At 42.7% G+C, this 137,411-nt stretch overlaps 17 protein-coding genes and 1 non-coding gene across 35 annotated transcripts in view; 9 read left to right on the plus strand and 9 right to left on the minus strand.

Moving 5' to 3' along the window:
• LOC103991010 (uncharacterized) overlaps nucleotides 1-555 on the plus strand; it is a 5,864-nt gene extending 5,309 nt beyond the window's left edge. The window contains exon 10 of the mRNA XM_009410361.3: nucleotides 1-555. This exon is cut by the window's left edge and continues 34 nt beyond it. Within this exon, the coding sequence (XP_009408636.2) occupies nucleotides 1-160 (160 nt within the window). The 3' untranslated portion in view covers nucleotides 161-555.
• A 1,520-nt stretch (nucleotides 556-2,075) lies between these two features.
• Nucleotides 2,076-2,157, minus strand: TRNAS-GCU (transfer RNA serine (anticodon GCU)). Its single transcript has one exon. It is a non-coding gene; the product is annotated as a tRNA-Ser (tRNA).
• A 1,013-nt stretch (nucleotides 2,158-3,170) lies between these two features.
• LOC135584950 (serine/threonine-protein kinase GRIK1-like) lies at nucleotides 3,171-10,353 on the minus strand. Of its 2 annotated transcripts, XM_065183017.1 has the most exons (12): nucleotides 10,211-10,353; nucleotides 9,842-10,125; nucleotides 9,347-9,421; nucleotides 9,191-9,235; nucleotides 8,447-8,521; nucleotides 7,506-7,593; nucleotides 7,269-7,393; nucleotides 6,490-6,585; nucleotides 4,243-4,309; nucleotides 4,024-4,139; nucleotides 3,870-3,948; nucleotides 3,171-3,654 (listed from the first exon to the last, which is right to left on the minus strand). In XM_065183017.1, the coding sequence occupies exons 2-12, from the start codon at nucleotides 10,049-10,051 to the stop codon at nucleotides 3,500-3,502; spliced, it is 1,131 nt and encodes a 376-aa protein (XP_065039089.1). In that variant the 5' UTR covers nucleotides 10,052-10,125; nucleotides 10,211-10,353; the 3' UTR covers nucleotides 3,171-3,499. The 2 variants fall into 2 exon arrangements, with proteins under 2 accessions (XP_065039089.1, XP_065039086.1); XM_065183014.1 differs by having other exon boundaries at nucleotides 9,842-10,310.
• A 508-nt stretch (nucleotides 10,354-10,861) lies between these two features.
• LOC135673770 (peroxidase 59-like) lies at nucleotides 10,862-12,565 on the minus strand. The gene is made up of 4 exons (XM_065183052.1): nucleotides 12,036-12,565; nucleotides 11,747-11,929; nucleotides 11,472-11,634; nucleotides 10,862-11,400 (listed from the first exon to the last, which is right to left on the minus strand). The coding sequence occupies exons 1-4, from the start codon at nucleotides 12,264-12,266 to the stop codon at nucleotides 10,979-10,981; spliced, it is 999 nt and encodes a 332-aa protein (XP_065039124.1). The 5' UTR covers nucleotides 12,267-12,565; the 3' UTR covers nucleotides 10,862-10,978.
• Nucleotides 12,566-12,837: 272 nt separating this feature from the next.
• On the plus strand, nucleotides 12,838-15,230 carry LOC135673757 (pentatricopeptide repeat-containing protein At4g37170-like). Its single transcript, XM_065183025.1, has one exon. The coding sequence runs from the start codon at nucleotides 12,976-12,978 to the stop codon at nucleotides 14,971-14,973; it is 1,998 nt and encodes a 665-aa protein (XP_065039097.1). The 5' UTR covers nucleotides 12,838-12,975; the 3' UTR covers nucleotides 14,974-15,230.
• A 251-nt stretch (nucleotides 15,231-15,481) lies between these two features.
• Nucleotides 15,482-18,758, minus strand: LOC135673763 (multiple organellar RNA editing factor 1, mitochondrial-like). Of its 2 annotated transcripts, XM_065183044.1 has the most exons (6): nucleotides 18,336-18,758; nucleotides 17,207-17,304; nucleotides 17,049-17,114; nucleotides 16,683-16,829; nucleotides 16,084-16,649; nucleotides 15,482-15,700 (listed from the first exon to the last, which is right to left on the minus strand). In XM_065183044.1, exons 1-6 carry the CDS (start codon nucleotides 18,722-18,724, stop codon nucleotides 15,689-15,691), a joined length of 1,278 nt encoding a protein of 425 aa, XP_065039116.1. In that variant the 5' UTR covers nucleotides 18,725-18,758; the 3' UTR covers nucleotides 15,482-15,688. The 2 variants fall into 2 exon arrangements, with proteins under 2 accessions (XP_065039116.1, XP_065039110.1); XM_065183038.1 differs by having other exon boundaries at nucleotides 16,084-16,829.
• Nucleotides 18,759-19,590: 832 nt separating this feature from the next.
• Nucleotides 19,591-21,214, plus strand: LOC135673775 (non-functional NADPH-dependent codeinone reductase 2-like). The gene is made up of 4 exons (XM_065183059.1): nucleotides 19,591-19,928; nucleotides 20,101-20,341; nucleotides 20,566-20,745; nucleotides 20,870-21,214. Exons 1-4 carry the CDS (start codon nucleotides 19,612-19,614, stop codon nucleotides 21,092-21,094), a joined length of 963 nt encoding a protein of 320 aa, XP_065039131.1. The 5' UTR covers nucleotides 19,591-19,611; the 3' UTR covers nucleotides 21,095-21,214.
• An 18,580-nt stretch (nucleotides 21,215-39,794) lies between these two features.
• On the plus strand, nucleotides 39,795-42,189 carry LOC103990963 (non-functional NADPH-dependent codeinone reductase 2). 2 transcript variants are annotated; one of them, XM_009410283.3, is made up of 4 exons: nucleotides 39,795-40,178; nucleotides 40,897-41,137; nucleotides 41,435-41,614; nucleotides 41,823-42,189. In XM_009410283.3, the coding sequence occupies exons 1-4, from the start codon at nucleotides 39,868-39,870 to the stop codon at nucleotides 42,045-42,047; spliced, it is 957 nt and encodes a 318-aa protein (XP_009408558.2). In that variant the 5' UTR covers nucleotides 39,795-39,867; the 3' UTR covers nucleotides 42,048-42,189. The 2 variants fall into 2 exon arrangements, with proteins under 2 accessions (XP_009408558.2, XP_009408565.2); XM_009410290.3 differs by having other exon boundaries at nucleotides 40,948-41,137.
• Nucleotides 42,190-49,859: 7,670 nt separating this feature from the next.
• Nucleotides 49,860-53,042, plus strand: LOC135680682 (probable transcription factor KAN2). The gene is made up of 6 exons (XM_065194789.1): nucleotides 49,860-50,584; nucleotides 50,742-50,818; nucleotides 51,487-51,532; nucleotides 51,621-51,738; nucleotides 52,334-52,409; nucleotides 52,729-53,042. Exons 1-6 carry the CDS (start codon nucleotides 50,080-50,082, stop codon nucleotides 52,816-52,818), a joined length of 912 nt encoding a protein of 303 aa, XP_065050861.1. The 5' UTR covers nucleotides 49,860-50,079; the 3' UTR covers nucleotides 52,819-53,042.
• A 1,248-nt stretch (nucleotides 53,043-54,290) lies between these two features.
• LOC135673786 (UV-B-induced protein At3g17800, chloroplastic-like) lies at nucleotides 54,291-56,310 on the minus strand. Its single transcript, XM_065183095.1, has 4 exons — nucleotides 56,178-56,310; nucleotides 55,910-56,096; nucleotides 55,533-55,813; nucleotides 54,291-55,413 (listed from the first exon to the last, which is right to left on the minus strand). Exons 2-4 carry the CDS (start codon nucleotides 56,060-56,062, stop codon nucleotides 54,606-54,608), a joined length of 1,242 nt encoding a protein of 413 aa, XP_065039167.1. The 5' UTR covers nucleotides 56,063-56,096; nucleotides 56,178-56,310; the 3' UTR covers nucleotides 54,291-54,605.
• A 1,718-nt stretch (nucleotides 56,311-58,028) lies between these two features.
• LOC103990934 (extra-large guanine nucleotide-binding protein 3) lies at nucleotides 58,029-66,495 on the plus strand. Its single transcript, XM_009410243.3, has 8 exons — nucleotides 58,029-59,166; nucleotides 59,583-59,720; nucleotides 61,587-61,691; nucleotides 61,800-61,985; nucleotides 63,910-64,093; nucleotides 64,349-64,593; nucleotides 65,189-65,346; nucleotides 65,788-66,495. The coding sequence occupies exons 1-8, from the start codon at nucleotides 58,258-58,260 to the stop codon at nucleotides 66,359-66,361; spliced, it is 2,499 nt and encodes an 832-aa protein (XP_009408518.2). The 5' UTR covers nucleotides 58,029-58,257; the 3' UTR covers nucleotides 66,362-66,495.
• Nucleotides 66,496-67,921: 1,426 nt separating this feature from the next.
• LOC103990921 (receptor protein kinase TMK1) lies at nucleotides 67,922-72,012 on the plus strand. Of its 3 annotated transcripts, none has more exons than XR_010513451.1 (3): nucleotides 67,922-70,351; nucleotides 71,122-71,709; nucleotides 71,795-72,012. XR_010513451.1 is itself a non-coding variant. In XM_009410221.3 (2 exons), the coding sequence occupies exons 1-2, from the start codon at nucleotides 67,939-67,941 to the stop codon at nucleotides 71,649-71,651; spliced, it is 2,943 nt and encodes a 980-aa protein (XP_009408496.2). In that variant the 5' UTR covers nucleotides 67,922-67,938; the 3' UTR covers nucleotides 71,652-72,012. The 3 variants fall into 3 exon arrangements, 1 of the variants encoding a protein (XP_009408496.2); XR_010513448.1 differs by having other exon boundaries at nucleotides 67,923-70,351; nucleotides 71,798-72,012; XM_009410221.3 differs by having other exon boundaries at nucleotides 71,122-72,012.
• Nucleotides 72,013-77,053: 5,041 nt separating this feature from the next.
• LOC135584960 (protein RGF1 INDUCIBLE TRANSCRIPTION FACTOR 1-like) lies at nucleotides 77,054-78,468 on the minus strand. 2 transcript variants are annotated; one of them, XM_065183139.1, is made up of 4 exons: nucleotides 78,099-78,468; nucleotides 77,681-77,995; nucleotides 77,417-77,563; nucleotides 77,054-77,348 (listed from the first exon to the last, which is right to left on the minus strand). In XM_065183139.1, the coding sequence occupies exons 1-4, from the start codon at nucleotides 78,099-78,101 to the stop codon at nucleotides 77,139-77,141; spliced, it is 675 nt and encodes a 224-aa protein (XP_065039211.1). In that variant the 5' UTR covers nucleotides 78,102-78,468; the 3' UTR covers nucleotides 77,054-77,138. The 2 variants fall into 2 exon arrangements, with proteins under 2 accessions (XP_065039211.1, XP_065039206.1); XM_065183134.1 differs by having other exon boundaries at nucleotides 77,681-78,025; nucleotides 78,099-78,180.
• A 1,281-nt stretch (nucleotides 78,469-79,749) lies between these two features.
• Nucleotides 79,750-84,579, minus strand: LOC103994989 (cyclin-SDS-like). The gene is made up of 7 exons (XM_009415476.3): nucleotides 83,269-84,579; nucleotides 83,022-83,189; nucleotides 81,533-81,699; nucleotides 80,873-81,001; nucleotides 80,595-80,775; nucleotides 80,252-80,296; nucleotides 79,750-80,128 (listed from the first exon to the last, which is right to left on the minus strand). The coding sequence occupies exons 1-7, from the start codon at nucleotides 84,235-84,237 to the stop codon at nucleotides 80,096-80,098; spliced, it is 1,692 nt and encodes a 563-aa protein (XP_009413751.3). The 5' UTR covers nucleotides 84,238-84,579; the 3' UTR covers nucleotides 79,750-80,095.
• A 382-nt stretch (nucleotides 84,580-84,961) lies between these two features.
• Nucleotides 84,962-90,608, minus strand: LOC135673814 (translocase of chloroplast 34, chloroplastic-like). Of its 6 annotated transcripts, none has more exons than XR_010513455.1 (5): nucleotides 90,471-90,608; nucleotides 90,171-90,233; nucleotides 89,926-89,997; nucleotides 88,940-89,204; nucleotides 84,962-85,326 (listed from the first exon to the last, which is right to left on the minus strand). XR_010513455.1 is itself a non-coding variant. In XM_065183149.1 (5 exons), exons 2-5 carry the CDS (start codon nucleotides 90,220-90,222, stop codon nucleotides 89,081-89,083), a joined length of 456 nt encoding a protein of 151 aa, XP_065039221.1. In that variant the 5' UTR covers nucleotides 90,223-90,233; nucleotides 90,471-90,608; the 3' UTR covers nucleotides 87,961-89,080. The 6 variants fall into 6 exon arrangements, 3 of the variants coding, with proteins under 3 accessions (XP_065039221.1, XP_065039232.1, XP_065039226.1); XR_010513456.1 differs by having other exon boundaries at nucleotides 89,926-90,033; XM_065183149.1 differs by lacking the exon at nucleotides 84,962-85,326 and adding an exon at nucleotides 89,696-89,820 and having other exon boundaries at nucleotides 87,961-89,204; nucleotides 89,926-90,033; nucleotides 90,124-90,233.
• A 452-nt stretch (nucleotides 90,609-91,060) lies between these two features.
• On the plus strand, nucleotides 91,061-102,881 carry LOC135673829 (NADH dehydrogenase [ubiquinone] iron-sulfur protein 1, mitochondrial-like). Its single transcript, XM_065183183.1, has 5 exons — nucleotides 91,061-91,620; nucleotides 91,717-91,963; nucleotides 95,136-95,430; nucleotides 97,821-98,195; nucleotides 101,752-102,881. Exons 1-5 carry the CDS (start codon nucleotides 91,215-91,217, stop codon nucleotides 102,649-102,651), a joined length of 2,223 nt encoding a protein of 740 aa, XP_065039255.1. The 5' UTR covers nucleotides 91,061-91,214; the 3' UTR covers nucleotides 102,652-102,881.
• A 509-nt stretch (nucleotides 102,882-103,390) lies between these two features.
• On the minus strand, nucleotides 103,391-110,840 carry LOC103990892 (two-component response regulator ORR21). 6 transcript variants are annotated; one of them, XR_010513464.1, is made up of 8 exons: nucleotides 110,257-110,840; nucleotides 108,496-108,648; nucleotides 108,005-108,403; nucleotides 107,749-107,825; nucleotides 105,067-106,533; nucleotides 104,381-104,524; nucleotides 104,126-104,258; nucleotides 103,391-103,927 (listed from the first exon to the last, which is right to left on the minus strand). XR_010513464.1 is itself a non-coding variant. In XM_009410186.3 (6 exons), the coding sequence occupies exons 1-5, from the start codon at nucleotides 110,405-110,407 to the stop codon at nucleotides 105,112-105,114; spliced, it is 2,202 nt and encodes a 733-aa protein (XP_009408461.2). In that variant the 5' UTR covers nucleotides 110,408-110,840; the 3' UTR covers nucleotides 103,391-103,927; nucleotides 105,096-105,111. The 6 variants fall into 6 exon arrangements, 2 of the variants coding, with proteins under 2 accessions (XP_009408461.2, XP_009408473.2); XR_672175.3 differs by lacking the exons at nucleotides 104,126-104,258; nucleotides 104,381-104,524 and having other exon boundaries at nucleotides 103,391-103,564; nucleotides 103,654-103,927; nucleotides 105,096-106,533; XR_010513463.1 differs by lacking the exon at nucleotides 104,126-104,258 and having other exon boundaries at nucleotides 105,096-106,533.
• A 7,657-nt stretch (nucleotides 110,841-118,497) lies between these two features.
• LOC135673850 (nuclear pore complex protein NUP155-like) overlaps nucleotides 118,498-137,411 on the plus strand; it is a 19,997-nt gene continuing 1,083 nt past the window's right edge. Inside the window, exons 1-12 of one of the 2 annotated variants that reach the window (XM_065183222.1) lie at nucleotides 118,498-118,862; nucleotides 120,527-120,696; nucleotides 121,541-121,667; nucleotides 128,270-128,532; nucleotides 128,643-130,254; nucleotides 130,332-130,544; nucleotides 130,762-131,009; nucleotides 131,213-131,630; nucleotides 134,054-134,259; nucleotides 134,382-134,739; nucleotides 135,883-136,101; nucleotides 136,277-136,602. In XM_065183222.1, coding sequence (XP_065039294.1) covers nucleotides 118,704-118,862; nucleotides 120,527-120,696; nucleotides 121,541-121,667; nucleotides 128,270-128,532; nucleotides 128,643-130,254; nucleotides 130,332-130,544; nucleotides 130,762-131,009; nucleotides 131,213-131,630; nucleotides 134,054-134,259; nucleotides 134,382-134,739; nucleotides 135,883-136,101; nucleotides 136,277-136,602 — 4,319 coding nt within the window. In that variant the 5' untranslated portion in view covers nucleotides 118,498-118,703. The remainder of the gene's footprint in view (nucleotides 118,863-120,526; nucleotides 120,697-121,540; nucleotides 121,668-128,269; nucleotides 128,533-128,642; nucleotides 130,255-130,331; nucleotides 130,545-130,761; nucleotides 131,010-131,212; nucleotides 131,631-134,053; nucleotides 134,260-134,381; nucleotides 134,740-135,882; nucleotides 136,102-136,276; nucleotides 136,603-137,411) is intronic. The other variant, XM_065183230.1, reaches the window with a different exon arrangement.

Here is a 137,411-nt window from a genome sequence, read left to right on the forward strand (position 1 = left end):
AGAATTGGCTGCTAACCGTGTGACCAAAGCTTTGAGACGTCTTGTAATGATATCCAGTGCGAGGCAGGCAATGTCTGGATTAGCTGCTACTGGCGGAGTGGCTGCTGCTCGTTATCTCGCAAGAAAAATATCCAAGGCTTGGAAGTCCAGAATGTCTTGACGTTAGATTTCCATCTGAAGGTCTTTTTGTTGTGCATTTGGTTGATTAATGCACAATAAAGTTCCCGATAACGAAAGATGATAAAGGTAGCAAACACTGAGAAGCAACGAGATGTTGTTTCAGTAGACTGCAACAAGATATCCAAGGCGTGGAAATCCAGGACACCTTGAGCTTCTCTCTTTTTGAAGGACTATTTCCTTTTGTTGCTTCGGGTAGAGTAGATCTTTGTGATCCATTGGTCATCTGCAACTGGCGAAGGAATGTGATGAGGAGATAAGGTATCTGTATTTATAGAATCGACTGTGTTGTAATCTTTTCTATTACATTTGGAAGGAACTTTTTTCTGAAGTCTTATAAGAAATAAAAGGGAGGGAAGGAAAGTAAATCTTGTATTATGTTTGGCTGAAACATTTTCTTTGGTCAACGAGAACTATGTAGCAAGTGTAAAGAATGAAACAAATGTAGCATAGGAGATTCGATTCCTGTTAGATTTTTTTAGTAGGTCTTTAAATTTAAAAAATTTATATTTGGATTCTTATAGTTATCAAGGTGAAATATCTAGTTTTATTTACATTAACGTCGTTGATTTTACTGATGGAAATATAAAAACGATAGGTAAAAAGATAATTTTAATTGGGCGACAGGTGGTTGTTGTGATCGAGGGACATCAATGGTAAAAGTTGAGGCAAAGGGAGAGGAGGAAGAAGACGACAGAGATGTCGACCCTATGTATCTACGTTGATGTCGCTGGGCAATTGCGTTGGCAACTTGGGCTTCACATTCAACGACCCGAGCGATCTGTAATACGATAATAGTGATTAGCCTTGTAGGCACTTCGGAGCACGCCTCTGGTCATCAAAGTATCACCCAACTATCCATTTCCACTATCGCATCCTACTCTCGTAGCTTGATAGTGAACCACAACACAACCGCGAGGACCACTCGTAGTGGTAGGGCTGCGATTGTTTCTTGGAGTGAGTCATTACTTCTATGCATCGTTGTCTGCTCCGCAACCCCATCCTTCGGCTCCAACTCAACAGGACGACCTCCACTCTCTCCTCAACCACCTCGGCCATCACTTTGTGATCATTTGTTGAGGATCTGCGAGATTCTTCTCTCGAGGCATTGTCGTCAACTCGAAGGTGGAGAGACAAGGGCTAGAGAACAAGAATGCCACAAAGGGGAAACAGTAGGATTGAGATCGTTGGAAGCACAAAGGGGGCGAACCCGTTGCGGACCTATGCCGAAGATATCGCATCCAGCTTCGAGGGAGTTCCAAGCGACATATGTGATCTAATGGATATGGCGAGTCATGAGGAAGTTGGCGCTATGGACGGATGCATCGCAAGCCCAACAAAGGAAGGCCACGTTCGACTCACAATAGATCGTCGCCCTTTCGCTGCCTTGCATTTATTTCAACGTTACTCGATAACTACGTCGGCATCGACGTAGATGCAAAGCAATATCGCTCTACGTCATCCTCTTCCTCCTATCCCTTTATTTCATCTTTCGTCGTCACTCTCTTTTCTCATTCATAATCACCACTCGTGGCTCCCAATAGCGTCGGTGTTCACCACACCGAAAATATAATTGAGATATTAAAATTATATTTTTGTCTATTATTTTTATGTTTTCGACGGTAAATTAAGACAAATGAAACTAAAACGTTTTATTTTCATAACTATAGAGATTTTAATATAATTTTTTTAAATCTATAGATCGGGATGTTAAAAATATCTAACTTAATGGTAATATATAATTAGCAAAAAATAAAAAAAAAGTTAGAGAACAGACCGAATGAAAAAAAAAAAAAAAAAAAAAGAGGTTAGGGAATTCACGAATCGAGAAGAACGCGGCAGAGGAGGGAAAACAGAAAGATAGATCGATATAAACATGGCGAAAAACCAAACGAAACCGTCGCCTGAGAGATTCGAACTCTCGCGGGGAAACCCCATGTACTTAGCAGGCACACGCCTTAACCACTCGGCCAAAGCGACGATGACGATTACCGGTGAAACGAATAATGTTAACTTATATATATTTTCGATGTTTTATTTCTCCCATTAAATCAAATCGTTCTTTAGATGTTTCTAGAAACACTAGATGACTGCTTCCCACCCGAAGGGCTCAGAGGTGGTTATCCATGCATTTTCTCAATGACAACGACAGCAATCAATTCGATGGCCCTATGGACATAAAAAAACATCCTATTTATGGGCAGAACAATGAAGGTTCTTTTCTTTTGACCCCCACTAGGACGACTCCCTGGAGATTATTTATTAGGGAAGATTGGTAAATGCCTTGCTGCTTTGTTGCCAACAGAATGATGTGGGTGATGTTGTCAGCTTACCATAACTATTTATTTGCTTTACAATTATCACAACCTTCTTCTTCCTGATGCAAGGAAATAAAAATCTGCATTTCCTAATAATAAATGTATGGAATTAGTGAAGTCTGCTGCAGAAGATCTCATCAAAATATGGAAGAAGAAGAAGAAGACACAGTGGATGGATTAAAAGTCACTATGGGCCACTCCCACACACATATTAGAGGGGAGAAATATCTAACACAAAATCATCAAAAACAAAAACAAAATAAAATTGCAACCGAAAAAGAATGCCATACCACAGGCTTTATGAAGAAAACAGCAGCATAACATCCCACCTTTAAAAAGTCCATATGAAACTTGACACCCAACAATTCAAACAACCAAGACCGCAACAACTTGTCCAACTGGCACATGCACATCACAAAATCAAAGGAGCAGTTCAGAGCACATCAGGTTTGATTGTAAAAGATTAATATAGTTAGGTCACATTACAATTTGTTGTTGTAGTTAAGAACACAAAATTAATTCCGATCCATAGCGTTAGCTCATCGTGGCCAACACGAAACATAGAAGAGAGAAGCGAGAATTACTAAAGAACCAACAAATGGATCAGTATTACCATAACCCAAAGTCAACAAATGAAAACAGACCTTGCGCTACATCCACAAAAAAAGATCGCCAGAAAGCAAAACCCTACACCTCAATTACACGGCATAAAATGACAGCCATCTCATACAACAATCAATTTATGTTCAGTAAATTACAGTGGCTCTCTGTAAGTATGAAATTGCTTTGATTACATTTCTATGCCTACTGGTAACATACAAGAGCAGATAACATGCCGAAGCATTATAATAATTAACGAGTGTTGGAAAAGGGAGATTTGGTATTAACCCAAATTGATCGGTTCAATTCATTTTGACACACCCCAGTTCCAAGAGAGTTTTGCTAGTGGCAGTCAATGCAATTTTGTAAAAGAAACAAGTTAATAACTTATGAAACTTTAGCGTTCAGGTACCATTTGTGTCAGATTTGGATCCCATCTGATTTTCCTTTCGAGTGCTGCCACTTTTGCATAAACATGATGTCCGAGGTATTGATCCACAGTCCCTGACTACCCAGGGATGATCGGCCACATCAACTAGTGTCATCCTCTGCACTGGATCTGAAAAAAAGTAATCAATATAATTGAACTATAATTTCATTCAAATAATTAGACTTAACGGCAACTTTCACTGTTTGCATGTATTGGATCGAATAGCAAATTCTTTGTGAATTAAAGATTTGCAAATCATCCAACAGAAACATATATGATTGGATCACAAATGATGACTAAGAGAGCTACTTATCATAACAACATGAGCAGAAGTTAACACTTGCCTTTACACAAAAGTCCCTTTAGTAAATCCTTCAGCTCAGGATCAACTTCCTTGGGCAGATCCAATGGACTATGAACTATCTGAAATGTAGTGTACAAAGTGTATTGAGAAATTTACAACGTTCACAAATATCAAGAGCAGTAGTTGTAGGTTACCTTGTCATATGTATCTTTTAAACTATCTCCAACAAATGGGCAACAGCCTAATGTCATACAGTATAATGTCACACCAACAGCCCATATGTCAGCAACTTTACCATGGTAACTTGATCCTGTCAGAATATATCACAAACTTGGGGTTTAACAATTGCCCAAACTAGAGTAGTGATGAACTTCAAACTTTAAATAGAAATTGTGATCGAGATGAATAATAACCTAAACAGCATTCAGGTGCAGTAAAAACAGGGGTTCCAGGAGACCTGCAAAGGACATCATTGCCATCCTACAAAATAATGAGTCAAATCAAGTCAAGCCAATTTATAAAATCATAACTGCTACAATGAAAGATGAAATCAGTTTGACAAAGACAACAAAACAAATGATGTAAAAATTTCACAGGAAAAATATAGTTATGACAAGAGGTTCCATTTATTTAATACATAACAACAAACACTACTACCAAGGTTAGTAGCATTCTTGCTTTTTTTTACTGGCAAAGCAAAGATCAATAAAATGGAAGTGGTGTGCAGGCAATCAGGCCACTGGTAGAGCATATGCGGTAAGCAGGTGCATGTATGAATGCAAGAGAGGTCCCTGTTCTGAAGTCTTTAGTAAGAACGAAAATTAAGAAAATATTACGAAACTAGTGATTAATGAGAGAACCAGTTTGGAAAAAAATGGAAAAGAGAAACATGGGCAACAGAGGATGGTCCAGAGATATATGGGAATGCAGCAAGGTGTGTAGGGAAAAAGACAGCAGCAAGATTATAAAAGTTTCAGGGAGAAGGTGAAGATGATCAAGAAAGCACATAGCTTTAAATTGAATTCCGTGGTTGCTTTTCATTAGTCAATAGTTGACACTTGCAGCTACTTGCCACCAAAGGAAGAGAGGGAGAAATGGAGAGAAGGTGAGAACATGGAAAGAAATGGAATATTTATCAACCATACGCATATGCAAACAACTAAACTATCTGAACCACTTTTTGGTTTCAGGAACCATGTTTTCTTGGACCACAGTACACTGGAGTGCAAGTATAGTAGCATGATAGTATCCAGTATAGTCTTTACTCATCCCCTGATAATTTAGGCAGAAGACATATGAATATACTCGAAAGGAGACAAACATCGTTGGATTTGGAGATATACAACAACATGCTGTAATGTTCTAACTATTTGGATTTGGAGATATGTTCAAAATATATTTTTAATTACTAGATTGTCAGTCAACTAATGTATTCTGTTTTTCAGACCATGTAAACTATCTGTTTATGATGCCTTTATCATTAGTTGTTCCAAATTCCAATACCTTTACTTCAACTTTTATGTCTACCGCGACACGATTGTGTCATTAATTTTTGCTTGTCATTTAGGTTGTTGCACTACTGTCAACCTCCCTGGATACTATAGTTTATAAGGTTCTGACTATAATTTTCAAGCTTGGCCAATCCTGATCTGGATCCACTGAGTTGGATCAGCATCGAAAATCCCACATATCCTGGTTTCTCGGATATATTGACAAATTGGCTAATTTTAGAAAAAAAATTCAGGCAATTCCTTCTGATTCAGGGTGATTCCAACCCAGATCCTATGATCCCATAGGCATTCCAGCTGAAAGAAGAAGAGGAAAAAAATAGAAGAGAAGAGAGAGAAAGAGAAAGAGAAGGGAGGAGAGGGAGAGGAAGAGAAATAGACTACACACTCCACTGTTGTTACTTGTCATTGCCATTTTAGCCATCAACAACATCAATGTTGTACTAGTAACTCATCAAGGAGCAAAGCTTATGTGCATGATAGGGCTCGAGCGCGAGCGATATTTATAATTCTCCAAAAATATTTACAAAGTTTAAATATAATGTAAAATTTATTATTTATTCTCTCTTTATAATATAATGTAAATATTTATAATGTAAATATAATGTAAAATTTAATATTTACAAAGTTTAAGTAATATAATGTAAAATTTATTATTTAAATTTTTATTTTGTAATTTTATGGTTTTTCTCTCTTTGTGAAATTTAATTTATTTTCTTGACCCATCAGTTCAATATGCCAATTCTGCAAATACTGATTTTATTGCAGATGGCATATCTTGATTCCAATTTTGTTTTTGCGAGCTAAGGAAGCATCACTAAATTTATTTACATGTAATGAATCAATACCTTGATTTCTTTCATTCTTTCAAAGTCAACACCAAAACTGTTATGCAAAAAAGGCACAACTGATCATGATAATATGTTGTTGTATTTCATATATTCTTATTGTCTGGATCTAGAAACAAGAGACATTTAAGTAAAATTTAATTCACATATAGAATACATTATCATCAAACTAATCCTTAAAAGTAACATGTGTTTCAAGGTTTCAATTATGGTGTAGCATTAGTGACCAGAAGAAACCACAACCATCGAGTTGCCACCAACATCATGCTGAATGAAATATAAAATTTCAGGGGATAAAATTTACCTCAAAAGCATGGCTGACACTGAAATCACCAATTTTTACTGCTCCCTCTCTTGTTACCAAAAGGTTATCAGGCTTGATATCTCCATGGACAATATCCTAAACAGAAGAAAGATGTGATACAATAAGCATCAAAGCATAACTTAAGAATGTTTTGGCGATATTGAAATCTGAAGTGCAAATTCTTAACCATTTAAATTTGTAAATTATGCCCTTATATGCAATGAAAACAAAATAGCATATTATGTCTCCTCTCCATAACAAAATAGCTAGCCAAGTGATCTATAAGTTTATATCCTTTTGCAGCCAAAGTCAGTTGTCTGACAACTCTTGTAAGACCATTTTTTCCAATTTCCTGTACACACCTAGTGCTGCCCCTGACTCCCTGACATGTCATACTGATTATGGTACATAATGATCTTCCTTTTGATGTTTACTCCTGAATTTTCAGATCATTCACAACCACTATGACACTAATAGTTAGCATATCACAGACTATCCAGATAAGACAAAGGTAGAAGCAGTCATCTATGTTCTAGGCCTTCAAAGGTGACATGGTTTTAAAATATCTGGCAAAATAGCCCATAACTTTCAAAGAAAAATCAAACAGTGACATATATTCAACTGAACATTCTATGGTCACAGAATGACCTGGAAAAGCTTGTGGTCCATACAACTAAAAAAGTTCTCTTCTTATTTTATAAAAGAAATAAGAATAAGTTAACTTGCACTTAAATAAAGAAAAGTTTCTCCTAAAAGAATGGGAAAACAGAATAACTTACATGAGCATGCAGATATACGAGCCCAGCAATTATGCCTCTCAAGTATCGTCTAGAGGTAATTTCTCCTATCCCTCCAAGTGTACCAGAAGAACCACATACCGAGCTGCCTTCCACATATTCTAGTACTATAACGAAAAACATCTTATATAATGAGGTCACAATTATGAATCATCCAGATGAAACCAATATATTAACAGAAGACAAGGAATGAAAGAATGTCAAATATTAACTAGTTACCCATGTATAAATTATCTGACTCTGGGTCATCGATCACTTCAATAAGATTAATTAGATTTGGATGTTCTATTATCTTCATAATTGATACCTGCAGAAAGATTAAGAAAAGCTGGATGAAATTCGACTTTAAAATGATGTCCAGTAGAAAGTGGTAATCAACTGGTAGAAAGTGGCAATTAGATTAATCAAGAAAGTAGTATATTTGAGCTGCATTTAACATGTAGAAGACTTGAACTTGTTAGTGCATAAATATATACTATCAGATGGAAGATATATAATACATATATTAGCAATCTACATGACTGACTTGACATTCAATGGTTCTAAGATGAATATACCAACATGCAATTATGTACCTGAGATTGTTCTTTTTGTTCAAACAGGAGTCTGAAAAGAAAATCTTGGAAGCATATCACTAGCAAAATTTTAGCCATAATCATGCATTATCAAAATGCCATAGAATCAAACATCAGAGAAGGAACAAAAAAGGTCCAGCAATGTAAATATTTCAAATAATTATAGCATTAACCACAAGACAATTGCCTGTGATTTCAGCAGACTATTAGGTATAGAACCAAACTAAAGATAATTGCTTTATGCAAAAAATTGAATTTCACTGCATGTTGATATCACTGTGAGCAAAAGCTAAAATTGCCTGGCCATGTATAGGTATAGTAAATGCACTATAGCATGGTCCAGCATCTGGCAATAAAAATAACTGGCATGGCAGTCCTTAGCTTTGTCATTAAATAAGATTTGTTATACTTAGCACAATTCTATATATTGCATAGATTCACTATGAATGATATGAAACATCTACACAGCAAGAAACATCTTTACAGCAAGAAGGCAGAAAGGAATACTGACAAAAATACAAAGAGTACAGTATAAATTGTTTTTAGCAACCAAGCATGATTAAGATAAAGGTGCAAAGCTTCTACCTCCCTAAAAACATCTGTCATAGCTGTTTCAGTGGAAGTAACTTGCAACCTAGAGAGACGAGACTTGTAAAATGCCTGCGCTGGACAAATATTCCAACATTAGAGTAATTGTTGCTTTTTTGCTTTTACGAAAATAGAATTTTAAATTAGTGTAAATATCAGCTTATTCATATAATTGGCACATCCAATGCTGACAAACCTAGTATCTAGATGTACTTTCTCTGTGAATGATTCCATCATAAAAGAGAAAATTCTAACAAAATTTAGCAATATTTACTAATAGCATATGCATTTTGTCTAATGCTGTCATACAATGGAAAGGAAATTAATATTCCTTTAACAATCTCAGAGGCACGATAATCTTGTTTTGGAAAACAAAAAACAAGGGGATATGTCGAAATTTGTACAGCTTACTGAAAACACATATAAAGCAATCAATAGATTGTTACATGGAAAAAGAAGCAGAACGCATACATGCAACTGAGAGAAGAAATGCTCAAAGCATGTATATAAAAATAAGAACTAGTTCCAATGCAAGAAAGTTTCCTATCCAATAAATTTGAACTCCTAAAGTAGCCTTTTATATTTGCCAATTTATCTACAACAAATACAAGTAATACCATAGCTGAGAAGAACATCAACATATTGTTACAATCAGTAATTTCATAATTAAGTCTCATTGAAAATTTTACGGACTACAGAAACCTAAAAAAAAAAAAAAGAGGGATTAACAAGAGACGACACCTTGATTGCATACTGCTTGCCATCGTTATTGCTCCGATATAATACCTACCTCATAATTAAAAATGAAAATACCATCTCAGTTTTAGAAAAAAAAAAAAACATATTAAAGATCACTTGGGAAACTATTATTTTCTGACAGCTGATTGAGGCCCGTACCACTTTCCCATAGCTTCCATGGCCTACGGTACATTCTTTGACATACTCATTGATCATCTTTTGTCCAGAAGCATCCTGCAAAAGTAACAGAAGAAACCAACCATGGAGGGCTTGTCATGCAAAAGCATATACTTCAATACTCGTACATGCAAAACTAAATAACCATCAGAAAATACAAACAACCAATGTCGACGAGAGTGTAAGCCCAAGCCGGTCAGAGGAGAAGTATGAAAACAGGAGTCGAGGTAATAATGAAAATTTAAACTTCATTGGGCTCAAACTATCACATGTATCTCAATCGATCATTTGAGCATATATAGAAAAAGAGTAGGCAGATAGATCATCTTGATGACGAATGCTACTTGATTCTGCCCAATTGTTATATAATTCTTCTGCCTATTTCTCAAAAAGGTGCAATTTGATGGCAATTCCAGAAGCAACGAGCAAAACAAAAGGATTCAAGAAACAAAAACACCGACAGGGCATAGGACATACCCGGTCCAGAGTCAAACGTTTCGTTTCCTTCACGGGTTTCTCCCTGCAGATGGGGCGATTCGTCGGCAGCATCAAAGGCGCCATCTTCCGGCCGCGACCCAGCATCCACACTTTCTCGAAATCCACATCATCGTCGGGCTTCTTGAGGAACCCGAGGCAGCCGCAGCAGCCAACGTCCAAATCCGAATCGGGAAGCACAAAGCCCGACATGGGATGAACCGTCCCTCGAGCATAAACCGACCAAAATTCGACGACTACGGGAGAAGAGGCTTCGATCGGAGTCCCTGGAAAACGAATAGGGACTGGGGAGGCCGTAGATCGGGGAGAGAGAGAGGGGGGAGGGGTGGCGTGCGGGAGACAAAAGCGCACCTCCGCTTCTCTTCGGCTGTCGCGTTAGGTTTTGTTCGTTCGAGTCTGTTGTCGGTTCGCCTGGTGACGGGACCGCCGATCGGAGACCGGAAAAGACGGAGGAACGATGCTTGGCCGACGACTTCGGGTACGACTGTAGGCATGACGAGGTACGACTGATCGACTAAACCCGAATCCGAACATGGCTTTTCGGGTTCAAGGAAAATGGAACCCGATTTAATCGGATCAAATAATCTTAGCTATCAAAAAAATCCGATCCATTATAATAAATAAATTAGGTGTTTAAATTCGCATCAGATACATATTTCTATTATCCAAATTTATTCCAAATTAAATAAAAAATATCTTCTTTAATTGTAATAAACTTCAATAACATAAGATTAAAAGTTTATATTAAATTGTTTTGCTTAATATAGCTTTATTTTTGGAGTTTTCATCTCCATTCACTGTTGATAACCGTGGCATAATGTTAAATCTAAATTTTATTACTTATTACTACAACAAAACATATTCTTATATGTGATTTTTGTGTACACTTACTGTTAAAACTGTGTCATAGGTGAAAAAATGTAACAATTATTTTACTCACTACAGATAATAATCACGATACTAATATCGGATCATGCATAACTTTGTCTTCGAGATTATAAATGAGATGAAAGGATGGTCTTCATAACTTCAATCATGCATAACTTTGTCTTCGAGATTATAAATCACAGCCCCATATATATATATAGTAAGAAGCTTGTCATCTTGCTCTACGAATGACTAGTTGACAACCCTGCAGTTCCGACGGATCTCTCCGGCAGAGGAGGTGAGGGGGCTTATGTTCCCCATCTTGATCATGGAGTTGACGAAGTCCCTGAAGAAGAGGCTGCTGCTGTTGCTGTACGCCTGCACGAGCGCCTTCGTCGCCGCCTGGCCCTCGTCGCTCGAGAAGAGACCTTGGTCGGATGACAGCAGGCCCTTCTCCTCCAACAGGTTCTTGAAGTAGTGGTTGTCGAAGGCGTAGTTGGAGTTGCGGTCGAGGGGGGCGGTCGCGTTCCCGTCGCCGCCGCTCTGTGGGCAGAGGGTTTGCAGCTCCGTCGCCATGCTCGGGTCCAGCGTTGGGTCCACGGAGGAGTCCTCGGAGAAGTCATACAAGCGGCCGCTGAAGGTCACGCATCGAGCTCGGCCGATCGTGTGGCCGCCTGCGCATGCAGTGCAATCAATCAATGGGTTGTGGAGAAGGAAGCGTGCAACTGCTGGGATCGGTGCACACCTGATAAAGAGACCACGTCGGTGGTGTTGAGACCAACAGCAACAAACTTGTCGATGATGGTGTCGATGGAGTCGAAGGGAGAAGGAAGGTCATTAGCTCCAGTCTGGTTCGCTACCAACCCATCCCTTCTTCCCAGAAGAACGTTCCAATAAGGACCTCCACTCTGAAACCAACACTCCATCATTCCATGTACATTCTCTCTCTTCTGCTAAAGCTATCTCTAATATATGTAGAGAGAGAGAGAGAGAGAGAGAGAAAGAAGAGAGATGATGTACCAAATACACCGAGTCTCTAGCTGCTATAGTAAGTATATCTGCACAAGACACAGTTGCATTGCATGCGTTCTCCACTGCAGTCTTTATGGTGTCGATGACATCAAAACCCCTCGCAGAGTTCCGATTGGGAAGGGCAAGCTTCTCGCTGTCACTCCCATCAAGAAGAACTGAACCATCACAACCCTGCACGAAAAGGTCCATCGAGGAGAAAGAAATTAACCAAGAGAGCGAAGCCTATCTGCTATCTCACTGATGCATACACATATAAGCAAGTGAAGGAAGAACTCACGTTCACAAAGCAATCATGGAAGTGGAGCCTCAGCAGTGAAGCTGCCATCCTGGTGTCGTTCCTGAGAGCACTAAAAAGCTGGCGGCGGACCACCCTGAACACGGCGGGGCAACTGTTTGCGTAGAAATCCGTGCTCAGCTGTGATCTGCAAACCCCCATGCTCAGCCACAGCACCACCAAAGCTGTGATCAAGGAAGGAACGACGTTGCTAACACTCTCACAACCCTTCATCTCTCTCTCTCTCTATTATATGTATCTGTCTCTTTCTCTCCACTGCTTGATGTGTTGAAGCCATGAGAAGGATCGTTTTATAGAGAGTTGCAGATGGAAAAGGAGTTGCCATGCTTATCTTGGCTTTTGCAGATGGAGGGAGCTTCAGTGCGCATTAGCCATCAGCACTACTGCTGCCGTCGTGGATCGGAGAGAGCAAGATAATGGCCGCAAGAAGTGAGGATGGAGAAGGACTGGGAAGGGACCTCGTGTCCTTTTGCAGGGGTCAGGTCAACGGAATCGAGCTGCATGCGTGCGTCGTCCCACCTTTGCATATATTGCTGCCGATGAAGAGAGCACTGATGAGAGTATTATAAGCAGGTAAAGCACGTGATTCGGTATGTGTCGAAGAAGCTAAAGCAGTTGACCTTGATAGGCCGCTACATTACCCCCTGATATGAAGGCGGCTTGATGAACCAACCCGTGCATCTCCAATTCCTATTTCTCGATTAAACCCGAGTCAAAACCGATCTGACAAATCCAGCTGAACCGACTCGGTGAACCAACTCGTCTTTCACAAATTTCATCTCCAATCTCGGATTCTTAAATTGACTCGACTCAAATGCAACCAACAAATCAATCTGACCCGACCCACTTGACTTGATGAACCAACTCACTCCCGAAGGTTCAAACAGCGTCCCCTCGTACCGACGACTCTGTTGATATCCACATGGTGAAGGTAACCTCTCGCCGGCGCTTTTCCTCTGCCTCAGCCGCCGCTGTCCCTTCTTCTTCCAAGTCCCCACCTCCCTCCTTCTCTCTCACCCCCCCGCAGGACACCATCTCCCATCTATGCGCCCAAGGCCGCTTCGGCGACGCAATCGCCCTCCTCTCCCGCCAGCGCCGCCTTCTCCCGGCCGCCCACCGCCCTCTCGACCTACCCTCCTCTGCCTGTCGCGTTGCAGCCGCCGCCGCAGCATCGGGCCGCCCCCTCGGTCTCCTCCTTTCCAACCGCCTGCTCGATCTGCTAGCCAAGTGTGGCGTCATGCCCGAAGCCCGCCGCTGGTTCGAGTCCATGCCCTACCGGGACCTCTGCTCCTGGAACACCCTCATCGGCGGCTATTCCTCCTGCGGAGACCTCGACGAGGTCCGGAGACTCTTCGATCGCATGCCCAGCAGGGACCACTTCTCGTGGAGCACCATTATCTCCGGCCACTCCCGGCATGGCCACCCCAGAGAGGCGCTCGGCCTCTACCGGAGAATGCAGAGCGAAGGGAGCGGGAAAGACTCGAACTTTGGTAACAAGTTCACGGCTTCCAGCGCCCTTGCTGCCGCAACAGCCATCCCGTGCCTCCGACATGGGAAGGAGATCCACTGCCACATAATTCGAATGGGGTTCGACTCGGATGCCGTCGTTTGGAGTGCGCTATCGGATATGTACGCCAAATGCGGAAGCATCGACAACGCACGCCATGTGTTCGACAGAACACTCGACAGGGATGTCGTTTCCTGGACCGCGATGATTGGGCGGTACTTCGACGGTGGGCGGAGAGAAGAAGGGTTTGAGCTGTTCTCGGATATGTTGAGGGCAGGCGTCCGGCCGAACGAGTTCACCTTCGCAGGGGTTTTGGATGCATTGTCGGAGCTGGCCATGGAAGGCCCAGGGAGGCAGCTGCACGGGCACATGATGAGGGCGGGCTACGATCCACTCTCGTTCTCAGCCAGTGCTTTGGTGCACATGTACTCAAAGTGCGGGAACATCGACAAGGCCAGGGCGGTCTTCGAGGGGATGCCGAAGACGGACTTGGTCTCATGGACTTCCATGGTGTCGGGATACGCTCAGAACGGGCATCCTGAGGAGGCAATCCGATACTTCGAGCTGATGCTGCAGTCGGGGACGAGACCAGATCACATAGCATTTGTGGGAGTCCTTTCTGCGTGCACACATGCCGGATTAGTCGACAAAGGACTAGAAATCTTTCACTCTATAAAAGATGAGCATGGGATGGAGCACACCGCAGACCACTACGCTTGCGTGGTCGACCTGCTCAGCCGGGCTGGCCGCTTTGAGGAAGCTGAGGAGATCATGGACAAGATGCCGATGAAGCCAGACAAGTTCCTGTGGGCTTCCCTGCTCGGTGGATGCAGGATTCACAAGAACGTGAGGCTAGGAAAACAGGCGGCAGAAGCACTGTTCGAGATAGAGCCGGACAACGCGGCAACCTACGTGACGCTGGCCAACATCTACGCCTCTGCCGGCCTGTGGGACGAGGTGGAGAAGGTGAGGAAGACGATGGACCGGCGGCGGGTTGTGAAGAAGCCTGGGTCGAGTTGGATCGAGGTGAAGAGACGAGTGCACGTGTTCCTGGTGGGAGACAAGTCGCACCCGAGGACGGAGGACATACATGCGCAGCTGGAGAAGCTGTACAAGAGGATGAAGGAAGAAGGATACGTACCGGACACCGAGTTCGTGCTGCATGATGTGGAAGACGAGCAGAAGGAAGAGAGCTTGGCGTACCACAGCGAGAGGTTGGCAGTTGCATTTGGGATCATTGCTACTCCGCAGGGCACTCCCGTCAAGGTCTTCAAGAACCTGCGGATTTGTGGAGACTGCCACACTGCGTTCAAGTTCTTCTCCAGGATTACACAGAGGGTGATCATTGTCAGGGACTCGAGCAGATTCCACCACTTCAAGGAGGGGAGCTGCTCCTGTGGGAACTACTGGTAATTTGAGTTGCATATTTATTCTAAGAAACTAAGAGCTATCTGCTACAGCTTCAGAAGTTGGTGTGGCCATGTATAGTAGAGTGAAACCCAGACCAGATGATGCATAGTAGATTATATACAATAATAACAAGGCAGGTATTTGGGAAAGGGCCAGGATATCTACAGGGCAATGGGAAGGAATAGTCAACACCCTAGTGATTATGTAATCCTCGTAGATTTTTTGCTGATGAATTTGGAGAGTTTTCTCCTTCCACATTATGTTGCAAAAGGACTCTCTCTCTCTCTCTCTCTCTCTCTCTCTATTTGCTGATGATATTGGATGGCTATACTCCTTATATTTATCCCAATTTGCAAAATATGTTTGCAGCTGTGGCACTGGACAATGCCGAATCCATCCACAAAATAGATGATCGGATCTAATATCTGATCCTTTTCGGATCACAGATTTAATCAAAACGTAAGAACTATAGAACTAAGATTCATCATCTGTGATGGCTTTTCAGTTAAAATAAAGCGAAGAAGAGTTTCAGTTAAAATTCATCAACTATAGAACTAGTGTTCGAGAAACCATGAAACATAAAGCGAAGAAGAGTCATAGGCAGTTTCAGTTAAAATTCTAATACATTCCACATAGGCTGAGATGGCTTCTGACCAAAAAGACATGGAAGTAGAGGTGGGCACCTTCACGCTGAGAAACCTTTTGACCCAAAGGCATGTCACCACTTCCCCTATTTCAGAGAATATATCAGAGAACAATCACAAAGAAAATTAATTGCGTATATAACCAGAAGCAGATTTAACTTTTAACTAAACTAAATCTTATCATACAAAGAAGTATGCACTCCACCTACATGCCAAACAAACAAAATGGTATTTCCAGAACCCATGACTTAGGTTATTCGCGGTAAAAAAACTAATTATACTGAACAATATCAGGAGAATATGGTCATTCAGCACAATCAACAACAAGAAAGGATAGCACTCCAATTTTTGCAAGTATTATGAAAATTATACAGCTATAACCTTCTAAGGTAATATATGAATCATGCTAGCCAATCAAACAAATCATCAAGAAAAGAATTGAAAAATCTGAATATGTAGGGAATATTACCTGCCAGGACCCTGTTTGACCTTTGGTAGGACCAGAATAGTTTTGTTCATAGGCAGAACCTGATCCTTGCCCTCCAAAATCAGATCTGACGTCTCTGCTACTCTCTCCACCATAACCAAAATTGCCATTTTGTCTGTGTTCCCCACCGTTACCAGGCATTGTCTCCTGCCTATGGTTTTGGCTATAACTAGGACCTGATCCAGGCCTGTTATCTGCCCCAGTAGAGCTTCCATACATATTTTGTTCTCCAGGTCCTCGTGTGATGTTCCTCTGCTCTTGAGGAGCAAAATTACCATGATATCCTTGGTTGAAATTCCTCTGATTTGAAGGCATTGGATCTCTACGTTCTCCTTGATAACCATCCCTTACCGCAGATTGTGCATAGTTTCCCTGTTCTCCTTGTCTGAAGTCTCTCCTTTCTCCTGAAGGAACAGAGTTTCTACCTCCAGGGGCATCATAACCCCTTCCATATTGCCCAGGCTGACTATTGGCCTGCTGTGGAGCATAGTTTGGTCCACCTCCTTGCATCGAACCCCATTGCTCATTTGGTGGATTTCCTTGTGGAGGTGGTCTGTTATAATTTGGATTTCCTTGTGGAGGTGGTCTGTTATAATTTGGATTTCCTTGTGGAGGTGGTCTGTTATAATTTGGCCGGTCATATCTGTTTTGATTCCGTTCTCTACCTTGCCTACCATATTGAATTGGAGGAGGCCTTGGAGTAATAACCCCGTTCTCATACTTGTCACCTGAATATAAGAAGGAAATGTACCAGAAAAGAAGCTATGTTTTAAAAGAAAAGAAATTATAACATACAAATAAACTCAGAACATCTGAATATGGTCACATTAAACTGTAAGCATTGCAAAAATGCTAAACATGTGCAACTTGACACATCCTTAGTTACTGTGATACTCTGATAGGTCGCAAAGATACAAGAAACGAAGTTTAGAAGGAAACGTACAGACCTCCATACTCCTTATTGACAGGATCAATATACGAGTCTGGCAATATGAAGACAACACCAGGCAAACCTAATTTCATTATAGCAAAAATTGTAAGTCCTAATTCTCATATAAGACCCTCCAAATGAGTCCACAGGAAGGAACCAACTACACAAGCTTACCGCGAAACTTTTCCGACATTTCCTCGGTCATTACAGCCTGAAAACCATGGTAAGTTGTGGTGCTAAGTGCATACATCCTTTTCTTGGCTTCTTCAACACTGCAAATAACAACCAATGTTTACTGCAAGATATCCATCTCACTCAAACACATGAAGCATCAAGAAGATGCTTCAAATATACAGTCACATAAAGAAGATCAAAACAAATATAATGAAAGGAACTAATTTTCCAAAGTGCAAAGGAAAAAAAAGGATCCAGAAGTCTTTGCCAAGAAGACATTTGTAGAATATACACCAACGTGTGACGATCCAAGATTCTAAAATAAACTAGAACAAACCTAGCATCCCGTGAAAGGAGCTGTCACCCTCCTCAAACCAGACTCACTTGTTATGCCAAATATACCCAAGTAAACTGAAAGACATCACTACAGTCTTTCTGGTCCCTGCAACTTGGATCTTGTATGATTTAAGGTGCTCCCAATTGGCTATCCACCTGCTGTAAAACTCTAATTTATAGCAACTATCTATCCTCTTTCCTTGTTCCTTCTCTCTGAATCTTAAATCATCTTACTGTCTATAAGCCAGCTCCAATATTACCTCTCTATCTTCTACCTCTCCTCTAACTTCGAACAAAGCACCTAATCACTTCAGGTCCGTCATCTCCGGGCACCGAATCATAATATTCTACCCAATAAACTAACGAAAAAAATTGACCAACGAATGAAGGTTAGTTTCATCTTTTTTGGATTATAGATAGCAAAATTGTTATTTATTCATCCTCAATTATGGGAAACAAGGTAGGAAAAGAATTGTAACCAGAGTGAAGATGTAGCTGCCGAAGACCACCTTGTCCGATCCCTTCTCGTATCTCCTAAGCGACTCTTGACCATGATGTTCACCCTCCAGTCCTATACAGTCTTGAATAGCATTTATGTTCCCAGGATAGCGTGCCACTTCTATAATCGGACCAGGAAAAGCCAAGTACAAGTACATGTTTCTAAGTATAGACAAACTTTGTAGAACTCTCATCAAAGACTAATCATTCTCAAGAACTTTGTTAACATCACTCGAAGAAACTTCTTTTCTAACCGTTTTCTAAAAGGAAACCAATCTCAGGTTTGATCTTTTACCTGCCGACAACCTTTGCTAGTGTTTGGATGTAGGTCTCGATCATCTCTTCACGGCTTGGTGCGGGGTCCTTGGGGAAGTCCATGGTGATGAGCCAGTGATTGTAATCGCATCCCTCGAAGAGGATCTCATCAGGCCCGAACTTGTCGTCGGCTCCGCCGCTAGAACGGCTGCTGCAAAGAGGAGCCGACGACCGGAAGGAGAGGGATGGGATCAAGGAGTAAGGTCGTCGGAGGCTAGGGTCCCCGAAGGGGACAGGGGAAACGGCGGCGAGGAAGGGAACGGAGGGAGGGGAGGGAGAGGCGTGGATCGCCGAGAAGAAGCGGCCATGTCTGAGGACGGCGGACGAGAGGGCGACGGCGCGGCGAATGCGGAGGGAGGCGAGCGCCATGGCGTGCGGGGCGAGGCAACGAAGGCCGACTAGGGTTTTACGGGTGGAGAAATGGGTTTAACGTGACTTAAGTTGCGTTCGGTCCGTCGACCAAGAGGCAACACGCGTCACGGCCTAAGCGAGTAAGGCCCAACTTAAGCCGACCCAGCCCGATCCAAATCCGCTTCCAGTGTGAACTTGCCATTTCATGGGTCATTATGTATGCCCATTTATCTATATTTGATCAAAATTGATGATTTATCAATGCATTAAAACATCTAATGCAGCAATCTAGACGAGTTAAAGGTGGTGTTAGATCAGATTTTATTGTATGAGGTAGAAGCTGATTGGAATTCAATCGAGGCCTTTTCTTTGAGTAAGTCTCGAGTCGAACTTTATCAATAATATCTAACTCAGTAATTCTGTATCGAGAATGTAAACTAATATTCAAAGTAAAAGAGTTATGTTCGTGCTATATTATTTTCGGGCTTAGCTCGGAGTGTGATAACATTTGACCATGTAGCATTAAATTGGATGACGATAAGTCACATGTTGACTCGAGATCCAAAATCTAATATTAGAATGTCAATCATCTAACACCCTAACACACGTGTCATCCATGTCATCACACTCCTAACACGTGAAATAGGTAAAAATTTATCATATTTGATAGATATGCGAAGTTATCATGAAATCTAATATAAAATTTTTATTTCGTGGATAATTATAGAAAATTCTCAGTTCAAATGGATGGCTAGCGAATTATAGTAAAAAAAAGTATTTTTATTTCTATAGAAAAATGTGAGACGTGGATACGGCTCAGCCAAACAAAAGCCACTCGCTTTTCCCGTTCCTATCGCGTCCTCATATTATAAACCAAGTGGAAGTTGGATAGGAACAGCGTAGGGATGCAGATGGAGGTAGAGCCGCAGGTAGTGTTAAATTCGGGGCGGAGGATGCCGGTGCTCGGCATGGGGACGGCCACCTACCCGGTGCCGCCCGACGAAACCATAACGACGGCGGTGATCGACGCCATCGGGCTCGGGTACCGCCACTTGGACACGGCCAGCGTCTACGGCTCGGAGCGGGCCGTCGGCCGGGCCATAGCGACCGCTCTGGAGAGAGGGCTGATCGGCAGCCGCGACGAGCTCTTCGTCACCACCAAGCTGTGGTGCACCGACATGCACGCCGACCGCGTCGTCCCTGCACTGCAAGAGTCTCTCAGGTATTTATTATATGCACATGATATATGTTTTATATGACATAGATAATATTACTACTAATCACAGCTCAGAGAGCGGAAGACTGCGACAGTTGCCATAAATTGAAACCAGGATTGACCTTTAGCAACAAAAGAAGATTGTGAGCTAATGCGATTGTCTTATGAATGATTGTAGGACTTTGGGTTTGGAGTACATCGATCTGTATCTTATCCACTACCCTGTTAGACTAAAAGGTGAGAAACGAATGGTTTTCACCAGCGAGGACATAATTCCCTTGGACATGCCAACCGTGTGGGAAGCAATGGAGAAATGTCAGAGTCTAGGTTTAGCTAAATCTATCGGGGTGAGCAACTTCACATGCAAGAAGCTAGCTGACCTACTCAACCATGCAAGAATTCCACCTGCTGTGAACCAGGTAAGTCGTAACTCCATCGAATCCATTCCTTTCTTTTTGTTTGCTTGTTAGAAATGAAACAGGAAAGTGAAAGTATTGTATGCTGCAATGCGATGCACAAGTATCCAGTATCATCAAATTGTTAAGATGACAGTCACAAAAATAACCATGGAGCTCAAATGGTTAGTGTAAGTAATGCATTCTTGATCATGGTGTCATAGTAACAGTTGTCGTTCTTGTGATAGGTGGAGGTGAATCCTCTTTGGCAGCAAAGAAAACTACGAGGCTTCTGCTCGGAGAAGGGAATTCATGTGAGTGCATACTCTCCGCTTGGTGCAGTTGGAGTCCTATGGGGCTCCAATGAAGTGATGGAATGTGAAGAGGTCAAAAGAATTGCTCAGTCTATGGGGAAAAGCATAGCCCAGGTCAACAAATTACATTACTTCCTTCACTGTGCAGAAAGAAAACTTTGGTCGACTAAATCTTGTCGTCAATTAATTATAGATCTTTAGAGTCTGATCTCAATCACAACGTTTGGTGTATGGACAGGTATGCTTAAGATGGGGTGTCGAACAAGGTGTGAGCGTTGTAGTGAAAAGCTTTAACGGGGAGAGGCTCAAGGAGAACATGCAGATATTTGACTGGTATCTGAAAGAGGAGGACAAGGAAAGGTTGAGCCTAGTACCACAGAAAAGGCTTGTTCTGGCTGAGCCATTTATATCACCCACTGGTCTCTACAAGTCTCTTGCTGAATTTTGGGATGGTGATGTGTAGATAACACAGCACAGAACCATGAAACATAGCGAATCATGCATGCCATTCCCAGAGATGTCATGTAAGTCTCTGTTTTAATACGGAATTCGAAGACTGGTTTGCCTTTACAATAGGCATATATGGTTTCTGTTGTTGCATGTCATGCCAAATTTCTTATGGTTCGAACGATATATGCACAGTTCCAGTTTCCTTGCTAGCTAGTGTTAGCAATTCTAAAGCAAGTAGCAGTTAAGTCATTGTCAAGTGGATGGTTAAACCTAAGTTAGCAAAGAATAAGAACTACAACGAAGAGATTAAGCATAAAGCAATAGCAGATAAATCCGGATGCAAGAAACGAAGAAGAAGAGAAGAAAAAGACCGACAGAGGTAAGAAATGAGAAGAGACCGGTGGATAGTTGATCGGTTGCTTCATCGATCAGCGAAGCATTCCGGAAGTAGAATAACTCCTCGTCGATCATCAAAGCAACCCTAACTTGTGATTGTGTTTCCCTATATCATATGATAGTTTTCCAAATAGGAAACATTGGGAGTATTTTGATAGGGCATATTTTGGTATCGCCCATATGGATGTGGTCAGCAATCACATCGGACATAGAGCCTCGGGACTGAGATAGGGCGTCACGTCGGGCATGACACTTCAGACTCGGGACGATGGTCGTCCCTTTCCGCACCATCCGGAGCCACATGGGAAACCGCCTGATAGGGCATGTTTTGGCCCTAGGTGAATCACCAACAAACATCAACCATGTCACGATCGCAATGCCACATGCCACCAAAACCATGGGGTGCACGCCACGTCATATTTCAACTGTATAACAGTGTGACCTGACCACCCCAAGAGCTCGGGGCGGTGTCATCTGTTTTGGCGACGACACTGTCTGATGCCACTCAAGCACCCCCAAAGACACTATCTCGTCAAAGGGGTTGTCCCACCCCCGCGAGGATCAGCGGCAAGGCCGAACTAAGGCACGACCGACTTTTGCATGCAGGTATAAATACCCAGGCCGATCCCAACCAAAGTAGAAAAAAAAAGAAAGAAAGAAAGAAAGGAAGGGGGGGAATCGGAACCGATCTAACTTGCTCATTAGAGGGGCCAAAGTCGGGACTCACCCGACGAAGCCCGTTTTGCAGGGAGGCGATCGCTACCAAGCTGCAAGCGTCATCATCCCAAAGTTGCCATCTAATATGCAAAAGAGGGCAGCCCAGCGGTTAGGACCCTGACCAGCGCCAGCTCGCATCTCCCATCTCAAGGAGGTGCCCATGCTGCAAGGAAGATCGCCAACTGTCTAGGGGATGAGGGAACACATCTCGCCATAAGCGGCGCTCGGGTCAGTTGGCTTTGGAGTGCTAACCTCCAGCCGCTTATGAGGACTCGCTCGATTCCACTGCCTCAACCCTCGCTAGAGGCGCTCGAGGGGTGCAGCCACCCCATCAATCCATATATTCCACCAAAAGTTCTCGACGTCAGCACGTGGGCCTAACTGTGCTGACTCATCAGCCACTATACTTTTGTTCACTAACATTTTGGCGATAGAAGGAGGGCCTATGTCGCAGGAATAGTTGGTAGGAACTCGCCCCAGGAGGGAACCCCCAACCGACCTCCCTTCCGTCGAGCCAGAAGGTCAAACCCTTTCCGCCCCTACAGACGGAAGGATACCGGCTTCAACGCCTGATTGTTACTGGCGTTTGTTCAACGACCCAGGACTATCGCTCCCGGGGCTCGCCCTGGGGCCCTCGGCCGTGATGCCCGAGGCGTTCCTCAGCCTAACCAAACAAGTGCAGACTATGGCGAGCATGATACACACGCTCGCCCCGATCGTTCCCCAAATCGTGCAACTAGTGACGCCCCCGACCAATCCGGCCCAACAACCCCCGAATAGGGAACAGCTCGGGATCAAGGAGGCCTCTAGGTGAGCGATAGACCCGAGGGATCCTCCCAAGCAGATCACACGTGCACCTTACCGAGCCACGCTACCTCATATGGAGCATGACACCATATCGTCCGACTCGGCGGTTGACTCGTTTAGAGCCCAGTTGTCCCAGGTCAATCAGCGCTCGGATGCATTCTAGCGCGAGCTTCGGAGGTTGCGTAGCGAGTCTAGCGAGGGCGCCTCGGGCGAGTCCCCTTTAACCCAGGAAGTGCAAGACAAACCAGTACTCCTCAACTTCAGGTTCTCGATATTTGAGACATATGATAGAGGCTCTGATCCCATGGAGCATATCTCAGTATTCCGGGCCCAAATGACCCTCTATGGCGCCTCCGATGCGCTGATGTGTCGAGCGTTTCCAACCACTCTGAGGGGGTCGGTGCGGATGTGGTTCAGCCGGCTATGCCAAGCTTCAGTCTCGTCCTTGGACCAGTTGGCCGAGGAATTTGAGCAAAACTTCCTCGCTAGCGCACGACCCAGGCCCTCCATGGCCACTTTGCTCGCACTATCTCAACGCGAGGACGAGTCGCTCTCTTAGTTCGTGGCATGGTTCGCCACTGAGATCCGGGGCTTTCTGGATGCTCACCCCTCTCTAATTTTGCAGGCATTTCTGATGGGTTTGAAACCTTCAAGGTTCTTTTGGTCGCTGATCGAGAAGCCGTCAACGACCATCTCATAAATGCTTCAATGCGCCAACCAGTACGTTGCCGCCGAGGCTCTAGTGGCAAGGAGGCACGTGGAAGGTAGGAACCCAATGACGCAGCTGTCTTGAGGAACGACCTTGGTGGTCTCGATACCTCCCCGCTAGGGGCTCAACCAACAAGAGCTGTCGCTCCCGAGGCCCCCACCTCTCCCCCTAAATGTGTCCCGCACCAAGATCTTTCTCCAGATCAAGGAGATGGGCCTCCTACAACAACCTCACCCTATGAAGGCCGCACCAAGGTTCTACCGGGACTATGACCATGACACGGAGGACTACCATGACCTCCGAAATCAAATACAAGCACTAATCCGGAGAGGCCACCTCGGATGCTACCTCAAATCCTAGGAGGTGACTCCACGCCCAGAGGACCCCTCGAGAGACAGATTGACGTCATCTCAAGTGGGCCAGCGGTCGGCGACAGTAGCCCGACAGTAAGAAAGGCCTATGCACGTAGCACAGTGGAGAAGCGTCCCCAGCCCAAGCACGAGCCTAAAATTACCTTTGGGGCAGGAGAGGTCGAGTGCTCCCACCATGATGACGCTGGGAGTTCCGCCGACGTCCTCTACTTCGATGCCTTCGGGAGGCTTCGCTTAACCCAAGAAAATCTCACCTCTGCGACGTCAGCTCTTATAGGGTTCACGGGGGATTCCATCTCCCCGCTCGGGACCACAGTGCTCCCCATCACCATCAGGGAGAAACCGAGGGAGAAAACAGTAATGGCCACCTTCATGGTAGTCGACCTGCCCTCGGCTTACAACGTCATCCTCGACCGCCCGACCCTCAATAGGATCTAGGCGGTGGTTTCCACCTACCACAGAACCATCAAGTTCCCAACTTCGGCGGGGGTTGGAGAGGCCCGGAGCGACCCGAGGGAATCGAGGCGATGCTACCTCACTGTGGTTGCTCTCCCAGCAAAGCCGCGCCTAACCCCGGTCCCTGACCCCCGTAAAGCACCTATACCACAAGTGACGCTGGAGCCCCCAGAGTTGCTTATCGAGGTACCCCTGAAGCGGAGCCAACCCGACCAGACCGTTAGAGTCGGGACTACGCTCCTTAAAGTGAACCAACTCCACCTTGTCGACTTCCTGAAGGAGAACGCCGACCTATTTGCATGGTCCCCCGAAGAGATGCCTGGGATCGACTTAAAGGTGGCACAGCATCGGCTCGACGTCAACCCTGAGGTGCGGCCAGTAAAGCAAAAACTAAGGTTCGCCCCCGACTGGCAGAGGGTGATCCGAGACAAGGTTGATCACCTCATAAAGTTCGGGTTTGTCACCGAGGTTAAGTACCCCCGGTGGTTGTCCAATGTAGTCCTCGTCAAGAAGCCTAATGGAAGTTGGAGAATGTGTATTGGTTATACTGATCTCAACTAGGCATGTCCCAAGGATTGCTATCCGCTCCCCAGGATAGACCAACTGGTTGACGCCACCGCTGGCCATGAACGCCTTACATTCCTGGATGCATTCTCCGGCTATAACCAAATCTGGATGGCGACTCAAGACTGAGAAGATACTGCCTTCGTCACCAGCCAAGGGGCGTATTGTTACTAGGTGATGCCCTTTGGCTTGAAGAACACTGGCACGACCTACCAAAGAATGGTCGATAAACTTTTCAAACACCAGCTCGGGAGGAACATGAAGGTATACATAGATGATATGATTGTAAAAAGCAAGGTTGCAGGAACGCATTTGGCCAACCTGGCGGAAACGTTCCAAACGCTTAGGTAGTTCAACATACGTTTGAACCCAGCCAAGTGCGTCTTCGGGGCCAGCTCGGGAAGTTACTCGACTTCATCATTCACCAACGGGGAATAGATGCCAACCCGGAGAAGGTTCATGCCATTACCGACATGCACTCCCCTCACTCGGCCAAAGAAGTACAGTGGCTTGCCGAAAGGTTGATAACGCTTAGCAGGTTCATGTCGCGTTCAGGCGACAAGTGCCTCCCCTTCTTCCGGGTTCTACGACGGGCCGATGACTTCACTTAGACCCCAAAGTGCGAGGAGGCCTTCGAAAAGTTGAAGGAGTGCCTCACCCGCTTGCCCCAGCTCACCTCGCTTGAGCCAGGTGAGACCCTCGGCCTCTACCTGGCGGCCTCAGCACAGGCCGTTAGTTCAGTGTAAGTTCAAGAGGTACCACCATCGGCACAACAACCAGTGCATTACGTCAGCCATGTCCTTGGAGGGCCTAAAATACGATACCCTCCAATCGAGAAGCTGGCCCTCGCCCTTATCATGATGGCCCGAAAGCTACGGCCTTACTTCCAAGCCCATACGATCAAAGTAATCACCGACCAGTCACTGCGACAGACTCTTTCCGACTTCGACGCGTCGGGTCGTATGCTGCGATGGTCGGTCGAGCTCAACGAATTTGATATTCAATACTCCCCCAGGACCGCCATTAAAGCTCAGGTACTGGCTAATTTTATCTCCGAGCTAACGCTTAAGGATCAGGCCGTAGGGTGGCAAAGCTGCCAGCGCACGTGGACGCTGCACATTGATGGATCTTACAATTTCGAGAGGGCCGGGATCAGGTTCATCCTCAAAGACCCGTCGGGAGAGACCTATGAAAGATCTCTCCAATTGAAGTTCCAAGCCACTAACAATGAAGTTGATTATGAGGCGCTACTCCATGGTTTGCGCCTTGCTCTAGAGCTGTATGTGGACTACCTTAAAGTCTTCAGTGACTCCCAACTGGTGACGGGATATGTCAATGGGAGCTATGAAGCCCAAGACCCTACAAAGGTATCATACATGATAGGGCATATTTTGGCCCTATGTGAATCACCGACAGACGCTGCAGACCAACACGACACCGTATGCCTCCAGAACCGCGGGGTGCATGCCATGTCAAGCTCCAACGGTGTGACTGTGCGGCCTGACCACCCCAAGAACCAAGGGTGGTGTCGTCTGCTATTAGGGCAGTGCCGTTTGACGATGCTCAAGCACCCCCGACGTCAGAGAGGTTGTTACGCCCCTAGAGTCAATGGCCATGCCGGACCAAGGCCCGACCAATTCCCGCACGCAAGTATAAATACCCCCAACCTGATCCAGAAGGGAAGGAAAGAGAAAAAGAAAAAGGGAGGAGATTCAGGACAAATCTGACTTGCTCGTCGGAGGGGCCAAAGTTGAGACTTACCCGATGAGGGCCGTTTTGCAGGGAGGCAATCGCCGCCAAGCCGCGAATACCTTCATCCCGAAGACGTCACCCGGTACGCAGAGGACGGTGGCCTAACGAGTTGGACCCGACTAGTGTTAGCCCGCATCTCCCATTGCAAGTCATAGGTGCCCAGCAAGCCAATCACGTGAGTGATGGCACGTGTGACTTGATACAGAATCTTTTTGCTTATTATATTTTGGCGTATATCACTTTATAACTATTGCATAAATGCATATATATATTGTGATGTCCTTGGATTTGTGCAATGGGAATCGGATCGTGATGAGTGTTGAATCTCGGATTTTGATGATAAAATCAATTGATGGGTTAATTGATCTAATCCATATTATTGAGTTAAGTGTGCAGGATTAACTACGATAACCAGAAAACATAAAGCAAGGATACCGGAGTCGAGCTCGATGGACGTTTAAGAGACCGAAGAATCATCGGAGATGCTGCCGGAACCAACCGAGAAGAAATCGGGAACGTGTCGGAAGTTCGCCGAAGAAATCGTCGGAGGCTCGCGGAGATCACCGAGAAGGCTCGGCTACTCGTTAAAGTCATCACAAAGATTGGGAGCTTGCAGGGAGTCCGTCGGAAGGAATTCGTCGGAAAGCTCGCCGGAACAAGACTCAACGTTCGCGGTTGAAAACTTGCTTAGGATGTTTTTGTGTTATGTAGTTCACTTGTAATTAGGATTAGGATTAAGAGATAATCCTATATCCTGGTTAGGGGCCAACTGGGCCCAAAGTCAGATTTGGTTTGGGCTAAAATTAAGCCAAACCAATGAATCGGAGAGCCAGGCGGTGGCACCGCCTGGCTGGGCGGTGGAACCGCCCAGCACCCGAGAGCTGGGTGGTGACACCTCCTTGGCTGGGCGGTTGCACTGTCCAGCACCCGAGCGCTGGGTGGTGACACCTCCTTGGCTGGGCGGTTGCACCGTCCTTGGCTGGGCGGTGGCACCGCTTGGCTGGGCGGTGGCACCTCCAGCATCGGAAACCCTAAGAGAATTCAAATTTTGGAGCCCAAAATTTGAATCCTCTTGAGGCTTATAAATACCCCTCAAATCTCAGCTGAGATTACAACTTTTGAGAAGCATTTTGATTGAGAGAAAAGTCTTAGAAAGTCTTAGCAAGTCTTGTTTTCAATTTGCTAGAGAGTTCTCCTCCTTCTTTCTTATTGAAAATTTGTAAGAGGTTGAACTGCTTGTAAAGGGTTGTAAAAGGGGTGTTTACCCTTCCATTTCAAGAGATTTGCTAGTAGAAGGTGGGAGCCTCATCGAAGAGGGGCATCGCAAGTGGAGTAGGTCATTTGACCGAACCACTCTAAAATCAGCGTAATCTCTGGTTTGCATTTTATTATTGTCATTTACATTACTGTAAATCTTCTTACTGCTTTAGTTCCTTATTACCCTTGCTGCACAACTTTAAGAATACGCTTTCAAGTTAAAATTTTCAAGTTCCGTTCTTATCGTACGAAAGATTTTTCTAAAATCGAAGTTTTAATCCGCTGCACTAATTCACACCCCCCTCTTAGTGCCGCTCCGATCCTAACAATGAGATCACGATAATGAGATCGATTCACCTTTAAACACATATCCTAAATAATCCCGGTCATAGGTTACTCGAGAGGGATATTGTGATAACCGGACAGACTAGTGTGCTGTATACCCATCCATATGATGGATGCAGCTGGTCTCATAGCTGCTCGTGTAGGGACACTAGGGATACAGTACAGGTGCTCATTGGAGAATGAGTTCACTGATTGATCCGCTTACGGAACGCTGGATGGTTAATGATGCCTTATTGTCAGACAACGATTCCGTAGTCCTAGTGGTGTATCTGGTCCTTAGACTTGAGACACCAAGGATGTCCTGTATGAGTGCTCCACTCTTTGATACCAGACTTATAGGTTTGGCTATCCCAGATCTAGTACAGCTGGTCATTGGGAGTGGTAGTCGACCTTACGAGGGCTATTGAGTGTCGATAGAGGATCATCCACTCTCGGCGTCATGAGAGGAATATCCCATGTGTTCTTGCTCAGCCTAGCTAGGGTCATTCAGGTTGAGAGAGAAAGAGTTCTCCAGGAGAATCCGATTAGAGCGAGACTCGAGTAGAAACCGTATGGGTCTGACAGCACCATGCTCGATATATGGTCTCTGGGATATTAGATGGATGAGGGACTATAGGTACACGGTAACTGAGGACAGACATGTCCAATGGATTGGATTCCCCTGTATCGTCTGGGGACTACAGCATAGTGGCCTAGTACGTCCGTAGTCGATGAGTCGAGTGAATTATTACAGAGATAATAATTCACTGAGTTAGAAGGAGTTCTGACAGGTATGACTCACGGCCAGCTCGATATTGGGCCTAGAGGGTCACACATATATGATAGGGATTGCAATGAGTAGAGGTTCGGATATGAGATATCCGACGGAGCCCTTATCTTATTGGATGCAGATCCGATACCCACTAGGGGAGGACCCATTAGGGTTTGACAGGGGACCTCTATAAATAGGAGGGATTCAGAGCCTCATAGGCTAGAGCCTTTGCTTGCCTTTCCTATTCTCCTCTTCCTCTCCACCTCAGAGCAGGCCTGGAGTCTTGAGGAGCGTCGTCGCAACCCTGCTGTGTGGATCACCGCTAGAGAGGAGGACGCTTGACCTCCTTCACCCTCTCCTAAGGATCTGCAAGGAAACAGGGATATACGATCTCCCTAGGTAACACAACCTACTCTATACGCAGTTTTAAGTTTCGCGGATTTTGCGCACCAATCTTCGCACGACGACGAACATCTTTTTGGGAATCGGGGATTTTGTTTTCTTGTTCTTCCGCTGTGCATGTGATGTCACCCCATGATTTCCCAACACCCATCTCCAGGAGGCTTCCATGTCACAAGGAAGATCCCCAACCAATCGAGGGGGTGAGAGGATACATCTTCCCACGAACAACGCTCATATTAGCCAACTCTAGAGTGCTGGTCCGCTGTGAGGCTCAGGCCGACCTTGCCACCTCAACCGGCGCCCGAGACATTTGAAGGGCTTAACCACTTCATCAACTCAATAATTCTACCAGAGGTTCCCGACGTCGACAGGTGGGCCTAGTCGTGCTGACTCATCAGTTACAGCACATTTGTTCACCAACAATACCTAATGGAGGTAAAGCGGCTCGTCCACCGTTTTAACCACCTTTCAATCACCAGAATACCTCGAGCGCAGAACGAGCGGGCCGATGCACTGGCCAAATCAGCCTCCACCCGTACCCCTGGGTCAATCCCAACCACTGAGTCCATGGCGCTCCTGACCATAGCGGCTCGCGAGGTCGCCGAAATAAATCTACCTCTGAATTGGGTAGAGGAGATCCTCCACTATAAGATGGGCGGGAAAGAGCCCGATGATCTAGCGACTGTGAAATGGTTGAGGCGAGCTCAAGCCTGATACTGCATCATCGGCGAAAGATCGTACCAAAGGGCTTTCTCTCAACCTCTCCTGCGCTGCCTCACGCCATCGGAGGACGAAACCATCCTCGCCGAGTTCCATGAGGGGATTTGTGGGGAGCATGTTGGGGGCAGACCTTGGCCTTCAAAACCCTCTGGCAAGGGTACTATTGGCCGACCATGCGCTAGGATGCCATGACATATGTGCGACAGTGCCCGTAGTGCCAGCGGCACGCCCGACTGCCACACCAGCTGGCAGTCACTCTGACTCTCATAGACATGGCCTGGCCCTTCGCCCAATGGGGGCTCGATCTCCTCGGGCCTTTCCCCCCAACGTCAGGTCAGCGACGCTTCCTCATAGTCGGGGTCGAGTACTTCACGAAGTGGGTCGAGGCCGAACCCTTGGCCTCCATCACCGAGAAGCACGTACAAAATTTCACGTGGAAGAATATCATCACCCGGTTCGGGATCCCAAGGCCTATAATCGTCGACAACGGGACTCAGTTCAACAATACTAAATTTAGGGCTTATTGCCATTCATACGGAATCTAGTTGAAGTTCAGCTCGGTCACACACCCCAGACCAATGGTCAGACCGAGGTGATGAATCGAGCAATACTTGAAGGCCTCAAGAGAAGAATTTCAGACGCGCATGGGGCCTGGGTGGATAAGCTCTCCAGTGTCCTATGGGCAACACGAACAACTCCCAAAACCGCCTCGAGGGAGTCCCCATTCAGCTTGGCGTTCAGAACTGAGGCAATCCTTCTGCCCGAGATGGTATTCCCGACCTTAGGCACCTCCAACTACGACCGAGAGCACTCAAAGGAAGGATTACGGGCTAACTTGGACCTCCTTGAGGAGAGAAGGGCCAATGCACACCTACGCGCCCTAGCATACAAGAAGGCGACCACTCGGATATACAACCAAAGGGTCCGTCCGAGGCCGATCCAGGTCAGAGACCTCGTCCTCCGAAGAGCAGAAGTAAGTGACCCAACCTGGGCAAGGAGAAAACTTGCACCTAACCGAGAAGGCCCCTACCGAGTCTACGACATGGTACGAGAAGGGACCTATCGACTCGAAACTATGGAGGGAAGTCCCCTCCCGAGGACATGGAATGTCACGAACCTAAAGAAATTCTACCCTTGAGGGGGGAGGAGTTGGTCCGGACATAGGAAGTTTATATAAGCCAGCACATCCACGGTCGGGGAGAAGAATAAGCTAGAGTTCCCAAAAATAAAATTGCTTCTTGATTAAAAAGGAGGTACATACAATGGTCGGCTGACTCGGCCTCAAGCCCAGCTGGACAAAAAGAAAAACAAAACAAAACAAAACTCAAAAGGTGAGGGGATGCAGCCCCTAGCTCAAGGGAGGAGTCGGCGGCCCATCATCAAAGGGGACGTTCGCCGGCATGTCGACGTCTTGGTCCACAGGGTTGTCAACAAATGGATTCGACTCCAGGTCGAGGTCTGGGTACTTCGCCTGAAAACGAGCAAAGGCCACCCGATACCTGTACTCGTATGTGACCCGACTTGACCTCACCAAGCCACGCTCGAACCCGGCGGATGCTTTGTACCCGACGATCGCTTCCTCGACCCTTTGGGCAACCCCAGTCGCTCCTCCTCGAACACCTCCTCGACGGCCCGGGCTATCGCATTAGCGGCCTCGATGTCCTGGGAGAGGGACAACAGCTCATCATCCAAAGAATAGACGTTTGACCGGCTTTCTTCCAGCTCGATCTTCAAACGAGCTACCTCCCCCTCCAACACCGTGGCGCGCTCCTCAACTGCGACGATCGCCTCCGGACCCCCCTTGGCCCGTAGCTCTAGGTTCACCTTCCAGAGGGCATCATCAAGATCCATCTGACGCCCGATCGCCCGCCCGACGTCAAGAACCCGATCGATCAGTGCCATCCCGTAGTGCAGGCTCTGCATGGAAATCATGATCAACATCCACGAAGGAAGGAAGTGGAGAAAAGGGGAGGCCATCTCTTACCCAGACGAGCGACTTGGCCGCTCGCTCCACCAGCACCTCCGAACCGGAGCTGTACAAGTCTTTAGCCAACGAGGGGTGCAGTGCCCCTCGGACGAACTCCTAGGTGGTCTCCCCATCGCTCTAGGGTCGACTATCGACCTTTAGGGTCGACCACTGGGCGGTGTAAGGGGCTCCCAGCTCCTCGATCGGGAGGACGACCATCAGTTGGGTTTAGAACTGCCCGTCCTCGGGCTAGTAGAAGATGCGGCACAATTCCCGCACCGGCAGGGAGCATGCTGACCCCTCTTGGAAGGGTCGCTACCGGATGACCCGATTGATCCCTTCCCATTCTTACTCGCCGAGCCCTCTCCTTGGGCAGGGGCCTCGGGTGATGCCAGCGAGGCGCTCGAGCAAGTGGCTCGACTGACCGACGTCTTTCGAACTGCCAGCTTCGTCTTCTTGGGAGGGCTCTCCGTTGTCGGTGATGCCAGCGCCCTCTTCGATGCCCCCTCTAGCGGGACAATCACGCCTTCGGAGCCTTCCCTCTTCAACGTCTCGATGGCCCTGGTGCTGGCCATCTTCTTCACTGATCGAAGGTCCACCATTTCTGCAAGAACAGGTAGCGGTTAGACGACATGGAATGAACGAATAAGCCATTGTATGCGGATGGGCATACCCCTGGTGGTGGGGCTTAGCTCAGCTCCAACCGTCCACTCCTCGATCATCTCTGTTATTACCCGAGAAGAGGACAGGATACCCCTTAGACGATCCACCGGCGTCGTATCACCAGCAGAGAGCGACGGGAGGGAGTTATCGATGGACCGAATGGCCCACCCGATACTAAAGCCCCACTCTTGAGCGCAACTGACAAAGTAGAAGCGCCTCTTCCAACCTTTGTTGTTGGAGGGGGCACCACTAATCTTAAAACCACTACGAGCGGTCAAGTAATATCCGCCTGGTCCCTTCCCCAGGCAGAAGCAAGCCAAAAAGAGAGGTCGGGACGATTCAATCCCCGCCCCCTGACACTCCCAGATGAAAGCTACCAAGTACCGCCAAAAGTTGGGCGATACCTGGGATGGGGAAATCCCCCAGAAGTAAAGACAATCCCTAATGACAGGATGCACCAGAAACCACAGGCCAGCTTCAAGCGCCCCCACCATCAGACCAAATCCGCCAGGGAACCGGTCGTATGACCGTTGCCTCGAGTGAAGGGTGTGCAAGCCGAAGCACTCTGGGATGCGGTAGCGATCCCGGAGCACTCTCAGAAGGTCGTCGGTTACCACCGAGTCCACATCATGCAAAGACTTGAGGGCCTCAAGCTCGGCGGGACCCTCTGAGGCCTCTGAAGAGGCGCTACCCGAGGAGATGCTCACTATAGCATCCCAGGAGCTCACAGAAGGGGAAGAAGAAGGTGAGGGAGAAAGAGTGGGAAGTGGGGATGAAAAGGAAGACGAAGACATCCTGACCTCGGAGTCGCAGGAAAGAAGCCCAGTTGCCGGGGCGGAGAATCAAAGCAAAGAGGGTGGCGGGGTTGTGAGGAAGGAACCGAAGCACGAAACAAAGGACTGGTTGCAAGAATGATGATAACCGCCCTAGATGGAGACTATATGATAGGTGGAACCCACGGCAAGGAGGCGATTAGGGCTTCCCAAGGAGAGCAATAGTCGCAGCATTTAAGACCCATCACAACCCCTCGGATCCGCCAGATTCGCCCGCCTCGGACTCCCCACCAAAGGCATCCCATCACCCGAGACCCCCTGCCGAGCGCCATTCAAAAAGGAGTTTCCCGCCAGGCCCCATGATGATCTGCCTGCCTCGCCACGTGGCGCGATGCCATTCAGGTACGACTCGGCAACCCAAGTTCGATTCCTACCCAGGCCACTCCATATCGCTCCCAACTGGCGACCCGTCGGCAACCCAAGCTCGAATCTTGCTCGGGCCGCTCCGAATCTCTCCCGACTAGTGACCCGTCGACAACCCAAGCCTGATTCCTGCCCGGGCCGCTCCGAATCGCTCCCGACTAGTGACCCGTCGACAACCCAAGCCTGATTCCTGCCCGGGCCGCTCCAGATCGCTCCCGACTAGCGACCCATCGGCAACCCAAGCTCGAATCTTGCCCGGGCCACTCCAGATCGCTCCCGACTGGCGACCCGTTGGCAACCCAAGCCCGATTCTTGCCCGGGCCACTCCAGATCGCTCCCAACTGGCGATCCGTCGGCAACCCAAGTTCGAATCCTGCCTGGGCCACTCCAGATCGCTCTCGACTGGCGACTCGTCGGTAACCCAAGCCCAATTCTTGCCCAGGCCGCTCCAGATTGCTCCTGACTAGCGACCCATCGGCAACCCAAGCTTGAATCCTGCCCGGGCCTCTCCATATCGTTCCCGACTAGCGACCCGTCGGCAACCCAAGTCCGATTCCTACTTGGGCCACTCCAGATCGCTCCCGACTGGCGACCAGTCGACAACCCAAGCTCGAATCCTACCCGAGCCGCTCCAGATCGCTCCCAACTGGTGACCCGTCGGTAACCCAAACACGATTCCAATTTGGAGCTGAGCTCACAATTCAGTCCGCGGACTAAATTCGGAGCCGAGCCCATAACTCGGTCCCCAGACTTAATTCGGAGCTGAGCTCACAACTCGGTCCCTAGACTCAATTCGGAGCTGAGCTCACAACTCGGTCCCTAGACTCAATTTGGAGCCGAGCTCACAACTCGGTCCCCAGACTCAATTCGGAGCTGAGCTCACAACTCGGTCCCCAGACTCAATTCGGAGCTGAGCTCACAACTCGGTCCCCAGACTCAATTCGGAGCCAAGCCCACAACTCGGTCCCCATACTCAATTCGAAGCCGAGCTCACAACTCAATCCCCAAACTCAATTCAGAGCCGAGCCTACAACTCAATCCCCAGACTTAATTTGGAGCTGAGCTCACAACTCAGTCCCTTGACTCAATTTGGAGCCGAGCTCACAACTCAGTCCTTAGAGTCAATTCGGAGTCGAGCTCACAACTCGGCCCCCAAACTCAATTCGGAGCCGAGCTGACAACTCGGTCCCCAAACTCAATTCGGAGCCGAGCTCACAACTCGGTCCGCAGACTCAATTCGGAGCCGAGCTCACAACTCGGTCCCCAGACTTAATTCGGAGCCGAGCTCACAGCTCGACCCCCAGACTCAATTCGAAGCCGAATCTACCCGCTCAGCCCTCACACCCGGCTTCTGACCAAAGTGTGCTAAATCGATCTCAGTTTGCGACCTGCTGACATCAAAACCCAAGTCCGCACACAAGCGCTGGGCCCCCGGGCTCCATCCCAACAACCGAGTCACACCTTGTGGCTAAACCGCGTTCCGCTATTCAAATCACCCACATCGACGTCTCAATTTCGCTTCGTAGCACCCCAACCATGCAGGGTCAGTCGTGTCCTCGCCACAGGATCGTATCCCCCTAAATCACCCCCGATGAGTCAATCCATTCCTTCCACAGAAAAGCCCAGCACAGTCACATCCCTTAAACACAAGCATGCCTCCCGGATCGACAGGGAACCATCGGTACGCCCCGGGGGGGGGGGTGCGGGGAGGAAGTGATAGGGCATGTTTTGGCCCTAGGTGAATCACCAACAAACATCATCCACGTCACAATCGCAATGGCACACGCCACCGGAACCATGGGGTGCACGCCACGTCAAGTTTCAACTGTATAACTGTGCGACCTGACCACCCCAAGAGCCCAGGGTGGTGCCATCTGTTTTGGCGATGGCGCTGTCTGACGCCACTTAAGCACCCCCAAAGATGCCATCTCGTCAGAGGGTTTGTCCCGCCCCCGCGAGGATCAGTGGCCAGGCCGAACCAAGGCACGATTAACTCTCGTGCCCAGGTATAAATACCCCGACCGATCCCAACCAGAGGAGAAAAAAAGAAAGAAAAAAAGGAAGGGGGGGAATCGAAACCGATCTAACTTGCTCGTCAGAGGGGCCAAAATCGGGACTCACTCAACGAAGGCCGTTTTGCAGGGAGGCAAATGCCACCAAGCTGCCAGCGTCATCGCCCCAAAGTCACCATCTAATACGCAGAAGAGGGTGGTCCAGCGGTTAGGACCCCGACCAGCGCCAGCCAGCATCTCCCATCTCAAGGAGGTGTCCACGTTGCAAGGAAGATCGCCAACTGTCCAGGGGATGAGGGAACGCATCTCGCCATAAGTGACGCTCGGGTCGGCTGGCTTTGGAGTGCTAACCCCCAGCCGCTTCCGAAGACTCGCCTGATCCCACCGCCTCAACCCTCGCTAGAGGCGCTCGAGGGGTGCAACCACCCCATCAATCCACATATTCCACCAGAAGTTGCCGACGTTGGCATGTGGGCCTAACCGTGCTGACTCATCAACCACGATTCTTTTGTTTACTAATAGCGTCAAACCGTCGAAGGTCACTCCGAAAAGCTTGGGACGACATCGCGCGATGCTATTTCACACAAATCGATCAGCAATCACCAAGAGGATCCTTCTACAGAAACTCCACTCGATAGTGACTTAATCTTCAGAGGGATAAAGTCGAGAAACCCCTCCTCCCGACCTAGGCCAGTGCGAAGGAGTCTAGCGATGGCAAAGTAGATAGCGCACCCAAGAATCACATCTGGAGTCAACCCCGAGCTCAACCTGATCCGAGGAAGGCTTAATCGTCGGTACAATCCTGGACATGATAATCGAACCCGGCCATGACACGTCGGCCACGACTATGCAAGTTTGTTAACATATCTTACAACTGCTCACCAATTTGTCCATTCACTCGGTCATCACAGGTTGTGTTGAACCGTGTTCCGTTCCCAAAAGAAAGCATCAATAGCATCATCAAGTCTTGCGCATCAAAATTTCCCTGCACTCGTTAATTTCAAGTTAAATAGTAGGTGTACATGATAGATAAATAACAAATTTATCAACTTTTAAGGGATATGAAGAGATCAATTTTGTCCACAATTGATGTCCAAGCTCCCAAATGAGTATATTTTATTTTGTGTTCATCAGTTGCTGATACAAACACTAAGAATATCTTATAATTTATATTAGTCTTTGACTTAAACTAGATGCTAAGCGTAGCGAGAAATGAGAAATGATCCATTGTTGTTGTGAATAGGCTATTTCCAAACTCTGAAAGAATAGATATGTACAAAAACCATAAATACATATAAACTAAATTAAGCCTGATCTAACTCCAATACAGCCTATTTGAAAATATAAACTATTGTAAACCTATACTTTCATTATGTAACCACCAAAAATATATTTTTCAGAAATTTTTAAGGCTTGAAAATTATATCCAACACATCATTCTCTTCAATATGAATGACATTGTAAATTCTCATTACCGTGCTCAAAATGACATAAAATCGATATTATATCATTAAATGAAAAGGGTTTGACCTAAAAGTTTATAAAAGAAACTTCCGGCTGAGATTTGGCAACCGCTTCCAATGTCTATCTAAAATTAATTTAAACCCATATAAAAATTAACATGAATCAAATGATATCAATAGTTCACTTTCATTATCTATACAGAGATCAATAAAAATTAAAAACAGTCGATGTATATCCATGATCTCATTTGTTATCCTTCTAAGAAAAAGAGACTGGAGATAATAGACTAAGATGAAATCTAATTAGGATTAGCTAAAATTTAATTTTTAATATTTGGAATTTGTCTTGCTGAAAGTGGATTGTGCCATAAAAAGTCTTTCAGATAGCTGTGCGGCACTGATTTGTGCTCGATCGATGCTATGTGACAACATCTTTTGAGCATGCTATGGGCAATGGAAAATGTAGAAACAGGTAAAAGCTTATGCTGCTAAGTACAATATCAATGTTCATCACCTAATTCAATGTTGAGAAAGATTGAGTGAGCTGGCTGACTTGTTGACTGTTTGGATTTCAAATCATAGATCGAAAGGAATCCCACGAGAGTCCAATAAAAATCATTTGCATAGTTGGAGTATTGACTAAGATTGTAGGGATTGTGGTTGGATATGATTCAAAACCTCCTCGGTCATGTGCCGGCGTCTTGGATTTCCTACCAAGTCAGATCGCAAGTTTTTGCTTCGGATGATGGCACATGAATTCAGGTTAATACAATCTGGTCAGGTAAAGAAGATAAACCAATAATGATGGACCAAATATACCCCAAACTGAATGTAAATATAGCTAATTGAACATCAGCACATACGGTTACTACTTGCAACTATAATCGAAATAGAGATGGATAGCTGAAGTGGGAGGAGGAGACGACTCTGTGGGTTAAGGTTTAAAAGAAAGAGAGAACACATGAGAAAAGAAAACGATATCAAAGTCACGGTACGTGCAAGCACTACTCCGACTCCGCATTAGAAATATTGTAATGCCGACTCCGTGGAGACTACGACTGGAGACCACTCTCAACAAGAGGAGAAAATGCAAATATTTTAATGCCGTCCGCATTAGAAATTACATGCATGACTGAACAAAACAAAAGCTTAGTGGATTAAATTAAACATAGGAATTCCAACGAGCGACTAATTACGTTGATGACATTAAAATACTTTATTTTTTATTTTGTGATATGTCGTCGTGGGAATACGTTAGGTCATATTAAATTTCATAGGTGAATAAAGCTTCATGTTTTTGGGAACCGTTTTGAACGAATGATTCAAAGGGTTCTCAGAAAGTCATACAAATAAAAGGTTTTTTAATACATTTTTATATAATTTATTCAAGTAGAGATTAGTGTGAATGAATCGCATCCCTGTAGACCTATCCCTGATTGATGGATTTTTATAAAAGGATACACCTATGGGAGGGAGTAGCTTATCATCAATGCCGAATAATCCATGGGAAAGCCAAGTGTGCTCTAAGAGGCACAAACTTAGAGAAAGGACAACCGACTTAAAGTATGGCGAAAAAAAAGTACATGAATTTAAGTTCGTCTTTTTCAGGTTACTAAGCATACATTAATCGAGATAATTATCAAGAATTTATATTCTAATTTTAATTTCGATAAAATTTAAATTTTCATTCTGATTCTTATAAAATTGAGTATAAACTGCTTGATGAAATTTATATTTTTAAACTATTAAGAATTATTGAGCTATATCCACGAATAAAACTTTTAATTGAAATGTTACCTCAAGAGCGAGGAAGAATGCGCGCCGACACTGTCACAGTAGGCGGCTAGAAGAATCCGACAAGGACTGGCACTATACGAGAACAAGTTGATATTTAAGAGACATAGTTGGAAAATGTATTTGGAAAAAAATCAAAATGCATCTTGCATGAAAATATATAAAAATACCGCCCTTGAAGAAAAAGTCCCCCGGACGACCATCTAGTGGTTTTGAACGCGTCATTCATCCTTCCTCCATACTGTTTCACCATTAATGAACTTAAAATAATAATAATAATAATATTTTTTTTAAAAAAAATAAACATTGTATAATTATATTATCCAATCCTCAGGATTTGTATAATTGTTGCTTCGGTGTATCGATGTTTTACCAGATCTGCATCTAACGACGAGAACGACTAGTTTTGCTTCTCTCCCCGCCCCTCTCCGGCAAGCGGTAGAAGATGGCGGTAATGCAGCAGGTTGTGTTGAGTTCAGGGAGGAGGATGCCGGTTCTCGGCATGGGGACGGCCACATACCCGGTGCCGCCCGACGAGATCATGACGTCGGCGGTGATTGACGCCATCGAGCTCGGCTACCGCCACTTCGACACCGCCAGCATCTACGGGTCGGAGCGGGCTGTTGGCCAGGCCATAGCGACTGCCCTGGAAAGAGGGCTCATCAGGAGCCGCGACGAGCTCTTCGTCACCACCAAACTGTGGTGCACCGACATGCACGCGGACCGCGTTGTCCCTGCACTGCAAGAGTCTCTCAGGTATACATATAAAGCATTTGATGCATGAACGAAAAATATATTCATATGATCAGAACTTTCAAGGAATGAGTATATATACTTATATGTATCTCTGTTTTGGGTGTCAGCTCGGGTTTATCATGGAATTTAACAGAAGAATATGGGCTGCCCAATCTAAGTTTAAATGAATAACATGACATATTGATCATGGTTAAAGGTTAAGAATGTGGAATTACACATTAATAAACTTTAAACGATAGTACACAGATTACATAGGTGGCTGAATATTATATAGATAAAGCAGATCCCGGCTACTTAACACAAAGGCTATTCTTTCAGAAATAAAAAGATCATATTTTCGTAGCTACATCTTGATGAAACGTTGACAGAATAATTCTGTTTTTTCCAGCAGTAAAAATCTAGTGGCTGATGGTGAGAGATCATAAGAGGAGTATGCTTTTGTCCAAAACAATGTTAAGTCTGTCTCTTGATCGTTTAGCATGATGGTTCTCTTTTATCCTTAGGATTCTTAAGAACAACACCCTAACAAATATAAGAGGATTGTCAAGAAAAAGAAAAGGTAGAAAAACCATCTCAATAATTAATTCTTCTTGATCAAAGAGACAATTATTTCTGACACAAAAAAATTAGTAATCATAAGTGTTGGTAAAGAAGAAAAAGAGAAGTCTATCATGAATGATTGGATTATAATGTCACTGTCTTTTAAATGATTTTGTAGGACTTTGGGTTTGGAGTACATCGATCTGTATCTTATCCACTTCCCTGTTAGATTAAAAGGTGACAAACAAATAGTATTCACCAGCGAGGACATGATTCCCTTGGACATGCCAACTGTGTGGGAAGCAATGGAGAAATGTCAAAGTCTTGGTTTAGCTAAATCTATCGGAGTTAGCAACTTCACATGCAGGAAGCTAGCTGACCTACTTAGTCATGCAAAAGTTCCACCTGCTGTGAACCAGGTAAGTCATAACTCCAGCTACTCATTCCTCAAGAACATCTACTTTTTCTTGTTAGATGTGAAATTGAAAGTACCAACCATTTTTTTTTTAAAGAAAGTTATATATGGTGAAATATGATATAAGGAAAGATCCCAAAAGTTCAGCATCCCAATAATTCTGCTCGTAGGGGCAAGAATGTGTACCTTTGACTTACCTCAGACAACGCCTTGACAACGGTCACACTCTTTTCCTGCAAGGATCTCAAATAGTTAGTATGTGGCCATGGTGTAGAGCTAATATTTGCCATTCTTGTGATAGGTGGAAATAAATCCTATTTGGCAGCAAAGAAAACTACGAGACTTCTGCTCAGAGAAGGGAATCCATGTAACTGCATATTCTTTGCTAGGTGCAATTGGAGTCTTTTGGGGGAGTAATGATGTGTTGGAATGTGAAGAGGTCAAAAGAATTGCTCAGTCTACGGGAAAAAGCAGAGCCCAGGTAACTACATTACTTCATTCTCTGTGCAAGTAAAAAAGCTTTGCTTGACTATATCTTGGCATCATATATGCACAAAATTTTAATTGAGATACTTATACAGAATCCTTATTGTTATGCACATCATATTCTTTGATCAATTCAAAATTTTTCAGGTATGTTTCAAATCAAGTGTCAGTAGAATCTAACAAATTGTTTGATATATGGACAGGTATGCTTAAGGTGGGGCGTCGAGCAAGGTGGGAGCATTGTAGTGAAAAGTTTTAACAAGGAAAGGCTCAAAGAGAACATGGAGATATTTGACTGGCATCTGAAAGAGGAGGACAAGGAAAGATTGAGCCTAGTACCACAGAAAAGGCTCATTCTGGTTCACCCATTTATATCACCCAATGGTTTGTACAAGTCTCATGCTGAATTTTGGGATGGTGATGTGTAGATTACACAGCATCAAGAAACATAGTGAAGGATGCATGTCATCCCCAAATTGCCAATTTACATTTACAATTGTCATAGCTAATGCCTACCATTCTTGCATGTCATTCTAAAATTTTGAATGAATTTTGGGTGATCACGACTCATCTTGTTGTCTATTGTCAATGACAACTGATTTTGAAGATATTTGATTGCTACCATGAAATTTAACTATCTATCTAAGAATCTTTTCTTTATTTGAGTTAAACAAATATCAAAATGGATACAACCTCTGTTGTTAATAAACTTCTATAGAGCATTCTGGGGTCGCCAATTTCATGGCAAGCGAACATTGTATCTGTTTGCGTAACTAAACTTGAGCCGTGGCCTCGGGGCCGACGCGGCTCGGTTCGGGTCCGGACGACGGGGATCTCTTTGGGGTGTCACTCGAGCCCGCTGAGGTGGTCGGGTGCGGTGTCCGATCGGGACGGGGTCGCCTGTTTCTCCGGGCAGGAACTCCTCGCCTGTGTGTCCGGCGGGGACCTTCGACTTCGCACCTGCACAAAGGTCGGGTCGAGCTTTGCGCGAGGGTATTTATAGGGAAGCTTACTGTTTCCTGATGTGCCGGCTTGCAGGGGGCAGGCTGGTAGCGTCTGACATTGGTGCTGGCGTGGCGTGGAGAATCGAGCATGAGAAGGCGTTAATGCGCCTCGACCGGCATTCTGGTCCATTTGACCGGGTGTTGTCACGTCGATCGAGGCATGAGGCGTCATCTGATGTCAGCCGAGTCTTATCATAATTACTATCCTCATCATATTCCCCCCCGGAAAGAAGCTATGCGTCGGTCGTTGTAACGGGAGTCCGAGGCATGGCTTCAGCTTTCAGGCGGGCTGACCGCGCAGGCGCAGTCTTGGGGAGCATGGGGCCGAGGAGCACGACGCAGGCAGGCTGGCCGCGCAGGCATGATCTCGAGGAGCATGGAGCCGAGGAGCATGACGCAGGCGGGCTGGCCGCGCAGGTGTGTCTCGGGGAGCATGGGGCCGAGGAGCACGACGCAGGCGGGCTGGTCGCGCAGGTGTGTCTCGGGAAGCATGGGGCCGAGGAGCACGACGCAAGCGGGCTGGCCGCGCAGATGTGTCTTGGGGAGCATGGGGCCGAGGAGCACGTCGCAAGCAGGCAAGCCGCGCAGGTGTGGTCTCGGGCATCATGCGGCCGAGGAGCACGATGCAGGTGGGCAGGCCGCGCAGGTGTGGTCTCGGGCATCATGCGACCGAGGGACACGGCTCAGGCGGGCAGGCCACGCTGAGGTGGACTCGGCAGTCTTCGGTCGAGGGACACGGCTCGGGCCGAAAGACACGGCCGAGGTCGAGGGAGATGGCTCAGGCGGGCAGGCCGCCCTGATGTAGGCTCCGAGTAGTCTATGGCCGAGGGATGCAGCTCAGGTGGGCAGGCCGCCCTGAGGTGGACTCGGCAGTCTATGACCGAGAGATGCAGCTCAGGCGGGAAGCTGCGCTGAGGTGGGCTCGGCAATCTATGGCCGAGGGATGCAGCTTAGGTGGGAAGGTTGCGTTGAGGTGGGCTCGGCAGTCTATGGTCGAGCCGTGTAGATTCAGAAGATTTTAAGCCGGGGCTAACCGCGAGCCGAGAGGGGGTCAGGTAGATACTGAACCTTCGCTCGGAAGAGACTGAGGCAGGGCTTACATTTCTTTTCATGAGGACTACATCGGGTAGCCACCGCGGGTGCTTGACCTCTCTTATGGAGCCCGCGGTCGGGAGTCATCCCTTCTCTTCACGACCGCCCAGGCTTCCTCGGCGATGTACTGGTTAGCGCGTTGGAGCATCTATGGCACCGTGGTGGGAGGTTGCTCCGTGAGAGACTAGAGGAATCTGGAAGGTCGCAAGCCTATCATAAACGCCTGCACCAATAGAGAGGGGTGAGTGTCCGGCAAACCCCGGATTTGCGTGGCAAAGCAATCCACAAAACGTGAGAGGGGCTCGTCCTCCCTTTGTTTGAGTCCGAGGAGTAGTGTCGTGGACGGCTTCGATCGTGCATAGGCTACGAAGTGGAGTTCGAAGTCATTGGCGAGCTGATCGAAGGAAGCGATCGTTCCGGTCTTCAAGCCGCCATACCACACGTGGGCCGGCCCTCTCAGAGTGGTGGGAAACGCTCTACACATCAGAGCATCAGAGGTCCCGTATAGCGCCATCCGGGCGTGAAAAGCAGCTACATGGTCCGCTGGGTCGGTGGAGCCATCGTAAGCGTCCAGAGATAGGAGCTGGAAGTCCGGGGGGACTATCTAATCCCGTATCTCGAGCGTGAAGGGAGACCCTTGGTGTGTGTTCTCCCCGAGCTCTCCCTTGGACCTGCGAACCTCTTCCTGCACCTCATCGAGTCGCTGGCTGACGAAGCGCAACTGGGCCCGCAGGGAGTCCGAAGGGAGTGCCTCGGGTTCCGGGCGATCGCTCGGGTTTGCCTTCACTGGATCCCCGAGTGGGGCCGGTCGGACCCGAGGCAAGGTGGGGGGCTCCGGAAGTGTCATGTGGGCCCAAATGGGCGCCTTGCGTTGTCGCAGTCGTTCGATCGTAGGCGAGTGTGCCGGATGAGAAACGAGCGGGATAATGGTTTGCACCATACCCATTAGAGCTCGGACTTGACGGGCGAGGTCCTGAAAGACCTCGGATGACACGGGCGTCAAGTCGGCTGGGGCGTCGTCGGGCGGCGGGAAGCCCGAGTTGTTGAATATTCGCCAATATCGTTCTGAGGTCGTGGCGGGGTGTTCGTCACGATGGTCTCCGTGCGGGGGATGTTCCCCCCGAGGCTTCGGTCGGGTGCGACCTCTCAACCGTGGGCCCATCTGAGCCGCTCGGGTGATCACCCGATATTCCGGGTCCTCCCTCTAGTGCTAATCTGTTTGCGTAAACAAACTTGAGCCGTGGCCTCGGGGCCGACGTGGCTCGGTTCGGGTCCGGACGACGGGGATCTCCCTAGGGCGTCACTCGAGCCCGCCGAGGTGGTCGGGTGCGGTGTCCGATTGGGACGGGGTCGCTTGTTCCTCCGGGCAGGAACTCCTCACTTGCGCGTCTGGCGGGGACCTTCGACTTCGCACCTGCACAAAGGTCGGGTCGGGAAGCTCGACCCGACCCCTCCGACGATCGAGTCAGATGATGTGGAGGGGGTTTCAGACGAAGAAGTCTTTCTGTCCCCTTCTCCTTCAGAATGCGAGGGTATTTATATGGAAGCTTACTGTTTCCTGATGTGCCCGCTTGCAGGGGCAGGCTGGTAGCGTTTGACATTGGTGTTGGCGTGGCATGGAGAACCGAGCCTGAGCAGGCGTTAATGTGCCTCGGTCGGCGTTCTGGTTCGTTTGATCGGGTGCTGTCACGTCGATCGAGGCGTGAGGTATCATCTGACGTCGCCCGAGTCTTATCATAATTACTATCCTCATCAGTATCAAACTAAAAGGTTTTTCTCTAACTAATGGACATATTAGGCAGGGCGAGGCAGTTGCATCCGGTAACATACATCATCAATGATATGCATATCACAACTGCAGTAACTCACATCATCTATGGTACCTAATTAGAATCAAGAAGCAAACATGGAGCCACACCATAAACTTAAAATGGTGGTCAGATCTAGCAAGGATAAAATGATTGGTATATCAATCATTATTATCATCAGTGATATCGAACAATACATATCTATGTACCGTTCCTATCAGTTCGACCAATTGCCGAAACAAGTATTTCATGACCTAGCTCGCCAATGTGATCAAACTAATAATTCAACAAGAAAAGCATAGCAATACAGAGGTAACCCGGACCAACAGCGAGCATTACAGGAACATGGAGCCAGTGCAAACTCCCCAGTGTGATTATAACGAACCGTAAAGCGCCACAAGATAACGATCAAAGAGTCGAAACACCCATTATGATCGAAGCAAGATATCGCAGGATTAACCATGAAGCAGAATCAGGCAAATCCGAACCCAAGAAACCAGGAGAAAGAAAACGATAGATAAAGGGATCAGAAGGACCGTTTGATCATCGATTAGCTTCTTCCTCGTCCTCCTCCTCCTCCTCCTCGATCGAGGAACCCATGCGAACCCTAACTCGATCACATTGATGACACAAGAAAGAGCGGGAGAGGAAAGAACGGGAGGAGAGTCGTATTCTGCTGCGGTTCCGTTCTCTCTCTCTCTCCCTTTATATATATATATACGATTGGAGGGTTAACTGATACGACAAATTACCCAATCGCAAAGGCGATTCTGCCACGTGGAGATCATAACCAGAAGTTAATATAGACCGTCGGATCAAAATGGAAGTGGATCAAGTCTTGGAGAAGACACGTGGAGATTACCGAAAGTTCACAGATCAAAAATAAATCCACGATTTCATTTAATATTTATTTAACAAGTCAGAATTAGAGATATAAGATTGGGAAAAATTTTAGTTCAGAATTAAGTCTATATTTTTAATCCAATATTTGATATCTGTACATGATTAATTTACATACCTAGGCAAATAATTTGGGTGCCATTCCTACTCTCACTCTCTCTCTCTCTCTCGCTCTCCCTTATATATATATATATATATATATATATATATATATATATATATATATATATATATATATATATATATATATATATATATATATATATATATATAATTATCAAACAAGTATTTTGCATGTTGGGCAGGAGGCTTAGGGGACATGAAATGTGTGGTCTACCTATCCTTGTTGAGTTACTTGGGCAAGTCCATGTGAACCTTACCTAAAGCAACAAAAGTATGTTGTCTTAATGGGGTTCCTTCCCCACCATGGCACCCATTGTCAATCTTATGTGGGCCATAGTTTGGTCCTACTTTGTCACTTTGTGGATCAAAAGATTATTTAGAATTTTTTTTTCCAAAGGAATTAGTTAAAAATTGCCTTCTATTTCTTAAAGAAAAAAATATATAAGTTGCATTAGTTGAAATCTAGATCTAGAATTAATTTTCTGCACCCAGCCCTAATAATATTTTCCATTTTGTTTCAACTAGAAAAAAGATGGGTATTAAGATATTAACAAAATGTTGATAGGAAAATGCTGCATGTTGGCATTAATATCTATTAATGAACACTAAGCATTAGTCCACCAATCTACAGTTGATGTTTATATTGTTGCTGTAATATACAACTTCATGCACAGGTCAATGTGCATGTCAATCATTTTATGGATCTTCTATTAGATAAACAAACCTGGCCATCATGCACAAACAGTTTCTATGTCAAGATTTACATTAAATACAAAGGTAAACAAAGATTATCTTGAGGTCCACTTAGGATGGTAGAAAGAAAAATAATAGAATTGTTCTTCATTTTCTATCAGCAATGTGGTATATACAGCATTTGACTGCTCAACCACCAGCCAGCCATTAGGATTGACTGACAAGTTAGATTATATTCTCATTACTTGAATTGGAGGAATAATCTCCATCTTAAACAAGAAAGAACACATATATATGTTGCTCATAATCTCTATTCTTTTTCCTTCTTTTGCTATATATGTCCTACCTAGCTGAGGCTGCATAAATCTCATCCTTTTCAGTGATGCATTTATGCATTCCATGGAATAGGGCAGGCATGTGGGTGTGTTCTCTTTCTCCACAAGAGTCCCACAGCAATGACCCCTCCTAAAGGCAGCATTTGTCACATCTACTTCCATCCAAGAGAGGTAGCTGTGAGCTGTGAAGGAAGGAAGACCAGGAAGCCTAAAATCATCATCATTTCATGCAAACCCAACAAATGACTGAGGGTGTTGTAAGATTCCTTGCTTTTGCAGCCAGGCTTTGTTGTATGTGGATGTGAAAGTTTGAACAATAAGAGGCTTATTTGCCATCTTTATTATATTCCATGTGTCTGAAAGCATTTGTTCTCTCTCTCTCTCTCTCTCTCTCTCTCTCTCTCTCTCTCTCTCTCTCTCTCTCTCTCTCTCTCTCTGAAATAATGAGGAAGAAGTTTCATGTTCCCCTTCAATTCTAATACTAGATATAGGGTAGGTCTGATGTCTTAGCTTTGCAATTAGCTGTGAGGTGACAATCAAGTTCCTTTATCCTTCTTATATATTCTTTTCTTCCTTGTTCTATTTCTTTGATCAACTTTTCAACACATCAAAGGAATCTGATTCTATTATCTCAAGTTGTAGGATCTAATGAGATCATCATATTATAAATGAGACCACACTAATTGAAACTAGAAACGACATACGGAGAACTCCTGTTAATAGAGGTCTAGGGAGGATCAACAACGTACGTAACCTTACCTTTAACTATTTAAAGAGATTATTATTTTTTGACTCGAATCACAATAACAATTGGAACTAGTTTATCGTAATCTTACGTCATTATAGCTTCTAGATGTGATGAGCTGGAGCCACAATGACAATTGGATTGAGTCTAAGTGCAACCCTGAGAGTTTGATCCTACTACTAATCCCAAATGTGTTCAACAGCAACCATATCTCATTACCACCTTGTCTGAGACATGCATTTGCATTTGTCTTGTATAGATATGGACTGCAATCTGAGTTATTATTGGCTTTAAGATCATTAATTATGGGTTATTCATAAGCATGAAGAGAAGGATAAAAGAAGTGTTTATCTTGGCCTTAATCAGCAGGATATTAAGAGAAGGTCCTGCAACCCCATGTCATTGGATTCAAAGCAGATCTTGGTGGACTACTCATGCACATCTATCTCAATATTTCTTTGTCTTATGTGGTTTCAGAAAGAACATTTCAATTATCTACTTGAGGTGATTAGTCTAAAACAAGTCATCAACAGAAGCAAACCATATCTCATGTGCTATTTTAGCTATGCTTTTATGAACCTAGGGTTTGTGAACAGTCAACTTTGTGCAGTGGAGAAGACCATGTGGTCATGACAGACATATGTCACTGATCTAAAACTAGACATGGTTGCTGCAAGTTCACAAAGGAATATTTGGGAGTATTAAAAGGGAATTAGAACTACATAATTTATGTGATCAAAGTACATTGTTAAGCACTTATTTAAATCAAAACAGTGAGATCAAACAGTAATCATTGTAGTCAATGAGACATGACAATTAGGCACCTGACAACCCTAATTAATTTAAATCAAAGCAGAATATACAATGATCATGATTTGAAGATTTAGAATAATTCCAAAGTCTTCTCTTAGGTATTCTCTATGTAAATGAACAGATTCAAGGTATGTCTGATTACAGTGGATTCAGTGATCAGAAGAAAGTTTGGACAAGCCAACAGATAATGGCATCAGATGTGCTGTTTTCTTGCAAGAAAACGTTAATAGATGATTGATGATTAAATGGCAATTTGATGTGCTGACACAAATGGATTACAGCAAATCAGTGTCTTTGGGCAAGGTTAAGCAGCCATGTTTTAAGCATGTTTTATGGTATCTTTTTCTCTTCTCTCTCTCTCTAGCATTATTTATTTCAACAATGATAGTGACATACATATAGGAGGGAAGAGAGAGAGAGAGAGAGAGAGAGAGAGAGAGAGAGGATATTGAACGGGGAAAGAGTATCTAATATAAACCATTGTGCCTACTTTCCTCCATCTGTTCTCACTCTATATCTCTCTAGCTTTTCTTGATTCTTTTAAGCTCATATCATGTGGTGTTTGAAATGAATCACTGTGAGCTTGGTCAGAAAGTGATGAGATAACTTCAAATGTTAGGAAGCCTCAAAGTTACGCATTCCTCTCTCTATCTCTCTCTCTCTCTCTCTCTCTCTCTCTCGTGTTATTGTTCCCACATTCATGCAGACTCAAATAAAGCAGAAGAGAACCCATCTGCCCTTCAACTCCCCGCCCCTTTCCCATGTATATCTTTCCCTATATTTACTACCAAAACACACACACACACACACACTAATATCGCTGTCTTCTTTTGCTTCTTTAGATCGCATCACAGAGAAAGAAGAAGACACTTCCTTCTTGCTCCTCAAGCAAAGCATCTCCACTTCAAGTAGATACTGAAGCTGAGACTGGCAGAGGAGACCATACGATGCCATTGAAAGGGGAATCTACAGGAACCAGCTCTACTGCCTCGCCTGATCTATCTTTGACCATCGGGCTTCCCGGCGTCGTCTCTTCTGCCACCTCCGGCGATGACGGTCGCTACCGAGCTTGCATCGATCTTTCTCTCGCGTGCGCCATGTCCTCTTCCGAGGCCAACGTGTTTCAGAGGTTTCAAGGACCACTGTCGTCTCCTACGCCAATAAATGGTGCTCCAATCTATCCCAAGTCTGGACTCCAACACCAGATGTCTTCTTCTTCATGTAATGGTTATCCGAACGAAGCATACTTGATGAGCTCCTACTTGCACTGGTCCAACGAGTACTTCCCTTGTGGCGTCGGATCATTGGAGGCCACACAAAGCTTGATGAGGTCGAGATCGACGCCGAGATATCCAACGAAGCGGAGCACCATCAGGGCGCCGAGAATGCGGTGGACAAGCAGCCTCCACGCCCGCTTCGTCCACGCCATCGAGCTCCTCGGTGGACATGAGAGTACGCGGCCTCTTGCACCCCTTCTCGTTTCTTTGCAGCTGTGATTAGTGTGGTCGATGATGGTTGATGATAGGATAGGATTCATAAGATGATCCTGATCATTGTGTGTTTGTTTGATCTGAGAAAACGTGTGGTTTTTGGTATGGTTTGGCATCAGGAGCGACACCGAAGTCGATTCTGGAGCTTATGGCTGTGAAAGATCTTACTCTGGCTCATGTCAAGAGCCACTTGCAGGTGTTTCCCCACTTAAATCTCATGCCCCCCTTCTTCTTCTTCTTCATCTTCATCTTCATCATCATCATCGTCATCTCTCTCTTAACACATATCAAGGCCCACTTGCAGGTATTTCTCTACTTAAAGCACAAGCCTACTTCTTCATCGTCACCAGCTCTCTCTCTCTCTCTCTCTCTCTCTCTCTCTCTCTCTCTCTCAGCCCATGTCAAGAGCCATTTGCAGGTGTTTCCCTACTTAAACCTGAAGCCCTTCTTCTTCTTCTTCTCTCTCTCGCTCAAGCCTTTCTTCTTCTTCTCTCTCTCTCTCTCTCTCTCTCTCTCTCTGTGTGTGTATAGAGCCACTTGCATGTGTTTCCCAAGTTAAAGCTCAAGCCTTTCTTCTCTCTCTCTCTCTCTCTCTCTCTCTCTAAGTCTGCTTCTCCACAGACAGGAAAACTGCCAAACGTAGAAAAAGTCACGGAAACAGAAGAAAAGTAGGCATCATTTCACAATAATAAGGAGATCATATAAATACAAACCTCTCAACAAATTACAAAGCATCAACCTCGTTATAAATAACATCAAGAAACAAGAAAAAGACCAACAACTGCCTCCTTTCTCTTTCTTTTCATCTCACTCTCCTTCACCTTTCTCAACTTCTTTTTCCATCCTTTATTCCTTTTCTTGCAGATGTATAGAACAACCAAATCCACCGACAAGCCTGCAGCTTCCTCAGGTAATCCGTGTAGCTCATCCTCAACAAATTAGTTCATGTCATCCACATTTTGTAAGTGTATTTTTCTCATCTGTTCCTCTTTCTTAAGGTCAATCGGATTTGGCACTTGGAAACAGTGATCTAACACTAATGGTGCACAAATTCTCAGATGCACCAAACCAGCACCATTGTTTGGACTCTACCACAGGATGGAGTAACTCATCTAGGTAGCAAATCTCTCTCTCTCTCTCTCATGTTTTTTCATTAGAAGATGTAGCTTTTGGTTTAAAAGATGCCTTTAAGCTTCATTAGGGTTGGAACATTGACTCCACTACCACTTCAGGACTACCATGGCAGCTTTTACTTTTATCTATATATCCATTTATGTTCTTTAAGATCTTATAAGGTGATCTAAAGCTAAAGTCCAGCAAAAAAGCATCCAATTCACTAGTAAGAAAAGTTGATCATAGGCCTTACTTTTGTCAATGCCAACCTTGTCATTGTTATTTGAGAATATCCAGCCCCATATGCACAATCTAGAATGGTCAATCCTCTCACCAAGCTTCATTATGTTGCTAATGGGTGCTTGGATTTGGATTTGGGTTGACCATTTGGTTGTTCCAAAAGTATTTTTTTTTCCTTTAGTCTTAATCTTATGATATAATTTTGGTTCTTAGGCAGCATTTTGATTTATGTTACAGAGGAATAAGTTGATTAATCATTAGTTTATTGTGCTCTTTAGTTGAATTTGTTCTCATATATATTATGTTATTTCTCTCAGCATCAATATTAAATAATTCTCTATTTTTGCAAAAAAAAAAGAAAAAAAAGCCAAGGACTTTGGAAGGAAATCAATTCAGATGCGCTACAATCGACTTCTTTTTCGTCACAAATTGAGGTACCAAATAGCAACTTAATTTGTCCTCCGAGGATTTCGTCATTGTATTTCGACTTTAAACAAGATGATCAATGTAGTTCAACTGATACAATTTTTTTTTTTTTTTGGTCTCTATCAAGAACAAAAAGTGTTGCATACATATTCAAACGTACATCTCGAGAAGAGATTGGTTAAATTTCACTCCTTTTGTATATTGATCCTAAATAAACCGAAATAATTTTCCGATCTAATATCATGTTAATTCACCGATCGATCATTTTCATTCCATCTACAAAAGTTTAAGTCAGTCGATGACACTATTTTTTTGGCCTTTAAACAGGATCACTCTTGCACATCAGATGATGCAAATGGTTCTTATCAAGAACCAGTAATCCCTAGCTTGGAGTTCACCTTGGGAAGATCAAAATGACATCTCAAAGAGCCTGGAGTTCTTGTCAAGATGATTCTTTCATAGTGATCAATTGTTTCTATCCATTATAGCTTCTCTCAGTTTTTGTTTAAACACCATTCTTCTTGTATTTATAAATGGCCACCAACATAAAATATAAAGATCATGTAATTTAGCAATCACATAAGAAGATCATGTAATTTCAATATGTTTTCTTTAATTTCTTGGGAGTACTGTTCTTTTTAGTACTATTTCAAGCATGAAATATGGAAGTGTATCAAAATTATGTGTTTGTATAAGAATGCAGATGTTAAGCAGATGATTTCCATGATTAAATGCTTGATAATTAATAATTGAATTTATAAATACAATTCCCTATTATTTATTCTTAATTCAATATTTTATCAAGAAATAATATACAATGAAAGTACTAATGTACTTTGATAGGAAATGCAATTGACATTATATTAAAACAGTTCAAGTTGCTGATTGATCATTATTGTGGCATTGGTGAAATGAAAATTTCTAGAAAAATGAGAAATGTCATCTTAGAACCTAATAGACATCAACTCATCAAAGTTTCCAAAGCTTGTATTGATTTATCCTAAATATCTTCCAATAATCTGCACTCTCACCAATCTCCCATTCCCTCTTCCGTTAACGTAACTCTTTGCCATCTCTTTCCTAACCTGCTCTCCCGCTAAACTATGCCCACGCACCATACAGTAACAACGGCTCCCCTTAACTAACTCTAGCCCGCGGCACATCAGACCAAAATTGCAGGTCCCCCATGGGCCACATGGTCTCTCTGATCACATGGCAGAGTGGTGACGCGGCGGCCATCCACCCATCGACGTGGCATCGGGTCAACGGGTAAAAGTCAAACGTTTGGTTCTTGGGTCACTCTGTCCCGGCGCCACCGCTATCACCACCTCCCTCCTCGCGTAGCTGTTACATCGATCGATCGGAGATATGGCCGGTGCCGCGCGCGATACGGTGGCTCTGGCCCTCCTCCTCCTCCTCGCGACGGCGATGACGCCGTCTCTCCTCTCCTGCTCCCCCGAGTTGTCAGGTCATCGGGGACAGGGGAAGTTTGATCGACCGCTCATCATGACTCGGGCAATCCTCTCGTCTTCTCCGTTCTGCTTCCGTCTCTCCCATGTTCTCCACCAAAGAATTTCCTTTCCTCTAAAAACCTGGTTTTGATTTCATAGTACAAACAAAAAAGGTCTTTTTTGTTTTGCCTCGAATGAAATTTGGATAAAAGTTTGATTGCTCTGCGCACCAAATAAACTCTCCCCATAATGTTCGACTTTGCTTCCCGGGCAGAGGAAGATGACAGAGGGGATGGTATTCTTGAAGTAACGGCAATTGGAGTGCCATTGTTGAACAGGTTTGTTGAAAGAAAGAAGAATATATTAGGAAGGTTATCATGGGACCAATGAGCTGCCTATACATAAGCTTGAAATGAGCATCAAAGAGCAGACTCCCCATGATAAAGTTTGGCACTACTTGCAATGGAATCTATCAATGATACAAGGTGCTTTCAGTACACAACAAAATCTCATATTACAATTACAAGCAGAGATCACACAAAACACCATTGCACAGAAAAAGTCTTTGAAATCAAGAACAATTATAGGGAACCTACTTTTGTACAATGTTTATGATCCTCAACTACAAGGATCTGAGTTTACACAGCCCTCGTTGCCATTGCTTTGATCTTCAACTTTGGCAACAACTGTAGAAGTTATTGTAGATACTAAACATCCTTGCATTATCGATCCTTCAAGTCTGATCACAGGTGACTAGTTAGTCACAAAATGATACCTGGAATCAACATAGCTCTCGACATCCCATAGGAAGGAACCAAAGGTTACAGCCTCCAAAATAAGCCTCCTCAATCCCGCAAAACTTATCTTGATAAGTTCATCCTTTGACGAATCAATGGCTCCCTCGGGTGTAATGACAATCTCAGGCCTCCCGAATAGCGCCTCGGTGTGCTTCTCAATGATGCTAAAAGCTTCCTTCGATCTGATCGTGGCATGTCGTTGAAGAGTATCGGAATCAAAAGACATGACATAGGACCGCAGGCGGCAGGGCTTCATCCCACCCTGGCCAAAGCTTGGAGAAGACCATGATGACACCTCAGGGTGAGCTATCTCCGGTTGAGCAGATGGAACTGATTCATCGATCATCGCTTGCTTAATGGCACTCTCCTCTACATCTGATCCCCAAGGGAGAGTCTTCATGGACTTCTCAAGCTGGAACCTTTGGTCCACTCTCTTGAGGAAATAACCATACATCACAGAAGCAGCATACACCTGACCAACTCTAAGCTTGCTGATAGGCGCCACCGTGTTTGTGTCACTCGTCCGCTGCCCCAGTATAAGAGCCAGGTGGTTCTTGATCATCTCATAAGCCTCAGCAGAATGCAACCTTTCGAGTTTCTCATCCTCCGGTGGCCACTGATCGACCTTCCCGGAAGGGTCGGCCGATTGACATATAGCAGGAACCAAGGAAACATCAGCTTCGACAAACTTTTGGACGACCAGTGCATACAATATCTCCTCTAGAGCCCTTCTCCTCTCGTTAGCTTTCACCTCCGCAATCCTCCTAATAATTTCGATGTCATCTTTTGTTCATCATTATTTTCTCACCATAAAAGTTGGAACTTTTATCTACACAAAACTCTAATATCATGCAACTATAACAAAACAAAAACTACCTTTTACCTGTACAGAACTATGTCGGTGTCCGCAGGGGTAGGTTCCTCTTTGTTCTTCGCAGCCTCACGGTCAGTCTGAAGCTGCTCGAGCTGCTGATCGACGGCCGCAGGCAGGAGATGAGGATGGCTGACGAGGATCTGAGACAGAAATTGCCCGATCGGCGACTCCAGCTGGAGAGGAGCGATCGGGTCCGAGGAGGGGGAGGACGACGATGCCCTAACAATAGTACTCCTCCGAGCACCAATTCGTCGTTGTCCTTGCTTTGACAGAGATATCGGACAATAGCCCTGCCACAGATTCATCGAGAAAGTATATCAAAACATCACGATCCCAAACAAATTGATCAAGATGCAAACTTTTTGGGAAAATATAGCCGAACTTACATCAAAAACCTTGAGCCCCCGGGTGGAGAGATGAGGCTTGGGATCAAAGAAGAGAAAACTGAACCGGTGGGCGGCTAAGACGCACGATCTCGGGCCAAATCCGGGAACTTTGCAGAGGAATCGAGAAGACTGAAGGCTCGTAGCGGCTTCCATCGATCAAAACTGACGAGGAACCGTCTCTAATCACCTGCAACACCGAGAAACCCCTCGATCAGTCTCAACAACAAGAAGTTCAACGCAAGAAGCACCGGGGAACCGATTCTACTACCAGACGAACAGATTGGAAAGATCGAATCGAGACGGAAGAGGGGGAATTGGGAATTAGGTCGTGGAAATGGGGGGTGGGGAAGAGCCGTAACCGTTCAGCGCGAGCTGGCATCCGGTGGGAGGAGATGGATCGCCATTTTATTACGGCAGCTGAAGAGCAATTGGAGCAATTGGCCCGAGAGTTGAAATAATTAACGATCATGCCATCATCTTCAAAATATTGCCTAAATCTTTTTCTCTTTATTTATATCAGCAAAAAGATATGAATTATATTTGATTACCTCTAAATTGATGTTTGCCATGTTGTCAAATAAAAAAAATTGAGGTAAAATTACAAGTCAACAAATATTCAATAAGCTCTCTGAGATTTGGCATCTGATTGCTGGCTTACATCTAATGTGAATATTGTATTAATTTGATGCCATTGATGTAAATATATGTGAAGCCGAGGCTATACGTGAGTTGTGAGTCGGGTGATGTAAAGATATTTCTCGCACGTTTTAGGATCGTTCGATTGGGAAGGGCTCGAGTGGCGCGTCTAGAGAGATCCACCATGAACTTAGAGAGACAAACTTGGCATTCTCAAGTCTTCACGTTCTTGCAACTCTTCACAGCCACAATATGAGAAGAAGAGACCAAAATCTATTTGGGAGCGAACTCGTGGAGGGGAAGGAGTCGCCAACAACAGACGACGTGGGTTTTGCTTCGTGTCATGCGCAAAGACCGCACTAAATCCGACCCGCTTGGGGTTTGCGGATGCGATATGGTGCCCGTCGGGCCCAACCATATATAACCCGCTTAGGATTACGTCTTTTGGGTTTACGGGTTCGGATCGGGTTGTAGGATGATCCTGTGTCTAGTGACAGCCGACGTCAGCACACGCAAGCGGCCTCAACATGATGTAATTGTAGACCCCGGGTCGTCGTCCCATGAAAAGTTTTATCGGGTGATGTCACATCGACCGCGCGGGTCCCACTCATCGGGTCCGTCAGAGGCAACGTCACCGGTGACGAGCTTCTTAGGCGAGTAAGTACGCACTCCAGGACTGGCGTGCCAATCAATCAATCAGGCAATCTTCCACGCGGCAAGCATCCGAACGCGGAAGCCACTTGTGATCCGGTGGGATCTCTCGTATGCATGATGAGACAGGCATCAGATTGCTTCGGTCGGAGACAAACCGTGGGACCCATCGCCGATGACGAGGGGGTAGTAACCTTCGCTGCCTTATTGGAACGGCCACACACCACGTCACCCCTGCTGAGCTTCTTGGGCGAGTAGCGTCGCTATCAGAAGCTTACTATTCCGCAGAATGTTCGCACTTCGTGCCCATCACTTCGACGAGCGCGAAAGGGAATCAACCATCCACGTGTCATTAATATGAACGGAGAAGGTATCGGGAGACAGGCAACAGATTCCCGAGGACGCCTCAATCGATTGACCTGAGCCAGTGGGGCACGTCTACAATCATGAGGATAGTCCGCGGTTCGCTGTCGTCCCGGAAACAGTCGATCCTCACCCTTCCCCAACAAAAACCGACGCTCCTTCCGATCTGACGTCCGTCTGCCACAACGTACAAGCATAATTGGACGGCTCAGATTTTGTCTCCACGGACTCCGTCGGCCCCTTCTCTTTTCACCGTGACCGCATGCGATTGTGGGGCCCCGCCGAATCCCACTGCTGGACCCCACGCCGCCATCGCTCCGCCAAGTTCTGAAAGCAACGGTGATGTGGCTCACGCGCTCCCATGCGCAGCGCTTACTGAACTTCGTTACCTAATATACCCCTAATAGGAGAAGTCATTTACGAGAACTTATGACCCCAATCATTACTAGCTTGACGACTTTTATGGTCATTTGAGAATTGCACGTACGCTTGGAGGTGAAGCATCGACGCCGGCTGTCGTTAAAAGCCGAGGATTCCGTCGACTCCCCGACGCCGTTAAAATCCACCCGTTACCGCTGCGACTCTCACCGTCTCCGCTGTGCGTGCGCGCTCCTCTCCCGGCCTCCTTTGAGCTCCAGTTATGGATCCCGGAAACCCTAACCCTACGCATCGGAGCCCCCGATAGAGGCGGAATAGAGATGGCGTCTGCGACGGAGGAGGGGACGGAGAGAGGCTCGTGGGAGGCGGCGCTGCGGAGGTTGCTCCCGCACGGCGCGCCGCTCCCCGACGAGGAGCACCTCGACTACTCCATCTCCGTCGGATGCGACTTTCCCCCGGCCCCCCACCACGTCTCCGAAGTGGAGTCTCTGGAGCCCCGCGGTGCCCCCGCTTCCGTTGCCGGTGGTTGTGGCCACTCCCTCCCCGGTGGGCCTCGGTTCAACCGCCGACGAAGCGGCGACCCGCCTCGGAGGATGCCAGTTGAGAGGGCTAGGTCGTCTTCCGTCGCGTGCGCGTTTGCGGAGCCCGAAGGCGGCGCGTTGCGGTCCGGCGCCAGGACTTCCTCGGCACGTGGCATCAGTTCTTTCTCCGGTTCGGCGCGACCTGTGGCGGTTACATTCGGCGCGGAGAAGGATTCGGAGGAGGACCTAGCCGGAGGCGCCACCGCCGCGGAGCCGGCGCCGGCGAGGGAGAGGAGGAGGGGCGTCTGCTTTCGGTGCGGGAAAGGTAACATCCTGAAGGAGAGGGAGGCATGCTTGGTGTGCGACGCGAGGTACTGCAGCAATTGTGTGCTGAAGGCCATGGGGTCAATGCCTGAGGGGAGAAAATGTGTGAGCTGCATTGGTCGTCCGATTGACGAGTCCAAAAGGTCGGGGCTTGGTAAGTGCTCTAAGATGCTGTCTAAGCTGTGCAGCCCGTTGGAGATCAGGCAGGTCATGAAGGCGGAGAGGGAATGCCCTGCGAACCAGCTCAGACCAGAGCAATTGGTTGTCAATGGCCGGCCATTGCAGCAGGAGGAGCTCGATGAAGTCTTGGGGTGCTCGATGCCGCCTCAGAAACTGAGGCCTGGGAGATATTGGTATGACAAGGATTCAGGACTCTGGGGGAAGGTGACTTTTTGCTTCCCCATACTGGACTTATTGTTCTTAATTAGTTACTTGGATTATTTAAGAAAAACTCTCAAGGAAGAGGGAGGTCGGACATTGTGAATTCTGAATAACTGATAGATTATCCTTCTTACGATGGATTAATAATTATATCCTCAGCAAGTATTTCCAAGATAAGGTTCTAATATATTAAGTTTGCTTATCACATTAACAGACACGAATTCTATTAATCAAGTGGAGAACAAGTCTGCGATGGAACATAGTTGGTTTCTCCTAATATTTTGGAGCTTGCTGGTTGTCTAATAATATATGATCTGCTTATATTTCAGTTTGTATTTTTTGCATCGTGTTTTTTGTATGAACTTGTTGCTTCAGATTGAGCAGCCAATTAGACTTTTAACTGTTGGAACTGGTGGCAGGAAGGTGAGAGGCCTGACAGGATTATAAGTTCGAAACTCAATATAGGAGGAAAGTTACAGTCAGATGCAAGCAATGGTAACACACAGGTGTATATCAATGGACGAGAAATTACACGGATAGAACTCAAGGTTCTTAAGGTGGAACTACTTTGCCTTTAAGGTTCTTCTTGAAATACAATACCTTGGGCGCACTTGCTGCAACTTCATTTCTTATATTAAAATTATTAGCTAAAAAGATGCGATGAGATTTTATTTACATGTAGTTTTCATTTTTTTGCTGATTTCATTTTGTTTTTAATGATATTACTAGTAGAGTTACTTCTTAACTTGATATATCTGAACAATTGGTTCAAAATACTTAAACTCAGGTTAATGGTAGTCGACTTATCTAGCCCTATAAATCAACTCAATAGTTCTCCCACTTCCATTGTGGAACTAAACTGGAGTCTTAAAAGATGCAAAATACAAAGAAGGAAATAAGAGGAAGAAAGGAAAATACAAGATGATGGAGATATATGTGAATCAGACTTTAACCTATGTTCATGGGCAAGAGAGAAGTAAAAAGTTACACTATCAATGGAGAAATGCAAGAGAATCACACAATCTCTCTTGACCTCTTAGGGTATTCATTTTCTTTGAAAAGCCACCTGTTATAGCCCCAAACTCAATGGCCTTGGCCCTCTACTACCAACGAGAGAGGCCTAGAGAAAAAATGAGCACAAGCAAGCGAAAAGGTCAATGTTGAGGCCCAAGGCAATATCAATGCCGGCATACCACCACAAAAAGATAACATCTCTAAGTGCAATGAAGTTATACTCAGAAGCAAGATACATTTTAAACTCAAAATGCATAGATATGCAAGGTTAGTTTACGACAGAGGAGTTTGTGATTGTTAAGTGCAAAAAGATTATGATACGTGCTGGAACAGTAACTCTATATATTAGGACTTGATCTAGCTGGTCCAATTTCCCTGCTTTTACCTGTCAGTACCTCTTCGAAAATCAACATATTATGGTAATATCTTGCAGAAGTTTATGGTATGCGTTGCTGGAGTGATGCCTATAAGGAAAGAAAACTCTGCCAGGGAATATTGGTTTGACGAAGTAAATGAAAATGCTTGATCAGAATTTCCTCATGTGGATGCCAATATAAATGGATATTGACATCTATATCAAAATTGTGGTATCAGCATTGCTAATGAAACTTCATTCTATTTCAATCCAGAAAATCATAAACAAGGATAAGAAGGGCTGAGCCAGGTGTCAACATTGTATCATAATTGTTATACCTTGAACTAGAGATATCATTAACATTTAAGTAGCAAGGACACAACATGTCGTTATACCTTGTATGGATTGTGCACCAGAAATGGTATCACACTCTTTGTCATTAAGGCGGTAGAACACATTTTTGTTTTGCACAATGAAGTTAATGCTGTCTTTTTACCAAGAAGAGTCTGTTTATTGCAATTAATATCCGTGTGCACCTCTGAATTGATTATTTTCTTTCTGAGTGTCTATTGCTTGGAGGACCTTTCTTCACTTTATGCTGTCTCCTTTGCTGTATTTGGCTTGATACTGGTACTATGTTCAGAACTTCTTGTTCAATCATATTGCGAAGTACTTCATTTTCTTGGATATTTCAGTATATCTTACTTTCTGATGTGTTAGTTACCACTTATAAAATAGGCAGTCCAGCTGATATGTGTCATTTAATGTCTCATATGATTACTTTTGTGTCCTTCCACCCTGCTTGAGGTTGATGTTGATGCTTGGTCACTTGTAATTGAATAGTTTTGCAAGGATGTAACTCCATGCAGCTTAGTATCTAGAATGCCATGCTGATTAGGTGGATTTGGCAGGTTATTTCTTTGGTTCTATGAACATTGCAGACATTGTTATACCTCATTCACCATTTCTTATTAACCTGCTTGAGAACTTCGAGGATAAATAATATATCGCCTGAGAACTTTATATTGAACCTTCTACCGCCTTTTCCATTTAGTTGGCGAATGTGCAATGCCCACGAGATACTCATTTCTGGGTATATGATGATGGTTCTTATGAGGAAGAGGGTCAGAATAACATAAGGGGAAAGATATGGGAAAAGGTACTCATTTATCTTTTAATAATATATCTGTGGAAGGTTAATGTTTCTTGCACCAGAACTTGTGAATCAATTTTCCAAATATTTGCTGTGTGGTGCTTGGATATGTAGGCATCTACTCGTCTCATATGTTCATTGTTCAAATTGCCTACACCTCCTGAGAATCCTCCTGGGTCGAAGGAAGATTCAGCTGCATTTTCAGTCAGGTCTGTGCCGGAGTATCTGGAACAAAAAAGAGTTCAGAAGCTTTTGTTACTTGGCTTAGAGGGCTCAGGAACCAGCACCATCTTTAAACAGGTATTCTATAAGATTCTGGTGTATACGCTTTTCTGAATATCAGTTCAATCAGAATGTATGTTATGACTTGCATAAACTTTATGCAGGTATGACTTATAGTCTTCCTTTTAGAATATCAATTTGTCATGGATCTTTTTGTCATCTATGTACCCTATGCTTCACTAACCTTGTTAATATTTACTGTTTGTACAGATAATTTCATGTGCATACCCATGTATGCATGTACTTTTACATACACATGATTCATGCATATGAACATACACATGCATGTTCAAATACGCAATAGCATATGCAACATGCACACACGTATCATACACACATGTCCGAAAAGACATGCATTAAGAAAGATGCTATTGATACATAATCGTAGGTGAACTCATCTTATAAACTATTTTATTGGCTAATTGAATTGTACAAGAATTTTGTGAATGTGTCTTACTTTAATATCCTGCTGTATGTCCTGGTTGAACCTTTTCTTTAATGGAGGATGAAGATAAATTCTGATTGTTCAGTTCATGTACCTAAACTTGCTGGTACATTGACGTTTCCAGATCTCACACTCGCACAAGTCCATCCATCCATTTTTAACTTGCCGTTGATGTTCTATTTAGTATTTTTTTTGTCTATTGTCCTGTTGAAGAATGAATGAATTAAAAGTTCATTTTGAAGAAGCCTGTTTTAGTTAACAGCACATAAACTTCAAGTTTCCCATCACTTGTCGGCATATGCCAGTGTACATAAATCTGAATTAGTAAGTGCATAAATTTGAAGAGCTATTTGTCTTTCGACTTTCTTGTATTACTGGATTCCGGGTGGAGGTTCTAATTTACAGTTTGACACTTATCTGCGACAAAGAATTAGCTTGAAAAGTTCATTTGGCACCATGTCAGTGGCCTGTTTACCACATTATAAGTAGAAATATGCAATTCAAGGTAGATCATCCATTCAGTAACTATATTCTTTATTTTGGTTTCCACATGAGAACCAAAACATGGTTATGGATCCAGATACTGATGAGATGTGATATGTACATGTTGATACTTAAAAGTTACAAAACTATGATATGGTATGTCATGAATTTAGATATGACAATGTAAAAAATATTTTGTAAACATAAATTCACATATGACAAAGTTTGACAAGGTATTTGAAGTGTTAGGATAGCTAAGTACAATTTATGATAAATACTAATTGACTAAATATTGCACATAACTTATTAAAAAAGTGTAACTTTTAATAATATATCGTTTATATATAGAAGATAACAAGATCTTATGACAAATGAAGTAAGATGTTCAAATTAATTTCATAAGTAAGATGCTTTACATGAACAAGAGATCCAAGCATTTATCCATTTCTATAATCAAAAGCTCAATATGTAAGCAAAACAAAGTTTTCTCAGAAAGTATCATGGAAGCATTCGAGCATCCAATATGGACTCGAAGTATCATATCGAACACATATCTAATATGGACACAAGCAATTTCAAGTATCTGTGCTCATTAACCAAGACAGAACACCATTTTGGGGATAATTTTCTACTTTTTGTTTTTCAGTACATTTTTCTGTTTTGAGATTTTTGGAAGAAAAAAATGTAACGAAAATGAAAAATTAATGAACCATAGGAATTTTTATCCCTCTCGAAGGTCAGATAAACCCATCTTACATTTGTCTCTTTCTTTGCCAACTTATGTTCAATTTTTTCTATCAATCAATTTGATTTCCTTTATCAAAATTAGGAGAACACAAAGAAATATAAAAGATTTTTCATTCTTTCTTAGAGACATGATATTGTTTGATTAATTTGTGATTTTGCAGATTTTGAATTATTCATTTGGATGGTAAAATTTGGTTCTCTTTGGCCTTTACATAGTTCTTTCTGACTGTTGTATAATTTGAACTTATCTTTTCCTCATCATAATAGGCAAAATACTTGTACGGAAACCAATTCTCTCCTGAAGAAATGCAAAATATGAAGCTTATGATTCAAAGCAGCCTGTACAGATACCTTAGCACTTTGCTTGAAGGACGTGAGCATTTTGAAGATGAGGCTTTAGAGGGGAAAAGAGCTGGTTCACTGCATTATAATGCATCCGCTAATGGTCTAGGTAACATATCATCTGCTAATGGTGTCACTAATTGATCTTTACATGGTCTTCTTGTGAGTAGAAGTTTATGCCATCCTATCAGAATTTTCAAGAGGTGTTGTTACAAGTTACAACTGCTTTTGACCTTGATTATTGACAATGATCTTTGTCTCCTTTTAGTTTGATATTATGTTTAGATTTCCATAGTTTCCTTTATCTCATTATCGTTTTCTACAATTTACTAACTGTAAATTATTCATTGTAAAATGAATTCAGGTGGAAGTGAAGCACAAAAACATAACGAGTGTGTTTACTCGATCAACCAACGATTAAAACATTTTTCTGATTGGCTGCTTCAGATTATGGCTATGGGTGATCTAGATGCCTTTTTTCCTGCTGCAACTCGTGAATATGCACCTGTAGTGGAGGAGGCTTGGAAGCATCCTGCAATTCAAGAGACATATAAGAGAAGAAATGAATTGCATTTTCTTCCTGATGTAGCCAGCTACTTTCTAGATCGGGTATTTATTGTGTTTTGATGTTGAAATCATTTTATTTTGTGTCCTAACCTGTTTTAACTTCACATGTTGTATGATTTATTTAAATGTGTTATAATTCTGAAGATAATACTTTCTGGTGCCCTTTTGCAAGTAGTTTATATTCAAACAACATATAACTGGTAGTTTCCAAAATCACATTAATTTGAGAAAGTTACATAGAAGGTGCAAATTCATGTGTATTTGATGATGTATGTTGTGTTCCTAATTAGGTATAGGTATCATGGTTTGCCATGTCAACTGGCACAAGCCATCATGTATAATGCCCACACCAGTTGTGTCTAATACATGCCAATCAATTTTTAGCCTCTGTTGAATGTCACAGGGGTGCTAATCAATACAACATGGTTTTTCAGCAATGAAGTAATTTGCTATTTTTATCTAGATTTTTGCATCCTTTTTATGGAGGTAGAAATCTATAATTTTGCTTTGGAGGTTTGCCCCTTTTCATGATCATGAATAATTTTCATTTTTCAGGGCTCAGGCAAATGATTTCTAACAAATCACTGGTATTTGGACAAAATATAGTTTCCTAACTGAACTGTGTTTGCTTGTGCAGGCTGTAGAAATATCTAGCAATGAGTATGAACCTACTGAGAAAGACATCCTATATGCCGAAGGATTTAGCCGATGCAATGGCCTTGCTTTTATTGAGTTTTCTTTGGATGATAGGAGTCAAATCTCTCAGCATATTGAATGCCCGCATCCCCAAACAAAGTAAGCAATCTGTTCTCAATGCCCATATATTTGTTGACCACGTAATTCCAAAAGCAATAAGCTGCTGTTCCCAATAATTCATGCAAGCTCTCTATATTTTTTCCATGGTATAGCTTTACGGGAGCAACATCCGCAGATGATTTGAGGACCATTATGTTGTTTTATAATGTTTCTACCGAAATCTTCTTTTGTCTTTCTTCACATGGCATCTCTTATATGAATTGACTCACTTCCTCGTACTGATGTATGTCATTTGGATATATCTCCATGCTGCCTTAATTGATTTCATTTATCAATTTGTTCTTCAATGGTATGTATCTAGAAAATTAAATTGCCTGCAGGCATATAAGTTCATCTGTTGGAGGTCTTTAGTTTTTTAGTTGGATAATGCATCAATTCACATAATCTTGTTCTTGATAGGTTCCAAATTCACTGTTTCAGGTACCAGCTGATTCGTGTAAATACCAGAGGGTTAAATGAAGGCTGCAAGTTGCTTGAAATGTTTGAAGATGTCCGTGCTATCGTTTTCTGTGTTTCTCTTAGTGACTATGACCAGATGTGGCCTCAAAGCTCAGGTGAATTGTGCAACAAAATGATGGCAAGCAAAGACCTCTTTGAGAGTGTAGTGAACCACTCTTCTTTTAGGGAAACACCTTTTGTTCTTCTTCTGAACAAGTATGATGCCTTTGAAGAGAAGATCAGCAGGGTGCCTTTAACAGTTTGTGAGTGGTTTGCAGACTTCAGCCCTGTGAAGGCACGCGATACCAACCAATCTCTTGCTAACCATGCTTACTACTACATCGCAGTGAAGTTTAAGGATCTCTATGCCTCTATCAGCAATCGGAAACTGTTTGTCTTTCAGATGAAGGCACGTGAACGGGCCACTGTCCATGAGGGATTCAAGTACATTCAAGAGGTCCTGAAGTGGGATGATGTGAAGGATGAAAATGTTTATGGAATCCTAGATGAGTCATTTTACAGTACGGACATTAGCTCTTCTCCCTTCTTCAAATAGGAGTAATTCTGTCCGGGGATCTAGCTAGTCTTGCTTTGATGTATGTGCTATTCTTTGGGTCGTTTGTTGTGATTCTGCTTCTGCAAATAAGTTCAATGTTTTGACTACTGAAATTGAACTGAGCATCTTCTGAAGTTGACTGGTGATGGAGCTTATTGTAGAAGGTTATCCAATTAATATTGCTGTTTGGAAGAAAAAACATATTCTTAGGTGGGCTTGTGAGCAGACAAAGATTGCTCCTGCTGTTGCTCTGTAGCAGAATATTGCCTCTGGATCATACAACTCACAGTCTATGAACTCAAACCTAATCATTCAGCATCACCCAATGCTCTAGTGGAAGAAGCTCAGTGACATGATTGTTCTCAGGAGTTCTTAAATACTGCAAAGTGGCTGGTCCTCTGTAAATCTACATTTGCTGCAACTTGTTCTGATCATGAATTTATTTGTGGACTTCATTGAAGAAAAGAATGCTTTCGAGAGTCGATAATTTGTTGTTTTTTATTTTTGTTATTTTGTTTCTTCGACTGCAATTCACAACCAAAGAGTTGTGTGCATATGACCTCTTGACCATACACTTGTCTACACTTGTTATAGTTCTGTGATAGTATGCTATTGCGAATGAAATGGAACAAAGGCATTCACAGAGGCTCTTCCTTCTCTTTGCAGGTTGTCAATGGAGACAAAAGGAGATGATGCTAAGCGGGTTTCTCATCTGCTGTGGGTTGGGAAGGCTCCGGAGATACGAGGTACGCGTACAGCATATCACCTAGTTGGATAAAATGGCCTAGAGAACTTGCTTGCTTACGGAATCATTCGGTAGCTACTTGTTTATTCGGTCTCGCAGTGACCGGACTCCGCGTGATGTTGAAGGTCCCAGAACCACGGTACGCTTACAGCCTAACACCGCTTCGTCGGATAGAGAAATTTTGGCTTCCAAAAATATGTAACACGCAAAAGCTTATTCTCAGAGTGGTGACAAGACTCCAGATGGCGGTGAGGAGACCCCAGTTGGCGTTGAAGGAATACTCGATCACCGGGTGTGTTTACGAACTGCAGTATGTGCTCCGTGTTACGACTTGGTTGCGGGTTAAGTCACGATTCGAGTGTGATGCACGTGAACCTCCACGTCCTCTAATCGAGATGTAAGTCGCATCTAATGATGGATCGATGAGTGATATGCCACCCGATATGAATCAAACCCGCAACCGCACCCACGAAAGCTTTTGTTCTTTGTGTTGAAGCTCTTTCTGGATTCCTTTCTGGGTTACTGTTTTAGGTGATAGAAATGAGAAGGGAAGCCCGGGTACGAAATATGTCTTGGCCATATCAGGGTTCAGGATTCACCAGCGAGCCAACAAAAAAAGGCCAAAACACCAAGTGGCGTATTCCGCAGCGGCCAAATCGACAACCTTAGAGCCCCCGAGGAAATGACGTGGCAAGAGGTTTCGGTCCTATAAGTTGGAGAAAGCCTGGATCCTGTCTTGGGGGTTTCAGAAGACGGGAGGAAGCGTCCTCCCTCCACTCCATGTGCTTTTCTTCTTTCTTTGCGTCTCTCTCTCTCTACTCTTCTCTCTTCCATGTGCTCCTCGTCACCTTCTTCTTCTTCTTCTTTGCGTTTCTCTCTCCTCTTCTCTCTTCCATGTGCTCCTTGTCACCTTCTTCTTCTTCTTCTTCTTCATCCTCCTCCTCCTGCACACATTAGTTTCACCTGCTCGCTCGCTGTACAAGCCATGGTCTGCTGCTTCCTTCGCCACCTACTGCTGATGACGCTACTTCTCGCCGTCGCCGGGTCCGACACGGACCCGGGAGACTTAGCCGCCATGCAGGTCATCGCCGCCGGCCTGGGAGCTAACCGCTCCCCCTCTCTAGCCTGGTCCCCCTCCGCCGAACCCTGTTCCGCCTGGGCCGGCGTCTCCTGCACCGGCGGCCGCGTCACGGCCATCCGGGCCGGCAACTGCAGCCTCTCCGGCTCCCTTCCCTCCGCCGTTCGCAGTCTCACCGCTCTCACCCGCCTCGAACTCCAGCAGAACAGCCTCTCGGGACCCCTCCCCTCCCTTGCCGGCCTCGCCGCCCTCCAGGTCCTCCTCCTCCACGGCAACCGCTTCTCCTCCCTCCCGGCGGACTTCTTCACCGGCCTCACCTCACTCCAGTCCGCATTCATTGACAACAACCCCCTCGCCCCCTGGTCCCTTCCGGACTCCCTCCGCGACGCCGCCGCCCTCGTCAACTTCTCCGCCAACTCCGCACGCGTCTCCGGCCCCCTCCCCGCCTTCCTCGGCACCGCCTTTCCCGCCCTCGACCACCTCGGCCTCGCCTTCAACCTCCTCTCGGGCCCAGTCCCCGCCGCCTTTGCCGGTGCCCCGCTCCGCTCCCTCTGGCTCAACAACCAGCAGGGCGCCGCCCGCTTGTCCGGCGGCATCTCCTTCGTCGAGAACATGACCGCCCTTGAGGAGCTCTGGCTCCACTCCAACGACTTCTCCGGCCCGCTGCCGGACTTCTCCCAGCTCACCCGCCTGCGCGACCTCCAGCTCAGGGACAACCGCCTCACCGGCGTCGTCCCCAGGTCCTTGACCCAGCTCCCGTCGCTGAGCAACGTTACCCTCACCAATAATCTGCTGCAGGGGCCCGTGCCCGTCTTCCCGAGCTCGGTGAAGGAAGTCAACGTAGACCCCAAAGGCGAGCGCTTTTGCCTTCCGAATCCCGGCGACTGCGATCCCCGCGTGACAGTCTTGCTATCTGTTGTGAAAGACTTCGGCTATCCTGCTAGGTTTGCCGAGAATTGGGTGGGTAATGAGCCCTGCGGGTGGTTGGGGATCAGCTGTGACGACGGTGGCAACATCACGGTGATCAACCTTCAGAAGATGGGTCTGAATGGGACGATATCGCCGGACTTTGGATCGATTGCATCACTGCAGCGGCTGCTGCTGTCGAACAACAACCTCACCGGGACAATTCCAGCTTCACTCGCAAGCTTACCATCTCTCAGGCAATTGGATGTGTCGAACAACAACTTATGGGGGCAAATTCCGAGCTTTAGCAAGAATGTATTGGTGAACACTGCAGGGAATCAGAACATTGGGAAGGATTTGACCGGTTATAGCAATTCAAATCCAAATGTGTTATCTGATGCAAGTAGCAGCCACAATGGCCATCCTTCCTCTGTTCCTGTGGGCGTTATTGTAGTTTCAGTGATTGCTGTGGTGGTCGGAATTAGCCTTGCTGTGGTGTTGGGTTTCTGCTACTACAAGAGAAAGCTGCAACAGCGCAGCAGAGTTCAGAGTCCAAACACGACCGTGATACTCCCACGGCATTCGCGATCCGACCCAGACACGATTAAGATCACGGTCGCAGGATCGAGCGTTGATGATGGCACGACTTTGGGCAATGTCCATGTTGTGGAGACTGGGAACATGGTGATCTCGATTCAAGTCCTTAGGAATGTGACCAACAATTTCAGCGAGGAGAACATATTAGGTCGTGGTGGATTCGGAACAGTGTACAAGGGTGAGCTGCATGATGGCACCAAGATTGCGGTCAAGAGGATGGAGGCAGGTGTGATGGGGACAAAGGGCCTAAATGAGTTCAAATCAGAAATCTCAGTTCTCACAAAGGTCAGGCATCGGAATTTGGTGTCTCTGCTTGGGTACTGCTTGGATGCAAACAAGAGGCTTTTGGTCTATGAATACATGCCTCAAGGGACGCTAAGTCGCCATCTTTTCGAATGGAAGGATTCGGGGTTGAAGCCATTGGAATGGAAGAAGAGACTAAGCATCGCATTGGATGTGGCAAGGGGGGTGGAGTATTTACACAGTTTGGCGCAACAGAGCTTTATCCACAGGGATCTGAAGCCTTCTAACATTCTTCTTGGGGATGATATGAAGGCTAAGGTTGCGGACTTTGGACTTGTTCGACTTGCGCCAGATGAGAAAGGCTGCTCTGTCCAGACGAGGGTCGCGGGAACATTCGGTTATCTTGCGCCGGAGTATGCAGGTAATCCTTACTTCTAGAGTTACATGGAGGAGCATGACGAAGAATTTGCACCTATCTTTAATGAACTCCTATAAGTTTTATGCTACTCATTATGTTTTTGAATCTGAAAAAAATGAGAAGAATGTTGGTATAATCCATGTTTGCTATTTGGACAATTATTTCTATACATTATGTATAAAACATTACTCAAACGAAGAGCATCACCCTGAATCTGAAGGTTGCGGTGTGGTCGACTTAAGAGCATTAGTCTCTCATCATGTTCTTCTATTAGATGAACAAACTAGTTTAGAAAATTTGAGAGAGCACTTGTATTTCGTATGTGTCGTCAACAATCAGATTATGGTGCTGTAGGTATTATTGATGGTTATTTTGCCCACAGAGCTAAGCCGATGAAATAGAAAAAGTTCTAATAGTACATGCATTCTGCGTGTTGTTTCATGCATCGATAGAGCTTCTCTTAGTTTTTGGCCACATCAAACTAATATTTTCTTTTGTTACAACACATTAAGTGCATCATCTATTACATGTTTCTCAATCATGGACAAGAAAAAAGTATTTGCATGGACAAAAGAATTGACAAACCTTCATTTTACTTTATGTCTTGGCCTTTTAGAGTCTTCACCTTGTGGTCAGGTTCGGTCATTCATGTGTAAAGATTCATCAAATTAACTGCGATTAGCATCTCATACAGGTCTAAGTTACCATGGTTTTCCTATTCTTGTGTCGGTCGAAAACATGAAATGTTACTGATCCTTCTAACTCATTTGCAGTTACTGGGCGTGTGACCACAAAGGTTGATGTGTTTAGCTTTGGAGTGATACTGATGGAGCTGATCACTGGTAGAAAGGCGCTGGATGAGAGCCAACCCGAGGAGAATGTGCACTTGGTGACGTGGTTTTGGAGGATGCTGCTTAACAAGGATGCATTTCACAAGGCCATCGATCCCACCATCGACCTCGATGACGATACCTCAGCTAGCATCAGCACTGTTGCGGAGCTCGCTGGCCACTGCTGTGCTCGAGAGCCTCACCAAAGGCCGGACATGAGTCACACAGTCAATGTTCTCTCGTCACTCGCAGAGCTCTGGAAGCCTTCAGATCCAGACTCAGAGGAAAGCTACGGCATCGACCTCGACATGACACTCCCGCAAGCACTAGAGAAATGGCAGGCATTGGAGGACCGCAGCCATGTGGATGGAGCCACGACCTCATTCCTCGCTAGCTTGGACAACACCCGCACCAGCATTCCGACAGGGCCACTAGGCTTTGCGGATGCTTTCACTTCGGCTGATGGAAGATGAGCTCAACGGGGAAAAAGAGAGAAATGAGTTGTACAAGAAACTCAAGTTTCAACCAAAGGTTTGTCCATTCACTTTGTTTCTTCTTTGGCTATGATTTGTTCCTTTTCTTTTTTCCTTCTTTAATCATGTATTGTGATTTTTAGCAGAACCACCCAGAAGAATATACCAAGATATGTTTTGATTTTTGGCTAGACAAGTTGGATGAATGGATAGAAATAATGATATTGCATGGAACAGAACCAACATGTCTCACTCTACAAACAATGATGTATTGTTGAGGAGGATTATACCATGCAGATTGAGAGAGGTTAATTCTTCCCCTCATTCTCATGATTCCTGTGCGAATGATAATAGTTATATATGATATGAGTCACACCTGAGGCAAACTTGTGTTGCATTAGTCTGTTTGTGCACCCAAAACTCGAGCTGTAGCTGATGACATCAACATAACTCGATCATCTCATCTCTTCAGGCTTGTTGCCAATTGTTTCTTACATACATACGATATATATATATATATATATATGGTTGGACACATATGTAAAATAAAAAAATAAAAAATAAAAAACAAAAAAACAATAACCTCCTTTCAGTTGGATGTCTCCATCTCATCGGTAGGGGTTTTGTTCGATTAGACTCTCTCTCTCTCTCTCTCTCTCTCTCGCCAATCACGTAATGATGCGGTTGCCGCGTCCTCTATCTTCATCGTACTCGGCCCCGCGGCTCCCCTCGCTCTTGCTCCATCGTTGGTTGTTGTAGTGGATCGCCCCCCCCCCCCCGCGGCTCCCCTTCGCTCCTCCTCCTCCTCTATCGTTCCTTCTTGGAGTGGCTCGGTCCCGCGACTTTTCTCGCTCCGGTCCACATCGGTTGCAACCCCGCGATCGAGAGATGGAGGCCCCATGGAGCTGGAGGGAGCCGCGCGTGGCAGGAGAATGAGGGGCCGACGCCGCGCCGCCACATGAGTACGTGAGAGACCGACCATATTGCGTGGTCCCGGTGCAACGGCTGCGGCTTAAATCCCAGTGAAAGCTAGAAAGGGGCTCAAAAGGCCGATGTAGGGAAGCGAGATTGAGGCGGTATTCGATGCCTACAACCTCAACCCGCAGCGCTTCCTCAACGAAGTCCTCAATGCCGTCGACGACATGGTTGACGGAGCCTTCGATTTCTGCCTCCATTTCCGTCTTCGTCTCGTCCTCTTCCCCTTTTATTTCCCATTTTGCCCGATGTGTATCTTTCACCTTCGTCACCGATCATTTGTCTGTTTTCTTCCAGGCAAGCACCACAAATCACTGCCCTTGGCGCCGATCGGTCTGAGGAGCTGGCCAAGGTAAGTTACTTTAGTGCGAGTTTAACCCTATCTTGTTGTTGATCCTATACAATGTCCACCTTCCATTGTTGCATGATATTTGATTTGTTTCCTTTTTAATGATCCTTTAGGAATGGTGAAGACCACGGGGCTAATTACAAATTACTCATGTAACTAGCAATCTTTATTATTTCGATTCATATATTTTTAAAAATTATAATAAGATTTTTATATTTATGAAAGTAAAATAATGAAATCGTTATATAGGATTAAAAAGATAATTTCACAAGATTAAAAATAAAAAAAAGAAAGAAGTTCTATTGGAGCAACAACGTTAAATATTTCACTTCGTAAATATACAAATGTAACTTTTGAAAGTATAGGGATCAAAATATTAAATATAACTAATTACATTAGATAATATATAATTAGCCCAAGACCATATGATATTATAGTGATTTTGAACTTAATTACATTGTCATTTGTGGTTAGAGACAGTGTTACTTAGTTCGATTAAATATCGGTTTTATTAAGTATCGGTTGAAGAAAGAGGTTGATCTTGGATTTGCAAGAACATATTGTTTACTGAAATTTTACAGTCTGATAAACCATTAGGATGTTTAGGTTCATTTGGTAGTTTGCTGTTGTTCATATCCTCTGATCTTCTAAGGACGTTTAAGCAACTTGTCTGGTTTTTTTTTTTTACTTTTTATTAGTTTTGGTAGCTTGGACACTGTGAGATTTGGTAATTAATCATGTATTTCTTCACTAAAACTTCTGTGTTCTTGGTTGCTTCTTCTATTATTTATATTGTGAACTAAAATAAAAATAATGTGATATTGGCTTATTGAAAAATAGTTGGAAAGTAATTTGCATATACATGATGATTGTCATTAGTTAAGAAAGCAAGATCATACATCAAATCAGGCTGAGGTTCTCAAATTCATATGATAAGATTTTCAGTGAGGTAATTGTTGTTCGTTTATATCTATTTCTCATTTACTTTAGAGTTTTGTCTCTCATAGTATCATGGAAGTTTGATTATTGACATTCTTTTTATTAACTGATAACTAATATAGATATGTTATTGATCACACATCTATAGGACTTAGGAATCATCATTAGTTAAGAAAGCAAGATCATACATCAAATCCGGCTAAGGTTCTCAAATCAATGTGACAAGTTTTTCAGTGAGGTAATTGTTGTTCGTTCATATCTATTTCCCATCTACTTCAGTTTTGTCTCTCATAGTACTATGGAAGCTTGATTATTGATAATTTTTTTATTAACTGATAACTAATATAGATATGTTACTGATCACACATCTATAGTATTTTGGGATGATCACACATCTATAGTATAGATTTAGTACGATAAGATCCTAGGGTTTTATCATAAAAGAAAAAGGAGAAAAAAGGATGATTAGTTTGAGGAAAATGAACTGGGTTTGTCAAAAGACTGACTAATATTTCATTGCTTGTTAAAAATAAACAGATACATCCTTATTTATATAATTCCACCTAGAGTCTTGGACTCTTAATAATAAATAAATATCAAATAAACTTATATCCGATTTTTGCTGAACTAAATAAATTTAATAAACTATTATTTAAAGCTCAAAAAATAAAACGAACATAACACTAACAAAATGATAATTGTTATTTTTTTTCTTTCTAATAGGGTGTATCTTTCCTTCATCACTTACTCGAACTGTTCTGAATAAGCGAATAAGCAAGTGGGAGAAGTATTGTCTTCGTTCTTATATTGTTTTAACCAAGGTATGTAATTTCGAATAATATCGTTCGATACGGGTGGTACGTACTGGTCCGTCAGCTTATCGGTATACGGACCGCTCGTTACCGGATGGAACAATATATATATATATATATATATATATATATATATATATATATATATATAAGCGAGGCGACGTCATCGAGACGATACGACGTTGCCTTTTATAAATATATATATCAAGTGATATACCAAACGGTATATCACTCGATATACAGTTTTATATTGTACCGTACCGAACGAACGTCGAAACTTCGATACGGTACGAAATTATGGTTTTAACTAACTTCAACAAATCAGCATATAATGTAATACGATGGAACACCCGACACGACCACGTATTTATATGACCCAGCTTTTGTTTTTCTTGCCTTTTTATTGTTTTATATGTTGACACTGAATCTGCTGTTGTTTCAGAGTTAGCAGAATCAGCATCCAAGCTGCATCAGAAAGTGGCAGAACTAGAGAGCAATAGATTGGAAAACATGAAACAAGAAAAGGTTCGGAAGAAGCACAGTTTGAGCAGTGACAAACAGATGGTTCCTGACAATGGTAAAATTCCTCTTTCTCAAACAAATTATTAAAGGATGAAAAGGATGGCAGACATTCATTCACATGTTTTTGCAGGCATTTCATCTACAAGGCTTGAAGATATTTAAGAAATTGTAAGCATTTGAAGGAACACATAATACTGGATTCTACCATTTTGAAATAAATGTTAAACATTACCTTATAATATCATGTTGTGTCTAATTTATGTGTACTACATGTCATCAAATTCTTGTCGATGCAAAAAAAAGAAAAAAAAAGGGCTGGCAACGACATTTAAGAAATAGTAAGCATTTCTAAGGAACACATGATATAACATCTTGATGCTTGTTCGTTGCAGAAAATGCTAGCTGTCGTAGTTGCAATCACCAAAGTTCCCAGTGGTCAGCTTGTTGTTTGAGAATTTTATGGTTTATTCTTATGTTTAGTGTAGCTACCTTTTGCTAATTTGTGGCAGTACATATGAGTGCATGCAGCTCCAACACTCCTGCCCACTGATGAGCCAGTTTGAGATGACCTCCTCCATCCCAAGTTTTATGGTTTTGTTCTTATCATTGGGAGATCTAATGCTATGTATGAAATCAATCACATACAGCACGAGTCGACACATCCAACATATGGCAATGATGTTTTTACTTTTCAGGTACCAATGATATCTAACAAGGCTCCGTCGACCGTATCGTCGATGGTTTTGAGGGCTTCGTTGAGGAAGCGCTGCGGGTTGACGCTGGAGGCATCGAATGGTGCTATGCTCCATCGACATTTTGAGCCCCCTTTTTAGCTTTCGCTGAAGGGAAGAAGTGGCAACTGAGAGGGATCCAAGCACTTGGATCAATGCTTAACGCTAATGATAAAGATTTTTATTAGGAGACGTATGAGATAGTTAAGAGATGTGGAATGATCAACGCTCATGATACAGATAGAGTAATATCTAAAAAAAATTAATAAAAAATATAAATATAACTATAAATAATTTTAACTTAACAGAACAAAAGATACATATAATCAACCCCAAATAATTGGGATTTGATATCTTGTTATTGTTGTTGAATTTGAATCTTATTATTATATTTACTATTTTTTATCCTCAAGACTATCATTTTCTTTTATTATTATCCTCTTATGTTTCTATTTAAAAAATATTTTTATTATATATAGTATCTTTAAGATACTATATATATCCTCTTCCACTAGTTTAACCAATGACCTATTAACTAGAGTTTAATAAAGATGGATATAAAACATGCAACACTTGTGTAGTACAATAGAAAGAATGAGGATAACATATAAAATGTATTATTTCACAAGCGGTAAGTTTCATATATAAAGAGAGGATACTTATGGGTCCAACAAATCACATATCACTCTCTTCAAAGCATGCTTTGATCATAATCATTATGTACCATTGCTCCACATGGATCATGATTCCTATGCTAATAGATGCTTAAACATCATAATGATGTTTGTGATCCCCACTTAGTAGACTTATTGAGTGTTCCTAATCAAGGACTTCACTTTCATGTAAAATACCTCCTAAATTCATCAGAGAATTCACAAAAAACAGCTTTTATGCTCAATCTGCAATAAAAGAGTGTATTCAAGTTCGATTGATTTTTCAAAATCTTATGAAACATAAGAGATATCTACATCCAATTTTGATTCCACCATCATGTTTTCATCATCTGGATTTCTAATTTGATAAGTCAGAAAAAAAAATACTCCAAATATAAGCACAGATATAACAGAAATGGAATGATGATATGCGTTTAATTAGCTATTTATTTACTAAGCATTTATTGATTCGACGGCTAAACAAATGGTAAGTAGGTTGGATTCAATTAGAAGAATGGCGACCTTTGGGGAACTCCTTTCCTGACACGTGTCCTCCAACCGGGGCGAGGCGAGTCGGGACTCCCATCCTGGCTCGCGTCGGACGCTTCAGCATCGGGCTCGTCCTCGAAGTCAGACGTCAGATGCGGTAAGCACGGCTCTGATCGGTCGGACTCATCAACGGGGGCGGTGGATGCGTCCTTGGAATCGTCGAACACCTGGAGGCATATAATTGCAAGTATGGGTCGGACGGCGATTGTGTGATTTAAGGATCACCTACACATACCTTACAGGCGACGGAGCAGTAGCGATTGGGCTCGGCAACGGAGCGACTGCACATGTTGCAAAGAGGGCTGCCGGGGTTGGGTTTGGACGACTTCGATTGATTCCGGGGGTGGAGGAATAACACCTTGGCACTGTTCACCGTATAAGACTGTCAAATTTATAGCAAAAGATTATTATATATGGTATATATACATTTTTATTTTTCTCGAAGATTCCATGCCGCGATTGATTTGAGATTTGATAAGAATCGAGATGATGATGATACCTGGACTTTGGAGCAATCGAGAAGTTTATGGATGTCAAGGACGCGGACGACGTCCTGGTAGACGTAGCGGCGGATCTGGAGGCGGCGGTGGCGGCGGTGAGGGGAGGACGGCAGGGAGAGGCAGTTGGCGCACATGCTGCAGCGGCAGTCGACGCAGTAGATGTTGATCTCGCTCTTCTTTATGTCCTTGTGCGCCTCGCACGGCCCGAAGAAGTCGGTGCTCAAGAGCTGCTCCAGCCATGCCGGCCTCTGGTTTTGCCCTCTCCGCCTCCTCCCCTCGTCCTCGGCTTCGCTCGTCTGGTTCGCCGCGCAACCCTTGTTGTCGAGATCCAGAAACCGAGACCTCTATGGCGATCAAGATTGTACGAGATATTGCTTAAAACAGTACGTAATTTGCGATAGAAGTTGTAGGGATTACCATGTTTCATCTCCAGAAAAAGAGGAGGAGGGGCTATGGAGATGGGGCGAGGAGGGAGGGAGAGATTAATATAGTTGGAGCCGGAGAAAAGCGGTCTGATTTATAGATGGAAAGAAATGATGAGCCGCGGGAAACCGGAGGAAGGGAGGGGGAAATGGACCGCGGGCGAGGTGGGTCCCGACAGCGGAGCGATCCGCTGGGGGCCTGCCAGGGGAAACCCGCGACGCCTGGCTCGGCCCGGTTAGCGTGAGCTGGGAGGCGCGGAGGCATGTGGTCGTCAACGGTGGACGAGGGAGCAAATTGGAGATCCAACGGACGCGATGCGATGCCGTGGCGCGGGAACGGCGAGAGAATGAAAGGTGAACACCACGGTGGCGCGCGATGAAATAGTACCCTGGAATTGGCGGTTCGACCGGATCAGTGAACGTCATCATCAGGAGAAACCTCTGAAACCCTTTCCCAGTCGAATTTTGGATTCGCTTGATGTGAGAAGCTTGCATGATGACTATGCAGGTGTAGAGGTCGATGTTCTCGAATCAAGTTTTAATCCACCTTATATTAGTAAAATTTTTGAAACATGCTTTGGTCTTTACTTGATAATTTCATGGGTAAAGCAAGTGATATTGCTAACATTAACATTCATCGAGGCAATTAGGTGTAAGCAACATTTCGACAAATCACAGTTTCTAATATGCAATCTTTTATCCAGATTCACACCATTGACCATTCAGTTACTATGTATTCTTCAACCATATTCAAATACTCGATGGGCTACATAATGTTCGACAAACTTGATAATTAGTTTTAGTCAATATATTATCATAAATCCAATAAATACAATGAAGAGTGCATTAAGGATTTCGATTCCACACACGAGGAGAAGATTCTGTAAATATATGACAAAATACAAACAATTTTTTGCCACATATTCAATAACGTTAATAATGTAAAATCCTAATTAATTTAGAGTCTAATATTTTATATCTTTAAATAACGAAAAGCCAAACTTACAGATGCTTTGAACGGCACGAGCCTCATATATTTAGCCTTACCATGGTGTTTCTTTAGGATGCCTGATCAAATTTTTTGTCAATTATGTGAAAGAATATACTTTGCATTTTACCCCAAAACAAAAGAATGTAGATTTTTATAGCTATCTCATTAATTAATTTGCTAAAAGTGTTCTTACTATAATCACTTATTTGATGGTATCCTACGTAACTCAAATATACAAATATTGTGGTGCTTATAGATCAGATCATATTCAAACTAGAAAAAGATCATCATCCGATGAGCAAAGTGTAATGTCCATTATATAGTTCATAATCATCAAATATAGATCATAGTTGATCTGATTGCAAATAATCGATCCACCCACAACGCTGCCCCGGTCCCTCTTCAAGACAACCTGACCGGCGCTTATTAAGCCTTTCCCCACCACCCACACTCCCTCTCCCAATTATGGCGAATCATGAAAATTAATCTGATAGCTTATTGACATCATATGTTCGGGAATTAAGAAAATGAAATCACAAGTCAAGAGTGCGAGGAATAAACTGAAGGAATTCTTTATCATACTCTTTATCGTCGTACAAATTAAATGAAAACAATATGAACCTAATATTGAAGAGGTTGATTTAAATGCCTCTTTTGTTGATGTAGGTTGCTATGCAATTGAAAAATGAAATTGATTTGAAGCAGGAAAATACAACTTGCTACCGAAATAAAGTTTGGAAGTTTGGTACAAACGACGATGTGTTTTACTGTAGAATTACAACACGATTACAAACTCAGCAATTAATGTTTATCAAAGTAGCTGTTAGCACTCATCTGTATACTTTTGATAGCGCACTAATTTCTAGTGGAAGGAATTCCAAGCTGAGCAAAAATGCACAAGAATCTAGTGTTATCTATAAAGGCTATGTTTATTACTTACCTCCTCCTTTAGTGTTTTGATGAACTCAGTTCTAATTTCATTATTACTAGAAACCCTGTACTTAGCATGCGTACTTGACCAACCACTGAAGGCTCTGAAAAACAAAAACTTACGTAGTTCAGTTAAACAAAAGCTCAAAATCATCTTAATTCAGAAAAAAATATATGTTATTTACTCTACGGGATGTGTGTGTGTGTGTGAGAGAGAGAGAGAGAACCTGCATGCATTCCGGTAGATCATCGTTCTTTGTTCTAACATGGGTCTGCAGATATAGAACTAGAGTTAACAATAACCACCAAACCAATACAATGTGCAAGGTTGATTCTACACAGTTGACTTTCCACTTTTGTTTCTTTTGATAAAAGGTTTCATTCCGTAACTAAGATCATAAAGCATCTCACCAAAAACTATTCAAGTTTCTGATAAGTTGTTAATAGTCAAATTCAAATTTGATAAACCGTATCACAGAATTTGAACTCAGGGATTTTTGTATGAATATATTTCCATTTTCTGGTTATGTGCTCATAAATGCATGCACACAAGGCAGACGTCGAATTTACCTCCATAACCATTTGGCACGAGTCATCATGGTTGGTGGCCAGGCAAGCAAGGATGACCAAGCCGGCTGCTATGCTAGATGGCCAGTAGGAAAGCCTTTCATGGTCCAGAAGGGATAAGACGGCCAAGTATTTCGACAGATTCTGTACATTGGCATCTGCTCTTGCTGCCTTGAGATAAAACCTGGAAGAAATTTACAGGCCCAGGAAATCAAAGGCCTGATGTTTTATTGCCTCGATTTGTGCTATGGACAGAAGGAACATTCAAAAGAGTGGATTACCAGAGGAAATGGTGAGTTGTTGGAAGTAAACATTTGTATCTTAGAACATCTTGCACCACCCATTCCATGGCTACAACTTCGCTTCTGCTGTAATAGTTGTTCCCCACCTTGAACGATATCTGCCGTATGCTGATACCATAACAAAGATACAGGTGACACTGTAATCATGCAGTTATATGAAAACCGAACCAGGATTCAATGAACTAATCCATGCTAAATCGTTGATGAATAAGGTAATATGGGCTTTACAATCTCAATAATTCTATTTCATGTGTACTATTTGCATCAGTTGTTTTATTTTTAAGCTAATGTTCTGAATTTATCTTTTGATTCCACTGATGCGATTTCTTCTGTTGAAAAATGCTACGCTCCATTGTTTGACCACGTAAACTAGCCTAGCCAATACATGGTTTCCATCTTAGTTTCCCAGTAGTATATTTAGCTAAATTGAGATAGAGGACGAGCAATTTATAACCAAAGTTGTTATGCAAATAAAACTTATTCAGGTAGAAAGTAAAATCATATGCTGACCGGTGACTCCAGAAGTCACTCTAGAGATGCTCATTGTAGCATCATATATAATCAATATCAAAATTTTCTTAACAGGAAAGCATAAGAACTAAACGGGTTAATACCTAAAGAATCAACAAGCTTAGTCACCTGTTGTAAGGTTGGTTCTCTTCGATTCGGGTGGCAAGAGTGACGCAAGCTATCCCTAGCAACTGGAGGTTTTTTTCGCTCTTGAAGTATCCCCTGCTCAGAAAGCGGTCCATCAAGCTCACCCCCAAGAACAGCGTCTCACTCTGCAGCTCCATCGCACTCGAATGCTGCTCCCCAACAAAACCATTCGTGATACTCAAATCCGAAATAAAACCACATTAAAGGGGTTAAATAGAAAATCCATCTAAACAACTAAGAGTTTGAAAGTAAAATGATATTTTTTTTCTCATATCTTAAAAAAATATAATTGAATGTAAATCCAATGAACGCCCATGTAGAACCTGAACTATAATATTTGGACTTGATTAGATCTTGCGATCGACTCGCTTAACTTCGTTCAAGCAAAATTTGAGTCAAAATAGGACTCGAATTAATGTTAAACTATTCATTCAAAGCTGCCTTAGATCAAAGGCAAGTGTCTTTTGTGTCTGGATTGGTGACCCTGAGAATGAGAATTGAATCATTCAGATTAGAGTTAGGTTAGGAACTAAAGTTAGACAACATGATGCTCAAAGAAGATTAAAATTTAGAGGAGAAAAAGATGAAAAAAAACATACCGAACAAACTCAACTGGGTATAGAAAATAGCATTAATGCATAAAAACAGACCATGAATGGAGCAGAAAAGCCACAAATGCACAACGAACATGAGTCAAGTAGAAGTATAACCACAGAGGCACAAGAAATTAGAAAGAACATAGATAATAGCACAAAATCACAGAAAAAATATCACGGAAGACAAAGAACTTATCACGAAAAAGAAATGAAAAATCATGAAAAAGGAACGAAGGTCTTCTCCACTATATTAAGCCTCGCTCGAGAGGCGCTCTTGGTTGCTCCTAATACACAATTCCATAAATTGCACTGCTCATGACCCCACCTGTCGTGTCACATCCTCCAATCACGAGCGCCTTCAGTGGCCAGGTGAAGTAGCGTGAGTTAATTTCAACCCTTCCTGAATCAAATATATGATTCAGAAAATAATAAAGGTAAACATGTTATTTTATAAAATACAGAATAGCAACTTCAAATCCACGTCGATTATGTTCTGAAATAATTTTCGCACATGTTTAATGCTACCCCATTTCACCGCCCGCCCTGACATTTGAGACAGAGATGATTCGATGAGTCCCCATATGCAGTTACACGCGTAACTGGTACGCGGGTAAATCGAGTTTCTCTTATATGTTGTTTTTAATATACATGAGAATGTTAGCCCGAGGCCAACAGAAAAAGGGCACTGAGGAAAGCATGTGGCACTTTCTGCAGTACCGAACAGAACTAACGAATCAGAAAAGGACAAGTGTGATCTTCTTCCAGTTCCGGCGGAGCACTGGAACTCAACAGGACAAATACGAGGAGACTACTCAGAAAATGAACAGCCAATAATAACGAGGAAGTGGGGACGAGTATATCAAGGGATCGCTCACCTCCACCATCCAGTTAATCATCACGATCCGTTGCTCCAGGATCAGACCGCCGTCGTTCGTCGTGTTGCTGTACTCCTCGGCGTAGTTGTGGACCGCCGCGTCTCTCCTCTCCCGGCTTCGAAGCCTCCGATAGCTCTCCTCGTCCTCCTCGTCCTCAAACCTCATCAACTGCACCAAATCCAACGGCTCAACTTTTTCTACTTTAATATTTTATTAACAGAAATAATAATTTGGATCTCAAACTGACCGTGAACTCCTCAAAAGCCTCGAATTGAGTTCCGGGGTCCATGCTGAAGCTCGACGGCAAGAACTGCCGCGCGAGCTGGAGGAAGAGGGAGAAGGTGGCGGAGGGGGCGGCGCGGTCGAGAGTCTTCTCGGAGAAGCCGTCGGAGGAAGAAGAGGACACGACGAGTTCGGAGGAGGAGGAGGAATTATTGTCGGAGATGAACGCCTCGGAGCTGCAAAGGCCAAAGAGCTCCTCCTCGATCTCGGAGAGGGTCATCTCGTTGCACGTCGAGTACTCCGAACTCTCCTCCTCCTCCTCCTCGCCCTCGTTCGGTATCCGCTCGGAGCAGGCGAGATCGGAGTCGAGGTCCCGATCGCGTCGCAGCTTCTTAATTGGCGCCACCGAGTTCCGAGAGATCTGGGACCTCCCGGCTGCTTCGTCCGTCGCCGATTTGAGCGTTCCGCCGCCATTCACGTCGGTGATGGAACCGAGGCAGGAGGAGTCCGAAATCTCCGGTTCTTTCTCCAATACCTTACTCGCCGGGGCTTTCTTCTTAGAATTCCCACGAGGAAACGCCTCGAGGATCTCAGAGACCTCGGTTCCAATAGCGGAGTCTCTCTTGCTAACCTCCACTTTCGATCGCTTCGGATCTCTTCCACTCCTGCCTTCCTTGATCCTCCGAGAGTAGGTTTGGGTAATACGACGGAGATCACTCAGGGGAGCCCCGCTCACAGAGCTCCCAATCACCTTGGATTCGTGGGAGACGTCGCTCTGGAAGCAGCTAGAAGTGGACTCTCCCTCCTCCTCCTCAGTCTCCGCCACATCGAGCAATGCATCACTAGAGACGCGTTCAAGGTTCGGGAAGAGGGGAACATGGTCGCGGCGAGGGAACCCGGATCGGAATTCCGTCGGGTTGGAGGCGATCGCCGCGTGGAACGACCGCTTTCGTCCCGATATCGAAGCGGAGTCGGCGGTCGACATGGAGGCCATACAGAAGCGCCGCGATCTGGAATTCGAGATCGGAGTAGGTCAGATTGCCTATAAGAATAAGAAGAACAGGGTAAGCACTGGTTTCACTGCTAGCAGAAAGGGGGGTTCCGAAATGGAACGTCTCGACATCTCTGTTCCGGTTACAATTTATATAGAGGAGGAGCATGGGGTGCTCGTTGCGCGTGACGTATGCAGAGAGCGCAAGCAACGGTCTCCACGCCTTCCATGCCGCCACGTGTGATGCATCGCATCCAACGGCTGGTATGCAAAAGAGATCAGTCACATGGGACCAAGTCGTGCTCGGGCTCCATCGGAGAACCCACAGCTGAATTCCCCACAGGATTGGTTGGACTAATGGGCCCCAGGCCACATCATTTTCCTTTTTCGACTACCTGAAGGCTTTTTTTATTTTCTTTGGCAAAGAAAGAAAATAAAAGGCCTTTTTATTTTCTTAGCAATAGAAAAGATCGAGGAAAACCCACTACAGAGTTATCCTACAAACACTTGTGTAGCTAAAAATAAAGGGATATAATTGCACCGGAAGTTCCTTTTGACAATAGTCTGTAGGAAAATGAATTAACTTTTCATAAGTTGCAGTACCAATTCAGGCAAAAGGAGCAAGTAAAATGCATTTCCATTTGCTGGAATAAGAAGGCAAATGAAACAAATACATCTTATGCAGCCGTTCAACTGTCTAACCATGAAAGGCTACAACAACTCATCCTCAGCCAGATAAATCTGATCTTCCACTTAATCAACTATTTACAATTAATCACCCTTATGATACATTAGAGAGATCATCAGGAATACATTGCTGTAACAAAAACAAAAACAAGCATCTCATCCTCAGCCAGATAAATCTGATCTTCTACTTTATCAACTATTTACAATTAAGCACCCTTATGATACATTAGAGAGATCATCAGCAATACATTTCTGTAACAAAAACAAAAACAAGCATCGTCTATGTTGAAGAAGAAAAAGTTTACGATTTTCTAAGCCCATGTCGCCAAGCTCCCATAGTGGCTTAGCTTCCTTCTTAATGTCCGCCTTTATAGAAGGCTGAATACCTTTAACCATGACGAAGTACTGAAACATGGAACACAAATACATGAGTTTCTACTTTATAGAGGAAATTTCATCCATCAAGTTTAAATAATTTATTCTACAGAACTGTCCTGAAATGCTAGGATAAGAGATATGAAGAACTTTCCCCTATCGTTCTGGTTTCGGCCGTCGATCAACTTTTGATCAACCAGGATAGGCGATCCATGCAGTACCATCAGGAAAATTATGTTCAAAATCAAAACAAATTATTTATTTTTAGAAGGTAATCTTGGCTCAAAACAGAACGAGACGAGAGAAGAATGAAAAAATGAACACCATCTTGCACCTCCCATTGTTTTCAACCAGAACCATAGGAATTGAAGATTCCTAGAAAAATAAATGTGTTAAAGGTTTTCATTACACAGATCTAGGCTAGCCCAACATTCAACAACTAGAACAAACCATATGTGAAAGGTACAATACAAATAAGCAACATGTTTTCATAATCTAGCCCAACATTTAACAACTGGCATAGGACAAAACCTATGTGAAAGTTACAAAACAATAAGCACATCAAGATATCAACAGAGTTTCAAAAACCCAAGATCTCAATTTCTGCAAAGGACTGAAATTCTGTCAGCAAGTGACTATGTCATGTCAGAGCAAAGTTAAAGCCAATTATCCACATCTCACAGTTCTTTAAATAACGTTTAACACATAAGACAGTCCTTTAAAATCTGATGCACACTTTAAAATAAGTTTTTGTTCTAATTGACATTGCAACTTGCGAGCAATTTTTTTCTGTAGCTCATTAACAATTAATACCATTATAAATAATGGATAAGCAAACAGCACAGTCATCCGCTCAACATTAGATATTTATGTCCGTAGGGCTCCCTGGAACAGAGGATGCTCCAACATTATGCAATCCTAGTTGAGGTTTAAACAGTCTAGTTTGGGTCTAGGTTTGAGACATAATAGGTCAGAGGTCTGTTATCGCAGTATATGGTGTCCTCATATAAAATTTATTATTTTTTTATTAAGATTCTTTTTCCTTAGCGTTTTTGCCTATTTGTCTACCAATAACAAGCCATAATGTGCCAAATATGTTGAGTCAGTTACAAAGATCATTACTTGCAATGGAGTTTTAAGTAAAGCAATATCACTAATTAAACCAAAGAGCATTCAAAATCTCTTTTTATTGTTTCTAATTTTCATCTATTTATCCAAAGGCCTTGATTTAACAAGTCAATATCTCATAATCAATCATTTTTCTCTTCCTCCTTCAAGCTGCTCTCTCCCTCACCCTAATTCTCAAATATTTCATATCATTCATTTCTTTCTTACCCTATAACAAGTGTACCTTTTGTCATAATGCATCACCATTTATCTTGATTATCACCACCATATGCATCATAATCATAGGTGAAGTTCACAAAATCGATGTCACTCAGTGCCTAGACATCTAGATCTTGGAGTCAGTATAAGGATCTACAAACATATGCCAAAACCCTTTGTATTTCAAAAGGCTACAAAGTCAACCTAGTCGAGCTCGGCTTGGCTTGAATGCAACCTACCTGCATGTAGTGATTTAAAAAGCGTTAAGTGCTAAAAGGCGCCAAGGTCCAAAAACGTCTGAGGCGCTAGGCGCTCGCCCGAGCAAAGTGAGGCGCTAAAATATAAAAATATATAATATAATTAATAAATATAATTATTTAAAATTTTAAATTAAAATATGCTATTAAATTAAGAAAATCTATTAATAGTATTGAAAATTAATAATTTCAAATAAACCTAACAATATTAACAGTATATAGTATACTGTATATTGTTAACAGAAGGAGAAGAAGGAAGTGTAAGGGGGTGTTGAGCCTGCTGACTGAGAAAAGAGGAAGCGGCAGCGACAGCGGAGTGTAAGGAGGCAGCGGCGATAGCGGCAGCGTTTGCGAGCAGCGACAGCGGCGAGCAGCGGCAGCAGGAGCAAGAGCGGGAGTGGGAGCAGGAGCGGCGAGCAGCGGGAGGCGCGAGCAGCGACAACGACGAGCAACAGGAGCGGGAGCGGGAGCAGCGAGCAGCGGGAGGCGCGAGCGGCGACAAAGGCAGCGTTTGTGAGCAACGACAGCGGTGAGCAGCGACAGCGAGAGAAGGAGCGGCGAGCAGCGGGAGGCGCGAGCAGCGACAGCGGGAGCAGGAGCGGCGAGTAGCGGGAGGCGTGAGCGGCGACAGAGGCAGCGTTTGCGAGCAGCGACAGCGGCAAGCAGCGAGATCGGGATCGGCAGCGGGAGCGGTAGCGGCGAGGGTTAGGGTTGGGTTCTCACTTATATCGATTTTAGTTGGTTTGATTGAACCAACTAACCATCAGAGACCGAACCAGGACCGAACCAGACCTAAAATCCTGGTTCGGTCGCCTTGGTTAACCCAGGCGCTCGCCCGAAGCGCCCAGCGCCTGGGCTCGGGCGAGCGCCCAGGCAACGCCTGTTTGAAGCGCGCCGCCTGGGAGATTAGCGAGGCGCTCGGGCCTCGCCTCGCCTCGCCCGAGCGCCTAGGTGAGCGCCCGAGCGCCTTTTTAAATCACTGCCTGCATGATATGCCAAATATAGTGCAGGGCTTGTTTGACCAGCACAATGAAATGCCCAGTAAAGAATTCATCAAGTGTTAACACAGGCACAGGCCAAGTACTTGATAAAGAATTCCCCCAATGTGTGGGAAATTTGGTGTTTGAATTTTCTCTTATGGAACAAGTAGTTATTATCATTGACCTTGAAATGAAAATTGACAATGACATTATACCATTACAGACTGTAAATAATAGTCACATAATTCAGGAATCCAATCCAGGCTGTGAAATTCCGTGTTGTCTGTGTGTATGCCTGAGTGAAAGAGCTTGGGGAGGAGATAAATAGGAGGGTAAGGGGCCACTTTCGAGAGCTCTTTACTGAGTGGAGCACAACTGATATGAAGAAATCTCTTCGCTGAGAAAGAAAGCCGTTATATTGAACAGATCACCACAAAGAAAGTTTGGCTAAAATATCTAATCCAGCTCAGTATACAGAGAATCTAGAAAAGAAACTTGTTGGGAGATATTAAATGGAATTCAACTCAAGGTTGATTAGATTTAAAAAAAACAAACATTGAGAAGAAAATAAAGAAGATACCTCAATATTCTGATCTAGATCTCGCATAGATTCTGATGAAAAGAAAAACTCTAATGCAAATAAGATAGCCAAAATCTATAATGAAGCCAGGTACATGGATGAACTCCAGAAAATAATCTTGTTTTCAGTAGATGAAATAAATTTGATATCAAGTTCATTAAATCTACAGAAGAGGGAAAAAAAAAAAATCAAAGTCCAGCATTTGCACAACAGAAGTCATGACTGGAGCAGGAACCTCACAAGATGGACAAACAAAAGGAAAGATAGTTTATGAAACATTGCCCACTATTATACATTGTTTACAAAACTTTACCCACAATTATACAATTATAGATGCTAAATAAGGTAAATAACTCTGAGATTATGTTTTAAATGGCAATAGCAATGAAGCAGTTTGGATTTGTGTCATAATATTTAGCAACAAATTCGGAAAGCAGTGAGCATGGAGGAAGAATCCATAAACGAAAAGGGAGATTAGTCACCTAAGAGATACTTTATACCTGAAACTCCTGCTTCTTAATCCAAGCACACAAGTGAATGCATGTGAGAAGTGCTCCTGCTCGTTTAGCAAAGAAATCATCATATTTCATTCCATCTGGTGGAGACAGCTATGCATGAGTTCAAACAACCAAAGATCTGTGTCATATTCTTTTGCCAAATGTGTCAGTTATGGCTCTGATGACCAGTCTATCCAAACTATCCACCCTATATGCATCCAACCAGTCCACATATAGAAGAATATCTATAGTCTTGTTCAAAAGAAACCTGAAAATATTATCAGAGATGGAAATAACTAATCAGTAAAACCACACTCCAGAAACCCATAGTAGGAAGGACAATTACAGTAGAAACTTTGGAAAAGAACACCATCAAGTGCTATGACAAGAAGAGGAAATGACCACTACATTATGCGACATAAGTAGCTACTTTGATATCCACTGCTCGACTGTTAATGAAAAGAATATGACGATTACATAGATGCATTTAGAGAAAATCCATATAGATAACTAGTTTCCCTGAGGTATTGGCATGTCACATGATATGCTATTAATGTCATAATGGTTCAAGATTGTTCATAACCTTATATATCCATTTGCCTTCGAAAATAACATGCTCTAAATAATCATCACAAGCATTTTAATTATATTTGAGATTTCTTTCTTCAAACCCATATGCAACTTCAATAAATAGCTTGGTGCACTGTAAGTTTAACCTCCAAATATAGTTCCAAGAAAAACCCATGATCACATAAGCACCTTTTTAAAATTTCAAGAGACTGCTCATTTACATATCCATCTTCCACAAACCCTGGAGTGTCTATGATATTCAGGGTGAAACCTGCCCGAGTATGAGAGCACATCGCAGGCCTCAATCCCTCAGACTACAACAACATTATCAATTGACAACGTATCATGATAGCTTTGATTCAACCAGAAAATGTTACTGCACCTAATTGACGTGTAAGCAATGGAAAGAGCAATCAAACCTGAAAAGCACTAACAGTGGCCACCTTCTCCCCTAAAATGGAGTTCACAGTAGATGACTTCCCAACTCCAGCCTTTCCCATAACTAGAATTGTCAACGTGCTTACATTCTAAAGGGAACAAGTGTACACCGTGATTAAACAAAGCATGATTAGTTAATTATTTGTCTTAAAATACAATTTATTTAAGAATGCAAAGACCTCTTGCTTTAGTTTCCCTAACAATTCATGCAATTTGTTCTGCGTACCAAAGGGGAACTGCCGAATTCCAGTCCATTCATGATCTATCTTCGCCGCCATCTCGTCTCAACCTAAAGAGGTACAACGATGAACGAAACAAATACATAAAATGGAGATGACCAAAAAAATACAAAAGAAGCCTAAAGAGTGAAACGAGAGAAAGAAAACACTAATTGATGTCGCCTAAGCTACAGAAGAACCCTCAGGAAATGAGGTTACGTCGCACCAAAATAGAAAGTTTTAGTAAATGATAGAGATTTAAGGATGAAATCACTATGAAATAGAAGGATAGCAGGGTAGGGTTATACACAGGAGATCGAATTGGAAGAGGTGTTCGAAGTGCTCCGAGGGTCTTCGAGGAGTTCAGAAGCAGGGCCTGCTGGGGTTTTTCCGCTGCTCCTTGCCGGAGAGCGACCACGAGACCGAAGTAGGAAAGATAACGTCATGTGCGGGAAAACAATCGAGAAAATGGGTTGAGCCTCCTAATATTACGGCCCAAATTGGCCCATTGCAGATCAATATTGCTGGCCCAAATCCATCAATCTGTTTTTAAGGTTCATATTTGGTTATTTTTTTAGATTTAACTAGCAAGCAATATATGCGCGCGTGTATATATATATATATATATATATATATATATATATATATGGTTATTTTTTTAGATTTAACTAATAAGTAATATATGCACGTATATATATATATATATATATATATATATATATTATACATAACTATAACTTTATACAATGATAAAAAAATCATATCTTTAAAAAAACAAAGGTCTGGCTCTGGGCTCAGCGATCACCACAGACAGCGGTCCAAATGGCCCAAAGTCCATGGCCCAGATTTGAACACGCATTCAATCACCGAAAGTAAACTCACCGCTAACCTCCATCTGCAGACGAACATCGGCGTCATCGCACCCACGCAATCGGCGTTTAAACGCACCACGAGCACCCGATAACCACACGCTCTCGCGCATCCCATTTCCGCCGCCTCGTCGCCGCCGCTCCAGAAAGATCGAACGAGGCCGAGAGAAAGGACTGTGGTTGATGGGTTTCCTCCTCCGCTCCCTCCGTTGCTCCAAACCTTTGTTCCGATCCTATCTCTGCCACCCCTCCCCCACCCACTTCCGATGGATCTCCTCCTCTTCGGCCGTCCTCAGGCCGGAATCCTCCGCGGCACTCGCCGCCGACCCGCCCCCGCGGACCGCAGTTGCCGGCGCTAGGGTCCACATCCCCAACCCTGACGACGCTATTGAGGTCTTCGTCGATGGATACCCCGTCAAGATCCCCAAGGGAATGACCGTCCTCCAGGCCTGCGAGGTCGCCGGCGTCGACATCCCCCGGTTCTGCTACCACAGCCGCCTCTCCATCGCGGGAAACTGCCGTATGTGCCTCGTCGAGGTCGAGAAGTCCCCCAAGCCCGTCGCCTCCTGCGCCATGCCCGCTCTCCCAGGTCCATTTGGATCCAAGGATCCCTTATTCCCGTCTCTCGCATCCTTGTCTCAGCTGAATTGATTTGATCTTTTGGTGGTTCTTTTGTGGTTGATAGGGATGAAGATCAAGACGAACACGCCGGTTGCGAAAAAGGCCAGAGAAGGGGTGATGGAGTTCCTCCTGATGAACCATCCACTGGACTGCCCGATCTGCGATCAAGGAGGTGAATGTGATCTTCAGGACCAATCGATGGCCTTCGGTGCTGACCGTGGACGGTTCACGGAGATGAAGAGGTCGGTGGTCGATAAGAATCTGGGGCCACTTGTGAAGACGGTGATGACTCGTTGTATCCAGTGCACAAGGTGATGCCTTTTGTTACAATTTTGTTACTTGACGTGACTCATAACTGAGATTGGCGAACCATGCAGACGAACTAGTTCTGTAAACTGTAACTTGTGGAAACTCGGTTGGAAATTGATATCCTTTTGATAATAATTGTATATTGAAATGTCTGTTTCTGAATCAATATCTTAGTATCAAACCACAAGCAAGCACAAATATATAGAATCATGTCCATGACACGTACTGTCACGGATTTATTTGGTTTTGCCTAAGTCGTGCGGCACCCTTGCGTGTCCGTCCACAAAGGCCAGCCACCTCGAAACCTCTTAGGGTCCCTTAGGACCTACAAAAGAGAAAACGGGTTAGAGAAAGCGCCTCACTCGAGATCCACAAGCAATCATATCCGGAAATACTTCATAACCAATGTAAATTACAAACAAACTTTACAAGCTTTGAACGACCACACAATAAAGGATCTAAAATGGTCCACTACAGACCGAAATCTCACACAAGTGTCTACATAACACAACATTTATTTACAAGCCTAAAATGGCCACCAAACCCAACTAAATTGGAGCTGTTAAACCTTCGACCGTCCCTCTACATGCTGTGCAAAGCATGAACAAACCAAAATACACAGACATACATAGCTCCCGAAGTCCACCGACTTCACTGAAATTATTGCACCATTGTCTATATCCTGGGCCTCTACCCCTACCAGCACAATCTCCGCTGTGCACCGCTCCCTTTATGACAACTTGAATGACAATACTGTGGCATATTATTCAAGAATACCCATCTCCGCATCCTCTTGTCCCATGATAAGGCCTTCTGAACCCAACTTCGCCTCCGTAAGTTGAGTCGCCTCAATTCCTCCGTCAAATGCTTCTCTAAGATAAGGTGCATGTGTCTCGAAGCTCCTTTCGTCTTTGGCACCATGCAGGATGAGCCCGCTCCATCAGAATAAAGGACCCATGGAACGACATGATCCCGCTCTTGCTTCTGCAAGAGTTCATGTCCTTAACCTTTGTCCAAGGAAAGCTTTGTGTCTTCGCTCCATGTTACATCTTCTATGCCGGCTCCCTTCATGCGGCTTGGGTACTTCGCCAAGTTACACTCAAGTTGCTCCGCTCCTTATTTTGCATTGAGTTGATGGTGGCCCTCGCGCCCACCATTCCACGGGTCAGCCCTTCGTTAAATTCGATCTTCATATCGACTCCAAGTGTGCATTCATTTTTGTTATCTTGGATCGCTCCCCCACTTGATCTCGTGATGCATTCTACAGTGCATTATCTCAAGTGAGATCATGCGACGACTCCTCGTCGCTGACTCGGTCCGTTGAGCCTTGTGAAGTTGTTTTTGAGGTACTCCTCCTCAACATGTGCGGTCCATTGCATATGGTTCTCCCTTTGGAGAGTCGGGACTTATCCCTCCTGGATATCTTTGGAGCAACTTCTCTCTTCGCTTCCATCTCTGAAATTTTTGGAGACCACGATCCCCTTGGACTACTTCACCTTGCTGAACAAACAATGGATTGTTCTGCCTCCCACAAACGCACTTGCTAGATTGCGACTACACGTCAATACAGTCCCCGCTGCACCCTTCAAGGCCTAGCAACATACTAAACTTGCTGCACACTTCAGCCTCCTACGGACGTATCCTTCTCATGCTGAAGAGAAAGTTTCAATGCTCTATGGCGCCTAGTTTTGGTCGCCTTGGGATGGCCACGAATGCTCCATCGTTCGCATACAAGCCTTTGCATAAGTATCGAGGTCTTCGAGTTAGCAATTCCCCTCACCTCTGTGAGCTTTGCACAACTCTTTCGGTCGCTAAACAACTCATTCCACCTTACATGATCTCATCCTTTACTAAGCGCCTCGCTTGCCTTGAGCACCATCAAATATGGTTGCGTTGAGGTGTAGCTCAAACTCAGCCATCCCAACCTTTGTGCGCTATGCATTCTTCTCAACTTGCTTGTCCTCGTGGTGCCTCTTGCACGAAGGGTTAGTCATTCCTCTGAATGTCAATCTTAGATGCCCGCTCCTCTGAGCGACTCCTTTTCCCTACATCTCCATGTCCGCTTTCCCTCAAACGGTCGCGCATGCTGGCTACCCTCAACGCAGCCCCGCTAGGTTCCCCACGTTTGCATGCCAAGTGTTTCTATGAGTGCTTGTCCCGCTCTGATACCATCTGTCACGGACTTCGCTGGTTTTGCCTAAGTCGTGCGGCACTCTTGCGTATCCGTTCGCAAAGTTCAGCCTTCCCGAAACCTCCTAGGGTCCCTTAGGACCTACAAAATAGAAAACGGGTTAGAGAAAGCGCTTCACTCGGGATCCACAAGCAATTATATCAGGAAACACTTCATAACCAATGTAAATTACAAACAGACTTTATAAACTCTGAACGGTCGCACAACAAAGGATCCAAAATGGTCTACTACAGATCGAAATCTCCCACAAGTATTCATATGACACATCCTTTATTTATAAGCCTAATATGGTCACCAAACCCAACTAAATTTGGGTTGTTAAGCCTTCGACCGTCCCTCTACATGCTGTGCAAAGCATGAACAAACCAAAAGACACGGTCATACATAAGCATTACGTCGAACACCCCATTTACAATTTTGTCTGTGACAGTATGGAAAAGTTGCATCAATAAGATGTGATCGTCAACACTCTTAGAAGTTCAAAAATTGGTTCAAGTGTCCAGCTTGGCACACAATGTTCAACACTGTTTTTCTTGAGTTTGAGTATTTTGAGTTGAATCCAGGTTAGGATTTCTATGGGGTTCCTTTTTATCGTATCGATTGTATCGGAGGTTGCTATCTACTTTGGTTCTATCTGATTGTGCATCTGCTATGGGATATCCTCTTCCAACAGGAAAATTCCTGAACATGACTTTGACAAGTACATGCACTCAAACGAAACTTCACTTTGATAAATTTTTAAGCCTTCACATGTTATAGGGGCAGAACTTTTATCTCTTTATATGTAGTATTTGGTCATGGAGGATATCTCTTGTGCGTAAATCTTTGACCTGGACTTCTATCAGAACTTGAATTTTACACAGTTTAACCGAATGTTTTCATATGCTAGAAAGCTAACTCATGCTAAAACACGGTAACTTTTCTTGTTTATGTACTTTTTGTATAATGTGCAAATTGTTACAGAAATCTGTTGTCTTTCACAGATGTGTCAGATTTGCAACAGAGGTTGCTGGTGTCCAGGACCTGGGAATGTTAGGTCGTGGTAGTGGGGAGGAAATAGGGACTTATGTCGAAAAACTTATGACAAGTGAACTCTCTGGCAATGTTATAGATATCTGCCCTGTTGGAGCTCTGACTTCTAAACCTTTTGCTTTTAAAGCTCGGAATTGGGAGTTAAAGGGAACAGAGACAATTGATGTAACTGATGCAGTTGGGTCAAACATAAGAATTGACAGCAGAGGTCCAGAAGTCATGCGAATCGTTCCTCGTCTGAATGAGGTATTTGTTATATTTCTCTTTTCAGCATCGACATAGAATAAGTGTTTTGTTCCACTGTATCTGCCAGTTATTTTACTTCCATATTTATTCTCAATTTTTCTTAATATTGTATTTGAAGTAGTCAAGTTTTTCAAGCATTCTGGAAATGCCATACTGTTTCTTTTTATTGTCATCTTCAATGACCATAAATGTATGGTTCTTTTGTCAGTGTTTGCATTAAGACAGTATCACTTGCATTAGGAGAGTTTATCATGGAAGCATACTGTTGCTTTCAGAGAATTAGTCGCACCACCTTTTTTTTCTCGTGGAAATTAATCTAGAAACTAGAAAGTGTCATATTTTCTGATGATTTCTACAAAACAAATTAAATGTATCTTCTATAAAATGTAAAAAGTAATATGGGTTTTATAGTTAGAAGTAAAAAATTGCAGCTAATGGCTATAGAGCCATTTTTGCAACATAATATTTTACACTTTTATCGGAAAGTGTAAATGGATCCAAATTCATTCATCTTATAGATTTCCTTCTTCATCTTTTCATTGTTGTACCATAAAAAATTAGAAATATTTTCTTCTCTGTTTCATTCTATCATTTTGTGAACCGTGATTATACATTAGAAAGATGCCTACTATCGGTGTGGCCAGTCAAGTGATGCACCTAGATTCAGGTATAGTCCAACTGGTTCTCATCTGTTTTTCTTGAACTTCTGTGATATCTTTATGTATTGTACAAGAGAACCATAGAAGTACATGATGTGTTTGTCTCCTTTTTGAGTTGGTATAATAGTCTAGTTTAAGGCGAATGAGTTAGTTGATACTTGATTCATGTTTAGATTTTAATTGGGGAACAAATTGGTGGCAGCATGATCTTTCTTAGTCTTTTCATTTGCACTTGATATATATCCAAGAACCACCTAAAAGACAATTCCCAAATGAAGAAGTATGCTTTGGCAGGATACAGAAAAGTTTTTGTTGGATGCTTGTTCCTTTTGTTATATTGGTGGTCCTTGATAGATTTAAAGGGATTAATTCTTCCATTTTGGTGGAGGAAATATTCAACTAGGAAATCATAAATAAAAACATGATCATTGATATAAATTCTATTTTTTATTGGTTGAATGTTTGTTATCTATCTTTTCATCCATTTTGTCCTCTATTCTACGTCTTTTTCCAATTACTTCTCTTTCCATTATTCTGCGCACTAGAAAATTGTCCAGCATCGAAATGTTCTCTTATTTATATGCCATCATTTGGTATGCTGAGGTTACATCTATGGTAAATTTGAAGTAAGGGAATTATTTGATTTACTATGCTGGTGTCACTGGTCGTGGTGAGTTTCTCAGAAACATATATGCATTGAAAACCTAGGAGGTAGATACAATGCCATGAAATCTTTTCCCTCTTGAGAAGAAAACTGATCCAAATTTTGAAGAAAATATGATAATATGATGTAGAATATACTGCAAAAACAGTTGATTTAGAAGCAATTCATTGAGGCAAGATGATACATAAGTCACATACAATTGGAACCAGCACAAATTATACTGAAATTTTTTGCACCCTTGACAATTCTGCAAATTTTGAAGAATCATTTGCTATATGGATGCTGCAATTAGTTTTAAACCAATTAAAAAGAATCTAGAAGACAAGCTTTTGAGGCAATATAATATAGAAGATACTTAGGTACAGATGAAATTGGTCGGGATTAAATTGAAAATTTTTTCACTCCTGAAGATTCTGCAAGCTTGGAACAATTAGAGTTATACCAATTGAGGATATAATAAGCAAAAGGATAAATCATATTTGTGAATCACTTCATCAACAAATTCCTGAGGTTTATTTTTATGTTTAGGTGCTTTTCCTAGATTCCAGTAACCATCGAGTAAAAACTTCTACAGCTTGTTTTGGTCAAATTTAGCATGAAACATGGAGTTTCTAACTTAAACACTGGAATAAAATAAACATAGTTACTCTTCCAAATAACAATGTTATCCTAGTAAAGAACCAACAATATTTTAGTTCTTATTCTGGTCACTAACCAACTTCTACACTTAGTCTGTAGAACAATTTAAGTTCAAGTTTTTCTTTTTTATCTTTCTCCCATCTGTTTGTCTTTGATCAAGGAGATATCCTGCAACCACTAAGTAGCATTGTAATTACTCATACTTGTTTACCAATTCAATTCTCTAATTTCACCATGCTTCAATCTTCTTTTTCCAACTATTTCATGTTATATCTGTGTGAGATGAGAAGTGATTGTGCCTGTACGTTTCTATAGCTTTTCATCTTTTTGACAAGTATGACTTCTGTTGGAAAATAGAAATCAATTAATGTATTTCAACAAAGTGGGTATGAGTTTGGCTTACAAACGGTGTGGTATTGATTTTGTAGGAAATTAATGAGGAGTGGATATCAGATAAAACACGATTTTGTTATGATGGACTCAAAAGGCAGAGATTGAATGATCCTATGATTCGTGGACCTGATGGACGATTCATGGCAGTGAGTTGGCGAGATGCACTTGCTGTGGTTGCTGAGGTTGCACATCAAGTTAAACCTGAGGAAATAGTTGGAATTGCTGGTCAGCTTTCTGATGCTGAATCTATGATGGCACTGAAAGATTTTTTGAACAAAATGGGATCAGATAATGTATCCTGTGAAGGGAATGGCATAAGTCCTAATGCAGATTTACGTCCTAATTATCTTCTGAACACGAATATTTCTGGTCTTGAGAAGGCTGATGCTTTCCTGTTGGTTGGCACCCAGGTATTTTTCATTCAATCTCCAAGAAAATAAGTCCTATTGTTGAATTTGTTTTATTAGTGGTAAGCCGAATTATTACCTTAGTGGTTTTCTTTAGCTTTGACATGCAGCAATTGTCTCTATCGATGTTACATACTATTGTAAATTATTGTAAATTTGTCATACCCTTGGTTGGTTAAACTTCTTAAACTTCATATTGCTTGAATTTTAAACTAGTAATTTTACTGTATAACCAATAGTCAAAAGCAATCACTTCATCTGCATAACAAAAATGCAATAGTAATCATTCTGTCCTTGGGTGGACAGCTTAAGGTGGTTGGTTCAGTACATGGGCATCATGGTGATCGGCACAGGCTAATCACATATCTGTATGTATGCATACCCCTATGATAAATCAAGATCTTACTCAGAGAACTGATGTATTATGCTTTGGTATAGTTAGTATAGTGACCATTGGATCAAAGTAGCTCAAGTTAATTTATTTTATGTCAGTCATCAATCCGACATAGCGAAGTTGACCCAACCTAACTCGTTTTCTAAATGCTCTCACTGGAAACTGGAAGCCCCTCGAAATCATCCGAGTTGGGTGTTCCTTTGCATCTTAGTCCCTTGATAGCAGATTCCTTTGAATCAAACAATCTTGCAAAACTGTGCCAAGGGCATGCTAGCAAAGAGCTTAAAGAAATGAGTTAGGAGGTTTCAAAGGTGAAATAGCTAGAGATGTGCTCCTTTTATAGGTCCCAACCTAACTCGTTTTCCAAATGCTCTGGAAACTTGATACCCCTCGAAATCATCCGAGTTGGGTGTTCCTTTGCATCTCTCTCTCCCTTGATAGCGGACTCCTTTGAATCAAACAATCTTGCAAAACAGTGCCAAGGGCATGCTAGCAAAGAGCTCAAAGAATTGAGTTAGGAGGGTTCAAAGGTGAAATAGCTAGAGATGTGCTCCTTTGATAGGTCCCAATGCTGGGTATCATCGGCAAATATTCCCTTTTGGATGACATGCTTACTGGGCATGCTTAGATGATGCCACATCATCATTGTGCTGATTGGATAGACTTAGATGGTGCCACATTATCACCATACTAGTTGGGCGCTTATGACCAACTAGGAGACACATGTTGAGTCTGGATTGTTCCGAATGGTTTGACCGGAAGTCTTGTGTCGATTTCTGTTGGTTGTCAATTCTAGTTGTATCAAGACCAATGTTTTGCCTCGTATAACTGTGTGTTTTAAATTATTAACACACTTTAAAAACATGACTATTTTTTGGTGAGTCTGAATTTACTAGGTTAATTTATAAGTTCTGCAAAAGTATTTTTGTCTTATAGACGATGATATTATACTGTATCAGTCCCTAGTCTCACCTGTTGCATTAATTTCAAGAATACTGTTTCACTAAGGTTACAGGGCAATAAAAAAAGTACTTACGTAGTGTGCAATCTATTCTACGCAGTCTGCTGATGTAAGGTTACAGGGCAGTTTGTTTACCTGGGTAAACAAACTGATTGTTTTATGATTGTAATATTTTGTGTTGTTAACAATCTGCCCTTTGTGACAACCACAATTGGTTTCTAAATTGTATATGAGATTTTCAGATTTTCAGCATCTTTTTACTCGTGGAGATATCTTGCAAGCAACCTAAGAGATGTAATAGAGAGAAAAAGAATAGCAGGATTATCTGTGTCAAAGGAAGGAGGTTCTTTCCAATATCCTGCTCCAAGGATTTTAATTTTGGGTACTGGGACCAGTATGGGTCCGAGCTGTACTAGCATACAATGTGTCTTTTTATAGGTGCTCAGGCGAGGCAAGGCGAGGCTCGAGCACCTCGTTTAATGTCCAGGCAGCACGCTTCAAAGAGGTGCCAACTAGGCGCTCGCCCGAGCACAGGCGCCAGGCGCTTTGGGCAAGCGCCCGAGTTAAAATAGGCGACCAAACCAGCGTTTTAGGTTTGGTTCGGTCGCATTTACGTTAGTTGGTTCAATTAAACCAACTAAAGGACCGATATCAGCCTCCCAGCATCCCTCTCGCGACTTCCCCAACCCTAACCCTACTCGTGATTCCGCCGCCAACATTTCCTCTCTGTTACCGTTGCCTCTCTCCACTGTCGTTGCCTCTCTCTACTGTCGTTGCCACTATCGATACTCGTCGTTGCCACTATCGTTGCTCGTCGCTATCGCTACCATTGTCGCCGCTGCTCTCAGTCAGCAGCCTACTCAGTCAGCCGTCTCGGTCTTACTCTTACTCTCTTCTCACATCGACTCAACTTAGTATACTGTTAACAATATATTAACAATATATTGTTAATTGTATACAGATAATAATATTTTTTATTTATTAGATTAATAAAATATTATTTGATCTTAATACTATTAATTTTTATTTATTTGAAATTATTGTTAGGGTTTCAAGATAAATGACAAGTGTACAAAGCAACTCAATAAATTCTTCAATGACAAAAAAAAGATCCTGCATGGAAGGATAATTATTTAAAAAATCCAAAAGATCCTAATACATTGATTTGCATCTTCAACGATAAGACTACTAAAGGTGGTATTTTTCGTACAAAACAACATCTAGTAGGAAATTTCAATAATACAGCAGTTTGCAAGGATCACATTAAATAATTATATAATATTTTCAATATTTAATATCATATTTTTATTTAAATAATTATATTATATATTTTAGTGTCTCGTTTCGCTCGGTTGAGCGCCTAGCGCCTCGGATTTTTTGGAGTTTAGCGTCTTTTGACGCCTAACGCTTTTTAAATCACTGCAATGTGTTGATATCTTGATATACATCGATATATTGGTATATATCGTATTTCAAAAAAAAATCTGAAAAATAAAAATTACTGTATGATACAAGTCTTGTACCGGGTGGTACATTTTATACTAGGCATGAATCATCCGGTTTACTATGATCCTTGTATCGATGGGCTATTGGAACGATGAATACCATATGTGTTGAACCATACTGCAAACCTTGTCTTGCTTATACTATGTTCATTTAAATCTTGTATCTCTTTTTATACCAAAAATGTATTCTTTAAGAGTCTACAGTCTACTAGTATCCATAATTGCCAGAGAACTTTATAAAATATGACTATTAAGAATTGATGTGTTATCCATTTTCATGAAGGACATGAACCATGCTAGATTTGTATTATGGATCAACATCCATGTAACCTGCTTCAGTTAATTTTCTTTTAGATTATTAACCTAATAGGAAAGAGATCGTCTTGTTCGATGAATATTGAACAGCCTTCATGGAATTCCACCTCTTATGTAGTTTATCATACAAGCCAGTCCAGGATCTGTTTTAGATCTAAAGTTTCTATTAAGTTCATGCTTTTGGTTCTGTTTCTTATCTATATATATATTTTTTATCTGCTTGTCTTTTGATGGAAGAAATTCATCCTATTTACAATCATATAAGTACCCATTAAACTGCTTTATTTGACATATGATCAGAGATAGCAATGTTATCTAATTCAGAGTATTGTAGTTCTTGTCATGTCTCGTAGTCTAACTATGTGTGGTATAAAAAATTGGCAGCCAAGAGTAGAAGCCCCCATGATAAATGCAAGAATCCGAAAGACAGTGAGAGCTACTCAAGCAAAAGTGGCCTACATCGGTCCTCCATCGGACTTCAACTATGATCACCAGCATCTCGGCACAGGCCCCGAAACCCTTCTTGATATTGCTGAAGGCCGCCATCCTTTCTGCTCAACCCTGCTATCTGCAAAGAACCCTGCTATCATAGTTGGTGCTAAAATTTTCGAACGCAAAGACAAAGATGCCATCTTTTCTGCAGTTGAAACCATCGCAAAGCTTCATAAAGTTATTAGGGCTGATTGGAATGGCCTAAACGTCTTACTTCTTAATGCTGCTCAAGCTGCTGCCCTCGACCTTGGTCTTGTATCCAGCCCTAGCGAGAGCATCCAATCTGCCAAGTTTCTATACCTGATGGGTGCCGATGATGTGAACTTAGAGAAGCTTCCAGATGATGCATTTGTGGTTTACCAGGGTCATCATGGAGATGAGAGCGTCTACAGAGCTAACGTTATTCTGCCTTCTTCTGCGTTCAGCGAGAAAGAAGGCACGTATGAGAATGCGGAAGGCTGCTCTCAATGGACTGTTCCAGCAGTTCCCACCGTTGGTGATGCAAGAGATGATTGGAAGATCATTCGGGCACTCTCCGAGGTCGCTGGGGTGCGCCTGCCCTATGATAACCTTGAAGCTGTCCGAGCACGGATTAGGATGGTGGCTCCCAATCTACTGCATGTGGACGAGAGAGAGCCATCTACTGTATCGATCGATATGAAACCAAACTTCCAACACCAGATGAGCCTCGAGCCATTTGAAGCTGCGGTCGAGAACTTCTACATGACGAATTCTATTACTCGGGCTTCAAAGATAATGGCTCAATGCAGTTCGATGCTGCTAAAGAAGTGAAGCTTTTGTTCTTCCAGCAACCAGCAGTGCTGGTGTAATTCTTTTTTTATGTTTTATACAAGTTTATCTGAATGCTACATTTTGTACCTGCTACTGCCGTGTTGTTGTGCTCATAAATGGCAGGGAAACCAGATCAAAATTTTCTGGTCAACATTTTATTGGCTCGTGTTTCCTTCGTGCTTGTATTTTTGCATATATAGATATAGACATAAAAGTATTGTTCTGTGTTATTGCATTGCTTGATTTGATGATTGTATGTCGATACTTAATCTGATCGATCACTGTCAGGTCGGATTTGACTTAATCTGATCGATCGATCACTGTCAGCAAAAATACTTAATCTTGTAATTTTGCCTTCTTTTGCTTCTTCTTGGAAAAAAAAATTAATAAAAGAAATCCTCAAAATTAGATCCTACAAAAGATAGAAAGAATGAAAGAATGAATGAATAAATATGAAAATCCCAACTTGAGAATAATACAAAAAGAAAGAACTAATAATGTGAGGGAAACTCCAGTCATATCTCACCTATCTACGTGTAATTGCTCACCTAACACAATGTAGTTCAATATATATATATATATAGAGAGAGAGAGAGAGAGAGTAGACTGTTGAACAACTATGGGCAGTAAACAGCATCCAACAAAACAAACAACTGTTACTACAACGGGCGAAGAAAGCTGGTCTGCGAATGCAGAAAAAGCTTGACAAGATCAGCTGCAAGTTACTGCTGCTGTAGAATGGACATAAAAACCACAACTATTGACGAGAACAAGTACACAGGTTATCAATGAGCCTCGCTCATACTTACTAATGTACACCAATTTTTTCTACCACGCCCATCAACTGACAATTAATTACATGACCGCTGAGCAGGTCCCAAATGTTACCTCACACTTCCATCACATCGTTTTGCTGAAGAAAACAGAGAGAAATTATACATATATATAGATATATAAATATATATATATATTTGTATCAAATTAACTAGCTCAAAGAACTACCACTCTGACAACCGATGCTTCGTTCTTCGATCCACAACTTGCAAACATAATCGACCGAAGCAATTTCTAACCACCAACGACCTCTCATAATTACGTTGCTGGGGACCAACTTGATAACTTGGTATCTTGGGGGATGGTAAAAAAGAATCCCATAAAGATTTCTTCCGCTCCAACATGACAAGCAACAGAGAACTTAAGAAAGAGCAATTGGAGATCTTGTGTAATGCCAACTGATATGCCGCCATGATCAGTAAGTCATCCAGCCAAACTTTACCTACAAAACAAAGTGACTGGTTAAAACTCTTCCCATGCGGAACAACACAACATGGACATGCTAAAATGCGAGGTCTCGGATATGGCAGTTTATAAAGAGTACGATACTATTATACCGGCGTACTGGCCATATCCAGATATTAAACTTCTTTTTATTTTTTATTACTAGTACACTGAAGCATATCAAGGCATAACATACCATATCCATCAATATGCACTCGTCCGATAACATTTTAATATGGGTACCACAGCCAGTGTTTGATTCTTAGCAAAATTTATGCACAATGTAAAGGTGCATTTGAAAACGAGGATCGTGATTGAAGTATGTACAGCTGAAGAAATAAACTTTATATCAGAAACCAAATAACAGAGATGTCTACAATGATGTATCTATAACAATATGCATGTTATCTCTACCATGTTATGAAAGAAGTTAAGACCACAGAGTCTGCACCTGAACTGGAGAAAACATGCCTTCATGCTATCCACCTTCATTCATATTGCACATAAAATATGGGACTCTTGAAGCCAACAGGTATTTTACATGCGGAGCCCTTTCTCCGACAGTTTAAGCCATACATATGATGCGTTCAAACAACTACATGGGAGGGTAATAACACATGCATATTAGGAGTCATACAATCTGCCAGCTGAAAGACAATTCAGGAGCAACTGTCCCATTACTAATCACTAAGACTAGCAATCTTAATAACAAGGATAGCGGAAAAAATCTTGGAGTGAAACTTAGAGTAGTCACCAGATAGTATGAATGCCTTCACAAATTCTATAGCAATACATGGTCCTAATGTGATTACAAAATAAATCCAGGGAAAAAAACAAACAATAATCAGGAAATGAATGACATTTGATGAGCAATAGCCAACTCATTTGTGTTGCTCCTAAAATTGTTTTCATTATATTGCTTCTAACATAACTGCCAGAAAACACTCGTTAGGCTGTTTATAAATGACAAGTGGGACCCAAAAAACAATCAATCAATCATCATGTATAAGGCATAAAAGTGTACTTTTTTGAGTCTTTATATCACACAAGCAAACCAGCTAGAATCAATCAAGGTTAGGCCTCGAAAACATAAAAACTGAAAGTCAAGAGTAAGAAGCCATCAGTTCGAATAATTACATAATGCACGTGAAGGATTCAAGTCTTACTGAAACTTTCATGAGATCACTTGAAACTTGTGGTAGCACAATGTCCACTCTGAAGTGTCCCACTAATTCCAAAAATATCTTGATTTTGTAGATATCCATCATCGCCAGTGTAAGTACTACTATTAGTCAAGTCATTTGTTGGAGATTCGATGTCATCCACAGCAAAACGACTTGGGAGACAGGTACCTTTACCAACAAAACCGAGATTTTTCCCTAGTCCCTTGTCAGGTAATTTTACCAACAGTCTATCAGTGGCTTCAATGTTACAAGAACTAGGCACAAGACTGTGTGTGCCATTTGGATGACTAATGCTAATGTCAGGGCTATGCAACTGCCAACTAGTGCTGCTACCTGTACTTGATAACACTTGTGAATTCATTGATACAGGAACTGAGAAACTATCTACTGCAGCTAAATTATCTAATACTTGCTTCATGCTGGATGGCATAACATTTGACTGGGTGGGCAGGCGATTGTAATTCACAAGTGAGCTACTGTTATTCAAACTTGAGTTATGGGTGATAGGAATAATATTTTTATCTGTCCTCAATGAGCCCGATAAGTGAGATGGAACTACCATGGAGTTCTGACTGCTAAGAATAGAGTTGCTCCCAGCCTGAGAACTGTTTAATGGTTGAGAAGAGACTATTATAGAACCTTGATTTAGAAGCCCGGAATCGGTCCCCAGTGAAATGCCAGTCAATGACTGAGAGGGGAGTATTGTGGATCTATGATTTGTAACAAAAAGGTTACTCCCCATCTTCAAACTGGTGGATGAGTGAGAAGTAACTACCGCAGAATCTTGAATCACCGGAACAACAGCATTCCCTGGTTGAAAATTAGCTGAAGATTGGGAGGAGATTATGGTAGAGTCCTGATTTATACGCATAGGATTGCCCTGAACCTGAAATTTGTTTGATGATTTTGCTGGGGCAACCAGACAAGATCTTTGGACATTAATAGCATGATTGGATTCTGACGGCACAGTCTGCGGCTGTGGTTGCTGCAACATCGTCATGAGCATGTTACTGTTCTGAGAAGTATTCAACCCTCCAAGGTTGCTGGCAGAGCCCAGAGCACCAAGATCGTTTGCGGGCCAAACAGGAAAAGAGGATACTGCCTGGCCCTTTAATAAAGGCTGACCAAATGCTATTCCTCGCTCAAAAGTAACACTATTATTTCGTTGCACTGAAGCTTGTTGGAGAACTTGCTGGTCTATTGTTGGCATCGCTAAGTTACAAGGAGGATGACCTAAGAGCTCATCTTGCAAGGCAGCTAGGGTTTCTGGAGAAATTTGACCTGAGACTGCCAAAGCTTGGAAATCAAATCTTCCCAGCTGACCCACTTTTGCATTTGAAGAAGCTCCATATAATGGACTATTAAGTCCAGTGTGGTGTTGAGCTACCCCACTCAATCTCTTCAGATAAAGCCTGAACTTCTGTACATGTTAAAATGCTAAAAGGTTATCGTCATTATTGTATAACAATCCAGATTTCACAGGGAAAAACTTAGATAATATTTCCTTGAAAATGGAAATTGGCTCATATTGTTATATGACTACTACATTGACATAGGCAGAATAATGAGTCTCGATTAATCATTATGTGCTTTCATGTCCATCAGTTAACTCAGTTACCAAACTAGTCAAGGCAAAACATGCAATAAATTGGGTGCTCTTTCAAGCCCCCAGTATCTTTCTTTTGACTTGTAAATTGCATCAATCCAAGTATTGACTTCTGAACTAACAATTACTGAAAGCATCCAATGGTACAATTGCTCATATTTACAATGAAAGATTAACTACTATTGTGCAAGACTACAGTTAATGATATTGTACTGCTAATGTTAGCTATGCAATATGTTCTGTGCCTAATGGTTGGTTCCTGTTTTGGTCAAAGGCATTGTCTTTGTACTGTTGGCTCTGTTGATGTTGGAGTTCATGCATGTCTAAATATACATCTTACTGTCACTGAGATTATGTCATATGAATTTATTGTTTAGGATGGCCACTATCTTAAACTGTTCTTGATGTGCTGGTACAGACTAGTAAATTCTGATGGTTGGCTCTAAAATCTGTACTTCAATTAATAAAAGTGCATTTATGTCTTTATATAAAAAGATATCCCATCCATACTCTAATGTAGAATTTCAAGGGTAACATAATCTTTGATTGAGTACAACATCAATACCCGATCCGCTTCGCAATTTATGCAAAAATTGTAGATAAATTTCAAAGAAATAACTACAATATGAACTGGCATAAAAATCTCAAAATCTAAAGAAACAGTATAAAAGATTTTCTTGAGACAGCAGTGTTCTACAATCTTATATCATGTTTTAGTCTATTAGCAAGTAGGCAAATTTTCACTAATATCATCTATACTTTGTCAACATGATATATGCCAATTTATTTTGCTTCTAGAAGTTGATTTTTGTTGATTAACAGGACTCTTAAGACAATAAGTCAATTCATAGATACCATATGAGATTAAACATCTATGTCAAGAACATGAACAACCAAATTGATCAGGTAAGATGGACAGAAAAAGGATCAGAGCATGTGATAGGTTCCAGTTTCACAGATACACAAAAAGAAACTAAAAAGAAGAGCAGCATAATTGCACAAAAGTGAATAGCTAGCTCAAAGACAAACCTGCAAATGGCTAGCAACGTTTTCTCTAGTCAGACCAGGCACATTCATCAATTCTAGGATTCTCTTGGGCACAGCTTCTGCAAAATCCAGCAAAAAATTTTAGGAACATATAGAGTTTTTGATTAAAATTTCCAAAGTCAAGCTTATGTTTTCTTTACAAAGAATCAAAATTTGTATGGTCAATTCATTTCAATTAACAGTTAGAAAAGCATTTATTGTTGCTATCCAATAAAACATGAGTCATGAAAGTTCATACTGTCTATTCCTAGTTGGTTCACGGCATTGACAAACTGCTGATGGAGCTCAACTGACCACACCACACGTGGTTTTTTGGATGAAGAAGGGTCTATGTTGTCTAACTCATTGTCATCTTCTTCTTTAGCGTCTCTTTTCTTTCTTTGATATTTCCATGAACAATCTATTCCATCATTCACTGTGGAAGCATATTCAGAATCATCTGTGACTTGCCTACTGCGATCAGCTTCTTCAACACTACCTGAACGCTCTATTTCTTTACTATCTAGCCATTTTCTTCTTACAACATGCTGCCATATGTTCTGTAGCTCTTCCATACGTACAGGCTTAGTTAGAAAATCACAAGCCCCATGACTGACTCCTTTCATCACAACATTGAATCTTGTATCACCAGACATCACTGCAGATTCACACATAAAGCATAGTTAATGTTTCTAGGATAGCTCAGAACCCCAGATGCATATAATGAATATAGAAAAACTAAGTACTCACTGATAACAGGTAGATCCATTTCGAGACCAACTAATTCGAGTAGCCTAAACCCATCCATGTCAGGCATATGAACATCACTGATTATAAGATCAAAAGCACCCTTATTCTCCCTTAGCAGAGATAAAGCTCTTGTAGCCTCAGAACAAGTTGTAACTACAGAAATGGAAGAAGAGCATTATTATTTTGAATATTTTAAAAACTATAATTACATGATTAGAGCTAAACAAGAAACTTCAGAGGAGCATTGTCGATGTAAGAAAGGGTTCGAGTTATTGGCATTGTACCGTATAATGTCAAATGCATGTCCATTTAAACTAAAATGCAATACCACTCAAAATGTTTTACAAATATCTAATGGCAAGCAGGCAAGCAGGTAAGGAACCAGAGAAAAGAAGCAAAAAACCTCAACATAAGCAGTGAAAAAAAGGAACATGGCTCTAGCAGTAAATACTTCTCACTATCTTCAAAGGGAACTTGTATCAGAGGTAGTTTTTCTTTCTCTATAGTATAGGTGGATTATAAAGTTATGTGACTGATAGTTCTAAGGCAAATCAACAACATCAATTTGATGCTTACTCTATCTTATATATCCTAACTAGATAGATTCCATCAGTAGCATTTAAAACTTCTGCAGGTCACTTAGAACCCAGCATCAGTAACATACTTTGAAGTTTTGAACCATAAAACATTCCTATAGCAGTAAATGTGGATGCATAAGCTCATGATAATGAAAACCAGCTCCCGCTGTCCCCCCTCTCTCCTTTTCCCCTTGGATCTATGACAGTATAACTCTGAATCAAGCTTAAATAGTACCAGTTTCAAACCTGCACAAAAATATGTTCAACACAGACTCCAACCAGGCACAGACAAGTTAGAGTCAAGCAAGGTAGGAACTGTCACTACAAATGTTGATGGTGATCGTTTATGCTGATTGCCATAGACTACAAAATTTCTGAAAAAGAAGGTTCCCAGGGAAATGCCTAGAATGTCTTAAAATAACAGAATAATTATGTTCATAATGATAAGTTCCTAGGATCGGCTAGCAAGCTGTCAAATAGAATGTAATTACGCCTACCTTCTAAGACAACTACAAATCTTTACTAATAATTCAGACTTTTTCCAATATGCTAAACAAGAAAGGGATGTAACCACATTCATCAGTCAAAAAGCCTAATACGTCACATTGTGATCATCAAGTACACCACACTAGCAATTTCCTTTCAATAACCCAGACCCAAAAGGGATTAGATGTGCTGGCAAACAGTGTCGCTACTCATTGGTTGGCTAAATTTACTTTCGGAAGTAGAAACTAGCATCAAACGGAGTAACTTACTCAACACAGATTCACATTAGTAAACAATGACTAGTTGCATATCCAGCAAAGTATCTCACTTAAATTTCCAGTTAATGTTAGGATCTGAAATATAAGAAGAATGAAGGAGTTGTATGCTTCGCCAGTAAAGTCATTTTTTTACTTCAATCTCTGTAAATTTGGTCCTAGATTTTTAGTTTTCCACATGTTAATGTAATCCTAAGACTACCACAATGCGCCCACATTCACATCGGTGTCCGATGCCAATGTGTTAGCAAAAAGACCATAAAAAACGATCAAATTGCTTAAGGAACAAAAATAAGACATATCAAGGACCAGCTCATAACTAAAACCTCAGATTCCCAATAACTGAAAAGACCAACACAACCCAGCACGAGTTCAGAAACGCAAGCTTTCGGGCACAAACAGGGGTGCAAAGAGCAACTCACCATCGTACTGGCAGTTAAGAAGCATACGCTGAACCACAGCCAAGCAGATCGGGTCGTCATCCACCAAGAGAATCTTCATTCCCACCGGGAACTTATCCGGCACTCTGTCACTCTCCAACTTGGAACTCGCGTAGCTGCTTCCCACGCTCATGTTTCGCACCTCCGATTCCCGAACCTTCGCTTCCTCGGACAATCCCCAATCCCGCCAATCACTCCACAAACTTGTTCAAATCACCACTTCTACCCCACCTCCCACAGATCCCTATCCAACCTCCATGCCCAACCTTTCCAATCCAAAGCTCGACAAGATTTGACACCCCGGATCCGCCGGAACCTCCTCCAAGAGCAGAGCGGGAAAGTCAACGGGAAGCCCCCTCCGCCGCAACCCGACCCGGTTCAGATCAAATCCACGTAAAGATCGAGAGCACCCGACGCCTGAGAGTTGCGAACCGCGGCTTCGTCGACCGATCCCTCGATCCAAAGATCACTGTGAGCGAGGGAGCAGAGAGAGAGAGAGAGAGAGTGAGAGGAGAACGGGAAGAGAGAGAGAGGATACCACTGTTGGGGTGTGTCCTTTCTTGGGGTCCTTTCGCTTTTCTTAATGAGAGTTATGAGTTTATTGATGGCCTCCTTAATGAGAGAGAGAGAGACGGCGAAAGGAGTAAAACTATTCCCTTCACCTTTCTTCTCTTACCCTCTTGCACAAAGGTGAGGTCGGGTCCGACCCGGACCCACTAGTTTCACCAATAACGTCATAGTTATACCCGTAAGTAAATAAATTGGGTGGAGAAAATAATTACATGGCAGAGGGTGTGCAGAAAAGGACCAAAGTGGGCTTGTTCGTTTCCGCAACTACCTGTCTTGTGATTGGGGGAAGCTTTGGAATTACACGTGGGCCCGGCCTGGGTCCGTTATTTTGCGCCATTAACATTACAGGTAGGAATCCGGGTTTAAAAAATAGTGAAATACAACTTAGAAGCGGCTGTGGTAAAAGTAAAAAGCCACCAATAGAAAAGTGCCAAGTGGCCTTGGATTGGAATGTGGGAATCTTGGGGGTATTTCCCTTTTTTTAATCTTTATTGCACACTAATTGATGGAATCAAATTACAAAAGGAGGAAAAAAAGATGTGTGGGTGGGAGGATGGAAGGGGGGGATGAATTTGGCACATATAATTGGCAGGACCTGTGACCATGATTGGGGGAGGCTTCTTCTTTGGCTACCAACCTGTTTTTGTATTGTTCTCCATTCATGGGTGCATGCAGGTCTCTTGCAGTTAATATTGGGACCCCTCAGGGACTCCTGGATTGGGAGCTATTTAATGTACTTGGGGTGGCTTCATGATTTGATTGATTGGTGGCAGTTGCTAATGGGCTTGAGTCTGGCTGTAGCCAAATGGAAAAGAATAGACCCAATGTTGGGTATAGAAGTCATCTATAGGGAGTTATATTTTTATTTGGCTCAGAAAAAAAAAAATTAAATCTCATGACACAACCCCTTACCAAATATAATAGATATAAAAATCAATCTTATAGTCTGAACTAGCAAAGAAAAAGAGCTCACTCCCCTCTCCTATATGCATATATGATTTGTAAGTAATGTTGAAGTATTTCAATAAGGTCTATATATAATAGTTGGAATTAAGAACATGTTAGGGAGTATCATATTTTATCTTCAAAATATGAATGGAACATTCAGAATATAATTCAATTTGTATCCGTTTGATGTAGATTTCAACATCGGCTAGGAAGCCATCCTTGATGGCAACAGTCTCATAAAATATAATATTATTATTTTATCTAGCTATGTGCATCTATCAAAAATAGGGATACAAGTGTGTTAGAGTTGAACTCTCAATTTAATTGGCAATTTGGATTAGGATAGATCAGAACACATATAAATTATATTTGACTTGACCCAATTTTTGACCAATAGAAGTGGTGTTTATTACATTGTATCCTGTATTGTTATCTAAATTAGCTTAGAATAGGCTTGGTTGGAATCGATTTGGGTTTTGAAACATCACTCGTTCCAAGAATATATATTATACATTAAGAAATAAAAAGAGTTATCGATGTAATTTAGTATAAATTTTGATAAAAACTAATATAATTGAAGCTCGGATAATTTTTAACCTAATATCTAATTATTTTTTATTTAAAAATATATATTTTATTATATTAAATAACGTATATAATGCTCACAGTGAATTTGAACATGCAATCTATTACTGCACAATAATGCACTAACAAACATAAATGACAAATGAAATTATAATGAAGGTATTCAGATAAATATCTCTTTTACCTTCTTTTCTTGGTTCAAATATGTGACCAAAAAAATTTAATCATATATATATATATACAGTATCAAGTTCATGCTAAGAACTAATTAATTGTGAACTCCATGCTAAGTCAAGTTCAATCTAGTGTAGAATAAATTAATATTTTATGTTATTAAGGAATATTCTTAGTATAGTATACTTGGAGAGGGCCTCTTTCTATAATGTATCAGGTTTGTTGAAGGACTATTCTTCCTCTGAAATATTTAGGTATAATTCTCACAAATCTTTCAAACCCTCTATCATAAACCAAAAAGAAACTCAAAGTATATTAATTTATTTATTATAAATATGTGAAATTTGAGAAGAATTATAGAATGGGATCTCTTGCAATGTGATATGATGGTGGTGGGTGACTTTGAAAAGTGTGACTCCACTCGATCACATGATGAACATGGCGCTTCTGTTTCCCGAGCACTTTTCAATGAAAGATGGGCACAGATAAAGCAGGCAAGGAAATGACATGCAACTCCATGGATGAGAGTTGAGGGGCCGTCCAACTGTTCTATATGGATAACGCATGGGAAGAGCTCCATGTTACGTGTTCTCTCATTCTTCTTCCACTTAAACGTAGTGCGCTGACGGCCATGTCGTGCTCTCCTGCAACTCCATTACCCATGGTTGCTTCAAATATGATCCACAGATGCCCATGACAAGGACTACCAATTCACTGCACAAGTCAAAGTCAGATGCAGACTCCGTGAATCTTCTTCGCGTTGATATCTTGTGAGCTTGTTGATGGCACGCAGTGCACTTATGTCCATGTCTTTCTCTCCTGCAGCTCCACCGCTGATGGCTGCTTCGTGATCTATAGATGACCGTGACGAGGACTACCAGTTCATTACAAAAGTCAAAGCCAGGACGCAGACTCATCCAGTTGTGAACTTGTTGATGGCACACGCACACGGTGGGTTTATGTGCATGTCGTGCTCTCCTGCAACTTCACCACCCGCTCATGGCTGCCATACGATCTAAAGATGATCGCGACGAAGGCTACCAGTTCACTGCAGAAGTCAAAGTCAGATGCACGCGAGTCTCTTCCAGTTTTGATGCTTGTGAGCTTGTCGATGGCACGCAGCACCGTGTTGACGTCCGTGTCGTTCTCTCCTGCAACTCCACAGCTCATGACTTCTTCATGATCTATGGATGACCACGACAAGGACTGCCGGTTCAATGCAGCAGTCAAAGTCAGATGCTGAGCTCGTTGATGCACATGTCCATGTTGTGCCCTCCTGCAACTCCACCGTTAATGGTTCCCTTACGATCTCTATATAGATAACCACGACGATGACCATCAGTCTGATGAGACAGACTCGCGAGCTTGTTGATGGAGAAAGCACAGTGTACTGACACCCTGCGCTCCCATCCATGGCTTCTCCATGGCCTATAGATTACTACGACAACGGTCACCAGTTCAGGAAGTCAAAGTCTGCTGCAAACTCGTTGAGCCTCTTCCAGTTTTGATGCATCGTCTGCTTGATAAGGGCTCCAAAGTCAACTCTTTTTTATGGTTGTCAAACCTAGAATACACGGTGGAGATGATGATACGGAAGTCAAGAAGCTATTTTGATGTGTAATATATAACATCATAAAATTTCAACCAATAATAACATTTTTCCAAGCTTTTAATTTTATAAGAAATACACATTATCAGATAAAATTAAGAGTGATAAATATAAAAATTAGTGTGATATATATATATATATATATATGTGTACACACACACACACACACACACATATATATATATATATATATATATATATATATATATATATATATATATATATATATATATAATATGTGTATGTTTGTGTGTGTGTGTCTTCCGGATCCACACACATACCCGAACCATATTCTTTGCCAAAACGGGTCGGACTTCCGGATTCATATTAAAAGCCCTTCTTTTCCAAATTCCGAAATCTTTCTTCCTTCCCCATCCCACGACGCCCGCAACCGCCACCTCCACCGCCTGGTCTTCGCCTCCCTCGGCGATCTCGCCCTCAAGCTCCTCTGCGGTCTCGTCTCCCGTGGATTCTGACCCCAAATTTCGGCCCTCAATTCCGCTGTCTCCCTCCTCGCTAGGCACGGTGGCCCCCGGTCGGCCCAGGCTTTCGTGGACGTCGCTTTCCCCGCTCCCGACTGCGATGCCAACGTCGTCATCTTCAACTCCATCGTCGACGGCTATTGTCGCGTTGGCCGCTGGCGCGGGGCCTCCGCCATCTTGAGCAGTACGCAATCGTGTAGGCCCCATCCCGACATTGTCACCTACAACACCATGATGAACTCCTTCGGCAAGCGTAGAACGCCTCGCTAACTCACAGCATTCTTTGCATTGATGTTGAAGGCTCACTCCCCGATAGTGGTTACTTATAGCATTATCGTCAATATATTCTGCGAATTGGGCGACTTGAGAATGGGGTATTTCGCACTGACCGATATGCAGTTCTTAGGGATTTCTCCAAATTTGGTAACTTTCACCTGTTTGATCGATGGATACTCCAAGAACGATTGTTTGAATATGGCACTGGCTTGTATGATCGCATGACAAATCTTTCTGTGCTGCCAAATGTATTTACTTTCAATGCACTTGTTGATGCTCTCTGTAAGAAGGGGATGCTGGAGAGAGCGGTAGAGATGTTTGAAAAGATGCACGAGATAGGGGTGCCAGCAAATGCGGTGGTCTATACTTCCTTGATAGATAGTACTTCAAAAAAGGAGATTTTGATATAGCAATGAGATATTTGAATAGAATGTATGAGAGGGGAATCCGTCTCGATGTGAAGGGATATGGGGGGGTTATTATGGGACTTTGCAATAATGGTCAGTTGTATAGAGCTTTAGAGATGAGAAAGGAGATGGAGGGAAGAGGCCTGATTCCAGATAAATTTATCTTTAACAATCTGATGGATGTCCATTTCAAAGCAGGGGATGTGAAGAAGGGCTTGGACTTGCATAAAGAAATGCTCATTAAAGGTTTTGAGCTTGATCCGTTCACTACTTCGGCGGGCTTTGCAAGCATGGGCTTTTGCAGGAGGCAAAAGTATATCTTGTGAAAGCAAAAGAAGCTAATGAGGTTACCTATGCCGCACTTGTCGATGGGCTGTGCAAGCAAGGGAATACGAATGATGCTGATAAGGTTTTCATGGATATGCCAAAATCTGGTCTAGCTCCATATAAGTTTAGCTACACTTGAAAAATTGCTGGCCACTGTAGAGAAGGGGATATGGTGGAGGCACTGAGACTTGAGAGATTGATGGTTCAGAAGGGCATTTATCCTGATCTGCTTAACTTTAGCTCACTTATCTGTGGTTCAGCAACTAGAGGGTTTATGATGGAGGCAAAGCAGGTTTTTGATGATATGCTAAACAGAAGGATTGATCCAGATGCTGTGGTGTATGATATTTTGATTAGAGGTTACCTCATGCAGAATGATATTTCTGCTGCCTCAAATTTGGAAGAAGACATGAAAAGGAGGGGTCTTATTACGGAAAACGCACCACTAATGAAGAGTGCATATTCATCCACATAGGTTTCTTATGATTCTGTAGTATGGGAACTATGTCAAGGTTTGATCAATTGACCAAATAAGCAATTTGTTGATCAAATGCAGATTTTCTCTATATCCATCTTTTAACTCTTCAAGGGCTGTCAGTCTGCTAACTTGATCTACCATTTGGCATGACCAGATAAAATGCCTGATCTTTGCAGGATAAACTTGCATGAACTAATTCTGCTTCTAGAAGGAAAAACTTGTCTGATACTCAAACCATTGCCTGCGATCGGATGGTCAAGGTTAGAATGTCATGCCACACTGCATAGAAGAAAAGGGATAGAAAGTTATCTGAGCAGTGATTGTGGTCGCTGCATCTTAATTGTTTCTTAAACCACCTTTTTTGCTCGTTTCAGCCAACTAATATGCTGCAGTAATGGTGCGGTGGGCACCGTACTGTGTCTGAAGTTCTGAGGATCTCTTTATGTTCTTGCCTGAGGTGGTGAATATTTTGGAACATGAATTGTTTAGCTACTTGTATGCTTGGTGCTGCATATGTTTTCAAATGCATATGGTCTTTATAACAATGTATACTTGGGCGTGCTTGTTTTTTTAATCTTATATTAATCCTATGTTTTTCTTTATTGTAAGGGATGGACAATGCCCTGAATATAGTGCTGATGAACAAGCAATTTGCGCTGTCGGCCTTGCTAAATCAAAGTCTGGAATTTTTGTTGAAGCAATCCACTATCTCTTAGTGTTGGCAACTCCTGTTGAGGTAGGATCACTGCTGCCAAATATTTTTTGTTGAATTCATTTGAAAGCATCATTGTTGTCTGAAAAATATAGTGCCTAACTTGATTATTTTATATTTTAATCACATGCATTGACAGTGTTAGCATGGCCTCTTGGTCCACCTCCTTATAAATGAATCGGAACCTTTTACTGCATATTCCTCATTACAAGAAGCAGTGATGTCCCAAGTCCCAACTTTGGTTTTTCTTGACAACCTTATATTGCTTTGTTCTAGTTCTCAATCTTCATAGAAATTTCACATAATAGACAGTGATGTCCGAAGTCCCAACTATGGTTTTTCTTAACGACCTTATATTGCTTTGTTCTAGTTTTCAATCCTTAAAGAAATTTCACATAGACAATGACCATCGATTATAAATGGTAATTACTGTTTCTAGCATTGAAAGACTTGTATTCCAAGAATGGGGTTCTTGATACTTAATACCAAGTTTTAAAATACCACCTGAACTAGCTGGTATGGGGTGGTATTTGCCATCTCATTGGCCAATTAGGACGTAGATCATGCAATTTTGTCTAGTTCGGTCCAATATGGTTTTTGCAGCGCAGTAAGCTCACTGCATCTGGCTTACTAGGTGGTAAGCAAACCGGTTTTGCAATTGTATCTATCGTCCGACACCAATATTCTTTTGTATGGATATCAGTATTCTTCTGTTGTTCAGCTAGGACAATAGTTCAAGTCCCTTGCAGATAACTGGTTTGAGTGTGTTTCAGAATTCTTTTGCATCAATTCTCTGCATATATATGTATATATTATTGCCAGAAATGAATTAAATCAAAGATTTAAATCTCGGTTCAATACTGATTTTGTTAATATATATGACTGGTACAATACTAGTATAGCAGGTGGTATGCCAACTTATACCAATCTGGTGTTATTGAATAACATAATTAAAAATGAAAATAAGCAGTTCTGTTTCTGTATCAAACTATATGTTTTGACACCGGTGCTTGATCGAGCTGGTGAATACTGGTTATTGAATGTATGGCTTTTGGCTCTTAAATTATCGTTTTGTTTATTCGTAAGCAAACGTTTAATCATAGTATACTTCTCCAGAATGATGATACTTCTTATTTTTGTGGATTCAGTTGATTGTCGTTAGAGTATTCTTGAGGGTGATGACGCTGGAGCGGAAGGGGCCATGGGCATTAACAAGACAGAGGAGGTCGTCGAGGAGGTGGTTGACCTAGGCAAACTGACGATGAAGGGTCCTGGACGTGGGGAAGGTGAAGGAGATCGTCAATGGCAGCGATGAGTCAGAGAGCGACGCTTGCGACAAGCGGAGAAGGATGAGGGGTACTTTTGGGATTATAAAAAATAAGATCACAATTTAAGAAAAATAAAAACAAGAGATTTTGAAGAAGGAAAAATAAATTAAAATAGGAACGTTGAAGTAAGTATCTTTTATCGCCAATTCGCCCATTATTACTTACTATATCATACTAAAATTCGGGGAAATTCATTAATTATTACTTCCACCCAACCCTAAGGAAGTCCCCAAAAGAACACGTAACATGTTCTGCGTAATAAACAAATGGGTACAAAAGTGAGTCAGTATTGTCCGGGGTAAGTGAAAATACTACTCTCCCCAAAAGCCTTTCCCCGCTCGCTCTCTTTCTCGCTCTCCGCCGCATCGGTACCGAGAAGAGCGTTTCTTATTTCGTCTTTCCACTCGTGACCAGGTTGTATTCTTTTGAGTTTTGTGGGCGAGCACCGGTTCTCGGAGCTCGTCCTCTTCTCCCGTCCTAGGGTTTTTGGCCCCGCGGTTCCTCCCGTTCCGGCCGCAGCGGAGGGCGATTGGATGGCGTGGGAGGACGAGATCGTCGGGCCGGACGTGGCATCCGCTGGCCTCCATATCAGCGAGCGCATCGGCAAGGACGTCGCTGCCCAGCTCGACCTCGACGAGGCCCTCGAAGCCTCCCGCTACGCCAGTCATCCCTACTCTTCCTTTCCCAAAGAGGTAACACACATATGCCCTCCTCTTTCCTGCGACGCTGGAACCTTAATCCATTTCAACGCGTCGTTTTGAAGTCGACTGGGAGGTGTTTGTTTACTGCCCTTTTGTTTCTTGGCCACAAGTCAAACGTGTGTGGGTAAGATCAGGATCATCAGGCATTTCGCGAGAAAATGTTGTTACCTATGCTTGACATGATCGTTGAAGTGAGTTGGGTTCTAAGTCGATTAAAATTGGAGGAATTTGAGGGATTGGTTGGAGGCGTCATCACTTGAAAAACATGGCAGTGTTTTCCTCCCCACGCAGATGAAGTTTGACCAAGAACAGTACATGCAAAGGAAAGTTCTACCATGATTTTAAATTAGAAGGCAAACTGTTTTCCATGGAAAGGAACAATTTGAAGAGATATGTGCTTTTGATCAGCACAAATCACATTTCATATTCTTGATAAATGCTGACTGTGAGTGGAATGTAGGTTACTTATTATGCCTCTTGCTTCTCCTTGAGAGAATTACCAACAAATCCCAATGAGAGTCACTGGAACAATTGTGAGCAAGAAATGGGAAGAAGTGTTTGGGGAGAATAACAACTAGGTGACTACCATAAGCATCAGCTGTAGGGAGAGTAAGGGAAGGAGAAGAAATGCAAAACTTGACGAGATATCCAATGGAAATAATTATCTTAATGCGAGAAGGGAGGGGTTGGTAGTAGGGAGTGGTTTTAATAGTATCAATGTTTTCAGTAGTTTCACCGGTCTTAGTCGAATGACTTCAAATTTATATCCAATTTATATTCGGGCTCGATGCTTCTTATCTAACCCATCTGATATGTATTGGGATTGGCTGAAACTCAACATCTCAAGCATGTTCTCTTTTGAATTAATATAAAAAATCCAAGACAATCTTTTGTTACTACTGAAGATGCCTTTGGGTGCTCTCTTCCATGTATGCCTTTTCAGTTGGGCAATATGGATGATTAACTTTAGAATTCATGACATGTCTCATATGCTGAATCAGACTTTTTTTCTATCTAATTTATCTTGCCTTTGTCATCCAATGGGCATTTTGCCCACTCTGGAAAATTTCTCACTCATGTGTCCTGTCATGATGGTACAATATGAATCTCCCTTTTCAGAAACTACAAAGTACCCAAGGGATGATTTGGAGATAATCTGAGAGCAAACATTTCAAAATGATATTTGGCCTATAACATACCCATGTGTTTACACACATCTCCATGCAGACACACATATATAACTATTTACTGCTACGTCTCTCCGTATGATAACCTGAAATTTTGATGATTTGCCACTTTTTAAATCTATGTCATTTTGCAACAAAATCTAGTATTATTATGATCGTATCAGTGATTCACAGAAAAAAGTATAACATTTCTACCGTACTTTCGTGAGCCAAGTGACTCCTGAAAGTCTTTCTCCCACCAATTCATATTTCTTGACATCCAGACTCTTTGGTTCTCTTGCTTTTTTTGAGTATTTTTACACATTTGTACACATTGACCTGGTTGTTTACACCTGATGATTTAACAAAATGATAGAAGGAAATTGTCATCTCTTGGTTTTACCGTATGTGTATTATGTCTTTCTTTAATATATCTCTGGTATTCAGGCCGTTGCTCTCCTTTTCCTTTTAACAAGAATATTATTGTAGTGGCCTCCTTTAGTTGAAGTGGTGGAGACTCGGGAGTTACCTTCTCTGCTAATTGAAAGATATAATGCATCTGGTGGTGAAGGAACAGCACTGTGTGGAATATTTTCTGAGATTCGAAGAGCTTGGGCATCAGTTGACAATTCCCTGTTTCTTTGGCGCTTTGATAAGTGGTAAGGTTTCCATTCACCAATATATCTTTGATTTTTTGTCTTTTATCTCCATGTCAAATCCCAGTCAGGATTCATTAGTTCTGTGAACATGTCAAGAAAATTCAATTTAATTTAAGAAAATTTTGACTTCATTTTAGAAATTGTTGTTGGAGTCATACTCAAGGTGCCCCTTCTGTTTTGGGGGGGGGGGGGAAAGGGAGGGGAGAGAAGGAAAAGGTTCTTGTCCCAACAAGCATCACAATGGAAAAGTTAATTGTTATTGAAGGGCACACTTGAGAGTTGAGACACCACTTTGGTTTGTGGGGGTAGGGAGGGGGAGGGGGAGACGGGCCAAACAAGCATCACAAGGGCAAAGTTAATCCTCTATATTTGTTCGACAATCTACTTTGTTTTTAGTAACCATAATATTTGTTTTTTGGGCTCTCTAGTGCTGCATCATGTAACTAATTACTTGTAATTATGATATGGGCTGGTCACGAAATGTCTGTCCCATTTGTTTCTAACTGTTATGAATGCAGATTATTTCACTAATCAACATTACTATCCTTGTTATCATTTTGGAAATTCATGTATTGTTAACTTTGTCAAGTTACAGAGATCTTATCGGCAGGATCATTTTGTTATATGCTACAGTTATGTCTACATAGCATGACAATTTACCAAGTTTTTATATGCTACAGTCATGTCTGCATAGCATGACAATTTATGAAGTTTTTGACTAAATTGTGGGCAAAATCTTTGTTGATATGACCAATTAGTTCTTGTTATGGTCCTTAAAACAATGTATACTTGTGCATGCTTTTTTTAAATCTTATATTAATTCTAAGTTTTTATTTATTGTAAGGGATGGACAATGCCCTGAATATAGTGCTGATGAACAAGCTATTTGTGCTGTTGGGCTTGCTAAATCGAAGTCTGGAATTTTTGTTGAAGCTATCCAATATCTCTTAGTGTTAGCAACTCCTGTTGAGGTAGGATCACTGCTGCCAAACAATTTTTGTTGAATTCATTTGGAAGCATTATTGTTTTCTGAAAAAGAATAGAGCCTGACTTGATAATTTTAATATTAACACCTGCATTGACATTGTTAGCATGGCCTTTTAGTTCACCTCCTTATAAATGAATCCGAACCTTTTACTGCATCTTCTTCGATAACAAGAAGCTGTGATGTCCCAAGTTCCAACTTTGGTTTTTCTTAGCAGTCTTATATTGCTTTGTTCTAGTTCTCAATCTTTAAAGAAATTTCTCATATAGAAAATACACCATGACCGTTGCTTTTAAATTGTATTTACTGTTTCTAGCGTTGAAAGACTTATATGCTAATATTTGGATTCTTGATAATTAATACCAAGTTTTAAAATACCACCTAACACCTGTACTAGCTAGTATGGGGCAGTATTTGCCATCTCAATGGCCAATTAGGACATAGATCAGGCAATTTTGTCAGGTTCGGTCCAATATGGTTTTTCAGCACAGTAAGCTCACTGCATCTGGTTTACCAGGTGGTAAGCAAACTGGTTTTTCAATTGTACCCTACGGACCGATACCAATATTCTTTTGTATGGTTATCAGTATTCTTCTATTGTTTATCCAAAACAATAGTTTTAAGCAAGGTTTGTAATTTCGTACTGTATTGACGTTTCGAGCTTTGCATGATACGGTACGGTATAGTATGGGTGTATCGCGCGGTATATATATATATATATATATATATATATATATATATATATATATATAATATAATATAATATAAAAAATAAAAATCAATATATAAAAATAATATAAAAAATAAAAAGGGCGGCGTACATTGCCTCGGCAACGTTGCCTCCTTTTCTTCTCCTTGTCGTGTCTTCTCCTCACAACGTTGCCTCCTTTTCTTCTCCTTGTCGTGTCTTCTCCTCATTTGCGGCATTCGGCGAAGACGTCAAAGGTCGTAGACGTCTCCGGCCTTCGGCGAAGAATGCGACGAAGGTTGCAGGCGTCTCCGGCCTTTGGCGAAGAACGTGGCGAAGTAGAAGCCGAGTCGTCGCCTCTCCGTTACCTCCTGGATCGGGATCGTCGAGGGTGGGTGGTGTCGGATCGGGAAGCGTCGAGGTTCTCCCGATTCTCCCTCTTCTTTGAGTGCCTTCTCCCTTTTCTCCCTCGACGTTTCTTCTTCCCTCGCCGCAGCCAGGCTGATACCGCCCGGTATCGGGCGACGATGGTCGAAATCGATCGTCACCGCCTGATACAGCCCCGTATCGTTCGATACCGGGCTAGATCAATGGTACTGCCCAGTAGTGAGCGGCCCCCGTACCGGTCTGCTGGTGGACCAGTACATACTACCCGTTACAGGCGGTATCATTCGAAATTAAAATCAGTTTTAAGTCCCTTGCATATGAGTTGTATGGATAACTAGTTTGAGTGTGTTTCAGAATTCTTTTCTATCATTTTCTCTTTATATATATATTATTGCTAGAAATGAATTAGATCAAGGATCTAAATCTTCGTTCAATATTGATCATGGTTTGTTGATCTACTCGAGTTAGTATGGTAATGGTGGTGCTTACTGGTTTGATGGGTGATCAAGACACAAATCGTCTAAGTCTCCGTCAGCATGCCCCGGCGTACCGTGTGTCGGTATGCCAGTATGGAGCAGTATGTATCGTACCATCGGCCAGCCGGCGCAGTCGGTCAAAACGAGAAGTCGAACCTTGATATTGATTCTGGTAATACATACGACTTGTCACGGACTTAATTGGTTTCGCCTAAGTCGTGCGGCACCCTTGCGTATCCATCCGCAAAGGCCAGCCTCCTCGAAGCCTCCCATGGTCCCTTAGGATCCACAAAAGCGAAAACGGGTTAGAGAAAACGCCTCACTCGGGATTCACAAGCAAACATTTCCGAAAACACTTCATAAACAATGCAAATTACAAACAAACTTTACAAGCTCTGAACAGTTGCACAACAAAGGGTCAAAATGGTCCACTACAGACCGAGAATCTCTCACAAGTGTTCACATGACACAACCTTTATTTACAAGCCTAAAGCGACCACAAACCCAACTAAAATGGGACTATTAAGCCTTCGGCCGTCCCTCTATATGCTGTGTAAAGCATGAACATACCAAAAGACACGGACATACATAACGATTACATCAAACATCTTGTTTAAAAGTTTGTCCGTGACATTCTCCCTCACTTATTCCTTCGACGTCCTCGTCGAAGCCTTTGCCGACACTGCAACTCCTCGCCTTTGCTAAGTCTTCAATCTTTTGCTCCAGCTGCAATGCGCCTTTTGGCTCCCAACTGCTCTCTGCTGCTGTCTTTGAGTAGTCGAACCTTTGATCAGCCATGCTGCTTCAACTCGCCAATGACTCTAACTCTAGTGTGGGGTTGGTTGAGTTGTGTTGATCCCTGTTGGTTCCTGCGGATCTTCCAGATGAAGGAAAAGACCATCCTTACTATGCGCTAGTTTCTCAAATGCCTCATGCTGCTTGAACTGGGTGGATGCTTGTTGGAGCTTTAACGAGCATCGCCTTGCAAACTTCTGAATTTTAGGTTATTCCTCCACAAAATTTGCCCATTGACTCTTCTTTCACCTAGTTGTCACTTCCAAGTAGATTCGCATCACTTCCGCTTTCGATTGACATTCTGTTGGGAAATGAAGCGGATAATCTACTCTCAGTAGCACTGATCACCATTGGTGAGGATTTGACAACTATTGTCTTCTAAAATCTTCAAAGGGTCTTTGAACCTGTGCAGAGCTCCTCTGCTGGATAGATAAGAGAATTTGGGTACTCGGTTTCGCCCATTCTCTTAAGAGTTGAGAAGGCAAAGGTTACTTGAATTTGCTCGCCTCCTCGAGGTTGTACTCCATGCATCGAGCTGGTTACTGGCCTTCGCCTGCCCTTTGCTCACACTTCTGAAGCACTTGAAGTGTTTGCACTCCTTGCGTTTAGTTAGTTAGTGTGATTCACCTTTTCAATGCCATTAAACTTCTGGAATGCAGGAAGTTTTCACCCCAACTTAGAGTAAGTCTCTAGTAGTTTTGGTCGCCTCTGGGATTGTACCGTCTTCTCCATCAACTCGGCCGCCTACTCCACTGAGTAGCAAAGGTACAACATCGCGTATTGCCTGTTTCGTTCCTTGGTCGTGCACTCTTGCATGACCCGAAGTCCTTCACTTTCGGCTATCTTAATCAGAAGCTCGTTGACACCGGTCTTACGAAGTTCCTTGGCCTCTGTCCTTCAGCTTTGTCTCGGTACTTGGAGTTTGCCTCTGCATGCTCCTCCTCCTCGGCCCCTTTCACGACCAAGCGCTCTCCCTTCATGAGAGCAAGGGATCAATGACTTTTACGGAAGTCCCGCCTCTGCGGTACCCTGGCGTTGCCATGTCCATGGTCCGACTATCCGTCGCCTCGCATCTACATCCCTTTTCTTCACGATCAGTAGATATGCCTCTGTGGCACTCCTCCGAGTCCACCTCCATTCTAACTGATGTTTGATTTTGGGTAGCTAAGTCCATCTGGACTCATCGTCGCTTCCTCGTCCCTTTCGACCCCCTGTTTCAACACCTCTGTGTTCTCCAAGCAGCTCCCTTTGGTCGATGGAAAGACAGACTGAAACTCCCATGCATGGCCTCTGCCATCACGTTGTAGGGTTTGTACCAATTCTATTCTCCTTAGCTTCCTTCGTAGCAACGTTCGCTTACTTGACCTCGTCCTCTGACTTGTCGGGCTCCCTTAAGCGAATATGAGCTCTGGAGCAGTCCAACTCTCTAGCTGCTTCGATTATACTTCTGCATGATCAAGTCCCTCCCATGGGACTCACTGGTACTTACATTCGAACTTTTCCCTTGGTGGAACACAGCCCCCATATGCTGATGACCAAGGCTTTCATCCGATGCAAAATTCGATGCACGCACGGAAGCCCCGCCTCTGCGCTACCATGGCCTTCACTCTTTGAATCCGTAGCCCTTCTTGCCGTCATGTTGTTCACCGAAGTGGAGCTTCCAGTAGCTCCCGATCATACCTCCGTATGATCTAGTCCCTCACGGGACTCATTCGTGTGTATCACATTGCCACGAACTGTTCCACCACGACCCGCTGTACCATGTCGCCTCCTGGTGATATCTCCATTGTATTCTGATCCTTGTGGGATGAACTCGAATTGTGAACCCTCCATGTGTGGCCTCTGCTAATACATTACAGGGTCTCTTCCGCCTTCGATTTTGTTCGCTCCTTTGGCAATTGACCTTCATCCACCCACTCTTGGGTCACACCTAGATGAAGCACCGCTCTAGGATAGTCCGTCGCCTGGTAGCTCCCAAAGTCCACCGTTCGCTGCAATTAGTGCACCTTTGTCTGGATCCTGGGCCTCTGCCCCTACCAGCACAATCTATGCTGCGCACCGCTTCCTTCATGGCAACTTGAATGGCAACACTGTGGCATATTCTTCAAGAGTACCTGCCTTCGCGTCCTCTTGCCCCGTGCCAAGGCTTTTTGAACCCAACTTCGCCTCCGCAAGTTGAGTCGCCTTAGTTCCTCCATCAAATGCTAGATAAGGTGCATATGCCCAGAACCTCCCTTCGTCTTTGACACCATGCAAGATGAGTCCGCTTCGTCAGAATGAAGGACCCATGGAACAACATGATCCTGTTCTTGCCTCTGCAAGAGTTCATGTCCTTGACCTTTGTCCAAGGAAAGCACTGTGCCTCCGCTCCATGTTCCATCTTCTATGCTGGCTCCCTTCATGCGGCTTGGGTACTTCGCCAAGTTACACCCAAGTTGCTCCGCTCCTCGTTTTTGCATTGAGTTGATGGTGGCTCTCACGGCCACCATTCCACGGGTCAGTCCTCCCTTGAGTCCAATCTCCATATCGACTCCAAGTGTGTCCTCATATTTGTTGCTTTGGGTCGCTCCCCCACTTGATCTCATAATGCATCCGCCAATGCATTCTCTCGAGCGAGATCATACGACGACTCCTCGCCGTTTGCTCGGTCCATTGAGCTTCGTGGAGTTGTTATTTGTTGAGGTACTCCTCAACATGTGCAGTCTGTTGCACATGATTCTCCCTCTAGAGGAACCAGGATCTATCCCTCCTGGATAACTATCCCGTTGGAGTAACATCTCTCTTTGTTTCGGAGACCACCATCCCCTTGGACTATCCGATTTGCTGAACAAACTGTGCATTGTTCTGCCTCCTGAACGCACTTGCTAGATTGCAACTCCACGTCAATACAGCCCCCACTGCACCACTCAAGGCCTAGCAGCATGCTGAACTCGCTGCATACTTCAGCCTCCAACAAACGTATCCTTCACATGCCGAAGAGAAAGTTTCAATGCTCCATGGCGCCGAGTTTCGGTCGCCTTAGGATGGTCGCAAATATTCCATTGTCCGCATACAAGCTCATGCATTAGTACCGAATTCTTCGAGTTAGCAATTCCCCTCACCTCTGTGAGCTTTGCACAACTCTTTCGGCCGCTGAGCAACTCATTCCACATTGTATGGTCTCATCCTTTACCAAGCGCCTCGCTTGCCTTGAGCACCATCAAGTATAGTTGTCAATGTTGAACCGTAGCTCATACTCAGCCATCCTAACCTTTGTGCGCTCCGTATTCTTCTAAGCTTGCCTGTTCTCGTGGTGCCTCTTGCACGAAGGGTTGGCCATTCCTCTGAATGCCAATCTCAGATGCCCGCTCCTTCGAGCGACTCCTTTTCCCTACATCTCCATGCCCATTTTCCCCCAAACGGTCGCGCGTGTGCTGACTGACCTCAACGCTGCCCCGATAGGTCCCCCACATTTGCATGCTAAGTGTTTCTATGAGTGGTTGTCCCGCTCTGATACCATCTGTCACGGACTTAGCTGGTTTTGCTTAAGTCGTGCGGCACCCTTGCGTGTCCGTCCGCAAAGGTCAGCCTCCCCGAAGCCTCCCATGGTCCCTTAGGACCCACAAAAGCGAAAACGGGTAAGAGAAAACGCCTCACTCGGGATCCACAAGCAAACATTTCCGAAAACACTTCATAGACAATGCAAATTACAAACAAACTTTATAAGCTCTGAACAGTTGCACAACAAATGGTCAAAATGGTCCACTACAGACCGAGAATCTCTCACAAGTGTCCACATGACACAATCTTTATTTACAAGCCTAAAACAGCCACAAACTCAACTAAAATGAGACTATTAAGCCTTCGGCCGTCCCTCTATATGCTGTGCAAAGCATGAACATATCAAAAGACACGGACATACATAACCATTACATCAAACATCCTGTTTAGAAGTTTGTCCGTGACAGACTGGTACAATACTAGTATGGCTGGTGGGATGCCAACTTATGCTAATATGGTAATATTGAGTAACACAGTTAAAAATGAAAATAAGTAGTTATGTATCTAATACTGGTACTTGATCGAACTGGTGAATACTAGTTATTGACTCTATGGTCGGGACTTGAAATATTAACACTGTAAATTCCAGCCTTTTGGCTCTTGATTATCTTTCTGTTTATCTTTGTCTAAAACATTTCAGTGGTAAGTAATTTTTTAGTCATAGTCTCGAGATTGATGATAGTTTTGATTCTGTGGATTCAGTTGATTCTCGTTGGAGTATGCTGCACTGTTAGTGGAGATGGATCAGATCCATATGCTGAGATTTCACTACAACCTTTACCTGAGTATCGAATACCTTCTGACGGAGTCACCATGACATGCATCACATGTACAGATAAAGGTCGTATATTTCTGGCTGGCCGTGATGGACATGTGTACGAAATGCAATATTCGACTGGCTCTGGTTGGAATAAGCGTTGTCGGAAGGTTTGTCTCACAACTGGTTTAGGAAGTCTTCTTTCAAGGTATGTATCTTGTTGCACAATTTGAATTGTATTGGTTAAAATTTGTTGCTCATGTATTTTTTTATTGTATGTTAAACTATGAATTAAACATTTTGTTGGCAAATGCTCAGGTGGATCGTGCCAAATGCCTTTAAGTTTGGGGCTGTTGATCCAATTCTTGACATGGTTGTGGACAATGAAAGACATATCATTTATGCAAGAACAGAAGCTATGAAAGTACAGGTGTTTGATCTTGGAGAAAATGGGGATGGTCTGCTAACAAAAATTTCTGAAGAGAAAAATTTGATCGATCCACGTGAGGCACAATATGGGGGCAGACGATCTGTTGGGTCAAGAGCAGTTGCACGAGGTGCAAAACCAACAATAGTCTGCATAGCACCTTTGTCTACCATTGAATCAAAACGGCTGCACCTAGTTGCTGTTCTATCAGATGGCAGGAGACTGTATCTTTCTACTTCCTCAGGTGGAACTAACTCTTCCATTGGTGGTTCTTTTCAAAGGCCCTCTTGTTTAAAAGTCATTGCAACTAGGCCTTCACCTCCCTTAGGTGTTGGTGGTGGCCTTAATTATGGTACCATGTCTGCATCAGGTAGGGTTCAACCTGAAGATCTGACATTAAAGGTGGAAGCAGCATTTCACTCTGCAGGTAGCCTTGTTCTCTCAGATTCATCAGCATCTGCTATGTCCTCTCTTCTGATTGTGAACCAGGATTCAAGTGTGCAACCATCTCTTTCTGGTAACTTTGGAATGACTACGAGAAGCACACGTGCATTACGAGAATTGGTATCATCTTTACCTATTGAAGGGAGGATGCTCACTGCGGCTGATGTCCTACCCGTGCCAGATACAGTAGTTACTGTACAATCTTTGTTCTCAGATGCAGACGCTTTTGCTGGGTTGGGTGAAGCATCTGAAAAGCCATCTGGAAAGCATTGGGCTAGAGGGGATCTTCCAACCCAACATATCCTACCAAGGAGGAGGGTTGTGGTATTCAGTACCATGGGTCTGATGGAGGTAGCTTTTAACAGGCCAGTGGACATTCTTAGAAAGTTAATTGAGTCAAATGCTTCACGATCTCAAATTGAAGATCTTTTTAATCGGTTTGGAATTGGAGAGGCTGCAGCAATGTGTTTAATGCTGGCAGCAAAGTTAGTATATGATGCAGGAAATCTTAGCAATACAGTCTCTGAGAAAGCAGCTGAAGCCTTTGAGGATCCTCGGTTGGTTGGAATGCCACAAATTGATGGTAGTACTGGTTTGACAAGTGCTAGGTCTCCATCTGGAGGCTTTAGCATGGGGCAAGTTGTTCAGGAGGCTGAACCTGTATTTTCTGGTGCATATGAAGGACTTTGCTTATGCTCATCTAGGTTGCTCTTTCCTATTTGGGAATTACCTGTCATGGTAGTCCATGGGAACGTTGGTCGTTTTGAAGAAGGGGTCATTCTTTGCAGGCTTTCAGTTGACACGATGAAGATTCTTGAAAGTAAAATTCGTTCTTTGGAGCAATTTTTAAGGTCCAGAAGAAACAAGAGAAGGGGACTTTACGGATATGTTGCTGGTTTGGGAGATCATTATGGTTCTATTTTATATGGAACTGGTAATCAAGATACAGGTAGAAATTTGTTTGGGAGACAAACTAGAAATGCTGATGCAGGAGATGGTGGTGCAGGAAGTAAGAGGCAGCGACTTGTATACACTTCAGCAGAACTAGCTGCCATGGAGGTAAGAGATTTGGAGGTATCAAAGAGGTTTACTCAAAACCATCATATGGTTCTCTAGCTTTTTATTTCATGATGCAGGTGAGAGCAATGGAATGTCTGAGGCGATTGTTGAGGAGATCCAGTGAAGCGCTTTTCTTACTTCAACTTATTTGTCATCACAATGTTACTCGCTTAGTCCAGGGTTTAGATAACAGTTTACGTCAGAAATTCATACAGTTGACATTCAATCAGTTGGTTTGTTCAGAGGAAGGTGACCTGCTCGCAATTCGACTTATCACTGGACTTGTGGAGGTAAAGCTGTTATGTGAACAACTTCTAAATTTATAACATGTTTGTATCACTTTTGTCCATAGAGTTAGCAACTACTACCAGGCTGTCCTTCATCCATCTCTTTTCCTTGCTTCCCCTCTGATTTATCCGACCTGATTAAATTCTCGTTTATAGTTCTTGCTTACAAGATACCCTGGTATTTGAGCTAATATGTTGAGACTTGTTCATCTTGCTACAGTACTATATTGGTCCAGATGGCAAAGGCACAGTTGATGAGATCAGTGAGAAACTAAGGGAGGGTTGTCCAAGTTACTACAATGAGTCCGACTACAAATATTTCCTAGCAGTAGAGTGTCTTGAGAAAGCTTCTGTCACTGTAAATGCACATGAAAGGGAAATTTTATCTAGAGACGCTTTCAACCTCTTGACAAAAGTTCCAGAATCTGCAGATTTAAGTACTATATGCAAAAGATTTGAAGACTTAAGGTTAGTTTACTTTGGTTGTGAGGTGAATATGAGAAATCTCTTATATTTATTTATAAGGTAGGTGGACAGGTAGTGTTTTTGTATAATCCTTGTGTACATGGGACAAATATATGGGCTCATGCTAATTGGATTGTATTTTTGTTCCATAATATTCAAGTAGTAATATCAGAATATGATAATAACTTCTGAATCCCATACTGTAGATTTTATGAAGCTGTAGTACGACTACCTCTGCAAAAAGCTCAAGCTCTTGATGCCCAGGGTGATGCAGTCAACGTGAACATTGATCCAGGACAGCGTGATAATACACTTGCTCTTCGAGAACAGTGCTATGAAATAATAATGGATGCCCTTCGGTCTCTGAAGGGTGTTGGGCAAAATGGAAAACCTAGAGAATTTGGCACTTCTCGACTTTCTACTGTGCCTTCTCTTGATCAGGCTTCTCGGGATAATTACATACAACAGATAATTCAGCTCAGTGTCCAATGGCCTGATGCATCCTTTCATGAGCATTTGTACAGGACACTGATTGACATAGGCCTTGAAAACAAGTTGTTAGAGTATGGAGGTTCCGATTTGGTCCCCTTTTTGCAGACTGCTGGCCGTAAGCCGTTCCAGGAGGTATGTTTTCCTGAAAAATATAATGAGCTTGATTTTGTTATTAATCTATAGTTGTCATTGCTAGTTATTCATTTGCTTCCCACATGAATCGGAGAATAGAAGAACATGAGAACAAATGCAACACTACGCTGATAGGCAGTTAAATATTTACTCATCAGGAATCACAGATCACTGGGCTAAGCTAAGCTGTTCATGAATTAAAAACCAATTATAAACTTTACTAATAATCTCCACAGAATAGACAACATATCGTTATGATCATAAATAAAATGCTTACGTTTTATGGTTCCAGTGCATGTAATTTTGTTTTACATTGAAAATGAGCTATATATAAAGTATATTATACAGTGGAATTTGGAAGGATATATTTTCAGAAATTAGAATTGCAGAAGAAAGGTTCTAGATGCTGAGTTAAATGGCCCAAATTAAAGCACTCATTGAGCTGTAAAGCTCAATGTGCATCACAATGGGAGATACCATACGATTAACATTAAGGTGGTATAAAGTCATCCTGGTGCTCGGTCTTACAGATGTGCAAGTAAGGGTGATACTTGTGGACAACTTTCCTGTAACTCGAAGTTTTGCTTATGATGAGAGAAAAAGGGTTGCAGTCAGATCCAAAAGAAAATAATAAAAAGTTTTAAGCATTGAGGAGCAAAATTGACCAGGCACAAGTCTTGGAGATGGCACACCGGTGAAGTGGATTACCTTTTTGTTAAGTAGGATAAGAAATCATAAAATGATCAAGAAGCATATAAATTAAATATGATATATAGGTTAGTCCTCAAAAGTCATCTCCTGGTTTTAAAGGTAGCATCAATGGCAACCTTCAAAGGAATTGCTGGTATGATGATGGCACCAATCTAGTTTTGCAGTTGTTATAATGTTTGATACTTTGATAGGTATGGCTGTGCCACTGGCCAGCAAAGTTTCCTCAAAATATAATCCAAGAATTTGCATGAGATTTTTTTTGGGAAAAAACCTAGCTTTGAACTCCCTAGACTTAATTTTACCCTAAACGAGACTCCGTTGGACCACTAGACAAATCTAAGGTGTCCACATTCTGCATCAGTACCACTAGAAACAATGTGGAGTAACTGTCTTGTCTCTTCAATGTCCTTTTCTTAGTCTATAAACTAAGTTGGTTTCTTTGAGTGATTGATGTTCTGCTGGAGTAGCCCCATCTTGGTTGATGGTATGCACAAGAAGATATAACTTCATGTTGCATGGTCTAGCATGCTGGCATGCCGTTGCCATCACAAATTGTCTTGATGGGAAGAAAAAAGAAGGAAAAGAGAGAAGAACACAAATATCTATACCTTACAGTAAGTCAAGACCCATTTTTAGTTATTATAGTGGTGTCAGGAGCTTTGTTGTTGTCGATCTGAGAATAAAGCATCATAATAGGATCTTGATTTCCCTTTAAGCTGGCTTGACCTATAACAGTCATCTAGTTCAGTGAATGAATTTTTGTTGGACATGGAGTATCATCTGTACCCCCCATCTGTTTTGGTTGCAAAGTGGTGTATCCCAGGTGGTACATTTGTATGTTGTGATAAAGCAGTCTTCGTTTTATTTATTTTATACGATTATACAAAACTGAATATCACCTTTTAAGAGTGACATAACCTTTTTGAAACAATAAGCAATAAGCATCATGGGTGAGCCATCTACCTGAATTTTGATGTAATTTGTTGGCAAGGTGACTGTGCAATTTGTATTTGATGTTTTAGGAGTTTGTTTGATGTTAGAGATTCCTGTATGTATATTTATTTTCGTTCAATATATCTGGAGTTTTCCAGGTTGTCCTCTTTGTTTTTGTTTGGCCATACATAATTTATGAAGAGTAGGTGCCTGGTGAGTACAATTTTCAATGGAACCAGATGGATTATTGTACAAGCATTCAGGAAAACTCAGGCTTTTTGAGATAGAGTAAGAAAAGATTTGTTGGGGATAGTGCTGTAATCACTTGTGTATGGTGAGTACAATTTTCACTGGAACCAGAGGGATTCTCTGAGACTCATGTAAGAAAAAATTTGTTGGGGATTTTACTGTAATCACTTGTGCACCAAAATGGATAATGTTTACCCTCCAGAGAAATATTTTCAGTATGTATATACCTTCAATTTTGTAATCCTTTCTCATTTGGAAATTGCATTATTCTTTGATTTGAAATTTGGAATAAAATGATTTATGTGCTAAATCTGGAAAGATATGGTTCTTTCTCATAGAATTTTTAAAATAAAAGTTTCTTCTAGGTGTTATATAGAAACATTCTGTTAACTAATGATAATGTAGAAAATTACTGTTTTTTTAATAAATTAATAATTCATATTTTTGGCCAAATGATTATTGAATGCACATTTCAGTTCAACATACCTGCAGATTTATGTTTTTTAAGAGATTATTATATTTTTGTTCAGGTTCATGCTGTCAATGTGGTAAATTCAACAGCTCTTCAAGGAAGTGATATGAGGGCACCTATTGTTTCTGGTCAGGCGAAATATCTTGACCTTTTAGCCAGGTACCATGTCCTGAAGCGACAGCATCTACTTGCCGCTCATGTGCTGTATAGGTTGGCAGAAAGGCCATGCACTGACACTGAGGAGGCTCCTACTTTGCATCAGAGGTCAGTGGGTGATAAATTTAAACTTTATCCTCTTCAAGTGCCGAAGTTGCAAATTTTGGAACACTTTTTAGGGATCTTTTACAATGATTCTTGACTAACAAATTCTTTATTGTCTAAACCAGACTTCAATATCTTAGCAATGCAATTATTCAGGCGAAAAGTGCGAGCAGCACTACAGGTTCAATTAGTTTAAGCAGAAATACTGTTGATGATAGCTTACTTGACATGCTTGAAGCAAAGCTTGTTGTTCTTCAATTCCAAATCAAAATTAAAGAGCAGCTGGAGTTGATAGCATCAACTTTAGAAAACATGTCAGGTGGCAATGAGTCACTTCCAAATGATTTTTCTCCTAGGAGCAACCTGGTTGTTGAAGATGAAATTGCAAGGAGTGCTCAGGAGAAGGCTAAAGAGTTATCACTGGAATTGAAGAGCATTACTCAGCTATACAATGATTATGCTGTTCCATTTAAGCTTTGGGAGGTATGGACACTTTGAAATTGCTGATTTTCCTTTTCATCAATTGCTTTAGGGTTAATGAAGAATAGTCTCTTGATAGATAATTTCAAAAGGTACAGTGATATATTCAAATAACAAATTAAGTCAGTTTGGTATGATTGTTTTTCCTATTAGGTAGCATGACTCAAATTCAAAAAAAAATATGAAAAGATAATTTGACCTTTCTGGTTTTGAGTCAATAATATGGCATTGACTGGACGTAAGCTTGACTCAACCCCTAAACTAAATATAGCACATTCCAGGCTTTAGAAACCATGCTTGCATCACCTGAAGGATGAACTAACAATCTAACATAACAAAGATGTATGGGGTAATGCTTTGACTCACTATGCTGTTCAGTTGTTCTACCTGTATTTGAATTAGAGAACATAGTTCAAGGTCAATCATAAAATCACGTGTTGAATCTAATTAGTTATCTAAATGCAAAGTAGCACAGCTATCTAAAGCAAATAGCATGGCATATACTTGTCAGTATTTTAATGCTAAGTCATGCGTTCTTTTTGGTGGGGGTTTGGTAGAATATGTTCATGGAGTTACTATAATTTTTACAGTTTGATCTCCTTTCTTCCTACATAATTGAATCTTTCTACCAAATAAAATGGAAAACTGTCAATGCAAACAGTGTTATTTACTCTAGGATTTGGTACATGAATGATGTGATTGCCCTGGCATGGCTGCTTTATGACATGGAAATACCTAAAATATTACCAACTCTGAAAGCTAGGTAATGGTTTATTCTGAGTTGTTTTGTTCATCCATTTCTTCCTCCCAAGAGTAGTATTAATGTAAGGGGAGAAGTGTCTAATTGTCTTTTTAATCAACGTGTTCTTTAGAACCCAATAATCTCTTGATACAGATGGTAATAGTTATTGTCTCATCCGATAATTTTTTTCTTGTTAATTTCTTTCTTAGCAGCCATAATAAACAATTTATAGGCATTGGGGGTGCTTTTTTCCTTTTCAGTTTGCAGACTTGAAGCACGTTTTAGACTGTTAGGCATGTATTAAATTAGAAAAAGAAATCCTATCTTCTCGGTACTTTGACATGCTTTGTTTTATTGTGTGGTCAAGGGATACTAAGCTTTCTCATATGGTTTATCCTGCTCAGGTATGCCTGGAAATGCTCAACTTTGCAAATTATTCTGGAGATGCTGACAGTAAAATTATTCGGGAGACCTGGGCCAGGCTTCTTGATCAAGCTCTTTCTAGAGGTGGAGTTGCAGAAGCTTGTTCTGTGGTGAAGAGGGTTGGATCAAATCTTTGTCCTGGAGATGGGGCTTGCTTCCCTTTAGAGACTATATGTCTTCATCTTGAGAAAGCTGCTTTGGTAATTTTCTTCTCTGTGCTTGTCCTGATTATTAACTTTTGCAGCACATTTTGTGTGTTAATGTTTGCATCTCTGTTGAAGTATTCACTCAAGTTGTATTGATAAAATATGATCATCAGAGGTCTAGTTTCTGGTGTTTCTCTTAATCTGATTATGCTGCCCACATCTTTGTCAGGAACGTTTGACCTCAGGAATTGAGTTAGTTGGAGATGAGGATGTTGCTAGGGCACTTTTTGCAGCTTGTAAGGGTTCAGCTGAGCCTGTATTATGCTCATATGACCAACTGTTAAATGGAGCTATTTTACTCTCATCGAACCTGAAACTACGTCTTCTAAGGTCTGTTCTAGTAGTTCTCCGTGAGTGGGCAATGTCTGTACTTGCACATAAATTGGGTACTACAGCTGTTGGGGCTTCTTTCATTCTTGGTGGAGCATCATCACGGGAACAGACAGCAGCCATCGGTCAAGGAGTTTGGGATAAGATAAGTAGTTTGGCAAACAGGTCAGTTTCTTTATGCTGTGTTCAACATCATTAGGATTCAAGCAACAGACTGCATTTCTGATTTACAGTTGTTCAAGTTCTTATGCAGCATATAGTTTTCAATACATGTATCCTTCTTGCTGTTCCTTTCTTCTTTCCTATGCAATGTTGTTTTGTTCTTCAAATAAATGATAGGAGTTCAATTTTTTCCAATTTATTTTGATAAACAGAAATGGTCAAGTAGCAATTTATCCAACTAAATGAACATCTTCATGATTTTCGGAGACAGGATTCTCTAACCTCCTCGTAACGTCACCTGATTTTGAATGATTTCTTGAACTTAACATCAGCTTTTGTAGGGGAAACCTTTCCCAGAATTTGTGTTACAACAAATTTTGGTTAACTTCATCACCATAACTTGCAAATAAGGTCCACTTAAGAAGATCCATGCTCTTTTTATATTTTCTATGACTATAAAATTTCAACGAAGTTGCTATGGTGATAGGACACGGTTTGACTCGGATTAAGTATTGGGCTAAATGCATCAATTTGGTGCACTATGTTTTCTATAGCTTGTCATTCTTCCATGTGACATGAGATGGTGGTTGACAAACACATTTTGACCCATTGGTCTTCCATCTCTTTGGCACATCCAGGTACTCCAATTTTGTGGTTCTTGAAAGAATCTAGACAAAATTGTGAATTATTCTCAGGATTTTTAGATTATTTTTTGCAGGAAGAAAGTAGATAGAATCTGTGCTGTTAGCAATTAGCTGCATACTCATCAGCTTTTTTGCGGGATGTACATGATCTAATCTAAAGTAAGTTTA

The sequence above is a fragment of the Musa acuminata genome, chromosome BXJ1-1 (genome assembly GCF_036884655.1).
Source record: "Musa acuminata AAA Group cultivar baxijiao chromosome BXJ1-1, Cavendish_Baxijiao_AAA, whole genome shotgun sequence".
Classification (NCBI taxonomy): Eukaryota; Viridiplantae; Streptophyta; class Magnoliopsida; order Zingiberales; family Musaceae; genus Musa; species Musa acuminata.

Coding starts and splice junctions, on each gene's coding strand:
- LOC135584950 (XM_065183017.1), bottom strand. CDS start 10,051: ATGTCGGGCTTTGTGCTTCCCGATTCGGATTTGGACGTTGGCTGCTGC. Junction 8,522..9,190: donor GCAAGCAGTATGCAATCAAG/GTGTCGTCTCTT, acceptor TGTCCAGCGCAG/GCATTTTACAAGTCTCGTCT. Junction 7,594..8,446: donor TGACAGATGTTTTTAGGGAG/GTAGAAGCTTTG, acceptor ATCTTTCTGCAG/GTATCAATTATGAAGATAAT.
- LOC135673770 (XM_065183052.1), bottom strand. CDS start 12,266: ATGAAGGGTTGTGAGAGTGTTAGCAACGTCGTTCCTTCCTTGATCACA. Junction 11,635..11,746: donor CTAGAGACTCGGTGTATTTG/GTACATCATCTC, acceptor TGTTGGTTTCAG/AGTGGAGGTCCTTATTGGAA. Junction 11,401..11,471: donor CGACGTGGTCTCTTTATCAG/GTGTGCACCGAT, acceptor CTGCATGCGCAG/GCGGCCACACGATCGGCCGA.
- LOC135673757 (XM_065183025.1), top strand. CDS start 12,976: ATGGTGAAGGTAACCTCTCGCCGGCGCTTTTCCTCTGCCTCAGCCGCC.
- LOC135673763 (XM_065183038.1), bottom strand. CDS start 18,724: ATGGCGCTCGCCTCCCTCCGCATTCGCCGCGCCGTCGCCCTCTCGTCC. Junction 17,115..17,206: donor AATGTCGGAAAAGTTTCGCG/GTAAGCTTGTGT, acceptor TAATGAAATTAG/GTTTGCCTGGTGTTGTCTTC. Junction 16,830..17,048: donor TGTCAATAAGGAGTATGGAG/GTCTGTACGTTT, acceptor TCTTATATTCAG/GTGACAAGTATGAGAACGGG.
- LOC135673775 (XM_065183059.1), top strand. CDS start 19,612: ATGCAGATGGAGGTAGAGCCGCAGGTAGTGTTAAATTCGGGGCGGAGG. Junction 19,929..20,100: donor GCACTGCAAGAGTCTCTCAG/GTATTTATTATA, acceptor GAATGATTGTAG/GACTTTGGGTTTGGAGTACA. Junction 20,342..20,565: donor TTCCACCTGCTGTGAACCAG/GTAAGTCGTAAC, acceptor TTCTTGTGATAG/GTGGAGGTGAATCCTCTTTG.
- LOC103990963 (XM_009410283.3), top strand. CDS start 39,868: ATGGCGGTAATGCAGCAGGTTGTGTTGAGTTCAGGGAGGAGGATGCCG. Junction 41,138..41,434: donor TTCCACCTGCTGTGAACCAG/GTAAGTCATAAC, acceptor TTCTTGTGATAG/GTGGAAATAAATCCTATTTG. Junction 41,615..41,822: donor CGGGAAAAAGCAGAGCCCAG/GTAACTACATTA, acceptor ATATATGGACAG/GTATGCTTAAGGTGGGGCGT.
- LOC135680682 (XM_065194789.1), top strand. CDS start 50,080: ATGCCATTGAAAGGGGAATCTACAGGAACCAGCTCTACTGCCTCGCCT. Junction 50,585..50,741: donor GCTCCTCGGTGGACATGAGA/GTACGCGGCCTC, acceptor GTTTGGCATCAG/GAGCGACACCGAAGTCGATT. Junction 52,410..52,728: donor CTTTTTCGTCACAAATTGAG/GTACCAAATAGC, acceptor GCCTTTAAACAG/GATCACTCTTGCACATCAGA.
- LOC135673786 (XM_065183095.1), bottom strand. CDS start 56,062: ATGGAAGCCGCTACGAGCCTTCAGTCTTCTCGATTCCTCTGCAAAGTT. Junction 55,814..55,909: donor GGGGGCTCAAGGTTTTTGAT/GTAAGTTCGGCT, acceptor AATCTGTGGCAG/GGCTATTGTCCGATATCTCT. Junction 55,414..55,532: donor ACCGACATAGTTCTGTACAG/GTAAAAGGTAGT, acceptor CGAAATTATTAG/GAGGATTGCGGAGGTGAAAG.
- LOC103990934 (XM_009410243.3), top strand. CDS start 58,258: ATGGCGTCTGCGACGGAGGAGGGGACGGAGAGAGGCTCGTGGGAGGCG. Junction 59,167..59,582: donor ATTCAGGACTCTGGGGGAAG/GTGACTTTTTGC, acceptor AACTGGTGGCAG/GAAGGTGAGAGGCCTGACAG. Junction 64,094..64,348: donor TGCATCCGCTAATGGTCTAG/GTAACATATCAT, acceptor AAATGAATTCAG/GTGGAAGTGAAGCACAAAAA.
- LOC103990921 (XM_009410221.3), top strand. CDS start 67,939: ATGTGCTCCTCGTCACCTTCTTCTTCTTCTTCTTTGCGTTTCTCTCTC. Junction 70,352..71,121: donor TCTTGCGCCGGAGTATGCAG/GTAATCCTTACT, acceptor ACTCATTTGCAG/TTACTGGGCGTGTGACCACA.
- LOC135584960 (XM_065183134.1), bottom strand. Junction 77,564..77,680: donor TCGATTGCTCCAAAGTCCAG/GTATCATCATCA, acceptor TAAATTTGACAG/TCTTATACGGTGAACAGTGC. Junction 77,349..77,416: donor ACTGCTCCGTCGCCTGTAAG/GTATGTGTAGGT, acceptor ATATGCCTCCAG/GTGTTCGACGATTCCAAGGA.
- LOC103994989 (XM_009415476.3), bottom strand. CDS start 84,237: ATGGCCTCCATGTCGACCGCCGACTCCGCTTCGATATCGGGACGAAAG. Junction 80,776..80,872: donor ACAACTCACCATTTCCTCTG/GTAATCCACTCT, acceptor AATTTCTTCCAG/GTTTTATCTCAAGGCAGCAA. Junction 80,297..80,594: donor CGTGCCAAATGGTTATGGAG/GTAAATTCGACG, acceptor CTATATCTGCAG/ACCCATGTTAGAACAAAGAA.
- LOC135673814 (XM_065183149.1), bottom strand. CDS start 90,222: ATGGCGGCGAAGATAGATCATGAATGGACTGGAATTCGGCAGTTCCCC. Junction 90,034..90,123: donor TAGGGAAACTAAAGCAAGAG/GTCTTTGCATTC, acceptor TGTTCCCTTTAG/AATGTAAGCACGTTGACAAT. Junction 89,821..89,925: donor CCACTGTTAGTGCTTTTCAG/GTTTGATTGCTC, acceptor ATGTTGTTGTAG/TCTGAGGGATTGAGGCCTGC.
- LOC135673829 (XM_065183183.1), top strand. CDS start 91,215: ATGGGTTTCCTCCTCCGCTCCCTCCGTTGCTCCAAACCTTTGTTCCGA. Junction 95,431..97,820: donor TCGTTCCTCGTCTGAATGAG/GTATTTGTTATA, acceptor TTGATTTTGTAG/GAAATTAATGAGGAGTGGAT. Junction 98,196..101,751: donor TCCTGTTGGTTGGCACCCAG/GTATTTTTCATT, acceptor AAAAATTGGCAG/CCAAGAGTAGAAGCCCCCAT.
- LOC103990892 (XM_009410186.3), bottom strand. CDS start 110,407: ATGAGCGTGGGAAGCAGCTACGCGAGTTCCAAGTTGGAGAGTGACAGA. Junction 107,826..108,004: donor GAACCAACTAGGAATAGACA/GTATGAACTTTC, acceptor TGGATTTTGCAG/AAGCTGTGCCCAAGAGAATC. Junction 106,534..107,748: donor ACGTTGCTAGCCATTTGCAG/GTTTGTCTTTGA, acceptor TAACATGTACAG/AAGTTCAGGCTTTATCTGAA.